This window comes from Sturnus vulgaris, chromosome Z (genome assembly GCF_052056855.1).
Source record: "Sturnus vulgaris isolate bStuVul1 chromosome Z, bStuVul1.hap1, whole genome shotgun sequence".
NCBI lineage: Eukaryota > Metazoa > Chordata > Aves > Passeriformes > Sturnidae > Sturnus > Sturnus vulgaris.
Window position 1 is genome coordinate 41913914 of NC_142283.1, and position 144179 is coordinate 42058092.

Here is a 144179-nt window from a genome sequence, read left to right on the forward strand (position 1 = left end):
GCACGTTTAGAGGCAGCTAAAATATCCCCAGACTGTGCAGTCTAAAACTTTGCCACTGTTGTCAACAATATACTACAAATGCACTACCAGTAGTACTCACAAAAAGTGTTTCTATTTGAATACATATATTTCCTTTCTTCTCCTCAAAAAAAATAGGAAAATATACCAATTTTTCACCACAAAAAGTGTCAGTTGCTTTAGAGTGCTTCTGTGGAAGAAAGTGTTAAATTTCCCACTTTCCTGAACAGCAGCAGAATTTTGCCAACATCAAGTACTCTTGAAAAATCCCACTCTTCCTCTCTAGCGTCTTGAGAATACAAACATAAGGATCAAGTTGTTGCCATATATGTTTCATAAAATTTTCTGCAAGAGATGGCACTATTTCTTGTTTAATGAGCTGTGACATTTGGTGGTGAGATCAAACCTGTTTCTCTAAAGGTTGCTACTACGCAAGCTCTGATGGAGGAAGCAACTGAAAATTTAGATGGATTATTTTTTCCCCTTCACACTCTGATACAAAAGGAATAAAAAATTAAACCTAGAATATATTCTTCCCTTAGTGTTGAACTGTAGGCATGCATCAGAGAAATATGACAGCATTTTGAAACCCCTCAGATGTTTTTGGCTGGGACAGAGGCTAGAGCCTCTGTAAAATAAAGCTTAGAGTACTTTTAGTCCTCCACCATGTTATGGCTATTTCCTTCTGTTACCATGGCCTGAGAGGTGGACAGCAGGTTTGTTGGATGGGTGGGCAGCTGATTATCCTTGCACCTTTTCTCTGTACTTTCCCTGTCTTCACACAGCAAGGAAAAAGAACATTTGTTACTGAGAGGTGGTTTTTCACAGGAGCTATTGGTGTTCCTTGGGCTTGATTTTGAGGGCAGCAGCTGGGTGGTGTTAAGTGTGGCAGAGATCCATCTGTAAGAAAGGTGTAGAACAAGGAGGAGGCAGACATCAAAGGTTTTGAGAAATATCAGTTCAGCATAAAAATATCTCAGAAATCAAGAAGGGGAGAAAAGTAGAAATTACTAGGGACACAAAAAATTGAATAGCTATAGCTTGTCGACCTATAATAAGAGATATGGACAGAGTTGTTATGGAAAATTCTAAGTGGAAAACCTTCAGAATTCATAATTGAAGAAAAAATGCAGCTGAAATATCTGAGTGTTTCCTGGCTAAAAAAATTACCAAATGCAGAAAGCACTGGCTGAACTCCCTAAGCGTCCATGAACGTCCATGCAGAACTCCCTAAAGCAAACAAAAAAGAATCACAATTTCAGATTGGCAATACAGTTTTTAAGGAAGGGAAGGAAGGGAAAAAACCCAAACTTTTCTTTCTCTGAGGTATTAAAAATATGCTGTGCACTGTGATCTCCTGCTCTACCACATGGTTGTTCATTAAGTGACTTACAAATCAACAGCAATTGTAATGTAACTTGTTTAAATATTCAGACACTAAGGGACTGAAGGATGGCAGTTTTTGTCTCTGTGCTGTTCTTGAATAAAAGACAGTTAAAATTTTCCACAGTAGCTATCATGGTGCTACATTTTGGGTTTGTTTGCTGCACATTGTTGACAATACAGGGCAGTTTTCATTAGTGCTGAGCTGCAGTGACACAGGGTCAAGGCTTTTTCTGCTCCCCATCCCACCAAGCTGACTTGAGCCAGAAGCTGGGGCAGGGAAGACATCTGCAGCTTAGACCATCTGACCAAGAGGATGTTCCATACCACATGAGGACCAGCTCAGTAGTTGAAAGCTGTAGGAAGAAGAAGGAATGGAAGACATTTAGAGTTATGGGCATTCAGAATAATGGCATTTGCCTTCCTGGGTGGTTGTTATGCATGGCGCAGGTTTGCTTTCCTTGAGATGACTTGACATCTGCCTGCCCATGAGAAGTGACGGGTGAATTCCTTGGTTTGCTTTGCTGGTGTGCACAGCTTTTGCTGCTCTTCTGGCTCTCTTCCCCATCCCCCTGAGTGAAAGACTGTGTTGAGCTTAGCTGCTGGTTGGAGTGCTAGAGATACTGACTGATAAAATCAAGCTTTTCTACCCAATGTGAAAAGTAAAAGCAAAGAAACTGTTTAAATCAATTTCTGTATCATTTCAAAATTTGCATCTTTATACCAAAATATACTCTTCCCAGATTCAGCTGAGTTTTTAATGTTAAAAAATGGTATTTGTTTAATTTTAGATAATTCCTGGGGACACTGGTGCAATTGGTATTATTCAGGGAATAATAATGAATTGGGGTTTGAGAATTTAGTGGTATGAGGATCAGGCACTCTTAGTCTGCATTTTTCATCTCAACAAGATACAATACCTATGTCAGAGTACATCTAAAGTAGCCAATTTGCAATAACAAAAAAAATGGTTTCTACTGCCTAACCGTCTATTTATATTACAGCACAGAGTTCATTATCTTTAATAGATTAAAAGGAAATAAATTTTGTAGATAGCGAATCTAATTTAGTGACAGTAAAATTTAGATATCTGCAGCGGAAAAATATGGATTTATTTGCGTTTGGTAAATGTGAGAGAGACTTCTATGCATCTTGCACAAATGCCAATAGAAGTATGAAGTTAACAAATGTCTGATCACATGGGGTTTTTTGCTTAGGCTGTGTTTTGGAAAAGTTTTGCTAATTACTGCCAGTGGTACTAATGTTCTTTCAATTCAGCTAAGCAAAGCTTTTTTATACCTATATAATATAGCAGTATTTCAGATCTATGGCTTGAAAAGTGATCAGATATATTATAATATATTAGATCTGCTATAACAAAATATTTTGTAATAAGGGAAAACAAGTGGTTGACTACATCATAAGAAATGTCAGAAACAAACATCAGTAACGTGCAAAAAAGCCATATCCTAGATTTTCATGGAAAGGATTCCTAACACCATTCAGCCATTTAATACAAAATAAAAGACACTCTAGAGCAAGTCTGCTTGCAAACAGGATTGTTATTTTCTGTTGAGTCTAGAAACTAACATTAACTTTCAAAGATTATTCTTTACAATAGATCTCCTGTGTTAGAAAGAAAAGACAAAAAACAAAAACAACAAAACCCAAAAAGACCTTTAAGGAATTCAGAGATTTTATTTTTTTCTTTTTGTGTCTTCAGCAATTACTCCAGCAGAAATATATTTGCAAGAAACTTGCAGAAAGACAGAAAAAAGGACAACAATTTAACTGATGGCATGGTTTTGCAAATTATACTATAAATACAATAAGGCTTTCCTGGAGCAACATACAAATTGGATCCTTTCTAAACTCCCAGAGTGTTTCAGGGAAAAGCTATCTGTATTAAAGAAGTATCCAATTCTTATTGTTCAGTCAACTTACAGCATCCAGCAAAAAAGCTTTTGAAGAATTTACAATAAGCTGGAAGGCATCCAACAATTACTGAAGGAAGAAAACAAGCAGAAAAAAATTGAGTGTGAATACTACTGTTTCCAAGTAATGCACTCTGTCAACATGGACATTAGGCAATGTATACAGGCATATGTTTCATGTGTTGATATACATATGAATGTTTGTATCAACTTATAAATTAGTATGGGGAACAAAGCTGGTAGTAGATAAAGACAATTTACAAAAGCAGGCAATAATGCAGACTGGATTCACAATTAAAATACAGCATTTATGTATGATGTGCCATACCTCACACCACTAGTAATTGCAGACAGAGTATTAATTTGCAAAAGGATTTAGACTTCAGGATAATTAAAGACAGAACAGAGATAATTGGATAAGGTATCACAGAAACAGCAGACAAATCACTATGAAGTAGAAACCACAGTCCCCCCCAAAATATATAACAAAACCCAATCTTCTTAAATATCTTTTGCACAGAGGTGTTTTTAAAGCATATTTTTGCAGGAATTTTTGGCGTACTAAATCAGAAATTAAAAACACTTGCACCCAAGAGCTAAAAATTTCACCAAACCCACACATATCTATAGGCCCTATAGTCTTTAAAATTATGGGATGTGATTTTTTTTCACTTAGTTAAGATACAATATGAAAAATTCTTTTTAAATTGACCCAAACTAGATGTAAGAATGTAACATAAATATTTTTTTAATTTTCTGCAAAATATATTTATTTTTCTACCATCCTAAAAACAAGATTTATCATACTGTGTCTCCAGTTGCAAAAGAGAGTCCTAACACCCCCACTTCAAAAATAAAATAATAAAAAAAAGACATTTTCAAAAAAGAAAGACAGAAGAATTACTCTGTTCTTTATATATTTTTATATATTTTATTTATTTTATGTTTATGTTTTATTAGTCCTCTCAGAAAAAAATCTCTCCATGTGTTCTTTCCTTTTACTAGAAGGAACAGGTTAAATTAAATAACTTGCCTGACCAGAGAAAGACATTTACTGGAACACCACGTTTGCTGAAACCAGTTGTGACATCCACAGTTCCAAGACTCTGGGTTAGAAGACTCTTGTGGTTTTTTTACCCCTTCCCACAAAGGATATAGCTCTTGGTATCTAAAAGGCAGTGGCTATTTTTAAAATCTTACAGATTTAGAGATTTAAATGGCTTCTAAAGCAGACAATATATTGATGACTACCTGTAGCCCAGGAAGGCTTAAAAGTATTTAAAACTGAACAGGAGGAATCACACCTGGGATAGGTGACATGAGACTTATTAGGTAAAAGAAATTCAAAGAACTTGAATGGTTTGTAATCATTCAAGTAGCTGGAACAAACAAGATCTATAAAATACAATATATCAAAACCCAAACTAACATTTTGGCTGAAATGTAATGCATTCAAACTTTGCATAGAGCCACTTACAGTGTCATAAACACATTTGCAACAAATTCAGGGAACAAAAAACCCACAACAAAACAAAACAAAGCAACACAAAACCAACAAAACAAAAACCAAACAAAGAAAGAAAGAAAGGAAAGAAAAAAAAGAAAAAAACACAAACATGTCAACTCCAGTGGTGGAGTCACTAACTCCTGAAGATAATGGTTTCAAAAATATCCCTCTAGGAGGTTAAATGTCAGATCCACAGAGGACCTTCCAGCAATCATTGCTCCCTTGTATTCAGAAACACAGGCCTAAAAATCTTGCCCAAACTCATGAATATTTGATTTTGGGAGATTGATTCCTCAACTCCAGAAGATCTGCTGTGTTACATTATTAGGAGATGATCTCTTTTATTAGGGAAGAGTAAATCCTCAGAGCTGACAAAATACACTCTTCCTAACAGCATTTCTCAATATAGCAGATATACTTCAAGCTGCAAACACATTTGTGTTTGCATTAGTTTAATGCACGTAAGCATGTGTTTGCTTTAACAAAAGTCACAACAGGTGATTTTGTCATCATACTTCAGAAGGAAATGGCTTTTCTCCCTTCTAATTTTAGCATTAGGAACTCAATTTATAATGTTAGTCACAGCAGTTTCTACTTAGCAATAAGCATTTGAACCCAGTGTTTCCAAAAGTACCATCCCAATTCAAAGACTACTTTAAAATCCTGGGAATAAAAAAAAAAGGAGGACCTAGACAATCCATTTAATTTAGTTTTGTGCTAAGGAGTTCAGTTGCCCTGCAGCAGGGGAAGAAAGAGGACTCTGTACCCTCCTGACATTGATTTCAATGCCAGTTAGGGTATTAAAAGAAAGGCACTTTTGACTTAGCTGCACTGAACTATTTCTGTGATGAAACTGTGTAATAAATCCCCCTTAATTTAATGGGTACATTCTGCTTACAGCTAATACTTGCTACTGACAGAAACTCAATTCCAAGTTCTTTAGGCAAGAGACTATCTTTTCCACAACATATTTTTAACATGCAGGACAAAAAGGTTGAGATTCAGAAGAGAAACAACTGCAACAGACAGAACCCACTTGTGAATCAGCTTGACATTTGCTCTAGCAAGCTATTTCAGAACATTACTGTTTAACTTTGGGTTACCCAATTAGATGCAGAGTATGTACAGAGAATCCCTGGTGGCTTTGTATCATGTCCAGAGCAGGTAAATGACAGGTTTTTCTGCATCAAATTTGCCAGTGAAATATTTTTGCAGACTTCAGAATGATGGAGATTAGAATGAAAATGCCCCTTCCCAGCCAATTTCTCCATTCTTGCTCTCAATCACTTTTGAGAATTCAACATTTCATTATCAAATGTGCCAACTACAATTTAATTAGTCAGCAAAGCCTCAGTACACAAAGTTAGTCTGTTAGATAAGTTTGATATTATGAAGAGTTAGCTATTGCTTCACTTTATGGAGCTGTAAATAGGAATGTTACTCTTGCCAGCCTTTTCTAAATTAGATATGACAGCTTTGATTTTTTATATGAAATATAATACGTCAGGTTGAACAGCTGGATAAGCTAGAGTTTTAACCATTTGCAAGGTTCTGTGAAATATTGAATCAGAAATTCATTTAACATATAAACTATATGCTTTGCAGTTGCAGTCAAAAAAATTCAAAGCTTGAATAGATCTCATTTGTAAAAGTAAATATATACTTGTGCATGTAGGATTGTGTGTTTTAATTTTTCATTTTAACTTATCCTGGCAAGTGGAGACTGTATATGTCCACATCTACACATGTGCTTGTGCATACCGTCTCTCACATACATTTGCACAGAAATCACTGAATGCACGTGCTTGGGTTTGGTGGGGCTTTATAAAATTTCAATGGGAATTCAAGATGCCTGTAAACTTCCTGACTCAACATGCTTCCACAAATTCCTGTAAAACCTGCCTAGGTTTTATCCTATGTGAAATCAAACAATAGAATAGAATAGAATAGAATAGAATAGAATAGAATAGAATAGAATAGAATAGAATAGAATAGAATAGAATAGAATAGAATAGAATAGAATAGTTCTGTTAGTAGGAATCTATAGTTACAATCTAGTTCAACTGCCTGCCCACTTCAGGGCAGACCAGAAGTTAAAATCTGTTATGAAGAGCATTGTCCAAATGCCTCTTTTAGAGAGATTGACAGGCACAGGGCACTAACATATTGTTTGCACCTTAACTCAGGCACAGGCAATTCTTATAATTGGATCACAACATGAGGGCAAGCAGCATGGTTGCCTTTTTCTGGCTGCTTACAGCCAGGCAGCCTGATGCATAGGCTGGTTCCTGGCTTTGGCCCCCCCCCAAGGGCAGGACTTCAAACTTCTCCTTCATGAACTTCTAGGGTCTCCTGCCTTGGCAGGTGTCTTCGTTTTGATTTGCCAATTTAAATAAACTCATTCTTCTGTTGTGAGACAGAACCAGGAGCAAAAGAGCAAGGCAGGCCTAAAACTTAAGAGAGTCTAAAAAAAATTTATTAACTACACAAACAAAGAGGGGGGGGAACAAATTCAGAATAAGATTTTTCTCAGACCACTCCTTCCTTCCCTCTCCCAACCTTCCTAACAACAAAACAAACATACAACAAATACTTTGGTCAGTTCCCAATTTAGTCTTTTTCAGTTCACTTCCAGAAAGAGAAGCCTCTTCTTGTGAAGCTGTAGGGATTTTTCCACAAGAAGGAAGAAAACAGTCCTTTCGTGGTTTCATTTTTCACAATTTGCATCTGCCCGGGAACCTGCAACTGTGACACTCCTCCCAACTCCACAGCCTTCCTAAAGCTGTAGATGTGGGCCATGTCTGTCTCATGGGGTATTACTTTTAAGAATGAAATGTTCTACAGCAAAGGTTCTCTTCATCTCTTTTCTCTCTGTTCAGGCTTCATCCTCAGAAAACCGAAATTCCTTTCTTTCCTCGGGGCAAAAGATTCTCGACACAGGTGCTCTTTAGTCAAATCATACATCAAATGGAATATCTCCATCCCCCCATGTCTTTCTCCATGGTTTATAGGAATATTCAGTACATCAGTTCATCCCTACAGTCTTACAAAAGGATTTTCAGCCATCTACAGCATCTCCTCATTCTCCTTCCATCTAGAAAACTTAGCTCGTGCTTTACTGACTTCAGAAATCTTCTTATTCCCTTTCATATTCAAAGGAAGGCCGGAGGTTTTGCAAATCTTATCTGAGCATTAAAGAGTTAAAGTTTAACACAACTACAAGAGTTGGGCCAGGCCCAGGCCTGAGGTGTCACTCAGCCTTTCTGGGGCTGGGCTGCAGCCCCACACTGCCCATGGCCACCCCTGCTCCCAGACAGGGCCCGACCCTGCCCATGGCCACCCCTGCTCCCAGACAGGGCCCGACCCTGCCCATGGCCACCCCTGCTCCCAGACAGGGCCCGACCCTGCCCATGGCCACCCCTGCTCCCAGACAGGGCCCGGCTGCCTCCCCCAGGCCGTGGGGGCTGGGCAGGCCCGGCCCTTCCGACAGCAGCGGGAACCGGGCCCCCCCCAGAGCCGCAGGCCCGTGGAGGAGGAAGCCGTGGAGGTCTCATCAAAGAACCTTTCCTCCTCCCGGCCATCGGGTCCCTTCGTTTGCAAACGGGGCCCAAGCGGCCTCCTGAGCCTCTCCCCTGCATGGGGGGAGAAACTCGGGTTGGTGTTCCCCGCTCAGCCGCCAGACAGACAAAGAGACTCAGTTCTGGATTACCTCCTTCAAAATGTGTGTGCACGGAGCGAACTAACTTTCTCTAATTGGCTGTTGAAGTTCTCCCAATCCCTACAGAGGAAGCTCCCTTTTTTCTGAGTTTCTTCTTCCCAAGTCAACCCATCACATTGCAGGGTATGGCCCTGGGGTGACACAGAGAGCAGCACCAAGCTGGGATTCCAGGCAGAGGGAGGGAGTTCGTCATGGCTGTAGTGAGGCTGCACCTGGCAGCAAGGCTGGTAGGAGAGCAGAGAACCAGGATGTGGGGGCAGAGGCTGGCGTTGAAGAGCTCATGAGTGGCCTGAGGTGATGAGCTGTGGGGCACAAACTGGACCTGGAGACCCCCCAGCTGGAAATATCTGCCCTGAGGCTGGCTACAGGAATGGGCCTGGAGAAGGCCAGCTCTAGCCTTCAGGGGGAACAGAAAAGAGCCTGGAATAACCTGGCACATACACAAGGACAGGTCCCCAGACATCCCCACCTACTACCAAAAAACCAAAAAACCATGAGGACAGCTCATGCCCTGTTCATAACACTTTTCCTGTAGTTTTTCTGCATTTATTTTGTTTGAATAGTTTGATCTGGAGGGCTGGAAACCCTTGAGGGCTGGTGCCTTCCCCAGCTGATGGCTCAGTCCTGGTTTGGTGAGCCCCCAAGACACCCTCTGAGGTGATGGATGCAGTGCCAGCCTCTTATTAGCTGGAAGGTGTGGGGGCTCTTTGTCCTCCTCTGGCCCACAGCAGAGAGTTCACTGCCCCAACTGGAAGCGGAGGGCCTGAGCACAGCCTCCAGCTTCCTTCTGAGCCTCTCGGTACTCTGCAGGGATGGCAATCACAGCAAAGCTGGGGTTTCTGGTTGCCTGCACTTAGCTGAGACCCCCTCCACTGGCCATGGAGGAGGCAGTGGGGAGCTCACTGCACTGGGCTTTGCAGCACTGCTGAAGGAGGCTGGGATGGCAGTGGGACTCCCCTCGGGAGGTAGTGGGGCCAAGGACACATGTGGGCTGCTCCTTTGCCCCTGGTGGCACAGCAGACAACAACCTCTGGTGCACCTCTGTGCAGCCGTGAGTGCACACTGTAGCACAAATATCACTGTGGCAAACATCTTCAGCTCATGATGGACACAGGACTGCAGGATATGGAGGAGTGTTGGGTGGCTCTGGAAGCTGTTCATCCAGTTCAGGGCCTGGAGGTCTGGAGGTTGCCCACAGGATGCCTGGGCACCCTTTCTGAAGCCCATCTTTAGGGTGCTTCTTTTTGCTTTTCTCTTCTCTCCAATATAAAATTTGTCAGATTAGAGAAAAATATTCCAAGTGTGATGTAACTGTGGTCTTGTGGAGCATACTTTGGCTTGTGCCCCAAGGACAAGAACATTTTATCTGTATCTTCAAGCTTGCAAAACTCCTCTGAATCCTTAAGAAAATATATTTCTTTTCATTCTTTCAGGCCTGGAGGGACCTGCTCTCTCAGCTGTGAAGGCACCACATGGTACTTGTGCTATGTGGAGGAGTGGCAGCTGGTCATCTCTCTACTGAGCAGTGTTCAACACAAGGTACCCAACCAAGCCTGCCACAGCCTGCCACAGAAAACAAAGGTCACTAAGACAGCCTACTTTTGTCTTTTTTTTTTTTTTTTTTTTTTAAGGGGTGGAGTGGGGAGGACACATTAAGAAAAAGAAAGAAGCTAAAGCTATAGACTTTCCTCTTCAACAAAGCAGAGTGGCACACATATTGTAGGAGGCAATTATTCTATGATCCTACCTATAATAATCGTTTAAAGCATATCTACAGGGAAATTAAAGTCTGTAGTCTTCTAGTTTCCTGAAACATTTTACTGGTGGTAGAAAATCTTATATACAAATAAAATTGTTCACTGAACATCTGCACTCTCTAGGTGCACATCGAATAACCTTCATACTCATCTCATAAATATTTACATGACCTATAAAAATATTTCTAGATTCACTCTATATTCCAGTAATATCTTAGAATACTTTCTGCAAAACTTCTTTACCCATATATGTGTCCTGTAGCCTAGTGGCTAGCAATGGGAATTATTGACAACTATAAAAATATAGACAAAAGATAATTTTTAGCTTTGCATCTCATCAGAAGAGCATAAGGAGTTTCATCCAGAATTTTTCTCTGAAGACATTTTGATAGTCATGAATCTCGCTCAAGGAATGCCCAAACTCACACATTGTGCTATAATATCATCAGTGGAGAATCTGACCAATTATAATATGGGAATTCTTAGGGGCGGGGGGGGAAGAACAGAATAGAAATGAAATAATACAGTATGGCTAACTCATACAGCTCCTAGAATGCCTGTAGGAAGCCGACCAACTTCCTTGGCTTCAGAGCTGTAGAGTCAGTTTATGGGCCCTGAAAATATAACATATTTTTCAGTGCTGGAATGTCCATAAGTCTAGGTCCTCATAGACAACAGCTTTTCTCTTGGAACTGTTGTCAAGAAACTAGGTAAAACAAATTCTATTAAAGCTGTTTATTACAAATCAAACATTTATATTTTAAGAAAAAGATATCTTTACATTATTACTTTTAAAGTTAAATAACAGAGCATTATAGCAGCAGCTGGTGAAGGAAAGCCATAGGAAGTTAAATTTCAGATTATCCTGTTATCTTCAAAAGAGATCAGAATGTTGAATATATAGCTATCAGACAACTTGCTTCATACAACTAGCATTGATGGACACAATCTGGCTGTTGCTTATTCGCTATATTATTTTTTCTAGTTGCTAGAGTTCAAAACAAACATAGATAAACTAAAAACTAAAAAAGTTTCTTTACCTGTATTTTTTCTTTAATTCATAGGAATCACACCAAAATAAAAGTAAAATCATCTAAGCAAAAACATTGATTTTAATATCCAGAAAGTGATTATTCACACCTCATAAGTAGGGTGGAAAGATTAAGAATAGCCCGTCCTATAATTATTAAACACAGCAATCACACTGTCTTACCTATTTATTAGAAGACATATTCCAGATGGGCTCAAAATTAATGAAACACTAGTTAATAAATGTATATCAACATGCCATTTTAATCTAGCTTTTTGATAATACTTCACATAATAATGCTGAGATTCTGAGGTGCATTTTCACTTTTGTACAACCTGTCAATTCCATCTTAAGGTTTTTTTGTTTCTGCTGTGAAGATCATCCACAGCTTCCGTTCAGTACCATCTGCTATACACCTTAGGAATCCCAAACAACAGCCTTTCGCTTCAAAACAGCAATCATTTGGAGTCGTAAAATCCCCTACTGTGTTGGTATAATTTGGGAGGCATCACACAATCACAAATTTCATTTAATGCTTCTCCATCAACAATTTTACTTACTTTTTTTCCTTCATTTTTATTAGCATTTTTAGCATGCTAGATAGAATTGGTCTCTTTTTTCCTGCTGATTTGAAAGTGACAAAACATGCAGGAGAGACAGCATGTTAAATTTTTTGTGCTGTGATACTCTTGCTCAGATGTTTATGAAGAATTGTCACCTTTCTGGAAACCCTTGTCATCTGTTCTCCAGTTCTTAAAGACATGAAAAGAGATAAGGGCAAATTCCAATTCTGAGGTGGCAACTGGTGTGAAGACAATTGAGTGAACACAAAGATAGCGAATTTTTTTTAAAATGTCCTTTGAAACAATGTTTCAAATGTTTCAAATACTCAGTCTTGATCTATCCAAAAGGAAATTATCTGTTTTAGAAATTTCCTTTGAGTTTGAAAAAAGGCTTTAACAGCCCTGTAGAATCTTCTAAGCTGAAAAAATAAAGCATAGTTGCATTTTCAAAATGCTCCAAGAGTGTGTCATGGCTCTGCACGAAGGCAGTATTAATCTTGTGAAGCCAGGGTCTCAGAACCTGAGATGTGTGTGGTATGGGTACATAAGCTGTACCTAAACAAGACCTTCATATGGTAAGCAGGGTAAACCATCCCGTAAAGTTAAACCAGACTGTGAAAGGACTGATTCCAGAATCCAACTGAGTTTCACTAGCTCTTGTTTGTTCTACAGTCTGCACTGCAACCTATCGCACACAGACTTAGTGCTTGGGAGCTTTGCTTAGTTTTCATTAGTAGCCAAAGCATACCCTAGCTTTGTAAATGTGTGTGTACTGAATTTTTCCTGTTTCACAGTTCAGCATCACAGAACATGAGTACTCACAAGACTAGACTGCACTGCTGTATAATGAGGAGTGTTGGCATCACAGGGCACTTCAAATATCCCTCGTACCCATAACATTTAATTTTCTTTAGTTTGCTTATTGATGCAGGAAATTATTAGAGCAAAAATTAAATTAAAATTGACTCCAGCTATGCTAAAAATGTAGGTAGTTTCTCAACTGTTTAGTCAATTCCTAACTGAAAATACACTGTACTTTCTGTGTATTGCAAAAAGAGAAGGGCATAACAAGATTATGAATTACGGCATTTTTTGAGGAGATATGAATAGCTAAGCTGACCTTGTCTACGTGAAAGTAACCAGAGTTGTGGTTATGGTCTAGGAAACTTACAAAAAGCCAACTGTAATCAAGAGTGTTTGGATACAACATACATAAAATTATGATAGTACAATGTACCCTAGGCTGGGGCTCTTTTTGTGGCTTTTTTTTTTCTTTTTTTTTTTTAGCTATCATGGACGAATGCAGTTTGACTGAAAAAGCCAATTAAATAAAATTCCAGGCATCACTGAACACTTACTGAAACCTACAATAAGGTCCAATAGCTAGTATGAGGCAACAAATAAAATTATCTCTGTTTGAAAAGATTGGTCTAGATTTCCACAATTGTCATGGTGCAGAAAATAGAAAGGATATTCTTATATTCTTATATTCTTATATTCTTCTTTATTTATTCTTCTTTGTATATATTTTTTAAATTATTATTTACTTGGTTGCCTGGTTTGTTGTTTGGTGGTTTCAGGGACACCTTCCACTAGACCAGGTTGGTGAAAGCCCCATCTGACCTGGCCTTGAACACTTTGACAGAAGTGCTGAAAAATTAAATAAGTATTTAGAAGCCATGACTTTTCCCTTCAGCAGTAAGTTTTCTACCAAGCTTCAGGACTCAGCAGTTCACCATTTAATTTGAAGATTTTTGAGAAAGCAAGTTACTGTCACATGCTTTTGAAATTAGTTGCAGCCTGGTCCTCTTGGGCAATTTCACAGTCATCTGTGGCCCTTAAGATCACTGTTCTTTATCTTTCACTTCTTGTTCCAAGGCATTAATATGAATCCTATGTTGCTTCAGTAGCTTTTTCTTTTCATGTCATGAGTTAAATTTTTCTTCTGAGCATAAATACTTCTTGTTTAACCTTCTGATATTCCTATTAAATGAACACGCAGCAGGAGATAGCAGAGAAATAAGAAACTATATGTTAGAATCAACAGAAAAAAATTTCTCCTTGATAACTGCAGTCAAAAGCATTCAGAATACAAGCTGGGAAGGCAATTATAAGTAAGATATTTTGGTCTTCTTTGCGCAAAAAATGAACTTTGTTAAGTTTCTGCGTTACACTGTCTTAACTTGAATTATTTCACAACCCATTAAGATTTGTCTGGTTCAGTGGAAACCTTATGAAAATGCATCTTACTTTCAGCCACAGTGCCAGAAAGAAACATGAGATACTTCAACTCCATGGCTTTGTAACTATATTTATACTATAATTTTTTTGTGCATGTATTAGACTGCCTAAGTAGAGCATAAACAGGGACTATACAATGTGTCCTTTTGCAGCAATAGACAAACTTATTACGTGTACATCTTCGCTGGAAGATATAAGGTTCTCATACTTAGCACCTGAAGGCCACTGTTTAAAGCAAAGAACATACTAAAATCTATTTTTATTTACTTGACTTTGAATATGAATTAATCTTTTAATCTCTAGAAATTGAAGCGCTGTGTTTTAGGTGGTAATTCTCTCTGACATCAGAATTCACAAGCACACTTGCATGAATGCAAAACAAGTACAAAGAGAATCCTGCACACAATAAGGCAAATCATCACACTGATAAAGCCAGTGTCATCACCACATTGACGGAGAAATTAGGAGCTGGTGACACCTGATAAAGAAAATTGCATAGAAGAGTTTGAAGAGCGGGTAGAAAACAAACAAGGAAACAAAACACCAACCAAAATCCAAACAAAACAATCTGGCTTAACTTGTGATTATATTTAATACTCAAAAACGTAAATTTCCTTCTTTAATTTATTTTTTACGAATTTAAAAATATGGAAATCTTTTCTAAAATGAGGGATGCTGCAGAGTAAGTAATCCATGCTATGGATGAATTCTACTGAAAAGGCGATAATTAAAGTAGGAAAATTTCTTTTGTGTCAGCTTCAGAATAAATGTAAGATGTTCTCTTGCATGTCTGGTTAGCCTTTTGAAAGTGGAAAAGGTAGGGATAGAAAAATCATCTTACTAATTGCAAACAAGTCTCTCTCTATGTGCAATTCAAATTTAAACTAAATGGAATAATTGTACATATGGCATGCATAACAGCAGCAATAACATCCTGGTCAATTCACTGCAATGGAAATCTTCTGCTGTTAATGGTATATAATGTCACCAAATTTTAAAAAATTGAATAAATTAAAAGGCAAAACCATGGTCCCTTAAGAAACCTTATACAATGAAGAAATGAGTACCTGACAGGATCTCACGAAATATGTTTATGACTGTAAGATGGCCAAAGGTTTAGCAAAGGATGACATTCATCACACAGACCTGTTTCCTGGTTCATGCAATAAACTTCTCTCAATAGAGGGAGTGCAAGATGTGATTGCAACAACACCATATTTTTAAGCTTCATAAACTCAAGACCCCAACATAGTAGGAAAGATCTACAAATTTTGAGTCACATGAAATTAAACTGAATGTCATCTCTATGATTTAAGGACATATTATTCAAAAGGGCTGTTAGTGAAAGTCTGACATCAAATTTTTTTGTGATTGTTGCTGACTGGTTAGCAAAAGTTCTGTAATTCTTCCACAGATTAATACAATATCTTTGATTATTTGGCACATCGGTACCATTATAAAAATTTTCAGTCTATTCTGCATACATAGGCAGGTCGACTTCTCAACAAAAAGACCTCAGTTTCTTGTCAATTAGAAAGTTATGAAATGATACTAAAAAATTTATGATCATCAACAGACATCTTGCTCCTCAGTATGGTTAGCTGACTACTGTGTGATATGTCATTAGGCCTGAGCATTACAGCATATTTCTTTCTTGATGTCCATTCTCATGAATTTCTTTAAGCTGTGGGTAATACAGGTTCTGGGACCAGCTGATAATCTTTATCTTTTAATCAAGGTTTTTATTGATTTAAAACTTATCCAATTGCACTTTTTAATAGAAAAGACCAAGACACTATCCCATCTAAAAGAAAAAATGACAAAAGTTATTAAAAGTTTAATCGGTGTTAGATGGGCAACAAAAAACTACCAGTTTAACTATATTTTGATGGACTGGGGAAAAGAATAAACCATTCACATTGCCTTTTTAAATCAGATTTTTCCAGGAATTTTCACAATATGAAAGACATTTCTAATCATATCAAAATTGAAGATTTCAACTTCTGTAAAAGATTTTATTACAATTCACAGATAGCTAGCATCCAACCTGCAGTTTGTTGGTTTCACAGAATTCTTTTTCTTATTGATAATTTAATTCTAATTCAATATATACAAAAACTTTTGCCTTAAACTTAACTTGAAAACAGTTTCCTTTTATTCTAATTACTTCTGTTTTCTTGGTTTGGTTTGAGATTATTCTGTTTGAGACTTCTGATATACAAACCAGCTGCATTCTTCAAATGCACAACATGATCCTCTAGATCAGAGGGCTGAAGGAGAGAGAAAGGAAAGGAAGGGCTTATAGAGAAGGACACTTTAATTCATCACCCAGTCAATCTTCATTGATTAGGCGACTGTCAAGTCTTTATTTCTTCTACGTCTTCCAAAATAGTGATTTCTTCTTGAAGATAAGTTGCATTTAATTTTCTGAGGCAAAGAAAGACGCAATAGGCATGGAAGCAAAAAGTTATGTCCTTTAGGGGAATGACAGTCCAATGTCTACAGCGAGTTAACATGAAAATATTTGATAGGCACTTCATGGTTATTCAGAAATAACAGTCTAATAATTATTCAAATCAAACCTTTCTCAGTCAGAGTTCAGGGATTTACATAATTGAAAAATAAACATACAATTATGGGTCAGTGATGGCACAGCATTAAGGTACTTGAGAGGAAATATCTCAGTATTACTGTATTTAAACCAAAAATATGGAGTAATTGCAGGGCAATAGATGTAGCATATTAAGCATGAGTCTACAGAAATATGAAACCTATGAAAAATCTCATTCTATGCACCAGAATAAAGTACAAATCCTCAGCTGCTAAAAGCCTACACAGCTTCAGTGATTGAAATGGAGCTACATCAATTTCAATAACTAGAAATAGAGCAATGGTAGAATAAGTTAGTGTGCTGTGCAATCAAGATAAAGACATGGAACCAAGATAAAAGTCCTTACAGAATTACAGCCTTTACCACTCTCACCTCCCTCCCCACTATTTCCTCAGCAGAATGAATGTTTGGAATCAGGATTGCCCCTAAAAGTTATGAAGACCTGATCAATTCCCTATCAGAACTGAAGGTGCAAGTGGAGCAGCAGTCTCACAAGCTTATGCCACAGACTTAGTGGCAGAGGTTTGTACAAAACCTTTTTGCTCAAAGATGGAATTAAATAATGCTTTCTGGTGTAATCTTCCTCCAGTTACAACAGGTAAGTGCCTAGCCTATTTAGTTTGATTTTAAGTTTCACAAATGCATAAAAAGAATGTTTGATGGTTAAATGCTATTTTTACCGTTTGTTAAATTTCACTAAGAGGAAACAGGGGGAAAAAAGCCTAAGAAAAAAAGGTAATAGAAAAAGTAAACAAGTCATGCTTGTCCCAACATAATTAAAAAGACTAAAGACTTTGTTAGAGGCTTCACAACAGAGCTGATTTTCAGTTAACTACCAAAAGCTTATATAATTTTCTGTGTATCTCTTCAGACCCTGAAAGTTTTGACCTCTATTCCTGTTTGTGATTTTTAGATTTGTCTTTTCTTTGAGCAAGAACTTCACCGCAGTTTTTCAGCTCAACTATCCTACTTTCTAAATAATTTATCTTCCTGCCAAATATTGTTTTTATCTCTCTTATTTTGCTCATGCTGGAATCAATGCCATCAATCCCCTGAGTGTCAATCAAGAAAAGGGAATTAATGAAGTCACATAAACTTTTCAGATGTTACAGACATTTCTGAAACCATGTAGCAAAAAGAAAGGAAAGCGTGCTAGAATCAAGATAGAAACCAGATTACAAAAATACATATATAGTCTGTATTTGTTTGCTGGGGCAGGGAGCTGGAAGAACAGGGAAAGATTTCCCTGAGTGAAAGATTACTATTAACCTTTAGTGGTACTTCATTCATTATATCACAGAAGATGTAGGGATTCCCAGTTTGAGAAAAATAGCTTTATCCTCACCTTCAGCATTTGTTACTTTTCTGTTGAAATTTCTTCCACACACTTAGCCAAAAGAGGTCTATCCTTTAATTCATCTGTTTGGTTGTTTATTTTTTTGTTTTGCAAAAGCCTAAACAAACCCACAGGATGATTTCTGTTTAGGTAACTGAAATATATCTAGAGGCAACAGAAATAACATTGTCACATCAATAGTGAATGTAGTGTCAGGTTCATATTGTTTTTTTTGTTGTCTGTAGTCTATTTCCTAGCTCTTGGGTTACAAGAAATTTTCTTGGAAATCTTTGTTTTCCTCTGTCCAGTTTCACTTTCAATTGTTATTTCACAAGCAGTTAGAAAAACAACATTAAAGCATCACAGAAACAACACTTCTTTAAAAAATTCAACCAAACTGTGTGTATGTTCTCGTTTGTCAATATGAAACATATTGTTCATCATTATAAACTACTGGTATAATAAAAATCTGCTATATCAAAGTACTTCTATAAGGCAGACTCAGAAAATATAACAAATATAAAACAAAGGAATGACTCAAAGTGCCGCATTAAAACCAAGAATGAGTACCATACAACATATGAGTTAGGCTTTAAATCAGCACTGATTTTGAAAGGAAGGTATTTTCTCTTTTTAAATTGGAACAGTTTCGGTTTTTTTAAATAGAAGAAAGATATTTTAATGCCTGTGATGTTCATTGACTTCCCACTGGCCTTGTACTAGTGTTTTCCACCTCATGTTTATAATACTTAATCTTACTAAGTTGAATGTTTCTGCAGTAGATTTAGCAGAAGCTATTATTTATTTTAGCAGAAGCTATAAATTAAATCTATTTCCACTCTCATCTGAAAGCTCATATAAAACACAGGCACTTGTTTTTCTTTCAGTCAGGATGGTTTGAAAACAAAATATAATTCAGAACTGAGTCCAAAAAAATCCCTCTTCTCCTTAGCTGCACAATTTACATGCAGTGACCCTGGAAACCTGCAGTTCATGTATTCATAAAATCACGGAATTGTTAAGGTTAAGGTTGGAAAAGACCTGTAAGGCCATTAAGTTCAACTGTTTAATTAACCCCTTTATGATCGTCACCAAACCATGTCCCCGACTACCAGACCCACATGCCTTTTGAGCACTCCCATGGACAGTGATTCCACCAGTACCCTGGACATTCTGTTCTAATGTTTGAACATCATTGCAGTGAAGAAAGACTTTCTAATATGAAACCTAAACTTCCTCTGGTGCAATTTGAAGCTGCTTCTTCTCATTTTGTCACTTACTACATGGGAGAAGAGGTGGACCCCCATCCTGGTACAACCTTCTTTCAGGTAGCTGTAGAAAGCAGTAAGGTCCTTTTTGACCCTTCTTTTCTCCAGGCTCAACAATCCCAGCTCCTTCAACTGCTCCTCATGTTTCCAGGTGAGGAATTGCTTGCCTCCCAGTGGGCTAATACAATGATAATTTTACAAAATCTTTCAGCTATGTAACTGTACAATCAAAAATTACGATAAACATTAACCAAGGAGAGGAATAAGAAGCTACACTTCACTGATCTAAGGACTTACAAAATAATGAACTAGACCAGATATGTTAGCTTCACTCCTAATGTGGAAAAATAGCACCAATTCATCATGTGGTCACCCAGCTGTGAGGTGGCTGACCACTAGAGATCACCAACAACACTCCCAAGACAGAAAAACCTATGTGCTGATGGAAGGGAATATATGTTAACGGCTTTGGGGAAATTATTGTCACATATATGTTTCTTCTGGGAAAACCCATGAATATATATGTAAAATATAGTATGCAAACAGGAGCTTTTTCCATATTCAGCATGAAAAACAGGTGGAGATATCCCCTGTGTATCTGGTGTCACAATGGAATGCCCTGCTCCCAGATATGAAAATTATAATCTTAGGGAGTTTGCTTTTTCAGCTGTATTTTGGCAACACTCATAGAACTTGTATTCCCTACCTTTCCCCAGCTTTGATAACCTTCTTCAACTTGCTCCAGCACCTCAAAGTCTTTCTTGTAGTGAAGAGTCAAAAGCCAGGATTCAAGGTACACCAGTGTTGAGTACAGGGAAAGGATGCCCTCCTAGTCATGCTTGACACACTATCTCTGATATTCGCACTAACAATGGCAACATAAAAACATGACTTAGCTTCTATGCAAATTAAAAGTTATAGTAGATAAAAAGTAGACATTTTCCTTATCTTGCTTTTCATATTGCTGTAGATTTTGCACACTTCCTTAATAAATACATGGCATCAGCGGCAGTACCAGACTGCTGGACAAAAGGAAAGAGAAAACCTCCACAGCTCCAAAAGCAGGAGCAAACAAGACGTTGACAGTAACATATGGCAAAGACAGTGAAAGTACTGGAAATTAACACTAAAAGGGGATTTTAAATTACACCTTGTAAGTTTTTTAATTAAAAGGGCAAGCTAGTTTTTTACTTCCTGGTGGCTCCTCCTGACTAAATTTTTAAAGACAAGAAAGATGTGTGGTTGAGGTTTACTGTGCTTAAACAAGCTTACATTACTTTAACAGGTGGTATTATAAGGTGAACTAGAATTCCACAGTTTAGCAACAAATTTCCATTTCCTTTTTGGTGACAACTCCCAGCAAAATAATGATACTGATCTTAACAACACACTTGATTCTCTTGGCTCCAAAATTAATGTCTGTAATAAACTGATTAATTTCTGAGAAGCAGAAAACTTCACTGTATGTGATTTTTATTTTTCTGTTCAAAAGTGAAAAAAAGTCTAATATTCAACTGACTAACCAAACTCACTCTGAAATATAAAGAGTTCATAAAATTTATGTTTCTAACTGATATTTGTATTTATCATTGTGCTGGATTTGGCCAGGATGAAATTTGTTTTCTACACAGCACCCCTTTCTGTGCTATGCTCTGCGCACATGGCTAGAACATTGCTGGCAGCACACCTCTGTGCTGTTTGTTGCTGAACAGTGCATGCTTGCACAGCATTAAGGCTTTCTCCCTTCTTCCCCTGTGAGCAGACTGAGAGTGGAGGGCACACAGCCAAAAGAGCTGACCAAATCTGGCCAATGCATTATCTCCGACCATATGATTTCTTGCTCAGCAATGAAAGTTCAGGGAGAGAAAAAAGGAGAGATCTTTGTGGTTCTGGTATTTGTCTTCCCAAAAAAATTTATATTTTTGCCCTTCTTCCCAAGGAGCAACATCTGGGGAGTGGCAGACACCTCCCATTTTCCTTTCCATGCAGTTTTGCTTTTCTTATCAAAATGTCGTTGCCTCTATCTATGAGTCTTCTCACTTTCTTTCTACTTTGTCCACATTCTACAAATATGAGTGAAAAGCTGGTGGATGTTTGCTGGGGAAACCCACTATACTCACTCTACAACTTTACATGATTTTTTGCACTGTCCATTCACTTTAATATTTCTTCTCCATTGCTTAGCTTCTCTGATTAATGTATTCACTGGAAAATCCTGGCTTCTTGTACTTTCCTTCCCCCTTCTCCTTCATATTTCCCCATGGAAAAGTGTATTTGAGCATTTTGAAAATACAAGGATAATTCAGTGAGACAAATGAAGCAACTATGTCTATCTCTGATGACACATAAAATTAAGATTCTTAGTTTATATTTTCTTCAGAATTATAAGACATTTCATCTTCGTAGAACCATAGAACATGCTCGGGACCCATCAGAATCGTTGAATACAAATCCTGGCCCTGCACAGGACACCACAAGAGTCACACCAGTCACACACTGGAAATTAACACTAAAGGGGACCTAAATTCTATGGCTGCTTTCTTTTCATAATTTCTTCAGAATTTTTCCCCACATATATTAATAATATCAGATTATAACTTCTTTTATGAGAAAGAACTACATTTTCAACATCAAATGGCAAGAAAATAGTAGTTTTCTAAAGCAGCTACAATCGCGCTAAAGGTATCTGTTAATTTAGGGCTGAAAAAAAGACAGAAAATATATGTGGTCTGCATGGTTGAAATAAGGAAAATAGTAATGCAATTGTTTTTAATTATCAAGAAAAACAATAAAATAATCTTATGAAATTTGTGTATCCATTACATAAATCATGCTACATCATATATGACATTAAAGCTGTAGTAATAATCACACGGTACTCCTTTTTTTTTTTTCTTATCACATGATAATTCCTGCAGATCTCTCCATGTAATTGGTGCAGAAGGGAGAGAAAGTAGGGGATTTCTTACATTTCTGAAAACAAATCTCAGCTTTCAAGCTGAATTAACAAGTTTCAGAAAGCTCACAGAAGAAAAATTACTAAGAGTGGTGTTTCAAGTATTCTAATGAAAGTTGACTTCAGTGAGACAGAGACACTCTACAGGAACACAGAGGATGCACATTTGTGGGACAGTGGGGTCTATAAGATAATTTGGCTGGAAATCAGCCACTTACTTACAAAGAGTACTTACATTATGAGTTACAGCCACTACAAGTACATAGAATAATTTAAAATAGAATCATTTCTATAGAATAAAATAGAATTTGTGCAGCTCCAGTATTATTCAAAAAGTTGCAGCAATATAATGACGATGAGACTGTGAAGTTACATGTACTTTTTATTTTGTCATTTTATATAAGGATTCCAGAAGTAGAGAAAGGACCTTCAGTGCACTTGGTCTTTCCCACAGTGCTAGAAGTTCCATCTTGATACCTTAAACTTATTCATTGTGCCAAATAATCCCTTCCAATCAATTTCATTGCTACAGTGTATTCACTGCTGTAGTCTTTTCCCTTCAACACTTCTACTCAAACACCTGATTAGAAGGAAAAATTGTGTGAACATAAAATTAATGCTATTTTCTTTAACTAAACTGCTCTGGGCAGACACTAAAATGCAAGCAAGTGTCTAGCCTAAGGCTTGGTTCTGCAAAAGAAATTAATGTATATATTGGGTGTATGTAATTTTCTGAAAATTTATACTGTGACATCAAAAGTCAAAGCAGATCGTGGAAATGCCTTTCCCTTGGCAAAATGCCACTGATTTCCAAAGCATTAATTATATGGAATCAATCATTCCAATGCCTTAGCTTCCCTTCTAATAAACCTTTCTAAATCTAATGTATGGAAAGGCTTTATATTAAAGTGCTAGATATTACAGTAATCTTCAGTAGCACTAAAACTGGAGAGCAAAATCTTTGTATTCTAAAGTATACTTATGAAATGTGATTCCTAATAATTTGATCAAAGTCTCTCTAAAGTGGTTGTGAAATGGGAATAACAGAAATGTGTAACAAATATATCTGTGCCTCTGGGGAATAACACCAATTCCAAGGATAAGGCAAACATTTGAGCTGGACAAGCCACTTTCAGCAGCTGCATGCCAATTCTGGCCATGGATCTTTTCTCCAGCCAGGCAAGGAAAGGACAAGAAATCCCAATGAACCAAGGTGTTCTCCCCAGCTTGCCCTACTATCAGTGCATTTTGCAGACCCACAATAAACAGGCTTTAATAAGAGAATTTAAGATTACTGGATGGGTGGGAGCTATGTTTTCTGAATGTGTGAATTTGTGTAGGAAGAGTTAGCCAGATTATCCCAGGGTTTAGAATAAGATCAAGGTATAGAGTAACAGTGGGGAGAAGGGGCTGGAGGCTGCTACCTGTATTCCGTATTTGACAGCGTCTGTCAGCTCCAGCTACTCAAACCTCTTCTTTGCTCATACCACTTGTGGTGCCAAAAATATGTCACATTAAGCATCTCAAGCAGACCAGAAAGCAAGCCTCCTGTGCACTTAGCTGCCATTTCCTCAGTTCTTGGCTGTCAGCCAGAAGATACATGAGTAGGTAGCTCACTTGTCACCACAAAAATCATCCAGACACACCACTTGTCTTACTATCTGCCCTTACACACAGCCTCTATGGTCCCCCATGTCCTTTACAAACTACAGGAGCACTTTGATTCCGACTGAGTTGGAAATGGCTTGCACTTACCTTCAGAATCCTCACTCTGCATCTACATGCGGGATATGGCTACAATAGTAAATTTCCTACTCACATTACAAAAGACATGCCAATTTCTACCAACAGGTGGAATTGCTATGCTTTCTATGTACACAAGTACAGCCTCTCTAAAATGAAAATTAAATTTATTTTCCCACAAACAGAGGACTACAGACATTCAGAAAAAAATTATCTTCCTGCTTCCCACAGTGTAGTATTTCTTAATATATAGATTTTTTGAAAGAGAGTTGGCTAATTTTTAAGGTGAAGTGACACAAATAAGGAGCAGCTAAATCATCTGGGCTGAAAATCTTTCTGAAACTTCAGAAAGCCAAGCTCACAGAAGTTTGGAGACATACTTTTTTCATAGATCGCTGGTAAATGATGAGTTCATAAAAGTATTTCATATTGAATACAGAGTTACAAAGAGTAGAGCAGACCACATATGGCCTTTTTTACATAAAAGAGACAATCCCTCTGATTGTAAAATAGTAGACTCTGCTCTACTTTGTTTACCATCCCTCTCAAACCAAAAAAAGTCCTACAGCCTCTACTGTCCCTGCATTATAGGAGCTGATAGCTAGCCAGTCCTTGCTTTTTGCCAACAGATGCTGAAATTTTACCTGCAGTAATAGACAGATAAAGCTAAATTCTAATTAGCTGTCTGTACATTGTTTTTTGCCACAGTTGCTGCTGTATCTGGACACAGGCTTCCAGAATGCTCCTTTTGGTGAGTATGAAGACAAAAAGTAGGTTTTTAAATACAGATGCACTTTAAAGCTGTGTAATGCATAAGTAATAAAATTTTAAGGATGAAATGTAGGGTGAGACATTATGAAAAGGTAAAACAAGGAAAAATCATACCTGGAAAAAACACCCGATAAAGGTGTTTGATAAGAAGTAGCCTTGACTGTAATAGTGAACACAGTTTCAAAATATACAGTACTAACCTAGTCTTCATCAAGCTGTTGATTTTGTTCTGTTATTGTTATGGTTTACTTTCCATTAAAACTACCTCTATTTGCAGTTTAGATAAAAATTGTGCTCACATTTTAAAAAACCTACATATGACATGAATCTGGAGAGAATCAGTTTCTAAATTGACAAGATAGCCAGAGCAACTATAGGGAGGAAGAAGTGCATAAACTACACACAAATTCCAGTATCTTTGAAATTAAAAAGCTTCTTGAGATATTCTAGTACAGTCTGAAAACCCTTCAGACTTGGAACAGACCTGTTTATACATTACAACATTAACAGAGAGTGAATAAAATTCATAATATATTTTGAAATTAAAAAGTATTCCTGGCTGAAGATGTACATTTCTGATACTTTCCAAAATTCCTCTCTCATGTACCCTGCAACTATTCTCCCTCCAATATTTACAGCCACCTAAAACAACAACTAACCAAAAAACAAGTGAAAACTTTGAAACTTGAAATCCACATACAGCAATATAAATTAAAACCTTTCTGAAACTCTCAGGTCTCCAATCATGCCTCTCAAACAATAGAAGACTATTCGTGTAATTCAGAAACACCCGGAGAAATCTGGTTTGTAAGCATTTTTGGACTTTGCCTTTCCTAGAGCCGCAAGCCTTTCCCTCCATTCACATCCTGAAAATACCTTATACTGCCTCCTAGAAATTTAGAAAATTAAATAGGAGAAAAATGCCACAAAATTGGAAGGTCTTAAAAAATCTGACCCTTGCAATTTGGATTGCAGTAACACACTGAACCATATTTCAAAATGCATATACATCAGTGTTTCCTTCCAATCAGCCGACCCTGGATGCTGTACAAAAAATTAATGCCTCAAATTTATTTTTAAAAAATGTTGAGAAGACAATAATATTCACCACTTTTCCCTTAAAATAATCTATATGGCTTGGTTAAATTAAAAATTCCAATGGAAAACTTGTCCAGAAATATTTATCTCCCTCCAAAATAAATATTGGAATGATCAGTGAATTCTCAGTCAGTGGTTAGTTTGTTTTGGATTTTCTTTCTTTCTTTCTCATATTTTTATGTCTATATGGTTTTCAAATAAAAAACAGAAATAGATCATAAAGAATTCATGGTGAGCTTTTGAGGAAGGAAATTGAAACCATCAGCCAGATATGAAAGCTGTTGAAATCAGTAACTGCACAGAGCATGAGGAACGGACAACAATTCCCAGAAGATTGCATGTAAAATGCAATACTTAAGTATCACGAACATGGCTGGCATTTTGTTTTCTAGAGTTCTCTCCTATTCCAATATTACAGAAGCGCCACTTACAATTCTTATTCTGATAGTTCACAGAGGCACTTCCCATGTGTATCTGCTACATTGATTTTAAATAGATCAGAAAATGTCAGGAGCCAACAACTGGATAACCTACAACTTCCTTACAAGCTGGTTGCTAATGAGGCAAGGCTGCAGTTTAGTGAGCATTTCTTTCAGAGGAAATGCTTTACTAAACCCCTTTGTGATAGTAGAAACTGTAAAACAGACAGAGAATTCATCAGAATTAAAACACCCAAAAACTTTAATCCGCACGTGTTTCCTGAGGGGGTCAAAAGCAATATGAAAAGCTAATTATGCTGACATAACACTACAAAAATAAATGACTGTCAAACTCTGACCATGATATCTTACTGGTGACTTCAGAGATTTCATCTGAAACTCTTCTCACCTTCACTTGATATTGTATATTTAAAACTATTTTACTTCTTGACCTGAGCTTCTCAGAGCTACTTGTATTCCTGATTTTATTTTAGATACAGAAAAGAAGCTGCTTTTCCTTCACTTTCATTTTTTCAACATCAAAAGCCAAACCTCTAACAAAACTGTAGCATCCAAGGACACAAATTCAATTGTTTACTTAGTGAAAAAGTGCCTGCCTATACTGTAAATCCTTGTAGTACTAAAGACAGTACTAAAGTACTGTAAAACACAGGACACAGCATTTACCGTGTCATTTCTATAATTCTAGGTTAAAAACAAATCAGATGTAGTCCCAAGATCATACTTTCAACAAAAAATCCTACAACAATCCTACAGATCTTCTTTAAGGGTAATTCCTCCTGCACCTGAGGAAAAAGAACCCCAAGTGTCAGCACAGACCCGGGGCACAGACAGACAGAGCAGCTCTGCAAAGAAGGACCTGGGACTCTTGGTGGATCACAAGTTGTCCATGAGCCATTAGTACCCTCGTGCCCAAGAAGATAAATGGTATCCTAGATTACGTCGGGAAAAACATGGCCAGAAGGCTGAGGGTGGTGATGCTGTCACTCTACTTGGCCCTGGTGAGGCCGAATCTGGAGTGTTGTGTACAGTTCTGGGCTCTCCAGTAAAAGAGAGACAAGGAGTACTGGAGAGGATCCAGCAGAGGGTCACAAAGATAATTTGTGGAGCATCTCTCTTAGGAGGAGAGACTGCAGGAGCTCAGCCTGTTTAGTCTGGATCCAAGAAAACTGAGAGGGGATCTTATTAACACATTGGAATATCTCAAAGGTGGGTGTCAAGGAGAATGGTGCCAGACTCTTTACACTGATGCCTAGCAACAGGATGAAGATCCACGGCCATAAACTAAATACACAAGTTCCACATCAACGTCAGGAAGAACTTCTTTACATTGAAGGTGGCAGAGCACTGGAACAGGCTGCACAGGGAGGTCATGGAGTCTCCCTCTCAGAAGACATTCAAAAGCCACCTGGATGTGCTCCTGTGTCACCTGCTCTAGGTGACCATTGGCTTGGCAGTGGGATTGGCCTGGATGAACTCCACAGGTCCCTTTCAACCCTTGTAATTCTGTGTTTCTCACCATGTAACAGGAAGGGATATGCAACAGATAAAAACTTCCCACAAGTGTGCAAAATCGCATCATTGCAAACATCTGCTGAATTTCTTCACAATATTTACATCTATTAATACAAATATCTCATGCACAGTACAGCAATACTAGTTCCATGAGACAGTGAAGCAGTTCTGGAGCTGCACAGACCAAATTTCTCTTTTTACTGAAGTTGCTTGCAGTATCCACAAATACTGATGAATGTCAGGCAGTATTCACCCATGACTTAAGATATTAAAGGTAATAAAAGATATTAAAGATATTTCATTTAAGATATTAAGATATTTCCTATTAAGATATTTCATTTTCTCTCTTCTGAACACTACTGCATTATAGAAGTATTAAGTCAGGTTTTATATTACGAATCTCAGAGTTGACAACACAGCAGATAACACTCTTACAATAAATCTGCCATAATGAACCTGCACATCAGGCCATGCAAATAAACTTTCTGTAGTGCTGAAACCTTACAGCTGAAATTAGCCACAGGAAGCAAAATTGTTTTCAGGATTCCCATCGTGTCCCTGGGTCACAGAACTTTGGAAGATGGAAGGGATCTCTAGGCATCACCTTGCTCAGGAGCAAGGAGCATCTACAGTAGATGGTCCTGGACTACATCCACAAAGCTTTTGTTTGCCTGTGGTTTGAATTCTTTGGTTTGGGCTGGGTTGGGTTTTTTTATTCTTGAAGAATGAAGACTACCACCTCTCTGGAAATCTGTGCCAGTGCTCAGTAACAGTGAAAATGCATTTCCTGATTTTCATTAAATACTTCCTGTGTTTCAATTTATGCGCACTGGGTCTTGTCCTGTCACTGGGAATCAGTGAGGCAGCATGATTCCATATCCTTTGCTCCCTCCTTTCAAGTACTTATATACATAGATAAGGTTCCTATGAGCCTTCTCTTTTCCTGACAGAACAGTCTCACTCTCTCAGCCTTTTCTCATAGGAGAGATGCTCCACTCCATTAATCATTTTCATGGCCTTTCATTGGACTTTTTTCAGCATGTCAATAAATCACCTGTAGTTGGAAGCCCAGACCTGGACACAGATGTGACCTCACCAATGTTGAGATATGAATGATCACTTCCATCAGCCTGTTGTCAAGACTCCTCTTTATGTAGCCCAGGATACCGTGAGCCCTTGCTTTCTTGCAGCAAGGGCACATTGCTGACTCATGTACAACATGATGTCTACTAGGAGCCCCAAAGCAGTTTTTCCAAAGTTATTTTCCAGCTGGGCATGCCTGGTGTTATTCATCCTCAAGTGCAGAGCTTCACACTTCTCCTCACTGAACTTCTTGAGCTTTCTCTCAGCCCATTTCTAGAGGTTTCTCCGGGATGAGACCAATATCCCTGAATGGCAGCACAGCCTTCTAATATATCAACTACTCCTTCCAGTTTTATGTCTCAACTACTCCTGTCAGTTTTATGTCATTGACACACTTGCCGAAGGTACACTCTGCCCCATCATCATGATAATAATTAGTTATAATTAATTACTAATGAAGCTATTAAACAGGCACAGACTCATTATTGTCCTCAGAGATCACCAACTGATACTGGCCTCGAATTAGACTTTGAGCAACTGACCACCACTGACCAGGCATTTCAATGTGGAAGTTTACCAAGCCGGTCAGGCATGAACTCCTCCTGATGAGCCTTATAAACAGCTTCCCATCATGTTCCTGTCCGTGTGCCTAGAAATACTTTCCAGGGACTCAGCCAGTATTCAGGATTTTCATCCACACACCATGCTCAACCATTGCAAGGCATTGAGGGGTGGGAAGAGAAGCTCCGGGAAGGAAAGTTCTGGGAAGTTCAGGGAAGTTCCAGGAAGTTCAGGGAAGGCAAGTTCCAGAAAGTCCTGGGAAGTGAAGTGAAGGGAAATTCAGGGAAGTGTAGTTCAAGGAAGGGAAGGGTAGTTCAGGGAAGGGAAGGTCAGGAAAAGGAAGTTCAGTGAAGAGTAGTTCAGGGAAGGGAAGGGAAGGGAAGGGAAGGGAAGGGAAGGGAAGGGAAGGGAAGGGAAGGGAAGGGAAGGGAAGGGAAGGGAAGGGAAGGGAAGGGAAGGGAAGGGAAGGGAAGGGAAGGGAAGGGAAGGGAAGGGAAGGGAAGGGAAGGGAAGGGAAGGGAAGGGAAGGGAAGGGAAGGGAAGGGAAGGGAAGGGAAGGGAAGGGAAGGGAAGGGAAGGGAAGGGAAGGGAAGGGAAGGGAAGGGAAGGGAAGGGAAGGGGCCAGTCCAAAGGGGAAAAGGAACCATGGGACATTTTCTAAGCCGAAGCTTTCTTATAGCAAGTCTTTCTAACATATATAAGACAACATATCTAAGACCTACTTACAGAAGCAGATATGTATATTTTTATCCATATTAGGGTGTCCTCAAAAATCACTTCAATGCAATTAAAATACTATTGCTTTCTTTATATAAATTTATATATTTACTTTTTTTTTTCTTTTTCTTTTTCTTTTTTTAATAAAGGCTTAATCTCCTTTAGTTGCCTGGTTGCATCAAGTGTGCCAGTAGTGGTTCCTGAAGATGCCAATATGTGACTACTGAACTCACCTTCTCTTAATACCCTCAAAGCAAACAGACAACCTGCCATACTTCTCTGGGGCCAGGGCAGCAGCACAAGCTTGAGAGCAACTTATTTTCAAATACTTATCTTGACAGAAAGTTGTATAAATACCACTGGTGACAGATCATTACAGTTTTGAAATCAGTAAACACAGAATAAGAACGAAACACTGAATAACATTTTATCAACTTAGAGCCTTACAGTATAACAAATTGGTTTTTGCAAATGTGTTATTTATGTCATTGCATCATATACAAGCTCAAAGGCTGACTGTGCTTCAAATTGTCTGAACCTATGTAACAAATGAAAAAGAAAATGCAATGTTGTATATGTAAATTTGAACTCACTTATTGTTCTTGTATAGACTAAAACATATTTTCAGTTCTCTAAGCTGATATTTTTCTTTATAGATCTATTCACCAGGATGACAGCTAATTTAATTACTTTATAAATATCACTGTTGATTTCAGGAAAAGGTTGGAAGCGTTAATGAAGAATAGAAACTTTGAACATAGCCAGGGCAACATGTTTAAAACATAGTTTCATTTTAGATTTAAAAAGCATCTTTACTAAGATTTTGCTGAACCTTGAGTTGTTATGTTGCAGCTGGTAACAAGAAAACAGAAAGTTTCAGGGAGCAGTAAGAGACGCTAATGATCCTTTCATATTAATGAAAGCAGATAATGAAAACACAATGCAAATCGCCTATTTACACCCAGCAATACCATGGCTGTTAATGGACCAGTGAAGTGAAGAAGAGAGCAAGCTGTAGTCGAGAATGTAGTCACAGCTGGAATCAGCCCAAGTAGCAGATTCAGCTATTGAAAAGAGAGAAGACACTTCCTGAACTGCTCAGCGTATAGTAGTTACTCTAGAAGTACAGAACCAGAGTTATGCTGAGTTACAGTTCTATTTGTTACGATCAGTTCAAATGAGGTCTCAAAATCAGAGGAAAACCCCTTATTTTCCAGCCTACTCCCGTTCATTATGAAGCAGGAGCTAATCTGTGCAGAAGGAGTGACACCAAAAAAGCATGAACATTGTTAGTAATTGCTGACTTCTCACCGAGAGTTGCTGAAGTACCCATTTGCCATCTGGACCTCTCTAGAGAGGTTTTCTGTCTACTGGAGGCTCACATTCTCAATGTCACAAAGAGACTGCCACACCTGGTAAAACCAGACGACTATCATGCACTCCTACTCTTCCATACAGAATTAGGCTGCAACAGGGAGTTTGCAAAGTATCAAAAGGGGCTTTGCATCCTTCAGAAAGATGTTTTAGGTTCTCCTCTATACTCCTAACTGGAAACTGGGGACCCAGAAAGAAGATGAATGGATCAAGAGAATGGTTGACTGCACAGCTGGTGCCATGCTCAGGGTTTTGGCTTCTATGAGCTAGGATGCACCCTTGAGAAACAGCTGACAGGCAATGGGCCTCACCTGACTGGGGGAGGTGAGCATGTTCTGGGAAGGAAACTGGCTGGACTTCTTGGCAGAGCTTTTAAATCATACTTAGCAAGGAAAAAGGATATATTTCCAAGTGTCAAGAGAGGAGCAGGGAAACAACAGCACTTTCAGGAAACGGCAAGGAAATACCTGTAAATCATCACCAAGGAATTAAGGAAGGATTCTCCCAAAAGGTGAAGAAATCTCCAGCCCAGAAGGAGATATGTCAGAAAATAAATTCCAAGGAGAGTATACTCTCATCTCTGCTAGATGAGAAGGGTAATCTGGTATAAACAGATATGGATAAGGATGAAACACCCAAAAAGCTCTATGTTTCAATCTTCATCCACCACCAGATATCCCATGTCTCTCAAGTCCCTGAACATCTAGGTGGGATGGAGGAATGAGTTCCCTTCCACTGCAGTGAAAAGCAGGCTTGAGATCACTTGATGAAGCTGAATAACCACAAGTTTATAGGACGTGTATCTGAGGTCCTGAATGATGATGTTGCCAAGCACTTCTCCATCATATTTGAAGAGCCATAGTGATGAGGTGAAGTCTCCAATGCTTGGAAAAAAGGAAACATCACTCCTATTTTTAAAAAGGGAAAAAAAGAACGAGAAGAGCAGACTGGGGTGTCTCACTTCTGTGCCTGGGAAGATCATGCAGCAGATCCTCCTAGAAAATGTTTTAAGGCATGTAATAGACAAGGAAGTGATCAGAGGCAGCCAGCACAAGGACTTCCATTAGCAGAGAGGAGTTGGATGAGCTGGGCTGATCTGGAAAACTCTACACCCCCTCCCTCAAGCCCAGCTAAAGATGATAACCCTTCTGCTTCTGGCAGCAGCTGAATCAAGCTCCCAGAATAATGTGAATAGTATGGAATTAAACAGTCCTAGAAACTGCACCCTTTTTTCCCTATAACCCCAACAAAAAGCATAAATTTTGTCTGACCAAACTGGTGGCCTTGTGTGATGGAGTGACTGCAAATGAAGACAAATTGTCTTCAAATTGGACTGGGATTTGAAGGGTGGACTGTTTGGTAGGTAAGGAATTAGCTGGGCAGACACATCCAGGGAATTGAAGTCAATGTGCAGGTGGAGCTGATGACAAGTGATGTTCCTCAGTGCTCTGTGTTGGGACCAGTGCTTTTCAATATCTATCTCATTTACACAGACAGTGAGGTCAAGTTCTCCCTCAGCCAGTTTGCAGACAAAACAAAATTGAGTGGTACTGTTGACACACCTGAAGAATGACATACTATCCAGGAGGACCTGGACAGTCCTGAGAACTGCGGCCATGAGAATCTCATGAGATTCAACAGGGCCAAGTGCAAGGTGATGTACCTGGATCAGGGCAATTTCAGACATGAACACAGATGGAGAAGTCATTGAGAGTAATCCTAATGAGGCACTTGGGAGTTGCTGTGAATGAAATGCTGGACATGAGTAAATAGTTTGAACTCACAGCCTAGAAAAACCGTGTCCTGAGCAGCATCAAAAGCAGCTTGTCCAGCGTGTTGAAGGAGGTGATTTTCTCCCTCTGTCCTTGTGAGAACCCACATGGAGTTCTGCATCCTGCTCCGGGGTCTAAAGAGCCACAAAGATGGGGACCTGTTGGGAGGGCCATAAACACAAGCAGAGAGTTTCTTCTACAAAGACTGGCTGAGACAGCTGGGGTTGTGCAGCAAGGAGAGCAGAACACTTTGGTGAGATCTTATGGCAGACTTGCACTACGTTAACAGGACTTTAAAAAAGAGGGAGAGCTATTTTTCCTGCAATCTGATAGTTTTAGGTCAAATGGGGAACCATTTTAAAGTTTATATTGGAATTAAATTAAACATTCGAAGAAATTCTTTACTCAGAGTGTGATGAGTCACTGGAACAGAGTTGTGCATGCCCATCCCCAAAAGTGTTTGGTGCCGGGTTGGATAGGGCTTTGAGCAACCAGGTCCAGTGGAAGTTGTCCCTACCTATGTCTGGGGGAGGTGATCTACGAGGTCTTTTCCAACAGAAGCCATTCTACGATTCTATGAAATCTTCCACAAACCAGGACCTAGAGCCTATAAATCTATCATCAAGAAAAAAACATTCATTTTTTTTATTTTGCTTGGTGCTTCCTTTGCAGAAAGTAAACACTGTAAATCAGTTCTGATGTTTCATAAATGCTCAAGAGGAAAAACAAGAATATATTGTACAGTGTTACCTGTAAATTAAGCCAATATCTGATGCAAGAGGATGTTATTCCTAGGCATTCGTTAATTAAATATGAGGTTATTTGCTATCCTTATAAGTTTGTCTTCCTGGCTTATAATATGCTATCCTTAGAAAGAAGGCCACAGTGCAGAATAAGGAAAAGGAACAAAATCAAATATGATTTTCTGATTTACTTTTCCACATTAAGCCCATGAGTATTCTAGAAGACACATTTCAATTCCTCCCAGTCTTGCTACTTTGAAACAGCAGCTACTTGTAAAGTAGAACAAAGTATTTAGTTTTAGCATGTGTAGTATTTGGCAGCTGTAGAAAATGCAGTACAGAAAAACCAATTATTTTCCTTAAGGTATTTAAGTACTTGACATCAGAAGCTCGTAAATAACATAAATTGCCATTTTAAACCAAATTGCTGTCATTCATAAAATTATTAATTTTCAAAAATTGAAAAAGTATTAAACATGCCAATAACAGAATTCTCTTTGCTAGTTTTGTTTTCTAGTGAAAGATAATAGTTTAAATTATAATTGCTAGTAAAATAGGTGAGGTAGAAAAGCAATACAATTAGATCTAATTCAAAATAAGGTGCCTTTTGATATGCATATTTTTTATTACACTGGAGGACTCTAATAAAGTTATATTTAACATATGATCAATATGTAAAGGACATAGAAATATAACTTTCTATAAAGGGCATAAAATTATGGCTCAAATGGAATTACACTGAAATTAGGTATTTCAGTAACAGCTGACAGCTGGCATTACCCACGGCATGACTTAGGTGTAATGGAGATCACTGTACCCAGTCTTCCCCTCAAACAAAGGCACTCAACAAATTCTGTTAACAATGGTGACAAAAGAATTCTTATCTGTGGATGTCATTTGAGGAAGTAATGTTCTACAAGAGCTAGGATTAAAAGCTCTCAGCTCTGTGGAGGACTTGGGGATACTAATGAATGTAAAATAGACCATGAGCTAGTTATGTGTTCTTGCAGCCCAGGAAACCAGCCCTATCCTGCAACAAAAGGAGCAAGGCCAGCAGGTCGAAGGAGGGCAGTCTACTCTGCTCTCCTATGACTCCACCTGAAGTACTGCATCATTCTTAGCACAAGAAAGACACAGCCCTGCTAGAGTAGATCCAGAGGAGGGCCTTTCTCTTCTTTGAGAAAAGAGCTGAAACACTTCTCTTTTGAGGAAAGGCTGAGAGAGGTGAGTTTGTTCAGCCTGGAGAAAAGAAGTCTTATTGCAGCTATTCAATACAAATAGGTTTATGAGAACATTGCAGAAACACACTTTTAACAGGATTTCTAGTGCCAGGACAAAGGGTAAGTTTCAGCAAGAAACTGAAATGCAGTAGATTTAGTTTTAGATTGGATCTAAGGAAGAAAATCTTTATGACAAGATTAGCAAGTCACTGGATGTTGTAGGTACCCCATCGTGGAAAATATTCGTGGTCAGCTTGGACCGGGCTTTGAAAAACCTGATCTAATGAAAGATGTCTGTGTCTATGAGAAAGGTATTGGGATGAATGATTTTGAATGTCCCTTCCAATTGAAATCAACCTGTGTTTCCATGGAAATTGGATTGACAGATGTCTGAAGTCAAGTTAGAGAACACTATTTGGACCCCCTGTATACTACTGACCTTGCATTTTCCATGACCTAATTGTTACAGATTTCTTTTAGGAAAGTGTTAACCTTAATGTAAAGATTGCTAGTGATTGAGAATTTGTGTTTTACAGATAATCCCATGGTTACTTTTACAGAAAAACAGACCTTTTGTTTCTAATTCAGATATGTGAATTCAAGTTCTAGTCTTCTGCCTTATGTTTGCCTGCTGCATTAAAAAATCATGCTTCTAGACATCTAGACAGTGATCTTGAATTTTTAAATATTGACAAGTAAATGAACAATGCTGTTCAATGAACTTAAAAATACATGGGTTTTATTTATGCTAATTTTTTGTATCTGTCCCCAAATTATTTGTAGCACTCCTATCTGTGAACAGCAAAAAATTTTTGAGTAAGATTAGAAGCAATGCTAAGGACTAATATGACTTCTCTATTCATGTACTTTCTGTTTATATATCCAATACTGCTGATCGTATAATTTGCACTGGCGCTTTTGTTTTGTTAGTTGTGTTTGCATCTCTAGTTTTTTGTAGTTACAACTCCATTCTATAAATACAGTTTTTGTGATTTCCAGTCTTATAATTTTCACTGGATCATATTAGACTATGATAGAATTCTAGAAGGAGAATTTCAAGCAATATCAGAACAGATGTCATATAGAAATTTATTACATCATTATCAATACTTAACTAAATTTACAATTTCAATAAAAGAAAGTTTGGTAGGATAGTTTCACATAGCCTAATTTCTCTATTGACACTTTGACACTATTTTTTCCTATTTCAATTTCTTCATGATAATAACAAAATTGTCTTCTATTGTTCTGCTTCAGATCAATGTCAATTTTTCTTATTTTTCTTAACTTCCCCTTAGATCAAAACTTGCTTAAAATGTGGATTAACACCTAGAGTCCAATATGAGAGAGTTTCATTTTGATAGTAATATAACTGCAGAAGTCTATAAGTGGAATAAATAACCCACTTAATATTTAATTATTTTCTTTTAAAAGATTAAATGCTAGAATGTTAAAAAGAAAAGAAAACAAGTTCATTTTCTATACAGAAGCTGGAGGAGCTTATCTTTCATTGCTTTCTTTTTAAATATGGCTACTTATGGCTCTACTGCACAAAACTGAAAATAGCTCATCCATAACAAAAAACAAAGATGCAAATATTGTCTCACCTAACTGCACTCATAAGTTTAGGACTATTTAAATTTTAGAATTTGAGTCTAGGTTGAGTCTCAATTCTCAAAGTCTCAAGTGTTTTAAATTAAAAAGATTGCTTTATTAAACAAAAAGTACATGTAAAACTAGGTTTCTGAAACTCTACTCTATATACACTTAAATAATTGTATATAAACAGATTATAAAACAACAAGCAAAATAATGTTTTACCAGCAAATTCATTCTTACACAACTTGGAAAATTCCAACAAATGTCCACAAAACCCTGTGATCTAAAACCATTAATATTAGACCTGTATCATCATTTTGCTGATAGCATTAGCTGACACCACTTAGTCCCTTAAAATCTTGCTTAGTATGCTATTATAGTATAAGACTGCTTAGCGCAGAAATTTCAATCACTTTGGTACTTGAATTTGCAAACACATAAAAGCTTAAAATATGCTTGAAAAAATGAGAATTGCTACTGTTTCTATATGTAAAGTTGTTGAAATTTATCTAAACTGAAAATTCAAAGAACAATTTTCATGAAGAACAGAATGTAAATGCAAACTATGGGTGTCTTCTCATTTGAATATTGTAAATACCTAAATGTGTGTTTGGTCTTAAGAAAACAACAGATTACATTCACTTTCTAAATCAGTCGATCCCCTTTTATAAAATCAAATCTCTTCCTAAGAGCATGTTTTGTGTTTCACTGTTTCAACTAGAACATGCAATGTCATAATTCTTCAGCTATGCCTGTGTATACTTAATTACAGTAAATAATTACTTTCAGCAGGTACACATGCAAATTAATGGCTGTTCTTGTGAACTTGAAAATAAACATATTGACTAAAACAGTGAAACAGCGTCTTAAGAAGGTTTTATCTGTAGTTACCTGAAAAGACTGAAAAGACTACAGAAACAAATAAATAATTCAATATGATTTTGATGTCATTCTGGCCACCTATATTTCCCTGTGTTTACTATTCAGGTGGATAAAAAGAGAGTTATTCAGATGTTCAGTAGAGATACAGAGATTTTTAATCTTCAGAGCTGGAGACTGAGCATTACTTTTGTAGTGTAGGAAGGAGTAGACTCTGCAAAAAGAGAAAAAAGAAATAAATCTCAGATTTTAGCTATGTAATCCAGCACAAATAAATGGGGCCCTTAACTAGAAACAACTGGGTTTAGTCTTGTTTCAAAGGTACTCTACAAATTATCTCTCTGCTATCTTTCAGAAATTCAGCTGGTTCATCTTTTATAGAAGACATTCCTTCTACAGTTTATTTTTCAATAGCAGGAATTGGCATTATCTATAGCACAAAAGTAGCACAAAAGTTCAGAAGCAGGAAATACAGAAGTGATTCATGATCCAAATTCTTCATAAAAAGCAGGTAGGTAAGTTCTGTCTAGGAAGGAAGAAAACTGTATCCCTGAGCTGCTTTGCCCTAGAAGAGCATAAAGCTGGCCTATTCTCAATAGGGCCAAATGCAGGTTTTCAGGCAGCCTGACTGACCTCCACATTTCCTAAGACTGTAGATACAACTCCATCACTACATATTTTATGGCTGCCTCTAAAGCCAAGTTATAACCTTAGTTTTTCCTCCATTTCTTTCTTCTCTCCATTTTAAACACAGTTGTTACCATTATCAGAATCACTTTTATAGCAGACTTTAATTTAGAAATAGGCAGAATGAATAATCATATGCACAGCTTACAGGTGTTAACGAACAGAAGTCTGGCATGAGAACATGAAAAGCACCATGAAGCCACACCCTGTGGCCTTTATGTATATATCTCTTCTAACAGGTTTTGTAGGACCACTACATAAACCCTTAAATTCAATGCAAGGAAATCTGTAAGATTCATTCCACAAAATGTCCTTTCTACACATAAAGTATTAAAGGAGTTAAAATGACCCTATGGGCTATTCTGTCTCACAGGAGAGTTTCCCCTTTTCCCTAACACTCAAGAGAGCGAGAATTTCTCAATGATGGTAAATATAGAACAGAATAGCAACATGAAGTAAAATGTAAAGTTTCAGGTGCTATGTAATAAAGATAAAACCAGGTATTTTACTATAATTGTACAATGGTTAAATAGTACCTTGAAGCAGATAATATTGTCAAGGAATATTCTGCCAATACAATGAGGCTTTCATATATACACTGTGCTTCTTTTTGAGGAGAAGAAGCACTTCTTCAGGAATTCAAAATCACCAATACTAACCCCAAGAGAAATACCCCAAGTAAATCTAGAGAATGAGAATATTCTTTGTGTACATCATCAATCAATTAAGGTTCAGGCACATACAAACACAATTAATTTTGTATACATTTGTTCAATATCAAGGGTCTTATCAGGGTCCAAACTTTTAACAAAGAAGATTTGGCATTTCACTGTTAGTCTTATTTAATACCATAAAAGACAACTAGAGTTTAAGGGCATGTTGCTTGTCCTCTTAAAAATAAATGTTCACGATATATGTCTGCATTTATATCCAAGATAGCAGGGAGCTCACTGCACATTTACACATACCCCTTTCCCTTAGGTCTTCAATATATGCTTTCATAAACTCTTTCTCCACTTGCTCACGTTCACGTTCATTTTCTATAATTTCTTCAGTGTCTTCACATACAATCCTTTCAACTGGACTGTCCTTGAGACTTACAAATCTAGAGAGAGATTAACACACAAATATATGTACAGGCTCCTGAACGCCACTGGCCATAATGAATGGCATTTTAGAAATTGCTACCAGAGCCAGAAGCAGAAATGTGAAGAACATTAGCTCAATTTTGCATTATGACGTAGTTAGGATACATCTATTATTAGAAATACAGATTTCAAACAGAACTTTCTCTATAATCCACTTTCCATATAAAAATGATCAGGTTTATCTTTTCTCCATCTATCTACGTAAATCATTCCTTGCAATAATAATAAGTACAGTTCTTTATTACAGAACTTCTGGCCAACTACACTGTAATTTCCGCATTTGTTAAACAGCAACATGAACTCCATCCTAACAATATTGCCTAGCAATCTGGAATTTTGCCAGAATCATTAAGCTGACGATATATGCCTCCATTTTTTGGTTATTACATTACTTGTCTTTTACAAAACATGACAGGGCATGAATTACTTTGTAATTGCAAATTTTGTGAAGCTACACTTCGCAGGTGAAAAACCAGGTGGCTACATAAACAACTTATATAATGTGCAAGTAAGTGCATAGCATTCTGAAAATCTCTAATTTTCACTCCAAGGAGGAAAAAAATAAAAATTTGTTACTTTCAGAAGAACAAATATTCCAACAAATCACATGGCTTTATAAAAATCTGATGAATTGCTGTGAGTTTGTGATCAGTTAACTTGTTAGCCCAGGTGCCCACCAAGCACCTCTCTCTGCCTCTCTCCTCAACTAGACAAGTGAGAATAGCAGATGAAAAAATTGTAGATAAGCTTAATGAGAAAAGTAAAGCCTATGCATAGAAGAAAAGCAAAGCAAAAAAATTACTCTCTGCTTCTCAACAGGTACTGTTCAGACATTTCCTGGGAAGTGGAGACTCAGTATATGTAGTTGGTTTCTTTGGGAGACAAAAACTTCAATAACACATGATCCACCATCCCTCTCCTTTCTCTTAGCTTTATATGCTGAACATGACACCATATGATATGAAATGTCCCTTTGGACAATTGGAGTCAACTGTTCTGGCTGTTCCCTCCCAACCTCCAGCTCACCCTCAGCCTATGGTGCCTTTCTTAAGGGAGGGCTGGAGATACAGCCTTCATGCTGTGCCACCACTCTTCTGCAATTGCTAAAGGTGTTATCAACACCTTCCTAGCTACCAGTGCAAGGAATAGCTCTAAGAGAGGAAAAAAATTCCATCCACAGCTAGCTCCACTCCAAGCCAGACACAGTATAGAGTCTGAAATGGTTCCATAATCAAAAACGTGAACATTGCCTGCAGAAATGCAGTATCTCTGCAATTGCAGACTAAAAAGTATTTTAGTCTTATCCTGCATGCAGCAGTAAGATGGTATTTCACAGTAAAGAACTGTTAAACGCATGTGACCTTACTTAACATTTTACTAGCCACGTCTCCCTCTCCCAGCAAGATGCTTTTGTCAGCACTGAGCTTATCAGCAGTTCGCTTCCAGGCTACTGGTCCCACTCTGAAGCATGGTTTTGCAACTCCACAGCTGGAGATACTATGACCCAGTCTACCCAGAAATAGCAGTTTAGACACACAGATGCACAGTGTGGGTAACTGGTAATGATGAAAATCATTATTAAAATCATGAAACTGCAGATCCTCTGTAATTTCTAATCTTTTTAGTGCCTCTTTTATCACTCTGATATAAATTGGGCTAAAGTTTGTAGAAACTGATGCTGGTGAAAGCATTTCTCCTGTATCTTACCTTATCTTCTTAAGAATATTTCCCTTTCCCTCTCACTTTTACTTACTTTAAACCTGTGGTTGACTCACAGATGGCTGTGGGTATCTCAACCAGGTCATCACCACTGACAACTAGCAAACTGAGCTTTGACATATTGACAAGAGGTCGTGGAAGATAAGTCAACTTGTTTTTCTGTAGGAGAAGTGTCTGCAATTCTTCTAACCTGTAAAGATGTCAAAGATAGAGATGACGTAAAATATTTATTTCAAATAGGAGCATCTATCCAAGATAGTAATACTGACTTAATCTAAATGTATAATAGGAGCAACTACATGCAACAACTTTGTCTTCTTAAAAAGTCACTCAAACACTACTTTCACAAAATTTTATCAACTTTAATGGAAATCTCCAGTACTGTTTCAGCATTATAGTACTAATAGCATACCTCTGACAAGTAATCAGAAGCATGCTCAAGAGAAAAGGTTACAAAATTTACTGTGCTTTCATACAGAAAATGTTGACAGAACATGATATAAAGCCTCACCATGTGCATCCTGTAACTAATGAAAAATACAGGCCACCAGCTCACACCTTTGCCCATATGCTGGTTTCTATGAATTAGATTTGTCTGTGGTAGGCAGCACATCCCTATCTATTGTTTTTCACTAGTAATTAATACTGTGGGGAGCAAGAGAAAGACCAGCTCCTCGTCAAAAGGCTCTTGCAAGTTGTCCCAATGAAATCAATTTAATGACTGTGTTTTGTGGAGGAACTTTTATTTCCCCTGGCTTTTCCCAATGCAATAGAATTTTGTGTCTTTGCCTTTATTCCGTGTATTAGGTCGAAGACAAAAAGCATAGCAAATTGATGAAACAAATTTGTCTTATTTGGTTGGAAGGGTCCATTCCTAAAACGCTGTTGGCAGGCTATGCTTATCAGGCCCATGTGGTTTGTTTGAATTCAGGTAAAAATATTAAGTAAAGCTTCAGTTTACTATCAACTCATCTTTATTAATCACAGACTATTATAATAGTATTACAGACAATGTTAATTCACTGAGGTTCCTTGACACCACAGGCATTGAAATAATGAGCCTGAATGAGAGTATAAGTTTACTGATGTGAGGATATCCTGACATTTTTTAGTCCTCCATATGCACATGAACCCAAAGTGAAACAAAGAAAACCTTACTTTTGGAGTCTGATTATGATATTCTAGCATCAAATCTGACAACTCAGTACAAAATGGAGAAGATTAAATGTTGAAAGGGAATATTTTGATGATAAAGGAATATAGGTTGCAGGGAAAAAAGTGTTCTTTAAGTTGAAAGGGTATTCTTCCCTAAAAGAATACCCTATTACGAACTCTTCGAATTAGTTAAACCTCTGGTCAGATCCCCAGAAAAAATGACAAGTTTATGTTGTTTGTTGTGAATTACTAACACAATTTAAGACCAGCGCTGCTGTCAGAATAATCTGTGATTATACAATGTCCCAGAAAAGTGGCTTTGCCCTGCAAAAAAGGCCTTGTGAAAGTTAGGAGTGAATGAGTTTACTCTGAAGTTTCTTCTGCCTCAGGGCAGATTTCTATTCCCAGATAAATAAGTAAATAACCCTGAATATTTTAAAATGAAATTTAGTTAATATGTTTGGGATTTTTCACTGAAGGCTAGGTAAAGTTTCATAACCCAAGTCGCTGCACCACTCTAGAGTGAATAGATAAACTCAGGGATAAGAAAAGTGCTTTCTCAGGCTAGCAAGTCCCATTAAAAGGATCAGCATGATTTTTTTAAAAACTAGTTCATAGTGGTTATCTAAACTGGGAGAGTGAGTATTTGTGCACATATTCATATATACTTCAGAGTAGAAGGGAAAAACTGTCAATAGGGTTTTTGAGTCTTACCAATATTTTTCTTCTTTATTAAGATTTTTCGGGCTCTTTGAGTAACTTAAATATGCTTTAGTTCACCTTTTCCTCCTCCCCATCCACTCTCCAGAGAGTTACTGCTGCCAATTCCATATGGTGAGCCCCCTTTGCTGGAACTGGGGCAGAGTTTATCTGGTGAACTTCCCAAATTTATGTCTAAATATAATGACAAATTAGTATGAAAGCAGCCGAAAATATATTTTGTTAACTGACTGCCATCAATGAGCTAGTAAAATTAGTTTTTGTTCTCGGACCCAGCCCATCAATAATAACAGAAATATCTGCATGCAAAAATACTTGATGCATTTCCAAATGTGACTTTCCATCAACAGTGTCCCTCGGAAGCTTGTTACTTTCTAAATCGATTTAAGAGTTCCTATACCTGTCATTGAATTAAAACATAAACTACCTGTCTATGTCTTCTGGGAGATCTTTCAGGCAGTTGCTGCTAATATCCAACCACTGCAAATTAGACATCCGGAGTACACAAATTGGAATAGAATGGAACTTGTTTGCTGACACATCCAAAAATGTGAGTTGTTTCAGGTTACTTAGCTAGAAAGAAGTAGTGCTTTATTTTAGTTACTTTTTGCAAACACAAGAAGACATTTCATTCATCAACCATTTTTATTCCTCTAAAAGCATTTAGAAAGATAAGAATTCATTATTTTTTTATTCAACCATTTTGCCAGCCTTGTCTTTTAGTCATCGTTTTATAAAAAAAAAGTAATTCAGAAATACCTACCTCCCAAATTGTTCACCACCTTTCTAACAGCATCAGGGGATTGAATGAAATTTTTATTCTTTATGGAACCAGAAAATTACTTGGTTCTGAGGTAACAAAAGACAATTCTTATAACTGATAGATACCAGATTACCATTCTCAAAATCAGAGATTTGATAACCCCTATCAAAATTACAAAGATTCCCTTCACTATAACTCTACTGTGCACTGAGAGTGTAATACTACGGCACAATGAAAAAATGAAACCATCAATTTAAGCCAACAGATAATTTGCTCCAATATTTTTCAAAGATCTTTAAAAATATATCTTCCGTACTGCAAAGTAAATATATAATAAAGTACACTAGATATTTTATTGGAATAATTTTCAAAGGAATTCTATTTTTAAGTATTAAATACTAAATGTAATGAAGAGTAAGTACAAATGTAAAATATACCTGTTAAAGAAATTAAAGTGTTGAATAGAGCTCTCTGTGTAGTGAATCGATTATGCACTCTACCAGTGTTCATAAAACTGTGTAGCTGGCTAAAGTGAATGTCAAAGGAGTATAAATGTTAACAAAAAAAGTATTTTAGAATCAAAATTTTATTTCATCATTATCAAATTCTACAGATCATGATAGAGAAAAAAAGTAGCAAAAAAATTTCTTTGGCCTTTGCCTGAAGGTACTTTAGAATATAGAAAAAGGCCTCAAACCAAACATATTTTCAGCTTCTAAGGTGAGTACAACACTTGCAAAGGACAAAATCTGAAAAAAAATTATAAAGTAATAAAATAAATTCTGAATCCTTGACAATTATTTTTTAATTATTAAGAATTAAGACCTGGAATCTTTTTATATTATCTATTCAAGCTCCTTTTTATTGCAATATTGCCAGACTTTCATCTTAATTTAACCCTTGCTATTTAAAATCCTCACATTCACAGCATGGTTCTGTGACAGAGCTACTTTCTTTAGAGACTTTTTGATGGTGGTTTTTTTGTGTGGTTTTTGTTGTTTGTTTGGGGGTTTCTTGGTTTTTTGTGGGTTTTGTCGTTTTGTTGGGGTTTTCTTGTGGGATGTAGGTTTCTTGTTTGGTTTGGGGTTTTGTGGATTTTATTTGCTTGCTGTTACTTTTTTTTCTAGTTATAACCTCATAAGCTGCAAAATCTCATATCTTGAGAAAAATTTTTGGGGCACTTTACTGAAAATATCCCATTAAAAATTACTACACAATGAAGTTTATTTTTAAGAAACATAATCGAGGTTCAGAGTTCCTGAAGTCAAAGTATAATTTCAAAATCTCCCCCCTGCCACTCTCTTAAAACAGTTGTGGTGAGTCATCACCATGGATATGTCCCACTGCAGATTCAGAGCAGGCAAACACATTTTATTGTGACACTTTTTACTTTCCCACCATTTTGTCACATTTTGTCAGGGGACTGACTAAAAGCAATGAACATTCAGTCATATACTGCAAAGTTTCCAGATACGGTATCTTTTTTCAGAAAACAGAATCTCTCTTCAAACAAAAAAAGCAGAGTTACCCTTCTAGATTGTAGCAACAAGACAGTATAGAAAATAACAGGCCCTATCTTTATACAGCAATAACTTTATGTTTTAAATTATCATCACAATCTCAAATTCCAAGCAAATATTTAAAGTTTCTCTGAACTCAGAATAACTTGCTATAACTGCTGGTACATGTATTTTAACAAACTCTCCTCCCAAAAATTTTGCAGTAATTAAAATTATATCCCACAGGCTTAAATGCCACCCAAAATGTTGTCAAACCGTCCCCAAAGAAGAAAAATCCCAACCTCTAAGTACAGAATAGCAGATATATGTTGAAATATTCTCGCTTTGCTGTTCACTCAAGTTCCTAAACACTTTGGTTTTACATGCAGTCACCTGTCACACAGAAACAGCTTGGTAACACTAAGATTAGATGGTAAATTTATATTTATTCAACTAGTCTTCCCAAAAAGTGCTTTATTGAATTAAATGTTACAAAGCAAATGTTACAGAATCTTAATATAGTAGTATTATCCTTTTTAAGAAATATAGCTGTTTCTTCTGTTTTTCAAATAGTATGGTATATAGATTAGTTTAATACTTTAATACTTGATAAGATTAGAATATAGATTTTCAGGAGTTTGTCTTCCCATAAAATTGTACAAACAAAACATAAGACCATCTACTCTATCAATACAAATTTTGGTTCAGCATGCCACAGAACATTTGGAACCATGGTTATATTGCTATGCTGCAAGTCCTCAGTACTTGTACTTTTAGGGTAAGGTTTAACAAAGCTGTCCATTTTCTAGAATATGTTGAGACCTAATGGAGTTTTTAATTTAATATCTTCATGATATGTTACCAAAAAATGGCTGTGATAGATGATGCATTAGAAATTATGGCAGCTGTGTTTATATCTTCTGAAGAAAACACTCTGTATTTTATTTCTTTTTAAAGGACTGATGGATTTTTGCACCTTTTACATTTCAAACTAGCATGGCTCCCATATAATTTTTAAGTTATCATTCATTTCTGCTTGATGTTGATTTTTACTATTTTTCTTTATGACACAACTTTGAATCAATCATTATATAGCCTTTCTACAAGTTCCATTAAAAAAAAAAATAGCCATATTTAATAGTCTAGCTACCTGGACAGACTTATTGTGGTACTTATGTTTAATCATTCTTGTCATTTTTCTTTGACAAACTGCACCATTTAAATTATCTTCATAATTTTGTGCATAGAATTAAACCAGATAACATTGTAGAAGCCCACTGCTTCTTTTTCTCTCTGGCAGTTAAACCTTCAGTTGAAAGAAAAGGACAACATGTGTTGGACTGAACTATTATTTGATTAATGGGTGTGGTTTTATTTTTCTTCTGCTTTTTTGCTGTAAAAGGGATTTGGGCATAAGGTTGCATGTTTTTTTACCACGAATTGCCTACTGTTTATTGCCTACTGTTTAGCATCAACACATTAAAAGGTGTAATGTTGTATTAATATACCATGTTTTTCAGTGACATGCAAACAACAGAAACTGAAACCTGTCAAAGTCAATACATGATAAGACATGCAAAGGATTAACATAGAAATGTCCATCCATGCATTATAAATGCATTTTTGCCCAGAAATTTCAGAAGTGAAGTCAGAGAAAACTTGTACCACTTCAGTAGTATAGGCTATCACATTTATTGTTGCCCATAAATTTACACTCATTATTAACCTGCCCAACACAGTAGGATATATATGAAAAAGAAACACCCTAGGAGCAAACTGAATAGTTGTTCACTTAGATATCATGACTTCAAATCAAGTGCCTACTTTTTCTTTCATTGAGCTGTAAGTGGAACCTCTTCTACAATCTCATTGACATTCATGGATAAAAGCATCAATTACAGAAATTTATACAAGAATCTTTGGAGGCAGAAGATACCTTTCATGAAGATAGAGTTGTGTATTTATTGCCCAGTTCACCACCAAACTGCTAAACTGGACTCTTAAACTTGATAAGACAAAGGCATTCAACAGTCAATACAATGGCTTAGAAACAGAGTACTAATTTCATGTGTTTTGTGATAAAACCTTCTGAAGCCCAAAAAACACATGAAATGAAACAGCTCTTCATTTGGTTGCACCTTATGCAATGCCTCATACAGCACAGTCGTCTGTCTCAAAAGTTGTTAAGGCGAGCATTAAGGAGAAGGGCTTTGCCATGACATGAGAGACATAAGCACATTATGGAGTGACAGGATGGCACTAACTCCAGGCCTGGTGGAGGTGAGATCTGGGGAGTGCATCCTGGACAACGCATCCAGAAAACAATTCACACTGTGGTAAACAGTGTAAAGAAGCCACTGCTCATATGCTTATCTCCAGTCAAACAAAGCTCAGCCCAAACTATGGTATGGATAGCATCCACAATCACCAAAGCCCCCCAGAAGATGCCTCTATGGATACCAAGAACTTGGAGAGTAAATTAAGCCACCACATCAGGTGCTTGAGATAACATAAAGGTGGTGCCATTGTCTGAGTGTTATCTCACGGGGACATTAACAACGCCTGGAGAGAAGAATCTATCACTGAAAATGAGCACAAAGAATGCAGAATTTATGGGCCTTAAGGAAAGTCAACTCCAACTGTGCTGAAGTCATCTCCACCTGGGTAAGATAATTCCTGCAGGGGAAGATTATGAGGACTGACTCACAGCCCACCAACCCAAGACACCCACCCACTCAAAAGAAGAGGAAAACTAAAGATGTGGACTTATTATCATTAGAAGTGAGGTACTTACATGACCAATAGAATATGAGAACAGTGTAGCCAATGAGCACGAATTCTTTTGTTTGCTAAAATGTACAAATAGTGAAGAGTTTTGAAAGACCTTAGGAACACCACCACCAAGAAATCCAGGGCGATTAAGAACCAACAGGATGTTCCTGGATTCATGGGTGGCAAATATCTTCTATTTGATATTTCTCTCTCTCCTCTGCCTTTTCTATTTCTTTCTTTATACCTCACATTGATTGTTAAATAAAATCTGTGTTGTTGCCTTCAGCACATGGTGTTTGCACCTTAATTAGGGCAGAGGCATTTCTCAGTGGTTGGATTGTGATATCTTGGTAAGCTATACCCAAGAAATGTAAGTGAAAGAAAGCATTCACTGTGATGGCATCATTCTGATTTTTCAATGCTAAAATCCTAAACCTTTTATAGAGTTAATCCATCAACAGACACATTTACTTGGAAGTATAACATTATCCCTTTTCACTGTGCATTATGTCATCGTCCAAATAACTAAAGTTTAGTGTCTAATAGAGTAAATATAGCTATCATAATCTTAGCATTAGAAGTTCATGGAAAGGGACTTTTTTATCATTAATGTACTGGTTTTTGTATGCACAAATCTTTCATTAGCTCTACAATAAAAATGAAGGAATCCGTTTTATTCAATATTCACAAAATATATGCAATACATGCAATACATGCAATGTTCACAAAAGCATCAAGTATTGATCATTCACAGGTGATTGAGAATCACATAGCAATAAGGGCAGGACTGTTTTCATACAGTTAAAATCCCTAAGAATGTGGATTGCGTGTTTAAATCTAAGTATAGGTGTTGTTCCAAGCCAATAGAAGAGTCACATGTATGAAATTAAGTACTCAATTACTGATTTCCTGGGCTAAAGACAAGTCTTCTGTCTCAAAAAATAAATTTATGTTGATTACTTACACTAAATTATCATAGCTTTGATGTTGCAGCTACACATAGTTTGCACATATTATTGAGCTTTGCCATCATTAAGTCATTTCAAACTCTAATTTCCAAAACTTGTAAATTCAGGACACACATTAGGAGGGAAAATTAGGCTCTACCAAAAGTCAATTAAAGATTTTTCATCCACTTAAATTGGTCTAGTAGCTCACTTTGGGAGTGTACTTTTCATATGTTTCAGTTAAAACCATTAAAAGAGGAAGAAGAGCAATGTCAGTAGCACACAGACATTAACGGATCTATCCAGCATGTTTAGAGACAAAGTGTCTTTGAACCAATCAAAAGACTCTTTAAAGACATATTCTGTTCCTTCACCAAGAGATTATCAAAAGTGCTTACTCTCACAACAGAATAGAGACAAAGCCAGAAACATTTTTTCATTTCTGCTTCAAGATGCATAGCAATTGAAGAAATATATTCAGATTGTGCCATCTTAATTATGATATAAGCATGTACAATGATTCTGATTTGCCATGACAACACAATGCACTCTGTGAAGTTACCCTTCTGGTTCAAAAAACTGAGTATACTCATTTGAGCTCATTCTGAAACCCAGAATAAATTACTGTTTTCCAAAATGGGGTGTTGGGAAAACATCCAAAAGATATGGAAATTTAATTCTGTAGCAACTTGAAAAATATATCATAAACAAAGATGACAGCTCAAATAAAGAATTACAATATATTGGCTATTTTGTTTTATGTTGATAAAACAAAAAACAAAATTCACTTCAAAGGAAAATATTATCAAGGATGTTTGAAGAGGTAATATCAGCAGAAGAGAACTAAGTAATGATGCAATACTGACAGATGCAAAATAAATAATTAGGAAAATTGTAGGAGAAAATAATAGAAAGAAAAGAATGTGATTCTGTAGTTCTAATTTGTTGCAATCACCCCATTTTGATGATTGATGATGAAATTATTTCACCTTATATACTGAGGCTGGACAACAACAACAATCTGTATTCTACACCAGGTCAAGAAGAGATAGCCTGATAAGCTTGGAAAAAAAACTTTCATGAAATATCAGCCAGAAATCAGCCATGCACAAGATTCTTGCCATTTGTGGCGCTGAGAACTACAGCAGCTGAGAATAATTGTCTACAAGCAGGAGAATCCTGCAACTTGGATCTGGATTTGTCTTTTCTTGAAGCAAGAGTTTCATGAAGAATATGCCTAGATTTGTGAAATTCACAATGGAGATATAAATACTTTGCACATTGTGACAAATCTGGTCTGGAATTGGACCATATGTAGTCCAGCATATTGTTGTAAAATATCCATTATAAAAATTGTTTTTCTTTAACTCCAGAGACTACACGTGTATGGCACTGACAGTGCACAAACCTACAGCTGAGGACACTGTCAACAATTGAACACAGCACACCACTGTTCTCTGGCTTGACAGGATCACAGCAAATTTTCTCTCCCTCCTCTTCCTTCGTTTCTTATAGTGGTTCTAAACACTCATGGGTTTTATATACTTTTTTTCAGGCCGTGACAAAGCTAACAGGAAAAATTTTGGCTATATCTCCTCCCAGAGAATTCCCTATTTTCTAACAGTATTTCTAGGGATTTTTATGTCTTGCTTTGACACAAACGTGCAAAACCAAATTGAAAATAAAGCTAATATTAGTAAAACAATCAGATATGCAAGAGGTCATTTCCTGACTTGGACAAGAAAGTTAAAGTATGCCACATATGTTGTGTGTACAGTGATCAATACAGATATTTAACTACTTTCTAAGAGATTGTGGGTGCAATAAGAGCATGATGCTGTGAATTTTTACAGGTCTTGGTGCTTCATTGCTATTTTGCACTACTTCAACCTGTCTGTGACCAAGTAACATTAGGGCACCCATTGTGTTATGTTGTTCTTATTTAAGGTGTCTGATACATATTAAGTGAATACTTATTCATATACATACTTTGGAAAGCTTGCAATGAAGCTGGACTTTCAAGATGCATTTTAGAGGTAGAATTCCCCTAATGTGAAATTTACAGAGATGTAGCACAGGCTCTGGAGAGCAGCCCTCTTGTAATTCTACTCAGCCATGTAATATTTGGTCGGGATGATAACATAGCAAGCCTACAAACATCGTCTGCTTTTTACAGGAAAGTCTGGAAATTATCTTTTTCTTGGGTTTTTGATTGGTTATTTGATTGGCTGATTCGTTTTTTTCCATTATGCACTAATGAAGGCATTTGCTGAAATGGTCTTTAAAATAAACCAAACACCTGCCTTCATAGAATATATCAGCCCAGTGTAGCCAAGAGGCTCTTGTATATCTGGGAAGCTGCTAGGTCTAAATTATATCAAGACTTCTTCCATTGCCTCAGTGTACCTCAGGAAGATACTGGCACAAACACAGCTGAAGGCTTGTTCCATAAGCTCCTTGAATTGCTAAATATTGTCCTGTGTCTCTTAAGCAATTGAAAAAATGGCTAACAGAATCAGTCATCTGGTTTATTCCAGCATAGGTGTTCAGAAGATAAATTGTGTAGAATCAGCTTTCATGGTACTGAAACAGTATAAGTTCAGATACATTTTACACTTTTATTTCTATGCCCTATATCAATATAAGTAGCTTACAAACAGATGTTTTACTATTCAATTCCCTTCAGATTGCATCCAAGCGACTTATCTTTGTTTAGCTACATATTGCTGCTAGAGACATATATAGCCCTAGTAATTTTTTAACAATAAAACAAAAATCTTTGACATATTTGTGTATATCATATGCAATATCAGATAATATTTTCGGCGACCATGGCATTTTACAAATACCTATATAATGCTTTGAGCATATAAAAACATGAATATAACAAAAGAAAGTATGACTGCTGAGCAAATACATAGTAGTAACGTTTATTATTAACAGCATGCATCTGAAGCTGTCAAGATTTTCACAACTGCAAATAAAACCTAATACTGAGAAGTACAAGCTAATGCAAAAACATTTCTTAAACTGTCTGAAACCTGGGAAAATATGGAAAAATGGAAAAAAGTAACTTTGAGAAAGTCTTGTGCTCACTATATATTAGTGGTCAAAAAATCAAATAAATAGTTGGATATATATGTAACGTGATATACAGTAATTAATCTCAAATTACTTCCCATTAAGCAAAACAACACTACACACAAAACACAATAATTCCCAATATTTCTCTAGGTAAATTATGGTGGAGATGAAGAACAAATAATAACAGAATGGAAATACTTTGTTATTTTCTTTTAATTTTTGGTTTACCATAGTTCTGAAAGGCCTAGATCAAGATTAGGAAAAACTGTAAAGGTTAAAACAACTGAGCGAGAAATTGGTAATTCATGACCATTTTTCCTCCCAATGTTCCTCACAAGAGCAACATAACCAAAAAACATTGCACCTCTGGATAAAATGAAACCTCTACACAATTAAATTCTAGAATTTGCAATGACAACATGGTTTTTAATAACTTTGCAGAATTCTGAGGAAACTGACATTTACACAAATAATAAAAACCTCTATTTCTATGCCTCAGTCCGAAGAAGCACAGCTCGAACTTTTTCAAGCTCAGAATATACCACAAGAGACTTAGAAAGGCACTCTCAGTTAGAAAGATACGAGAGGCCTCTCTCTTAGTTACGTCCTTTTGATAACAATTCCTGTTCTATGAAGTCAGAACAATCCCTGTCTTGTTCCAAACCCCTGCCCTCTCCCTGTCTGTCAGCCTTGCGGTCATTCCCACCCTGTTTCCCTGTTGGCCCCTATGTCCCAGTCCCACCCTTGTGACACCCCCATGTCCCCTTGGTCTCTGATACTTCTTTCCCTGCCCTGCTCATCCCATGTACCTAACCCAGAGCCCCAGACCATTGCCTTTGCCTTTGCTACTAAACTCTGGGACTGTGCACACACGTGGCTGAAATAAACATCTCTGTGAAACCCCTGCAAAGGCCATTCCTGCTTCTTCACCTGCTTTGCCTCAACAACAACACCAACTACAACACACAAACACCTCACTGGTGGTCGTGTGGAATAATACTGCTTATTGAGATTTCAAATATCAAAACATCTAAACGTTTAAAATTTTGTAAAGCAGATCTGCAATTTAGGGTTTATTACTGTAGTGTTATCATTATAACCAGAGCACAAAAAACTGCAAATAAACCTGTGATGCAATGCTCTAAAAAACACATGGTAAGAGTTCTCTATTGTGTTGTTTCAATACCATGAATAGTCACTAAAAGCAAATGGGGAAAAGTGAATAGAATCACAGTGGCAGGAAGCCACTTACCAAGGTGAAAAAGTACAGCAGAGAAAGTATAACACAGATTTCCTGATCTCTAGTCTTGAGATGCTGAGGATCACTCCAGGTATGTAATATAACAAATATATCAAGACCTTAATTATGGCAATGAAATTAACTGAGATTTAAGATTACCTATATTTTTAAAACTTCCTCATTTTTTCCCCTTTTTTGAAAAATGCAGTTCAACATTCTACAGTTCTGAAGCATCACATTAGGTCCTCTAATCTCAATAACTTTTTGTTGCCTCTAACCACTATTTTGAAGAGCATTTTATAACTAAGAATGAAAAATATTTCAACTATATTAAAGACAGTTTAAAGTAGCCTGGCCTCTCCTTAAACTAACTCTCTTCACTGAAAGGAGTGTATTCAAAGACAAACCATAATGGCAGAAAAGAACAAAGCAAATTATTAAATGGTGATGCCCACATGCAATCCAGAAACTTGTAGCCCCTCTGCTACCACTGTCACACCCTTCAGACATAACTTTTAACTGACCAGCTCTGTTTTCCAAGATTAAATGAAATAACAGCCTCAAGGCTACATGGCAGCCAGCATAGGACATGACTGAAGCTGGGAGCCAGCAGCAGCTAGCCCTCAGCAGCAGTCTGTGGTGCATAAACTCCCCAGTCACGCAGCCATATAATCATGTCTCGTGTAACCAGACACAGCCACGGGAAGTTCTGTCACATAGTCATACACATTCTTCACACAAACTCTACACACAGGCAAGCACTGGTCACACATATGCCAACATCTGCACTGCACATGTAAGCTGGCACATGAGATCTCAAATTTTGTGTCACAGAATCTGGCAAACCAAGATTACCAGTATCACCATGGATTGTCCAGGAAGTAGCAGTCTGATGTGGCTACAGTTATGCAGGTGATGGAGAATCTAATAAAACACATGTCAATTAAAAAGAGATAGGAAGAAAAAAATAAAAATATTGATTTTGTAAAGTAAAAGATAAGAGAAATCTGGAAATTTTATTCTTACAAAGCTGTGTTTTAACTTTTCCATGACCTCTATAACATTTGCTTTTACTGTTCATAAGATTAAACATCTCCTTCTAAACTCCATCAGTAGTAAATGGCTCTATGACAAATCAAAATAGTGAATTGGATGGATAGTCTAAACAACAAGTGAAGAAATGTCTCCAATTTTTTGTATTTGTTCAGAGCTTTCCAGCCATTCATTTCTTAACCTGAGCTCATCCTGCTTTGTACTGCAGTTTAGAATGACAGAAGTCCAGGCTTGGGAGCTGGCACCTCTTCAATAAGTAAAGCAGGAACAACTGGGACATATCCTTCTTTGAATTCCCTCAAAAATTTTAGATCTCTTCCATTTACATTGGGTATAATTCTGTGCTCTTTTCTCCAGGACTAGTAAGGCAGAGATGTTATCTGAGTTCTATATGAGATTAAAAAATTCCAGGATTATGTCTACTTTCAACTGATCAGGCTATCTCTGTCTTTATCTCTTTCCCACTGATCAATGATGATGAATAAAAATGACAGTCAGCCCTACGAAGTATTCTTACAGCTGTGAAGAGTTGATCAATCATGCAACTACATGTAATTATTTAACAGCTGATAGAAATATATTTAGTAAAAAATTAAACACATTAATTTCACTTATACTCTCCAACTTTATTCTTCTTAAGGAATAAATAATACCTCTCATTATCTGCACTTTATGGAAAAATAAATAGCATGTTTTTCTCTCCCTTCAACTATAACTCTGTTTTGATTTTCATCAATTCATATATGTTGGCACCAGAGACATTTTTCTGCAAGACAAAACATGCAAGTCTCATGTGCTATGTATTTGTTCTGCTCTCTGCTTCTATTCAGTAGCTATATAAAATCTGCCTCAGATTATCTCACAGATGAATGGAGGATATATTAGTAGAATTTTGAAAGCCTATTTTGCTTTCAAAAAGAAAGCAGAGCTGGAACAGTACCAAATACTCTTTCCTACCACTGAATTATTTTACAGTTATATTCATGCTTTTTGTAATGATATAGCCATGATGACATTATGCCCCTTTGGTCATTGTTAAGTCTTCCCTTATGCTGTAAAATTACTTGTCTGTCATTCCTTATTACAAAAACATTTTAGACCGTGAAAGGTGATATTACTTTTACTGACCCAATGTGAAAGGTAAAGAAAAGGTCACTGGCACCACAGCGTGGAGGTAAGTATGGGTCAGATCTCCAGTGAAGTGGACTGCTATTATTAGCTGCTGACTTATTCTCATAGTGAAGTGGTTTCAAAATCATGCTATATTAATTAGAAGACTTTGAATGCACAGTGTCAAGAGTGAGATCAACTGACACATTTTCCCATGCCTAACTGCATAATCCTATTTCCTAACATAGATCCATGTCCTTCTTTAGCCCCTCAACTATTAAAACATTTATGAGAACTCCTGCAGCAGTAAGGCCTCTGAGAATCTCTTCTGACACCTAACACCTTTGCACCTGCTTTTTTGGGTTTCACACCCCTCCTGCTAGGGTTTGATACTGCATCTTATACCAGTTCCATAACACAGCTGTTGTTTTGCATGGATTGACACTTTGACCAACTGCATTGGAAAGCAACTTATCATGAGCTTTAAGCAAATTCAAAGAGAATATAAAGCCCTGAACAAATAAGGATAAGATTAAATTCTGTCTAATGGTGATGCAACCAAGCCAAGAAATTGGAAAAACACTTCTGAGACTGAAAAATGTGTGTACAGAAATGCTGGCCCAATTACAGCCAATTGGACACTTCCAAGTGATTTAAAATGAAAAATTTACCAGAGGCTGGCTTCCCAGTACTAAGTTAATCCCTTTATTACAGCACTCCTCTCTGCTTTGTGGTTCTGAAAAAACTCCCACAAATAAAATTCCATTTTTAACAAATATGATACATGGCTCCTTTGCAACCTATGAAAAATCTTACAGAAGTAAAGATTTAACAGATTCTTTATAGTCCCATTTAATAAGACAGGAAGGACCTATGGGTGAGTTCTTCCAGTGCCTTATTGGATAGTGAAACCCCTGGGAAGGTAATGTCCTGCACATTTGATTGCATTTTTTATTTATAATTGTCACACACATTAAAAAAAATAGCAATGAAACGAGACAGGCATAGAAGCAAAGGAGTTTGAAGAATAATGTGCTGGAAAAGCAACCTCATATTTTACATTTCTATAGAGATGGCTGGTGTCCCACCTACCAGGTAATGGCTTTGAGATGTGTCAGTCACCAATCACAAAGACAACAAGTAACATGAAGATGCCCAGTGGGGACTTATTTGAAGCCTCCACACACATGCATAGAGCTTGTGCCTCTGTTCTTACTCCTAAATGTGTGGCTTTGATGAAGAGGACAGGACAGACACAAAAAAGAGGACAAAAGAGGCTGAAAATTTTCCAGTTGTTGAATCTCAGTTATAAAATATCAATTGGAATCATACTAATATATAAAAATATATTTATGTCTGTTCTGTATTCTGTCGTGTTTGAAAAGCACAGGTGGCTAAAGTTAGTGCCTAATAATTCACTGATCACGTCAGGGGGATTTTTAGGGTCACACCTGTTAGCATTATTAAACAATTTAAGAGACAACTATCTATAATTATATTTTTCAGGTAAGCAAAGCAGAGAAATAACACCGGTTGTAACTTCTGTGACCATAGAAAGCCTTTCCAGATGGGATGCATTCCTGGACCTGTAGGTCATCAATGCAAGTAAACTAATTGGTGACACAAAGACTACAGGCAACCTGGGCTGCAGTTATCATACACCGATGGAATTCACAGTCCTGAGGGATATGAGTCAGTCGAAGGGTAAAGTCAGGACCCGGAGCTTTAGGAAAGTAAATTTCCAGCTTTTCAAGAGCTTAGTCAATAGCAATCCCTTGGGAAACTTATGTCAGGGACAAGGGTGAAAAACAGAGCTGGCAGATGAATGCCTTCCAGGTGTGCAAGATCTTTCTACCCCCAGGCATAAACGATCAGGCAAGGATGACAAAGGACTGGAATAGCTAAGCAGGGAACTGCTGGTCAAACTAAAGGGAAAGAAGAAAATGTATAGAAGAAGTAAGGACAGATAACCTGAGAAGACTACAGGAACACAGTCCACTTGTACAGGGATGGGATGAGGAAGGCCAAGGTGAAGCTATAAGTGGAGCTCTGCATCCCTGTGGACCTCCATGGGCTAATGGGACACAGCTGTCTCACCATGGTCTGCACCAGGGACTGCAGCAGAACATCAGCTCTGGTGCCTGGAGCAGCTCCTCCTCCTCCTTCTCCACTGACCTTGGTGCCTGCAGAGTTTTTCCCCTCACACGTTCTCGCCCCGCTCTTCTCTGTTACAACTACATCTACATAACAACTTCTACTTTATTCTTAAATGAAACAGAAGCATTGCCATAATTTCTGCCCAGCCCAGCCTTGGCTCTGACTCTCTCAGACTTGGAGGAAGCTTCTAGAAGCTTCTGATAGAAGCCACCCCTGTAGCATTCACACTACCAAAACCTGGCCACACAAACCAAATACAATATGCTAAGGCTTACAGAAGATTGGGAGGTTATTCAGGACAGCCAGCAGATCTTCACCAAGGAAATGTTATGCCTGCTCAGGCTGGTGGAATTCTACATTCTACAGTGGAATGACTCCCTCAACATATAAGGTAAGAGTTACACAAGTCATCCGTATGAATTTCTATCAAGCTTTTGACATGGTTCCCCAAAACATACTTATTGATGTGGAGACACAGGGATTTAATGGCTGGAGTGGTCAGTGAATGAGGAATTGGCTGGGTGGTGTCATCCCTGGCATACTGGTCACTGTCTCAAAATCTGGATGGAGGTTTGTGGGAAGTGGTGTGCCTCAGGGGTCTCCACTGGAACAGTGCTATTCAATTTCTTCATCGATGGTATAAGCAGTGGGATCAAATGAACTCTCAACAAATTTGCAGATGATACCCAGCTGAGTGGTGCAGTTGATCTGAGAGATATGTGTGATGTGATGTGATGATGTGATGATGTGATGATGTGATGATGTGATGTGATTTCATCCAGAGGCACCTGGACTAACTCGGGAACTGGATCCATGCATCATGAGATTTAACAAGACCAAGTGCAAGGTGCTGCAACTGGGTTATGGAGAGCCCTGGTATCAGCACAGGCTGGGGATGAACAGATGGAGAGCAGCTCTGCCCAGAAGGATTTGGGGGTGCTGGTGGGTGAGAGGCTGGACATGACCCAGCCATGAGCACTCCCAGCCCAGAAAGCCAAACGTGTCCTGGGCTGCATCCAAAGCCGTGTGGGCAGCAGGGGAGGGAGGGGATTCTGCCCCTCTGCTCTGCTCTGGTGAGACCCCAGCTGGAACCCTGCACCCAGCTCTGGGGTCCCTGCACAGGAAGGACGTGGAACTGTTGGAGTGAGTCCAGAAGAGAACAGAAATTATCAGAGTAATGGAAAACTTTCTCTGTGAGGACAGGCTGAGAGAGCTGGGGTTGTTTAACCTGGAAAAGAAAAGGTTTCAGGGGAGACCTTACTGTGACCTTTCAGTTCTTAAAGTGTGTTTCCAATAAGATGGAGACAGTTTTTAGTATTGTGATAGGACAAGGGGTAATGTTTTTGAACTAAAAGAGGTTAGAATTAGAGGATATAAGGAAGGCATTTTTAATAATGAGGGTGTGAAACACTGGTACAGGTTCCCCAGAGAGGTAGTAGATATCCTATTCCTGGAAACATTCTAAGTCAGATTGAATGGGGCCTTGAGAAACATGTTCTAGCTAAAGATGTTCCTGCCCATTGGAGGCGGGGTTGCACTAGATGATCTTTACGGATCCTTTCCAACCCAAACTATCTTACGGTAGTTTTCTATGATTTTGAAAGGTCTTCATGTGCATCAGAAATACAAAACAATATTTAATTTGATCTTTTGAAATCACAGGGTGTTAAAGCAGCCATGAAGCATAACCTTTTAATTTCTCTGAATTTTAAAGATCAGTTTATACAGGATTGACATGAAAATTTAGGCATTCATACTCACCCTGCTTGAAAAATTATTCATATGCTTAAACAGTCTCTCATTCCTTCATTTTGTGCTACCCAGATGATACAGAAAAAATTCTGATCACTTACTGGGACTCCTCAGATGTAATATTGAACACTGTTCAAGAATAACTTTGAAAAAAAAAACTTTTTAATTTGTTTTCTGTATGAGAACATCTACGGCAAGCATATCTGTCTTGTTCCTAGTACTGTGGAATGACTTGCCCGTCCTGTGATTGACAGCATGTGCAGTACCAGATGGCATGGATGGAGGAAATTAGAACTTCTTCATATTCTCTCTCTTCTCATTGAAGTTCCTTTGGGTCACATAGATACTGTTGGCTGCAGCAACATTATTGGCAGAAAAAAAGAGAAATCCACAACAAAGCTGTCTCTTTGAAATATCATGCACAGAAAACTCTAATTGTGTGGTTCAGTAAATAACTGTAGAAAGTAATACTTTCTGAAGAAAACACACCTGAAAATAAGGTCAGAGCTGTTTTTTTACAAACTTTTATTAGAAAATATATTATTTATAATACAGGATTTTTCCTGGAAGAAGAAATTTATGGCATAACCTGTATGATGATGATAGTGAAAGGAGTTCTATCCAATGATTAAAATACAAATACCTGTTCCATAGTAATGCTTGAATTCACACACAAAATATACAAGAAATTTTGAAATAAATCCATCCATCTCCTTCTCTCTGTAACTCTTAATATATAATATCCAGTATAACCACACTGTGGTAAGAGAGGGACTAGATAAGGTACAGGGCATGCCTCTCTGAGCATCTTAGCTAGAAGAACAAAGTCCTCTCCACCTAAGAATCTTACATATGTCATATCAGGCACGATTGTGCCCCAAGCCTCATAGTGCACCTTCCTCTGCTAAATTTGGCTACTGAGTACTAGAAGTATCTGGTACAAGCTGACTACATAAATGTAATATCATGTACGTTGACTTTTCTTATATGTATCTTTATATTTTATTTCAATTAATGTTTTCACTCATGTCCAGAGGAAGACATTATCAATTTGTCAATTAATAATCAAGTGCGTCTGATATAGATTTGAACCCCACTGCAGATCCATAAACTTTCTCCAAAAAATTTTACCAAATTTTGCCAAATTTTACTTTCAATTGATACTAATCAAATATTGATCTTAACTGTAACTTTTAATATCTAAAAATGTTAGACATCCAACAATAGAATAAATTTTCAAAAATTTAAAACTAGACATTGAAGCAGATTGCTCTTCCTTGGACATAATATAGAACAGTATGAAGTCCTAAGCCTTATGAAAGTAAAAGATAAGAGCACACATCGTCAATTTTTTTTCATGTAGCATCAGATTACCCCATTTTAAGATTTAGTGAGATGTCTTACAGAGTGCTGAAAGTGGCCCTTACAAACAGAGAAAGAGCTTTCTGCTAGAGATGAACAGACATGAGCAATGCTCTTTCCTCCTGTTGTTGTGGCACAAGGCACATCCCTCAAGGAACAGTTCCAAAGTACACCCAAATAGAAATACAGAAGTCCAGAAGTCTACTTTAATAATTTCTACTGGCTGCAGTTGGCCTTTATTACTTTTGACTAAGTTTTACACAGAAGAATACTGATGCTGTTCTCACATACTCCTTTAATCTTCCCAGAAGAAACTTTTAAGGATTTGAAAGTCAAATAAAAATTTAACTTCCTAACAGAGGAAACATTTTTATCAACAATCTATGTTATTTTTTCTATTAGTTGCCAAGTTTTCTCTTTCTTCCTAATGTTGTAAAGGGAAGCCATTCTCCTACCAAAACAGAACTTGCACATATTTGCTTGGTTATAATCTCCAATTCTTAGTACTGACTCCACATGAGAGATGTGACCCACCCTTATGATCATTTCACTGGATTAATAGATGTTAGCTACAATTATATTAGACAATAAATAACATAATCTAACTTGTGGTCATAAATACTTGTATTGCTTGTCCATGACAAGGTGCTGGCAGTGTGGGGAGCTCAGGGGAAGACACTCTGCAGGAAGACACCAGAGGCTGCCCCAAATGGATACCAACAATTCCAGATGGCTCCAATGGACCAAGCACAGGACACAGCAAAGTTCCTGAGCAAAGTATGTGGGGCCACTCTAAAAACTGATTTAAGAAAGAGGAAAAAAATCCACTAGAGAAAGGGGAAAACAAAGAGTGAGAAAGAACAGAGGGAATGTCAAGTCAAAGCAGTAGGAGGTGGAGGTGCTGCATGGTGGAGTAGATCTCCACACTACAGCTCATGGAAGACTCATGCTGCAGATAGATATTCCTGAAAAAACTCAGCCCATGGGGACCCTACACAAGGGGAGAACAAAAGTGTGAGGATGAAGAGAAGCAGCTATAAACCACTGTGTACTGGCTGTAACTTGCCTTGCCACTCTGTTGACATCGGGAGAGAGGGGAGGAAAGATTTTGTTTCAGTGTCTTTGTTTCTAACTAGTGAAATATATATTGAAAAATATTAAATTAATTTTCCCAAAGCACAGTATGCTTTGCCTACAAAAATAAATGAGAAACAACCTCCCTATCTTTTATCTTGAACCATGAGATTTCTCAAATTGCTTTCCCCCAGTGTCTTGATGAAGAGGGGGATGAAGTCATCAGGCAGGTAGGTATTTGGCTATTATCCAAAGCTAGTCCAGCACTGTCTTTCTGTTTTCCCTTTTTAGACTGTTTAGATTAATTCAATATTTTAATTCATGAAATAGTTACCTGCTAATCACAATAACTAATTCTCGGAGAGTCAATATTAGTCACTTATTCTGTTAGCAAGGATACTGATGCAATAGTTCTGAATAACAGGAGCCATAGTGAGTATGCCAAAGGCCAAACACTTTGCAGCATTTCACATCATTCAACAAAAGCGTTCCTTTAATTGTATGCTCAGCTTCCAAAGCTGCCCTTGAAATGTTGATTCTGAGAAACTGAATTTATATTCTAAATCACAAGGGCTTGTGTAGCCTACCTCCCAGATCACCACAAATATAAATTGAGTTTCAGCCTCCAGAGAAACACAATAGATAATGCCCATATTTTTCTTCTTCACCTTTTGTACCATACTAACATGATGTTGCTTACAGTTTTTACTGCTATATAAAATTATTTGCACAACTCCAATTTTTTTCCATAGGTTTTAAATGAACCATTAGGCCATAACCATAACTCAGTTTTGTGGCTTTCAATCTCATTGAAAATGAGACTTTTGGAAGGAAACAATATTTTTGAGTTCTCCCAAAGAAACACCAGTCTCTCAGGCTCAGCCCTAGAAAGATGTACATGCACAGGTAGGTTTACATGCAAAGGCAACCCATAATGAATAAACATGGGTAAATCTTTGCACTACAAGACCTCTGTAAGCAACTGGGAAAATACTCAGTTTATTTTGAAATGGCAATGACCAGGGGTAAATTTACCATCCACAGGTTTGAATATACTCACTCTTCTAAGATAATTTTATTTAATTCCTTTCCCTCTTCAGGACATATGATTTTCTGGTTCCATTGTGATTCCTTTTTACTAGTCAAATTCTATCTGTTTCATTCCCTGGTTTTTGCTATACAAAGGAGAGGAGGCAGGAGAAATGAGACCAGCACTGCTTATTCTGTTGCTAGCATTTCTTTTCCTTGTCAATTTACAGTGGGAAGATTCACTCTTTTGTTTCCATTTTGTTCACACAATTTTTTAACAATTCTTTTCAGACAAACTATTTTACCATGAAAAGTCAGGGGAGAAAATTAATTACTATTACTTTCCTCAGAAGTGAACATAAGCAGGGCTAAATCAGATCTCACGTAAGTTTAATCCACTCCAACATTACCTGTGAATCACCAGTAACAGATGTTTAGAGAAAAAGTAGGAATCAGTTAAGAAGAGCCTGACACTTTTCCCTAACGATCCTTCTACTCACCCCCCAGAAATCAGGGTATTAAGAACCTGAGAAATACAGATGACAGCTAAAATTGTGGTTAGGTACCAGCCAATGATTTTATTTCTCCCTGACAATAAGTCTCAGAGCAGCTGTGGCAGAGAGCAGTTATGCAGCCAACAGAAAAAAAATAATGTCGGTGCATGCCTGGGAGTTCTTTTCTCAGTCTATTATACATTCTTGCCATTCCTCACATGTAATATCCTTTTCAGAGAGATATTTGTGCTTGTAGCAAAATGCAGCGCTGTTTATAGAACTTTCCATGCAGTTTTTAAAGGAAAACAGACACTGGAAACAAAGTGTGTATGTGAATTTCACTATCAAGATGCACTTCATTTTTACAGGAAACAGCTATTTGCAGCCTTCTGCTTATTACCACAGCCAAATCCCCTTTAGGACCCTGTCCTCCTTCATATATTAAAATATATACAAGTAAAATGTAGTCACTTGAAAACCAAAACAATGTACCTTGCCCTATTTAAATGCTTCTGAGGCATTTTCAATGATACTACTACTAAAACATTATTGTTAAAAACTGCAAGGAATGTGATTTAATCTGTTAAGAAAATATTTGAACACTGATAAAATACCTTTTAAGCCAAATAAAAAGATAAAAGCATAGATTGTTATCTTACGTCAAATGGGAGCTCTGTTATCTCCATATTTCCAGATAAATCCAGTTTTTCTAGATTCTCACAATCACCCAGTTCTGGAGGAACTGACTTCAAATTATTGAAACTCACATTGAGCACTTTGAGGTTTTTTAAGCAGCCTGTGAGGGTAAGATAATTCAAATCAGTGTACTTAAAAAAAATAATAAAAAAGACAAAAAGCAAAAATAAAAGGTGTACTCGATTAAGCGAAGAAAAAGCTCCTTATTGCAATGATGAGAAAGATTAATAAATATTTTCGGCAGTGATCACTAACATTTTGAGGGGCAATAATGCCCCTTAATCAGCAATGTTTCTGGAGAGAGTTTGAAAGAGATAACAAAGACTTTCAAATATCTTGTTTCTTCCAATGATGAGATATCTCTTGACCTCAGCTGAAACTAGAAAAGTTAGCTTTTGGCTTGGCCTCTGTAGAAAATTTGCCTGCAAACTGAAATACATCTTAGCAACTCTTAACCTCTTTGTCGGGAACAATCACTCCAACTAAACTTATTACATCACGAATTCTGTCTTTATATCCTGCATTGCATACTTTTGATTATATAATGGATGTGTGCATGTGTTTAATTATTTTCTTTATTGTGATTTATCATATCTACTGGCTTAATTTAAAGGCCATTATAATATTCTATGCTACATTTAGTAACAAAGCTTTTTGTATCTTCAAATTATTACATTACAAAATTGTCAGCAAAAGGAGGGTTAGAAACATAATTGAAATGCAATATCTTGAAAAAAATGCAAGTTATACTGTGATATAATCAAACTGGAAGAAATTTGAATATAACAAATAGCTGATGTGGTAGCAAAGGAACCATTAAATACATAACAAAATGAGAACATTTTATGGAAAGCTTGGTAGTTGTAGTGCATCATCATATATTACATGAATGATGGATGATCACATGATTGCAGAATCACAAATAGTTTCATTTGGAAGGAACCTTCAAAAATCATTAGTACAAAGCCCTGTCCAACCTGACTGAATACTTTCCATGATGAGTCATGCACAATTTTTCCAGGCATACTGTTCCAATGTCACATCACCTTCATCATTAAAAAATTCCTACACCTACCCTCTTTCCATTTAAAGCTATTGTCTCTTGTCCTGTCAGAACAGGCACTGCTAAAAAGTTTCCTCGTACTTTTCTCATAAGTCTGCTTTATATATTGAAAGGTGACAGTGAGGTGCCAATGGAACCTTTTCTTCTCCAGTCTAAATTCCCAATTGTCTCAGCTTTCCTTCATAGAAATGCTCCAGACCTCTGATAATCTTCAGAGTCCTTCACTGAAGCCGTTCCAACAGGCTCATGTCTTCCCTATACTGGGAGTCCCAGGACTGGATAAAGTATTCCAGGTGGAGTCACACAGTGACACCTTTCCTTCAGCATATTGGTCACACTTCTTTTGCTGCAATTCAAGATGCTCTGGGCTTTCTGGGCTGCAAATACACATTGCCAGCTCTTATCCAATTCTCATTCATCAATATTCTCACATCCTTCTCTGTTCTCAATCCATTCACCCCCAGTCTGCACTGATATTAGAAACTGCCCCAGCACATGTGCAGGATCTTGTACTTTCCCTTGTTGCTTCCATGGAGTTCACATGAACCCACCACTCAAGCTTGTTAAGTTGGCATCCCTTCCTGTAAGGATATCAACTGTATATACTCAGCTTGCTATCATCTACAATATTCTGCTCCACTCATTTATTTTCCTGTACTATTTCCTTCCACCCAGTGGCAGAATACAGCATTCAGAAAGAAATGCAGAAGTAAGAAACACAAATGCAATTCAGCAGTTGGAAACTGGGAGAGAACAGTATCATCATCAACAGGATCTCAAAAACCAAAACCTTATTTTAATCAGAGTCCCAGGTCTGGCCAGGAGAGGGTTCGTTTTTTCAGTAGCTAATAAAGGGCATGGCCAGGACCCAGAGGATATTCTATACCACCTCACATCATTGTTAGGAGTGGAAGAAAGAGACTTTCTTCCAGGAAGAGGGATTCTGGTTCAGTCAAGTAACCATGGCAGAGGGAGCCATTTGATTTATTAATTTTCTATTATCCGGGTTTATTTCTGCGTGAATTACATCTTTTCTTGTAACTTCTGTCATTAGTATTGTGGTTGTTACTGTAGATTTTATTAACTTATTGCTGTTTCTGGTATATTTTTCTTCTCTCAGTGTGTAATCTTTGCGTTTTGTTCCTCCCATTCTCCTCTCCAGAGTTGTCTTAAGTTGCAATGCAGGATAGAACCAGAAGTATTTATTCTATCACCATCTGTTGAAACCAGTGATCTTGTCTGACAGAGTGCTGCAGGGGGAAGAGAAGGGGAAAGCCAGGGGCCAAGATGGAGTGGTGCATGGTTTGAAAAGTCGCTGGGGGGCACTGAATTGTGGGGTACCATTCCTAAATCACAGCAATGGGTCTTCTATTTATAATATCTTTTTTTTGTCTTTAAAGAATCTGGTGTTTCATTAGATTTGGTTGACATTGCAGAGTACAAAGCGTCCTCAAGTCAGTGTCATAATAGTGATCTTATCCTTCTGACATTAACACTTACTTAAACTTCTTCCAAAGCAAATGTTGGCTTAGAGCTGCTCATCTTTTGCAATCTGTGGAAATCCTCACCAAAGGCTATTTGGTGCTTCCACAGAAACGGTGAGAGAATAAGCATAGAGAGTAGAAATCCCTACATTTTTTCCCTGAGAAATTGCTGTTGTCAGAGCCAGAGATGTGCAGATTGATGGCCAGCACTAGCAGTCACCAGATCACACAGCGTTTTACATAAACCCCATGGTTTCCCTTGGACACAACATTGTCTTCAAATTATGACTAGACCACCCAAATCATCTCACCTGTCTTGTGACAGACAGGGCACATATTGTGAGAACTCTGTTATATTAATCTCTACAGGTTACAACAAAGAAAAACATAGAGTTTTCCACCCAGCTTCCTTCCAGTTTTAGCTCTGCCATAAACTGAGGCATATTTCAAAATTCAGCTGCCATTTTAGGATGGTGACCTTGTTTTCCTTTACTGTAAGCTGCTAGTTTGGTTAAAATAGAAGAAAATATTTCTGTGAGACTACAACAGGCATTGTTTTGTCACTATTTTGTCACACTACTATCTGACAAGGGTTATTGGGGTAATAAAACTAATTTAATTGTGTCAACATGTCAACTGCCTTATTTCCATATTTTTAAGCACCTAAAAATAATAGAAGTTTAGTCTACTTATCAGGAAGCCTCACCAGGTTTAGTATCATAATGTAGATGCAGATATTATATCACATGCTAAGTGTCATAACCATGAATTTACCACTTCATTGCAACAAAATAATCACTGGACCAGAAATGCCTTAAAACTAGAGAATCAGAAAATCACAATTTACCTCCTCAATCAATTAATCCCGTGTTAAAAGAGAGCAAATCCCATTGGAATGGGAAAAGAGCCATTTATTCAATAGCCCTGGAACACTTTGCCTGTTCTTTCAGCACTGGAATATTGTACTGGTTCTATCTGGAATGGAATTAGTGTTTCTCATAGCAACTCATATGGTATTATGTTTTGGATTTATGACCAAACAACGGTAATAACTGAACAGTGCTAACACAGCAAAAAATTTTGTTTCTCACTCTGCTGCCCCAGTGAGTCAGTCAGGAGTGGGCAAGAGGATGAGAGGGGACAGGGCTGAGACATTGGATCCAAACTGACCAGAAGAATATGCTATAGCATATAATCTCATATTCAGCAATGAAAGCTGGAGACAGGGGCAGAATGGGAGTGAGTTTTCCGACATCCCTATGCTTAGGAACTGAATGTGAATCAATTTGTGGTGAGTGCTTTTGCATCACTGGTTTGTTTACATCTTCTTTTTAAACTGTCTTTATCCTGATGCATGAGTTTTCTAACTTTTGCCTTTCTCTTTCTCTCCCCATCCTGCTGTGGGAGACTGGACTGCAAGGGACTGAGCAAGCTATATATAAGTGTTAACCCACTACAGATGTAGTTGCTAATTTTTTGGCCAATGAAATTGGAATGGAACTGAAGCTCGCAGTTCCATTAGTAATTGGAGAACTACTGATGGACTATCAGTCAAGGCATCTGGCGTTTCCAGCCTACTAGTCACTGTCTTGCCTAACTCTGTTCAGATGGTCTTCTCTGATGTATTAGATATATGGAGCAGAACCATTTATGAAAAAGAAATCAAAAAATGTAGCAGCCTTTCTGGGTAGTGGGATGGACTCAAACACAGCTTCTCTGTCTGACTTTCACAGTACCTAACATGTCTGTCAATGCCCCCAGTGTGGTTTGCAGGTATGAAAAAAAGGTAAATAAAAAATACATCACATTTTTTCTTGTGATATATAATCTCTCTTTAACATGACAGAAGGGCATTACAAATTCTACAGACAGTTTACAGTAATTGCTGTGAGTAAGATTATGAAAATTACTGGGAAAAAGCATGAGTCATGCAACTGAATTTTATTTCCATAACAAACTCAGGACAACATAGATGAATGGGATTAAGCTTGCCAAGATCTGCCTGCAGGGAGCAATCTCTTGGAATTCTATAGAGGCTATTTTTCACCTCTGGGCTCTTCAGTGGATTAAGTTATGCCACCTGACAAGTGAACAGTAGTCAAGCATTAACACGCCCTCTAGGGCGATAAGACATATATAAGACTAACCAGGATCTCCTGGATAAAATCTTTGCATGACTACTCCACATAATCACATTTTTTTTATTTCTCACATTCCATTTGGAAAGTAGTTTATATTTTACATTTGCCCCTGTTATAAGAAGTTACTGAGTTTCATAATTTCCTTTATTTGGAATGATCTTCAGATTGCTAGCCTAAATTTATTTGTAGAAATTTTATAACCATTCATTCTTTTGTCTAGTTCATCTTTGAATAGATTTTTTCCTTCCCTGGTGTTTATTTTTGATGTTTTCATAGGTAATAGACATCTCAGAATTTATTTTACTAGACTGGATAAGCCATTTTCTCTAGTCTCTGTTGACAAAATAAAAATTCCCCTCCTTAAATGGTCCTGATAGACTTATTTTGCATCTGTTCTCATCTCAAATTACTGGATAGTCCTCCTGTGACTGTTAGATTTAGAATTTCATTTCTTCAGTTTTTGCATTTAATGATCTCTGACATGCTGCACAAAAACTGAATACATGACCTTGAGTTCTGCAACTGTGAATTTAATCTCTGTATTTTTACAAGCCTATCTGCTCATCAGCCTTACCATATTTCCACCTGTTTTGCAGTGACAACACACAGAAAAATTTTCTTATTTCAACCGGCTTTCCATTTAGAACCACGTGTCTAATGAGTCTTTCCTCTAAATGTTTAAAATTTTTACAACCAACAATGTAGATAAGGATAGAGTTAGGCTATATGAACTGTTGGAATGGTAATTCAGATTACAGAGTGAGATCTGATAGGCTAACTTTGTCAGAGAGAGCACAAATGTGTGACTATAAAAAACATCCATGAAAACTAAAGATTCTCAAATCCTATGTCTTGACTGAAGGAGCACAAAATTGTGGGGGGGGGGGGTGAATCCCAAAACAGCCTTCAAATACCATAAACATTGTCATTTGGAGGAGAGGAATAAGAAGGGTGATAAGGCAGTATGTAGGACTTTCACAGCCCTGAAATCTGCATCTTCTAAGGAGACATTATTTATGTCTTCTTAGAAGTTCTCCACCGTCTTTGGTATGCTGCCCAGTCAACATCAGGCTTAATGAGCATGTAATACAGCCACTGAGGCAGCTTTAGGAGGGGAGTGAGGAGGTGACATCCCTTCCGTGACTGCACAAATGTAGAGCAGATTTGACTCCCACACATTACATATACATTCAAATAATACTCAAACACAACTTCTGAATTAGTAGTAATAGTAAAATCATTGCTGTACAATACCGCTTTTAACAATGCTTAATGTCACTGAGTTTTCATTCTATAAAATATGTAAATTCTGGAATTAAACATCTTTGTGTTTTCCATGGAAAGGCAGTAAAAGCCAAAATTAAATCCATGGCCACCCTGAAAGTTTCCCAATTAAGATTTTTTTTTTCTTAGATGGGAGATCCAGTGTCATAGTTGTTGCATTTATTCACAGTTTAAATTTTTAATTCATTTTAAAAACCTTAATTGGTAATTAAATTCTCTAATTTCTTGTAAGCCATGCAGCATTCTAATAATGGTAGTACAAATTCACCTTTTACACAATCCTACATTAGTGGTCCTAAAAAGATGTCAGAATAAAAATAGAGATGAAGTTACAAAGTGCCTTTACTATCTAAGGATCCCATTCAATGCAAATGTAACAAACTGGAGCAAAATGCTAGACGGCTTTTTACATTAATCTGCAAGAGCAGAATCATTGAATTATGGAATGGCTTGGGTTGGAAGGGGTCTAGTTCCAGACCCACTGCCATGGGCAAGGACACATTTCACTGAAACAGGGCTCTCAAAGCCCCATCCCATCTGGTCTTGAACACTTCCAGGGAAAGGTCACCACAGCTTATCTAGGCAACCTGTTTAATTGCCTGATCACCCTCAGAGGAAAGAATATCTACTATCTAAACATCTTTAAGTATCTTTAAGCTTATGGCCATTACCCTTTGTCCTGTTACTACATGACCTTGTAAACAGTTCCTACCCAGCTTTTTTATAGGCCTCCTTCAGGTACTGAAAGGCCACAGTAAGGTCTCCTCAGACCTTCTTTCCTACAGGCTGAAGAAGCCCATTTCTCTCAGCCTGTCATCATAGGAAAGGTGGTCCATCCCTCTAACCATCTTGGTTAGTCCCTCCTCTGAACTCACTCCCAACAGTTCCATGTCCCTCCTGTTCTGGGCAGCCCAGAGCTGGATGCAGCACTGCAGCTGGGGTCTCACCAGAGCAGAGCAGAGGGGCAGAATTCCCTCCCTCCCCTGCTGCCCACACGGCTTTGGATGCAGCCCAGGACACGTTTGGCTTTCTGGGCTGGGAGTGCCCGTGGCTGGGTCATGTCCAGCTTTTCATTCCCCAGCACCCCCAAGTCCTTCGTGTCAGGGTTACTCTCCATCTGTTCATCCCTCAGCATGTGCTGATACCAGAGTGTGCCTCAACCCAAGCACAACACCTTGAAATTTGGTCTTGTTAAACCTCATGAGATTCACATGAGCCCACCTCCTGGGCTTGTCCAGGTGCCTCTGCATGACAGACAAGTTAAACTATCTTTCAAACAGGTAAACCACACCACTCAGCTAGGTATTGTCTGCAAATTTGCTGAGTGTGCGCTCAAACCCACTGCCTAAATCATTGATGAAGACACTGAATAGCACTGTTTCCCATACAGTCTCCTGAAGCCCACCACTTCTCACAAATGGCCATCCAGACACTGAGTTCTTGACCAGTGCACCCTGGATGAGACCATCTAGCCAATTCCTCATCCACCAAACAGTGCACATCACATGCATGCCTCTGCACTTTAGAGAGAAGGATGTGGTGGCAGACCATGTCAAAGGCCTTAACAAAATCCAGACAGATAAGAGGCCTTCTCTTGTCCATGGATAAAGTCACTCCACTGTAGAAGGCCAACAAGTTGGAGAGACTTTTCCTTAGTGAAGCCACGTTGCTTTTTCAAACCACGCCACTGATCTCTGTGGGCCTTAGCATAGCTTTCAGAACGATCTCTTCCATTGTTTTCCCAGGAACAGAGATGATGCTGACAGGTCAGCTGATCCCAAGGTCCTCCTTTCTACCTTCTTCTAAAATGGGCAAAATGTCTCCGATCTTTCAGTCACCTGGGACTTTACCTGACTGCCAAGACTTTTCAAATTTCACAGAGTGGCTTAGTGGCTACATCAGGCAGTACCCTCAAGCCTCTGGGATGCATCTCATCAGTTCCCATAGACACACCTATACTCAGGCTCCTCAGGTGGTCATGAACCTGATCTTTGTTTACAGTGCAAGTGACTTAACTCCCCCAGTCCCTGCCCTCAGTGCCATCCACTCAGGAAGTATGAAAAGAGGGGGTGCCCTTGGAAACTGAGTCAAAAATGTCCTCATAAAAACAGTCAACTTTCAACACAAGTGTTTAATACTGCCTCTTCAAAGGGGGAGATATAAAAAAATTTCCTCTGTTTCATACAAGACTGAGTTGTTAATAACACTGAATAACACTGACAAATAACATTGAATAACTGACAAAGGTAATAGATGAGATGGTAGTTCCTCAGAATAGGCATGTAAGATGAGAATACGTATTTTCTTTTTAGAAACTCACAAAACACATTGGGAATCTTATTAATAGAAAAAGTTATTTTAGGTATCAAGAAGTCACTTAAAATTCTATTACTAATAGTTTTCCCCTCCAAGTTCTTGAAAATTGGATTAATGATATACACAAAGGAAATTTTATACTGTGAAGTAGAAAAGAGACAAAAATTCTCTGTGATTTCTCAATAAAGGATTTCTCAAAAGCAGTTATTTTTAATCCTAAATATTTAGAAATTCAAAAATAGGAGAGGACACAGTACAAACATTTTATTAGCAGCTCTTTGAGAAGTATAATGGATCATTTGTGGGACAAAAAAATCCCAGTATAACCTTACAGTTCCATGCCAGCATAAAGGCTTTGGGAACATATGAAGCTTCAGCTCACTATTTCCTATGTGAACATGAGAATATATTGTTAGATAGTTTCAGTTATAGCAATTACTAATGCAGTAGCACTACTTTATGTACAGCAACTGCACTGCAGCCTCATAGTCAAAGCCAGAACTGTAATCTCACTCAGAAGACAAAGAAAATCCCCTGGCTGCAACCCATTCGTGACTCTTTCTCTGTTATTCCTAGACAAACCATTTAAGACAGACTATTCCATTCGGCAGGTTTTTTTTTACTATTACCATGAAAATATTAATATTTTAATATGCACAAAGAATATATTATATTTAATATATTATTATATTACAATTTATTAATAATTATTATATTACATTAATAATTAATATAGACATAAACTATCAAACAAAAATTATTCTTAGCTGTCTTCTGCTACAAATATTTTCTTGTTCATCTACCTATGTGGCTATAAAAGTGTGATTTGAAATATCTAATAATTGATTCAACTCTTTCTTCTCTCTGATTCGGAGTGGAGAATTATCTTCTAAATATGGTAAAACAGGAGCATGAACTTCAATATTCCAGAAGTCTAGAACCTTCTACTGCAGCAATAATTTTTTTCATTGGAAATATTCTTATCACCTCATGTTCTCTTATACCTTTACCTCTTGTGAGAATCAAAAGTTGTCATAATATGGCTCACCAGGTTATCCTCTGCCAGATGATTTGTTGATCTAAACTTGACTTCAATTCTATCTGAAGATTAAAGACTCAACAAGATGCATGTCACTGCCAGCATCAACTATCTGTCATTGCTCTCAAGTATATTTTAGCTGTGATATTTACCTAGTTATTGCTGCTTTGTAAGCAGAAGACAAAATGATGAATATCTTAGCACTTAACCTTTCCAGACACCTTGCTTTCTGATTTAACATGCAGTCCTCGCTCTTTACTTAGATAGAGCTCCCAAATCAAATCCACATTGATAATTTTCCTTATGAAAATTTAGTAGATAAGTTGACTTATCTACAAGTATACTTAAAATATGAAAGGTTTCACTTAGAAGCAGTATCCAAAAACTTCAAAATATCCAAGACCTTATTGTCTTATGAAAATCATTAACATTTCCAATATACATTAATATCAGTCTCTGTTTGCACATACTGTAAGTGAAATAAAAGCACAGCTATTTGCAAGCATGTTCCCTTACATGTAAATAAGAGAGCATCACACAAATTAAGACAAAGCTCCACTAATTTATGCCATAACAAAAAGGGCAGTTCCACTGCTTTACTGATAGATGGCCTATCAACACACAATATTCAGTTAGACTGAAAAACATCAGGAAATTTTGGCAAAAAAATGTTGAACAGTTCAGGTACACAGTCTTGGAGTGGCCTTTTGTATTATTTCTTTTTAGACTACATCAGTGATTTTGCATCATTTTCTGGATAGGCTAGAGTTACTACTACGATGTAGAATTATATATAAATTACATATATATTATATATATATAATGTATAAGTAGTATCTATGGCTTAGCTTATTTGTTAATTTTGTTATTCAGTGTCTAATGTTCAAATCTATGTTTCCACAGAGGAGTGACTAGATTTAATGAATCTTGAAAAATAAAATTTCTGAACAAAAATTTTCGGTAAGAGGAGGATGGTGAATGTTATAACACCACATCTGAGGGAAGCCCTACAAGAAAGTACTTTCTAACATTCTCTGGCCCTTGCAGGCAAACATTTACATTAAAAAAGCCAGCAACAAAGACATTGAAAGAAAGAAATCATGGGTATAAGCTAGTGGGATATACATATTGGAGGGAAAGTGAATAAAAAAGCCACTGATGAGAAGAAATCCCATCATTTTAATGCAGTTGAAAGAACAGTGATTGCTACTGAAACAATGAGACTTTCTTCCTTTTTTCCCAAAAAAGGTTTGATACAGGCTCTACATTACCCTCCACTAGAACAATCTGCTTGTCCCCTGGTCACCAGTGGTGCTCCCCCAGGCTCAGTGTTGGGGCCAGTCCTCTTTAGACTCTTTATTGTTGATCTGGATGTGGAGATCAAGTGTCCACTAGGTCACTTTGCAAAAAACACTGAATTGGGTGGGATTGATTACTAGAGGGTAGGAAAGATGTTCAGAGTCATCTGGACCAGCTGGATCAATGGGCCAAGGGCGATTGTGTGAGGTTCAATAACACAAAGAGCCAGGTCCTGTCCTTGGGTCACAATAGCCCCATACAGCACTACAGGCTTGGGGAAAAGGAGCAGGAAGCTGCCAGGCAGAAAAGGACCTGGGGGTGCTGGGTGAAAGCCAGTCAAACATGGCCCAGCATTGTGCCCAGGTGGCCAAGAAGGCCAAAGACATCCCTGGCCTGTATCAAAAATGATGTGGCCAGCAGGACCAGGGAAGTTATTGTCCTGCTGTACTCAGCATTGGTGAGACCAGACCTCAAATCCTGTGTTCAGTTCTGGTTTTGTCCAGGACAGGGTTAAATTTTGCAGCAGCCAGAAGGGGGCATTGCTAATACCCAGTTATTCTATATTCTATGGTTATTCTATACTGCCTCACAGCGTTTTTCAGAGGTGGGAGAAGGGGTCCCTTCTGCTCAAGTAAGTGTGGCTGGGTATTACTGCTTTGCTCTGTAACTGGTGTTTTAGCTATTTCCAGTAAATTGTTCTTCTCTCAACCCATAATCTTTACCTTCTATGTCTCAAATTTTCCTCTCCACACTGGTGAAAGAGGAGAGGAGAGAGAGATGGAAATGATTGAGTGACACATGGTATGGAGTGCTTCAGTGGGAACATTAAATTGGGCAATACCCCTTCTAATCCACGATAGCCCAAGACACTGAAGTGCTGCAGAGTGTCCAGAGAAGGGTAACAGAGCAGAGAAAGTGTCTGGAGCACAAATTTTATGAGGATTAGCTGAGGGAGTTGATGTTGTTGATCCTGCAGAAAAAGAAGGTGACCTTATCACTCTCTACAACTGCCTGAAAAGAAGGGTGTAGGAAGGTGAAAGTCAGTGTCTTCTCCCATGTGAAAAGTGGGAGACGTGAAAGAATGAGAGGAATTTGCCTCAGGTTGACAAAGGGGACGTCTAGACTGGATAATGGAGAAAAAATTCTTTACTAAAAGGTTGTCCAGGCATTGGTACAGGCAGCGCAAATAACAGGTAAAATTATCATCTTCAAAAATGCTAAAAAAATTGTGTGCATGCGTCACTCAGGGACATGGTTTAGAGATGAACACAGTGGGGATAGGTTTCGGGTTGGCCTCAGTGATCTTAGAGGCCATTTCCGTTATCTTAACAATTCTGTGATTCTGAGATCTGTGTTTGTGCCTTTATTGTAGAAACAGATTTTAATTAGCGATATTTTTTTTCTTAGGGATAATTTTCATTAACAGTGCATAATATTATGAGGATAAAGAAAAATGTTTTCTGCTTTTACCTGCCTCACTTGTTAAGCAACAACCCCCTAAACCCCTCTGTTTAATGGTTTAGGGTAGTCTCTCTCAGGAAGCAAGCCTTCTCCCTTTCTTCCAAACTATTTCCCCTTTCTTCCAAACTACATCTTATAAGGTGTTTGTCCATTAAACTCACTGACCTGAGTTCTGCAGTTAAAGTCCTGATAAAACCCTTAGTGTTAATTTTATGTCCAATGTCTCCTTCTTGTGCCCTGTTTATGATCTGTTAGTGTGTTTAGATGCCAAGCTGAAACTATAAAATAGATCTTGATGTCTATGTAAAATTTTCTTTCTAAAATATAGTGCTAGTAAATAAATCAAAAGTATGAGTGTTACTTGACTAATAAAATACCAAAACAGTAGAAAGTTCTAGCTTAGATTTCTGTGTTTCAGGATGTTCTCCTTCCCTCTGTTTTTCTTAGTTAAACTTATGCTATCAAGGGAGGTAGAGGTTTTATTCTTTCAGCTGTTATCTCTTAGTGTAGAAAAGGAATGGCTCTCATGGGGAAAGCTTAGGACTACTGTATTTAAAATCAAAGGCTAAGGTATTAGTACACCTGAGTGTATGAGCTCAGCACTGGAAACACAATGGGCCCATTTTCTTCAGCTTTCAAAGATTCCACCTCTTACAGCTATATTTTTCCTTGTAAGAGCAGTAAATCCTTCTCAATACCAATACAACCTGTCAAACAAGCTTTTCTTCTGTAAGATCAAAAAGCATAGGACAGGAAAGCATTAAAGTCATTGTTATGTAGCTTAAAATGGCAAGGGCCAAAGTATTTAAGCATTAAGTATTTGTTACTCTAGAACTTATAACGCAAGGTTGAGTAGATTTAGATTAGATATTATGAGGAAATTATTCACCATAAGGGTGTTGAGGCACTGGCACAGGTTGCCCAGAAAAGAGGTGGAAGCACCATCCCTGGAAACATTCAAGGCTGGGTTACAAGGGGCTCTGACCAACCTGGTCTAATGAAAGGTGTCCCTGCCCACAGCAGTGGGGTTGGAACTAGATGACTTTTAAGGTCCCTTGCAATCCAAATTTTTCTATTAATCAATTATTCTGTGATATATCTCTTTAATAAATTAAGATAATTACTCAAGTCTTTAAAAAAATAAATGTATATATTTTGCAGGTTTCTACTTTTGGTTCCTTTTCCCCACAATCTTATGTTTCAATTCATCTTGTTCAAGGCTTAAAATTCCATAATACTTCTATTTTTCTTAATCTGTAAGGAATATAAAACACCACCTGTTCCCAGAAACAACTCTCCATCTATTTGAATACAAGCAATAACTGCCTTAAAATTAGATTTTAAAAATGTGCTTTTTCCCATACTATATTAATGATTCTCCATATAATTTAGCAAGTATAATTAAAGCCAGAGAGATATAAAAATGTCGTGGGGACTGTTCAGTGTAAACAAGACAATTATCAATAAATTAACAATAATATCCATAGATATTCATTTCCCTGCAATAGAGTTAAATGGTATGAGTATAAATATCTGAATATCTTGGATCAACTCACCGATCTCTGCTGGAAGATGGTTGATTTGATTTTTTGACAATTCCAATACTCTCAGATCTTTAAATAGTGCAATGTAGGCTGGAATGGTTTGTATCAATGTATTGTACACATGCCATTCTTTCAGATAAATCTGTTCTTTCAGGGAATCAGGGAGTTCCTGTAAAATGGGTAAATAGAAAGCATGAGGTTAGAATTTTGTTACCTTGTTTCCTAATAGGGAGAAAAATGCACTTTGCCTTAATTATCTTGATGTAGAATAGTCGTTTGCCAAAGCCTTACAGAAGCTGTCTGCTTTTGAAGAGCATTGCAGCTGTCTTCATCACATATTCATTTTTTTAACTCTTAATGCAATTATTTGCTCTAAAACAGAAACCTATCTGAAGAGCTCAATCTGTTTGGTGTCTAACACATTATTTCCTTTTTCCAGATGGAGGATTTCTTTAAAACACATTTCAGTGCTTTAATTCACACATCAAGATGCAGCAAAATGCAGCACAGAAGAGTGCATAGAGAATAACTAAACAGGGTTTGCTAAAAAAGAAAGAAAGAAGGTGTGATTTTGTTCCAAATACCTGCCAGTGTTTTAAAACCTGTTTTCCAAGAGGGAACAGAAACCATTTCAGATACTACACACACAAATCACCTGGTTTAACTTCCTAAGATCTTGCAATAATGTTAAAAAAATTTAGAGGATTTCTAAGGAAATCCTTAAACAGAAAAAAATTACTCTAAAATTTTTAAATTTATTTTTAAATCAGTCCATATTTGCAAGTAATTTTTGATTGATTTAGTAATGCAGAATGCCGTGTTTTCAAAATTCCAGAAATTTTGAAATTTCCTGTAATTTCTGAGTAATTTTCAGATTATTCTATTTATGAAAAGTCTTCAATACATGAATGAAACTTAAATTTATAAAGTCTTTGATTCTTACAAAATTGCTTTAATTAATTGGTACTCAGATGTACATGTCTTTGAATTATGTCACCAAATTCTTTGAACTTGAAACAGACAAAAATCAATTCCAAAAGTTGAAGGTCAGATCATTTAAACTCCACTTTCTTAAGCATAGCATAATTTACCAGTCTGTCCTAGGTTTTATGACACTGTGCACTGATAACACATGGAATAAATAATCTGGAAGAGGTTCTACCACTAACTTTGCTCTGTAAGAAGAGGTGTAATAGTTCCAGCCTTTGATTCTTTTACAAATTTCAGATTTTTTTCCTTTGTGTGAAGAATATGACAGGGTAGGAATTACTGGTTTGTACAAAAAGAACATTGCCCTCTTCTTTTTTTCTTCTAGATTTCATAGATTTCCCAAGGTAAAAATGATGCATTTGAATTTTTTTAATTAATGCTGAGCTTCTGTATTAGCAATAGTGCTACTTAAATCTGAGTTAAATTAAAACATCTAACAGTAATTATAGATATACTGGACTGTCAATCAGCAGCCATTTTTTGATTGATACTGCCTCTCATTTCAGTTATTTTCAAATTTATGCATGCAGACATAAAACCTATGTTTTGTTGTTCTGCCTTGCTACCTTCCCTTCCATATTTGATAGAGATAATTTCATTTCTTACTTCACTTTCTGATTAGGTGTGTGTGTGTGTGTGTATTGCATTGTGATTCATCTTCTATATTTGTCCATTTATGAAAATTAAAAATTAAAATGCCTCAAATGCCTCAGGGCTTGTAGTGAGAAATCTCTCCAACTTTGTGGAATTAGTTACTATTTCTCATCTTCAGTGCTGCACATTTTTCTGCAACAAAATAAAATAATAGAGGAGAACAGCAAATGAAATTAGTATTGTCTTTCCTACCTGTAAAGAATGGAAAATTCAGCACACAGGGGGATAGTATTTAGCTAGAGTGTCATAGATATCTCTGTAGGGAGGAACCATGATTCAGAGAGAGAGAGATGAATAATCATATTGGAGGGGAAAAGACATCTTTATTAACAGACACTCTTTTCCACTCTATTTCTCCAAGTGCAGGTCAGTTTTTACCTTTCTATTGACCTATTGGTTTTTTGCACTTTATTGTCACAACACACAGTCTCCAGCTCCTTGGGGGCAAATGCAGCCCTTTCTCCTCTGAAGCCAGCAGCCATGCTGTTCTCCCACACTGAACGGGGTTCTCCACAAAATTCTCCATCATACATTGAAAACAGTGCAGCACACAAGGCTCTCTACCAGATCAGGATCAAACTCATTCATCATTTTAGAAAAATTAAGCCAAAATACGAAAAATATGTGTTTATTATGAATGCATAAAGATTCTTTTAAAATCCTTATTTAGAGCACCAAGATATTCCTGTGCAACAACAGAAATACATTTAGACATGACTTCAAAAGAATGGAAGTAGATTCCATACTTCTACCAACTACCATCTTGCTTTTCTTTCCTTTGAATATTTCTTTATATCATATGATCATATTTGTAATTTGAAAATGCAAGCATGAAAATTCTTTGCTATGTTCTTTTTCAATATTTTCCATTTTAAAATTAATTTATATTTGTGTTGCTGAAATATAAATTGATGTGATATTTTGCTTCATTACAAATTAGATAGGGACGGGAACTGCATTTTCCACAAGCTTTACGTTTGCTTTACTTTCTGATTCCCTTGTGTTCTTTTGTAATCGCCTGCTGCCATGCTAAAGCTGGCAGCCTGCTGATAAATTGCTGCATGAAGACTGACACTTGGAGGATAGCCAGTCTTTCTCCTTTAACAGCAAAACAATACCTCCAACTTGTTTGATTTTTGGAAGGAAAAAAAGTTTTAAAAGGAAATAAATAACAAACATACAACCACTGCTGATTATAATATTTCAAATGGAGAGAATTCACCTGCTAGACCTGAGCCTGAACTAAAACTGTGATCAAAGCTCTAAGAAGTTTAAATTCGGTTTCCTTTCCAGATCTATACTTTTATCTGTCATGGGCCAAAATAAAATTTTGGATCCAAATCGCCCACTCTTTTAAAAATATTTGAAGCTAGTTCCAGGCAGTCTCTGCTGCAGGTCCCCAGCACAATACTGGCACTGTCCCCGTGTTCCCCCATTATCCCAAAACAACTGTGTGTTTTCTTTCACCCCGTGTGTAAAAGGCTGACCCACACACAAGTGTTCTCTGATTAATTTACAGGGTGGCAAGCCCTAAACCTTAACAAGACAATTCTATCCACAAGAAGTTGATTCTGACACCCAGACATCACTGCCCAGCCGCTGGCTGCCCCGGCTGGTGGCACCCCAAGCAGCTGAAGGCAGGCAGGGCTGAGCTCAGCAGGGCCACAAGCACTGGGCTGTGTGGGAAGGGATGGTTTAGGTCAGATGGAGCCTCTGTGTGGAGAAAGCAGGGTCTGCCTTATGCCAGGCATGGCTGCTTCCAGCTGGATCCATGCCATTCCAGCCAGCTCTGCACATTCCACCCTGCTTTTATAAGGGTGCTGGGCTACGGCCCCATTGCAGCAGCACATTCCTCTGTGATGCAGGGGTCTCACGGTGCCCAGACACCACTGTCACACAGGATCACACCCTGAGCCTGTGGTTACCTGAGGAGCACTAAGACCTGAAGTGCCCAATCCCAGCAGAGCCCTTCCCTCTGGAGACAGCATCTCCCCTGGATGCTTCTGCCAGTGGCAGAGGTAGCCAAAGAGGCACAGAGTGAAGGATTAGGGGGTTGGGACCACCAACTCTTCTTCCTCCTCCTTTTCATCTTTCTCCTCCTGCCCATCGGTGTGCCACAAGAGCTGTAGGCAGCACTGCAGGCAGAGCAGAGCTGTGTGCCTCTCACCACTGAAGCTCAAGAGATGGCCAAGGCAGCAACTTCTGACTTCATCGATCAGGTGACAGCAGCAGAGGCAGAGAGCCAGGGAGCTGCTGCACACAGCCCCTGCTGCCCACCCCTCAGCTCCTTACCAAGCCCTCTGGAAGCCCACACCCTCAGTGGGCAATGGGCAAGGGCAGCAGCAGGGGCAGTCCTGCAGTACAGGAGACCCAAGAAGGTCTTTATAGAGGAGACAGAATGCTTGAGACTCTGAAACCCCCAAGAGCTGTCTCAAGTGGAACACAATAGAAACCAAAGCTGGAGTGCTAGAAAAGAGAAGCCTCCCTTGCCCCTCACACAACCCACAGGTATGGTCAGAGTACTGCAGCTTTAACAATGGAGAATCCCACCTCAGTGGCCCATCTCTAAGCAGTAGAGAAATGGGCTCAACTTTGACCCTGTTTTATGAGGCCCCCCCCCCCCCCCCGGGGTGGCTGAAATGATGGATATGAAGATGTGCTTCCAGAGAGAAGCACAACGCAGTACCACCTAAGTGCAGGCACAAGGCCAAGATGTGGCCTTGGACTGTAGGGGAATATCAAGGCCACCCGAAACCCCCAAAGGCTTCCAACCCATTTCCAGAAAAGTCTGAAAGAATGGACTGTGCATGATGACAAATTTGCACAGCACATGAGAAACCTGCCTTCAGGGCAGGAAAACCTCTCTTCAAAAAGTACCTCCAGTCAAGTCCAGGAGGAATTTCCCATTAGACTTGCAGAAAAAGGAGATAATTAGCTCCACTCACTCTCCTTGTAAACTATTCTGTTTGGCCAGCAAAAAAGACAAACAGAAAATCATTGACCATTGAATTATGGAAAATTAAATGTTAATACTGCAGCTGTAACAGTAGCAGTTAACATTGCTAACATTGCTGAATTAATTGCCATAACTGAGGAAGCTCATCCAAGTTTAGGTACCAGCAGCATGAAAGATACGTATTTTATGGTTCCATTTCAGGAGACCCATTGGAATTGTTTTGCTTTCACATAGAAGAAGATGCACTACACTTTCATCAAATGCTGCAGGAATACTAGGACTCCTCCATGATAGCACATTTTACCCTATCCCCAAAATTATCTACAATTCCAGTAGATGAAGGGATAAGGACCTACCCATATATTAATGGTGCATTCATTGGGGGTCCAGACACAGGTAAAGTGGGAAATACTCAAAACTGTATTATTGAGCACCTTCAAGGTGTAGGGTTAAAGACCCCAGAGGATAAAATTCAGTGCCCTGCTTCAGGGAAAAAATCTTGGGATGGGAGATGCAGTTTGTATCCCTGCTGAGACATGAACCTCACTGTAGCAAGTAAGTGTGCCACGACTTTAAAAGGAGCAAGACCCCCTGAGAAGCTCTACCTATAGCTGGTCGTCTCAGCACTTCTATCCCAATATGGTACCTTTTGACAAAGCACTGAGGGACATTACCACCCCCAAGCACATATCCCGCAGGCCTAACCTGGGAATTTTTCACCCTGTGGCTTAACATTTGGCCCAGTTCCTGGAAACCAAGATACACTGGACAGCCAGTATTTGTGGAATCCCTCACACTTACTACCTGTTAAAGACTTATTTGCTCCCTGTGTCTCCCTAAAGATATTTGATGGACTATAATGAAACCTGGATTTGCAAGATGAAGAGAGCTGTCTTGTACCATTTGGATTACCTTTGAGATTTAAGATGCACCTTACATGGTTATCAGACCACATCAACGGGCAATAGAAAACATCACACGGCAAATGCATACATCAAACAATTGGGCAAAATATGCCTCTGGAGAATTAAAATTGCAAGTCCAACAAGTATCAAAAAAGGCTTTACAAAATTGATTACTTAAAAGAACAAGATGCATGTGGAATGTTAAATTTAACCGACTCGGAATGTTGTATTACCATTCATTATGCCTCTATTTCCTTTAAGGAAGCATGAGCTAAGATGAAAGAAATAACTGCAGAATTGTTTCAATCAATTAAGCCAAATGAGTAGTTTAATGGTTGGAGCCCCAGCTCATGGTTGATGTTTACACTCTGATCATTAGAACTCAGGGTGGGGCTCTTGGTTACTGCAATTTGGAATGAGGTTATTAACTGAATTTATTTTCGAAATTATTGACAGGGCAATTGTTTCATACATTATTTATTGCATTATCTCCTCTGCTTCATCCTTACTTTCTCTCTGTTTGATATATCCACATCACTACCATGGATGAAGTCTATGATCAAAGACTATGACGACTCATCAAAATTTAAGTAACAAGGTGGTGTTAGGAAAGGCTTAATGACATTTGCATCATATACTTTAAACAAGCTCTCTCTAGTAGCTATTTCCTGCTTGTACTATCTCCTCTATCTTTTTATCTCTCTCTGGCCTCCCCATCTCACTGGTTTTTTAACCATACTCTTAATAAAGTTGGTACACAAAGTAAAATTGGTGCTCTTGTACCAGCATTTGGTCCCACCTGCACCTTCATTTGGGCAGAGGAATTTAATATCAAATTGTAACAGTAATTTGCTGATGAAACTTTGTGAGTTTTCTTGGATCCTCTGATTTTTGTGATTCCTTTCAACCATGAGCATTTACAAATCTATGGTGGGACATGGCAGTCCCAAGGAAGCAGCGGGGGGGTGGGTTTTGTTGTGGACATGTCAATAAAACAGGATGATTTACCAGCCATGCTCACTTGTGCCTGTTGCTTCTTGAGAGAAAGAGGACTGCAGGCATGGCCCATGCCAAAAGCCAGGGCAGGAGACTCCCCGTGCTCCTCCCCTATGGGCTAAGCAGGGACCCTGCCCTTGGCCTCTCCCAAGCCTCTTGCACTCCAGCTCCCAACCAGCTGGAGCCCAGAAGCAAGGAGGGTTTGCATCCCAGCAGTGCTAGCAGGCTAAACATTCTCCAGGCATTTAGGGTCACAGTTCAGTGGTGGACCTGGCAGTGCTAGGATGGATTAACATTAACATAGATGTTAATGTTAGTTAAGGGCTGGACTCAATATAAATGTCTTTTCAAAGCTTGCTGATTCTGTGATTCTCTGAAATGTAGTCGTGGGACCACCTTTAATAATAAAAATGGTCTTGACTGAGTCAGGAACTTGTTGTTGTTCTTGTTTTTTTGGTGGGGGGACATCTCTGGGGAAATCTCTGAAATTTACCGAAGCACAAGAGAGATTTTCCCTGTCCATTCAATGCAGAAATGTTTCTTGACTCCTTGTAGGAAATAAATACATCACTGCGAGAAACTGTTGGGAATAACAAATGGAAATTTTCTCTTCTCAGTGAAAATATATATTATGTTAGACAATAAAACTGTGAGAATAAATACAGATATAGTAACTTGATGCCTTGTTCTGTGAGGAAATTAAATGCAAGAAAATAATGCTTTATGAGCAAAGAATTTTACCACCACTCACTTACTACCACATTTAATATTAAAGTTTTTGAAAGTAGGTAGGCATCCAAATTCTCTACTCAGGTAAAGCAGCATAACCAAGAACAGTTCTGCGCTGTATTTGAGGAGCATCATCAGCTTTCCTCTGCCAATATTGATATCACAGCATTAAAAAAATTGTTTATCCTGAATATTTTGTGGAAAACATTTAAAAATTCACTGATTCACTAGAGAATAAACATTCATTAATTAACAGTAGAAAGTAAACACTCAGAGGGGAAAAACAGAGTTAAAGTGATTTAATTTTAAAATTCATATGAATATTCATGGCATTATTTTGCCTCAATTTCTAGTTCTAATGGTGCTGTTTCTCTGAAGAACTAATTTAATTGAGTAGATAGATATATGTTTATGTGTACAGAGGTTCTCAAGTGTTGCATCAATTCTGCTTTTTTTTTCCCTAGGCATCCAATTCAAATACACAATTGAAAGGTCCATAACCCATATATATATAAATATATATATTTATATATATTTCACAATGTGTTTTCCTGTAAAACTCTCAAATAAATAATTTTCTTTTTCTGAAACATACCTTGGGAACCTGAAATTACTTGTGGCACAACACATCATTCTCATGCTGTCAAAGTCTCAAGTGTTTTGCAAACATAGGAAGATTTAGGAGACTCACTTCTGGGGTAATACAACTGGATTCTGCCCCTTTTTTATTAAAATAGAAAAAGAAGAGAAAATCTGTCTGATTTAATTCACAATATCAAATTGCAATTCTATGATTATGAGACCAGCCCATTTTTATTGTATGCTCTTTTCTTTCCTAACCACAAATACTAATTCATTACTGTCCCCAGCTGGCAGAAATGCACACCCATGGGAGGTAGACACTTGAGTCACAGAACCATAGAATCACAGAATTAACTAGCTTGGAAAAGACCTCTGAGATCATGTAGTCCAACCTAGGACCTAATACCACCTTGTCAAGCCATGGCACCAAGTGCCACATTCACTCTTTTCTTAAACACCTCCAGGGACTGAGATTCCACCAGCTCTCTGGGCAACACATTCCAATGTCCAATCACTCTTTCTGGGAAGAACTTTTCCCTAATGTGCAGCTTAAAATATTCATCTGCTATGCAAAAGGGAGACAAGGACCTCTGAACCTTAAGGTGTTGTCAAGCAGCCCCAGCCAGATGCAGCTTTGACAGACAAAGGTAAGACTAACTCATAAATGTAGTTATCAACCACTGCCCACAGGCTGAAGCAAACTACAAGGATAGGCATGGCTAAACTAGAACCCAAGTTACAAAATGTCTTTCAGATTCAGAGGGACTTGCTGAGTACTTGTTCTTCAAGCACAAAGACCAATACTACTTCCAGTGCTGGTGATTTACAAGCAAACGTGAATATGCATAAACAGAATACATATTTTTCAGAATTCATATACTATAAAATTAAGTTCTAGTCTCCTTAGCTACTACTTTGTGCCTACTTGTCTAAGCTAATATTTTTTGTGTAAGCCTTTTACTTTCATGTGAGTTACACAGAGCACTGTAGTGTGCCATTGTTGCAATCTAACATTTTCTCCTTTTGTTTTCCTGGCATCAAAATAGTTTTCATTTCTGTACTTATCCCTTGCAAAGCATGCCCAGTGCTAGCTGCATCATGCTTAAGACTGTTTTTCTTGCTTCTAAGAAAGAAGCAAGATTTGTACTTGATTCTTCTTATTTCCAGTCTCTTGTCACTGATCCCACTGTCACTCTAGCTTTGTTAAAAGCACAAACTGCACTGCTCCCTTGTCTACTTTAACACTGTGTCACAATTCCTTGGCTTTAAATCCATAAATCACTCACTCTATTCATCTTCTTCACAGAAATACATGCCTTTAAGGCGGCCCATAGACATGAACACTAAAAGGAGAAATATACCAAAGAGTGTAAAGGGCTAATTATTACAAAATTATTACCCTTTTTTCCCTCACTATTTTGTTGCTGCCAAAGAGCTTTATCTTTTCTCAGATGTGTTAAAATAATTACTTTACAAGTACAAGGAACAGTGGGTCTCCACCTAATGAAAATGCATTATCATATCAATGATATTTGAGAGGTGGGAAAAAAGTGGCACGAGGTCTCAAAGGAAGGAATTCCTATTAGGAATTCAAAATATGTGATCTGCTCTGATTTTCACCTCTACTAAGGTTCTCAGAAGAATGTCTGATGTTATTTTCCAAAAAAAAGCGTGATCCAGATTATTTTCAAAATATTTTCCCAAGCTATATCGTTACCTATCCACAAGTACTCTGGCTGTGCAGGGTATCCTCAGAGATAAGGGGAGACCGTGTTCTCTAAGTGCTAGATGGCCTCATGGCTCTTCTGCTGAAGCATCACCAAAGGCATTGGCTACATCCTTCACTGCTAGGTGAATGGTTTGTCTCAATGAACTTAAGGATCTTTTCAAGCCTAAACAATACCGTGACTCCATCATAGAGTGTTTAAAAAAAACCCTTTTTAACCTCCTACTCAACAATCAGAATCAGTAAGGCAGATGCTATATGAATATGGAGCACAAAGCAGAAGCTTCTTTCTAAAAAGGCTACATTTTTACCATCTAGACAGCCTGGGCACTCTGACATTGAGACCTATAAAAAGGACATGTTAAAGCCACATCTCTATACTGGGGATTACTCCTATGTGAGACTTAGCTTCCCAGCATCCATAAAAAGAAATGGTATAGCTCAGAAGCAAGCCTTGTTCTCAAAATTAAACCTCTAAGTCACACCAACAACCTACTCAGATTTAGCTATCAACTGTCTGGAGGATATATTACTGCTTCATTGATGAGAGAAAAGGGGAAACATAATAGAAATACTTATCAGCTAAAAGGAAGATAGAAGATTCAGCAGCACATCCCCAAATGGATACCTTACAGGACTGTGCTCTTTGCTGCTGCCAATGGTAAGTGGCCAATCAACAGCAAATCCAGCTGGATATGTGCCTATAAATCTGCACAGGTAATCCCAATTCTGACTCCTCCAAGTCCCTGGGTGCTTAATCACCGAAACTTTCAACTCATAGATGTATTTGTGTGCAAAACATATCCAAAAAACGTAAACCACAATTGACCCACAGCTCTCAGCTACATAACATATGGACTTCTCTGAGAAAACTGTCATATGTCCACAGATTTTATTCAAGTACAGATTGCCAGACTGTGCAGCGCTGACTTTATAGTCTGAAAATTCATTTTGCTTAAATGTGAATATTCTCTTTTGTGAGAAAATAATAGGGGAAAAGACTATAGTATCTGATTCTGTCTTGGGTTCAGAAGCATTCAGAAGTTCAGATTTTAGAAAGCAAAATAAGTGGCATGATTTGTATGACAGATGAAAACTTTATAATTTTTGCAGTAAGTGGATATACACTTCTTTCAGAACTGTGTCAAATAAGTTTTCACAATTTTAAAATAATTGTCAGCTGTTAGACACATTTCAATTTTGATCTCTAAATAAATCAGCTGTGACTGTATCTTTGTCTGCAGACATCTGAAATATGTCACAGTTTGTTGTTGAAAAAGGAAACCCACTTCAGCTAGGCTAGAGCTGGACAATAAGACTTGATGGATGTTTGATATGGACACACTGAACCCATGCCCTAACACCTCAGTAAGCCATGGCATCACGTGCCTCATCCAATCTTTTTTTTAAACACATCCAGGGATGGTGACTCTACCATCTTACCAGTACAATTTCAATACATAATTAATCTTTCTGTAAAAAACTTTTTCCTAATATTCAACCTATATTTCCCTTGGTGCAGCTTAGAACTCTGTCCCCTGGTTCTGTCAGTTGTTGCCTGGTGAAAGAGACCAACCCCCACCTGGCTACAGCCACCTTTTAGGAAGTTGCAGAGAGTGATGAGTTCACCCCTGAGTCTCCTTTTCTCCAGGCCAAACAACCCCAGCTCCCTCAGCCATTCCTCACAGGGTTTGTGTTCCAAGCCCCTCTCCAGCCTTGTTGTCTCCTCTGGACATGCTCAAGCGTCTCAAGGTCCTTCCTAAACTGAGGGGCCAGAACTGGACACAGCACTCGAGGTGTGGCATCACCAGTGACCTCCCTGCTCCTGCTGGCCACACTATTCCTGACACAGGCCAGGATGCCATTGGCCTTCTTGGCCACCAGGACACACTGCTGGCTCATGTCCAGCCAGCTGCCAACCAGAACCCCCAGGTCCCTTTCTGCCTGGGCACTGTCCAGCCACACTGTCCCCAGCCTATAGCACTGCAGGGGTTATTGTGGCCAAAATGCAGGACTCAGCACTTGGACTTGATCCCATTGGACTCTGCCCATCCATCCAAGCATTCCAAGTCTCTCTGCAGAGCCCCCCTACCCTCCAACAGATCAACACACGCTCCCAGCTTAGTGTCATCCACAAATTTACTGATGAAAGACTCAATCCCCTCATCCATGTCACCAATAAAAATATTGAACAGGACTGGCCCATCACAGACCCCTGAGGGACACCTCTGGGGACTGATGCCCAGCTGGATGCAGCACTGCCCACCAGCACTCTCTGGGCTCAGCCATCCAGCCAGTTCCTAACCCAGCACAGAGTGCTCCTGTCCAAGCCATGGGCTGCAGCTTTTCCAGCAGTGTGCTGTGGGAGACAGTGTCACAAGGCTGCCTGAAGTCAGAATAGACAACATCCACAGCCTCTCCTGCATCCACCAGGTGGGTCACCTGGTCATAAAAGGAGGCCAGGATATCAAAACTCATGGTGGCCAGGAATGTACTGCCCAAAGTGGCATAATGTACACCATTAACAGTACACCAATTTCTCTTAAGTGGGATTTTTCAGAATATAAATGAAAATTAAATATTCTGGAAAACAGAACAAAACGTGTGTTTGACTTTGCCCCCTAATGTAAAGCCTAGCTTGCGGTGACATAGCAAAATTTTAATAGTTTGGCAAAAGATAATAAGCAAGAGAAAAGTTTAATTATGCAAACCTGCACCCTGATGCATTAAGGATATTTGCAGTTGCCACTATAACAGTGTCTAAGGAGCTGTAATCTCTCTTATTTTTTTCAAAAGTACCTCTAAATTAAGGTTTTTGACAACACATCTTAAACATCATTTTCAAAATCCTAAGTTCTTGAATGAAGAGATGTGATAGCTCCCCAACAACCAGTCTAACCAGATCAATGAGAGGTATCAGTTCAAGAAAGTCTCCTTAGTAGAGCTGAATGGGAACCAGGGTTTTATATAGTCCAGAAATTTCAAATATTGTATGTTTATTCAGAGGGAACTTAAAGCAAGAAAAAAGAAGAAAACTGAAAAAGAAAATATCATCAGATTCAAGATCAAATCTAAGGTAATGTCACACTTCAGCTAGAAATAATTCTAGCTTTTTTATTAGTGTTTTGACTTATATTTTTTGGAATGAAAATACTATATGAAATTAAAAATTTTAATTTCACATTATCATTAATTAAGTAGTGTTTCTCCAAACATACTTCAATTAAAGCTTTTCCAACTTCAGAAAGTTTCAGACCAACTCTAACCCACCACTTGCTCAATTTCAAGCCAGCACTTACATCTTATCTGCAAACTGCTATTTCACATCAAATATATCTGCAAGTCCAATGTGCTTTTTTTCAGTAAGACCCTTGTGGATTGATGCTAGTATCAGTTTTAAGCTGAGCAGAGCTTGCAAAAGTGTGATCACACCATTAGAGCAAGAATACAGATCTCTGATTAGTAGAAGACAGCAATAAGCCAACAAATATTATTTTCATCTCTCTTCACCCATTGGGGAATTTTATAGAAACAGATCTTATTGCAATATTATTGCCCATACCAAAATTATTAAAAGGGATAAATTACATATAGCAGCAGAGAATTTAAAATACACACACCTGAAAACTAAACCACTAGTTCAGGCTGAGGTAAAAAATACTTTGATCACTTCTAACATTGTGAAAAAGCATCTCAATTTCATATGCATTTGCCATAAAAAAGGGGGTTTAAAACATACGGCCTAAGCCACCCAAACTCTTCACCAACAGAAACATATTTTCCGTTATATTTACCGTCCACTGCTCTCCAGAAAGCTGAAAAATAAACTTATTTTGTTCCTTATTTACTCCATCTGACAAGGCGTGACTCTTCTTGAGCTGAGGAGTCTTTCCAGGAGTGTCCAGGTTCTTCTCAGTGATGTCTACAAAGCCATTCTTGAGGTATTTTGATTGAGGGATACCTTTCTTACGGCACTCTAGTATCAAATTCCATTCCTGTTTTATCCTGAAACAGTTCCAAAAAATGTTTATGTGAATCAGCTAAAAAAATATGGCAGGTAAGTTCTAAAGCTTCATCTGTATTTGCAGAAGAACTTAACGAAATATTATTATTCATCTAAGGTATTGGCTATTTACATATATATGTGTATATATATATTTTAAGAAAGCATGCATTTCCTAGAGATACACTAAGATTTTCTGCACATACGTATAGATTTTAAGTGATCAGGATTTCATCCACTGACTACAAAACTATATAGTAACACCCAGAGAACAACAGAAAATTGGAGACTGAGCAAACTGAAAAGAGCAAAAACTTTACCCTTTAATTTGATAGGATAGGAAATATATTCTCACAGAACAAGTTATATGCATAAACAAAATCAAGTACCTGGTGATATATGAAAACATTTGCTTTGGGAAATAAAGGTAAGAAGTGCTTTTTTTCCCTACCCTTTCTTGTTCAAGTATAATGATTTATTTTAATTTTTACACCAATATCTTCTTAGAAGGCAAAGGTCAAAGCTATCACATGCCAACTGATTTCAGATTCAGTTTCAGTGTAACTTTTACATCACCTCCAAGGCAGGCTTTTTCTCATATAACTTCAGGTGCAAATTCAATTTAACATAATTAAGCATTCTCAAAAGCTCATGCTTTTAGTTAGTTCATCTTAGTCAATTAAAGAACTGGTTGATTAACAGAAGCAAGCCTTCCTTACACCAAAATAAAGCTCTACTGAGCCCCTTGTATCATAAATCTGACCTCACACTTTGAATTCTATATCCTGTGGTACATAAGACTCATTCATGCCATCTCCATCCTCAGATAGAAACCTGAATATAAAGGATTGAAGAAAATGGAAGGAAGAAATGAAGAAGGACACAAAGTTCAGGATAAAGTACCCCTAGAGAAAGTAAATATGTCATGTCCTAGAAAGACAAACACATGCTAGTTTATAAAGCTCAAATAAGAAGTAACAAAACCTTTACATGTATTACCACTTAATCATGGAATCCTTCTCTACAATGCTAAGATGTTAAAAAAATGTTGCATGAAACAGAACCACAGAATCATAGATTATTTGTGTTGGAAGAGAGCTGAAGATCATCTAGTTCCAATCCCACTGCCACAGGTAGGGACACCTTCCACTAGACCAGGTTGCTCAAGTTCTCTCCTCAGCCACAAATTAGCTCAAACACTTCCAGGGATGGGGCTTCCACGGCTTCTCTGAGCAGCTTGTTTCAGTGCCTCATCACCCTCACAGCAAAGAATTTCTTCCTAATAGCTAATAATCTAAACCTACTCTCTTTCAGTCTGAAGCCCTCCTCCCTTGTCACTACAGTTCCTGACAAAGAGACTCTTTCTGCCTTCCTTGTAGCCCCTCTCCAGATACTGGAAGAATGCCATGAAATGTCCAAGCAACATTCTCTTCTAAAGGCTGAACCACCCAAGTTTTCTCAGCCTGTCTTCCTAAGGGGGATGCTCCAGTCCTCTTATCAACTTCATGGCCTCCTCTGGACTTGCTCAAACAGTTCCATGTTGTTTTTATTTTGGGGGCACCACAGCTGGATGTGGAGTCTCACAAGAGCAGAGCAGAGGCATGGAATCACCTCCCTTGACCTGCTTTTGATGCAGCCCAGCACGCAGTTGCTTTCTGGGCTGTGAACACATATGGCTGGCTCATGTTTCTTTTTTTGTCAAATATCACCCACAAGTTCTTCTCCTCAGGGCTGCTCTCGATCAATTCTATCCCCAGCCTGTAAATATGTCTGGGATCTCCTCAACCCAGGTGTAAGTCCTTTCATTCCACTTCGTTGAATTTCATGAGTTTTGCACAAAACCTCTTCTCAAGTCTGTCAAGGTCTCTCTGGATGGCATCCCTTCCCTCCACCATGACTGCATCACACAGCTTGGTGTTTTCAGTGAATTGCTGAAGGTGCCCTCAATCCCAGTGTCCATGTCACCATAGCAAATGTGCTGAGCAGCATCAGCCCCAACACCCCTGAGGGACACCACCCATCATTGGTTTCCTCTTGGTCATTGATCTATTTGCCATAATATTCTGCATGTGGCCATCCAGCCAGGTCTTTATCCACCAGGCACTCCACCCATCAAATCCATGACCCCCTATTTAGATCAACCATGTCATGTGAGACAGCATTGAACACTTTGCATTAAGCCCAGGTAGATGATATTAACCGCTTTGCCCATATCCACCAGTGCCATGGCTCCACCAAAAAAGCCCCCCAGATTTGTCAGGATTAAAACCAGAATGTCTGGGTTTAAGCCACATACAAGAAACTAGTTAAAAACTTAGGTACAAGAAGCATGTCCCAAAATCTTGTTGAAATTAATAAATTTTGGGCACCCGTAACAAGGTATGGAACTGCATTGCAGAGTACTCTTATGGAAATACAGTAGCACGGATTAAAAGTCATAGTTCACTTAATGCTATCAAAATAAGTCTTTAGAGACTAGATAGAAGAGTATTGAGACAGACAATGTATATATTGTGGCACTTAGAGAAATCTCAGGGGATTTTAGAGAGACTTGGAAGCAGAGAGGACAGCAATGGCAAAGACTCAGAGCACATGGGCACACTGCAGGCATTTTCTACACTTTTGGAAAATACATATAACCATTTATCAGAGGAGCAAGCCTGAGGGACCACCAGAGGTGAGTTTCAAGGAGCAGCACACTATACATGGAACATAAGAGAACTGCAGAAAACCCCTTCTGTAATAATGACTGCAATGTATTCCTAAGCGACATTCTTATAAATGAAAAAAAATGAAAAGTACAGAAAAGCACCTTCTACAAATATTTCAGGAGGTGAATTAACAGGGAGGTTGGTTAAAAGGTAGCTCACTGGATAAAGTTTTGACAGACTATATGAAGACAGCACAAACTCAGACTAAGTATATTCCAGTAAAAAGATAGTAAGGATCTTTTTATTCCTAGTTTCAAAAATTACATATATATTTTTTAAAAGATAAAATTGCATTTTTCTTCAAATGAAAAAAAAATAGAAAGAAACATGAGCTCTGATAAACACCAAAAAAGCAAAAAAAGTTATTGCAGGTATACAAATGAGTAGAAAAAGGATTTGTAGCATATCAGATGAAGGAAGCTTCATAGAGATGGTGGGAACAAAAACTTCTCAAAATATGAAAGGAGCAATAAAGGAATAGTTATAGAAGTTATTGATAGCTCCAGAAATGTTACTCATTCTTGGCTTCAGTTTTCATTAGAGAGATCAGAATGCACCTCACAAATCAACATCTGGAATAATTCCTGGTATTAAAAGTATCAATAGGAGAGGTGTGAGAATACTAAAATATATTTGAAATAAATCTCCCAGTTTCTCTCAGAATGTACTGCATTGTGGAATATTTAATATCACAGCAAGCTCTGATATGTAAGTGAATTAAGAAAAAATATACTGGGCAGACAGAAAAGCATTCAGCCCAGGGAGTCCCTAGTGTGGACTAAATGTGTTAGCACAGTCAAGGAAGAGTCCACCAACTATGCACAATATCTCCACAAATCTTGTCTGAGTTTATTTGATATGACAAAGACAAGAAAATAAGTTAAAGCAGATACAGCTCCTTAGCCCACACTGTGATATGTCAACAAGCTGTAGCTAATATTTCTAAATTTTCTATTGCAAAGGGAAAGATATGCAAACACTTGATTTCACTAAGCAGCTCTACTAAGGGTATCCCCACCAGCTGCAGTCTAGGAGTGCATAGATGACAGTTTTCCATATCAGCAGGCATGATAGTTCAAAAACCTTTCAGACGCTTTGACACATGAGCCAATTCCATTTTTAGTGTTGATCTTAACTATTCAGTCTGTCATTTGTGCCCCAAAAACTGCCAACACAGCAGAGTGTGGATATTGCAATAGCAAGAGATTGCTGGGAAAAGCTACAAAACAATATCTTCATATACTATAAGGAAAAATAAACAGTCCCAAACCACCTACTCATATCTTGTTCCAAAACCTGTGTACCAGTGAGTATAGCTATATAGCTATAAAAGCTCTGTAAGGCTAGGAAGTGAAGTGGTAAGGGGAAGGTGTGAAGGTGTTAACTGAATTTCAAGGAAGAGAACAAAATTATCTGAAAAATTAAAAGGCAGGAGCCATAAGGACCATAGGATCAAACACCTAGAATTCTTTTTTTCTAAAATATTCCAAATTTTACTTACCACTGCTGTGCTGCTATTTCTCACATTCTCCAGTCCTCCACATAGAGCTTTTCTGCCCTTCTGTGAAGCTTTATTCTGCATTACTGCCCTGTCATTTCCTTGGAATTCCTTCATTTTCTATCAAAGCAATAGATATTTCACTCAGTGCATAATTTACTGCACTAAAAAAACTTGCCTACAAAAGGGGCAGGTTTTGTATTCACTGCTCTTCTTTCAAGCCCAAAAATAGCTGACTCATTCCTCACAGTATAAATTCTAAGAATGTCAGAAACTTAAACAAAAGAAAGAAGAGGTCAAAAAGTCTAAGTCAATAAAAAGTAAGCTGCATTACTGCTCATCAGCACGGGCTCTGTCAGGTAGATCCCAGGAACACTAGAGTAGAGGGCTCAGATCTAAAATTTTACTCTCTCAAAACAAGGAGTATAAAAAATGGTTTTGCATGTGCAAAACACAAAACTTAGGAGGTCGTTGCTAGCCAAGTAAAATAAAACACATATAACAAAAAAAGGCTGTTAAGCAAATCAGTCAGTGAAATATTTACCTTAGAAGAAAGACAGAGGTTAAGAAGTAAACCTACCAGGGAATTCAACATGTATATTGCATACAGATATGGAAATCCTGTGTAAAATTTCTTCTTTATTCATACATTAAGTTATGGTAATGTGCTCTGTTAGGCTTTTAAAGAATGCAAGTATTGTGTACAAACATACTTAGAATAGATGGAAGGTGAATTAATAATGGAGCAACAAAAGTGCATAATTTTGTACAGTACATCTCAGAATGAAAACATTGTATTTCCAAGGGGCAAAGGGTCTAATAATTTACAACACCTGGCTGGACCCTCCAGTTACACACTACCCAAATTAATCACTATGAGCCTTACTGGCCTGGAGTTACAACTTATATCAAGCCAGTGTGTATCATCAACAAAAGACGGCAAGGCTGTAAATTTGCAGGTTCAGTTCAGATCAAACCAAAGGGATCTATTTGGCTACTTCGTTGTCATTCTGCTCTGTTGTTGTCAAAAACTTGAGATGATGGTACTTTTTAAGGGATGATTATGAAAATAAAGACCTTTTTAAGCCTTCATTTGGTGATAATCATCAAATTAGACAGAATTTCCACCATGTTTGTCATATCTGGAGGCTAGTACATGAATCTTCAGGAAAGATGTCTAAAAGAAAAGTATCTAAATCAGTGAAGCAAAAAGAAAAATAATATCCACACAAACAAAATAATCTTTCAAATACTAATATACTTTTAGAAAAATTAAATTTCTGGTCTTGACACTTTAAAGACTCCTGATATTCCAGAAACATACTTCCACATATGACAAATAAGTTACAAAACCACAGCTCTCCTGAAGTTCATGTCTTTTTAATACTATTTAACAATAAAATATTTTCATCTTCATCTAGGCCTTGATCAAACTGTTGAAGTCAGATTAAAGAAACAACAATTATTTTCAGTAGTAAGAAAATTTGAGATAGTAAAGTCAAGCTTCATTTAGGTGGGAGTATGAACACAAAAAAAATTCTTCTTGGACAAAGGGCCCAAATGAGGTCTAAGATTCCAACTCAGCTATCTATTACAATATTTCCTCTTCAATCATTCAAATAGTTCTACTAATTTTTAAAAAGTCTGGTTGCATGCTGCTTATGCTTATGCTTATGCTGCTTATGTTTGTAAAAAAAAAAAGCCATGTTTCATACCTATATACCTGTAACACAAAAGCACACCTGTCACTAAGGCAGATGTGGTATAGAGGAATTTTACTCTGGCAAGTTATTTTCCAATATATTGCCTTTTTTCAGTAAGCTTCCAGGACCATATAGTTACGAAACAAGATCAGCAGGGAAATAGAAGATTCAAGTATTTTCATTTTGGTTAGTGCTGTATTCCTCCTCAGGTAATCATTTCCCAAATATTACTTCACTACTGGAGTATACCTTCAGAAAAAAGATTCACAGCATACATTTTTTATTATTATTATTATACATATTTCTTTTCAAGGATGTGGGAGTTCCCTGCTTGAAATTCTATTTTCTCAAAAAAAATTATGGATGTAATCAACCTGATGCAAAGAGTTATCCTACAATAAACTCAGTGGTTAGACTTTTCAAAGGAGCAACCAGTTGGAAAAGAAGTGTGCATTGGTAGGGATTTCAGAGCTATCAAAGCAAATGAGGAGTAACTGGGTTTCTTGCAATTGTTCTTCCTTCAGCAGATACCCTCTGTTCAATGTCTGACTGGAAGATCTTGGGGAAAAGCTGTGATTCCTAGGTAAGGAAATGAAGTTTTGTTAGATGGCACTATTTCCTCTAAAGCAGGACACAAGAACTGACTGGGACGTTGCATGATGACACCAGTTTAGAACTCTTGAGCAATGGTTAAATCAGAATCAGTAGCCATGCAGGATCATTAAATAATCCTATAGAATTTTTAGAAGCATATCACAGTAAAACTGGAGCTCAGCCCAGAATAATATTCCTGATGGATGAGAACATTTGCTTCAAATTCAATTGGATTGATTCAATTTCAGTATCACTGCCAGGCTCTTCCATGCATTTTAAAGGCTTGTGGCTGAACATTGGCTTTTATCTTACAATGCTCTTCTGTGCATTACTTTAGACACATGGTCTGTACGCACAACTGCCTACAAACAAAGGCAAATAACTTAATATATTTATTAGTGCTGCAGATCTAAACCAAAATTGTCGACTATAATTTGTGTTTGGAGCCAAAGGACTCTCAGCTTCAGTTTTTGACTAGCTTGGGAAAAGTTCTGCATTGGGTATTGAGTAGGAGAATAAAGATAAACATAACAAATAAAATCTCAGTTCAGGTACAAATAGAGTTATAACACTGAAGTTTGACAGAGAGATAGAGACAAATCTTTTTTATTAAACAAACATGTAACCTCTAAGGGAAAAAAGTCAGCCTGCAAAATGTAGTTTTCTTGTTGCTTTTTACTTTTAATATTCAGGGAGTATATAATTCAAAAAGTAATACATGCATGTTTAATTAACCAGACTTTGAGAAGACATTTTTGGAGAAATTTTTGTTAGCTGAACAAACTTTTATTTTTGCTGCATGTTTGTTGGTAGACAGAGGAGACTTTGCCATTTCATAGCAAAGATTTAGATAACTAATCTGGGCAAATAGCTCTGGCGTTTCCTCACTTGAATGCTTAATTTGTTAGCCTTCAGATTCTTACCTGCTTTTCACACAAATGACAAAGATGTTGCAATCCCTCAAAAAAAAATCTAACTGTAAACTTTCACTCTTTCCCTCAAAAAAAAAAAAAAAAAAAAAAGAAAAAGAAAAAAAATGAAAACAAGTAATAAAGAAACCTCAATGTGAAAAATCATACCACATCAAGGTCATCTGACAGCATTCAGGGTTTTGGGTAACAATAAAAGATTGTTCACCACTGCTGGAATCTAGAGGATTAAATCTAAAACAGTGCTATAAACACAAACTTATTTCCACAATATGCACTTTCATAAACATATAGGAAATATCAGGACAGTGCACACTTTTTGTAACAGTTTGTGGTTCATATCCTATGGGAGATTTCAAATGGGCTTGTCTGACAGGATCAATAACATGACATAAAATGAAAATAAACCTATCCAACACTGTCCCACTACTTTTTCTTTTATATTGAGTTGCTGTTTTACGTGTATTCTTTAAACTGTCATACTTTCACAGTCCCACAAAAACAAAGAGGAAAAAGAGGACTGAATCAAATCCACCAAAAAAAATTGTCTTATACCAGTACATCAGAAGGCCACTATTCTCAGTAGCTGGTTGTCCAGAATCAGCTTTCACTGGCCAGCTGCTTAAACATCTGCCTTGTAAACAAATCTTTACAAGACCTCACCATTAATGCACCGCTGAAGCTTTACAATCATTTGTGAGATTTTCCTCTTAAGAAAATCTTCAGTCAAAAATTGTCTTACAACTTGCAGTTCAATGAGGCTGCACGAACCAAATTACTTTGCCCCAAGGCAAGCTAAGTTCCCTAGAGGTTAACTGGAAGTTTGTCCTCAAATAACACATACTACATTTCACTGCATATTATCAGGTCATTTTACAGAGTAACATAGCATATAAAGGAATTGCACAATCCCAAAGGCATTAGCAAATTACAACCTCTTTGAGAAAAAGTGGGTTTTGTTAAAAAAAAAAAAAGAAAGAAAAAAAAGAAAAATAAAGCAGCTCCAAAGGCCAGTTTCCAAACCCTGTTGCATGACTGTATTTGCAGAGAAACTTTATTATTTTCAACCCTGCTTAGGAATTCACTCTGACTTCTGGCCAAAGTAAATATCTAGAATCCTAAATGCTAGGATGCAGTCCTCATTTCAGGAAAGTGCTATCTCTAAATGTCTTCTGGGAATTATCATTTTGGATCAAAATACTTCCAAAATACTTTCTTACTGTGGCAGAGTGTGAACTTGCATTGATTTCAGTGGACCTATCAGACAATAATAAAATTTTAATCCCTGGGTATGATACCTGAATTTAGTCAATGCAGAACTCCATAAAATAATGAAATGTATTTATACACGGAAATATTATTTCTATTATTTAATTAGACATACAATTTTATTTATATTTTCAAGTTAAAAGCCAGCAAAGTTTTCTCAATTTTTTTTGGTCCAACATTTGAGAGCACTGAAAAGCACTTAAGAAATAACTTGTGAGCTGACATTTAGGACCTAAATGCCAGTGGTCACTGCACACCTCATAAAACAAAGAGGATTTTCTTTTAACTGAATTTGGCACTTTATTACTAATATTCTTATTACTTTGACCATTATTCTATCAGCTTTGACCATTCTATAAAGTTTGCACCATGAGAATGAACATGAACTTTGCCATTTTTTTCAGTGAGTGTAATACTGATTACTCATGTTCAGGAGACAAAGTCTAATGTATTTCCTCCTTTTTTTCCAGGAGCTCTAAAAGTAGAACTAACTGGAAGGCAATCTGAGTGCATGAAGACACACAGCTATACAAAGTACAATTTGCAAACTGCAATTTAAAGGAAGATAACAAAAATCCTTTGCACATGCAACAAGTGCACCAGGGAACTTTTGTTTCTGTTCATTATATTTCAAATTTCCTATGGTATGGGAAGTGGTATGGGAAGAAAATTAATTTAGACATATTTATGGAAAAAAGCCAGAAAAAGCAGTGAAGCTCCACTCTTTCAGATGGAAGTGTGCCTACAACAACTAAGCACAGGCAGAAAAAACAGGGAGAATGCCTTGCTTTCATGGAAAATACAAGTCACTGTAAGAACTTGTTCTTAACATCTGCTACTGACAAAAGCCATGGGAGCTCAAATTAACTACCTTAAAGGACATAAGGCTATCCTCTTTCCTCTTGCTGGGAGAACTTATCATGCATCATTTGCTTTTGTACTCATGAACTCAAAAGTTATCTTCTGCACCACAGAAAACCAAAACCAAAAAAAACAAAGTGGCAGGGGGATGTTGACTTATTGTCCACTTTAGGATAGAAATAAGGTTTGATCAAGTTTGATCCCAAATCCTTTCAACTGTGTTTTCTACCATAAGGGAACAGCAAACATCCATCTCTCAGCTGTCATGGTTGAAGCCCAGATGGCAACCAAGTACCACACAGACATTTGCTCCCCAAACCCCTGGCAGGATTGGTGGGAGATTCTGAAAAAAATAGTAACACTTCTGCATTGAGTTAAGGATAGCTTAATAATAGAAACAAAGTAAAATAATATAATATAATAATAATAATAATAATAATAATAATAATAATAATAATAATAAGCTGGAAAGAAAACCCAAGAGAAACAAATTATGCCGAATACAACTGCTCACAACCTGCTGATCCACTCCTAGTTGATTCCTGAGAAACAATCACTCACCTCTGGCCAATTCCACCAATTTTTATAGTGAGAATAAAGTTCTATGGTATAGAATATCACGTTCAGGTCATCTATCCTGGCTGTGCTCCCTGCCAGCTTTTTTTTCAGCCCCTCACTAGGAGAGGGGCTGAAAACTCCTTTACTTAGCATAAGCACTGCTTAGCAACAATCCAAACAACAGTGCATTATCAACATTATTCTCATACTAAATCCAAAACACAGCACTGTACCAGTTACTAAGAAGAAAACTAATTATCCTAGCTGAAACCAGGACACAGCTTACACCAAAAAGAAATCTTGCTGGAGAATTCAATCTGAAGGGTGAACTTCTTGTTTCTTTTTTCCTTCTTTTTTGGTCAAGATTACAGTTTTTAATGTAAGATTTGGTGGAGATGGGAAAAGCAAGGCTGCTGCTATGGCTGTTTCGAAGAGAAAGGTCCCACAGAAAGGACAGTGAGACTTTGTATTGTCCTGGTCTCCTCTTAGACCAGCTGCTATGTTTTCAGTGTAGCTGCACTGGCAGTGAGAATCTACTAGTGGGGGTATCCTGAGAGTGGTGAGACACCACACAAAGGTTCAATGCAATTATCTTCTTAGACTCTTTAACCCTGTGCATTTAATTTTCAATATAAAAAGTGATTCCTACTTTTTTGTCTTCTCAGAGGGAGGAAATTGATTAAGTCATAAGTTTCCAAACTTGCCAACACAGTTTAATATTTAACAGTATTATATGGGAAGCAAAATATTGTTTAAAGAAAAAATAAATTCAATAAAATAAAAACAATAAAATTATCATTGAGTGTAAGCATTATCATCAACGCCTTCTTTAATACCCTGACAAGAAAAAATAGCCTAACAATTCTTATTCTCTTTGCTATTAAGTAAGCAGAAGCAATTGAATGTGTCCACTAGTTTAACTCCTTTCTTTCTCCTGTCAACACGACAAAAAGACTTAAAGTATTTCTTAGTACTGAAACTTAAGAGCATGTGTTTACAAATTCTATAATTAATAATCCATACTTTTTGGCAGCATATGAGAAATAGAAAGGTAAAAATAGATGTCATTTTTCACTTATATTTATGTCTATGATGAACAATAAAATATATCATTAATATATCACCATCTACATAAGAAAGAGCAGAAACTAATGAAACACAAGTATTGTTTGTGCTACATTTATCTTACTATCATAAGATTTCATTGAAATCAAACTCAAACAAATATTAATAACCAACAATTATTATTTAGTATATTCATAATATTTATTATATATATTTCTATTTATTATATTTAGTATATGGTAATGTTAGTGGATAATAAGAACAGATTTGGTCAAAATGAGCAACACAAAAGTTGTCTTACTTCTCCAATGCACTTTGTTCTAATCTTTCTTTCTCCTTCCTCTGACGTTCTTTGTTCTTCTTAACTCGAGTTTCCCACAGTCCTCTTATGACAGAAAAGTCAAATATTATCACCTGATGCCCCATATTGTTGACATTAAGCTTCTCCTGCAAGAATAAGCCAACTCTTCAGAAAAGGAATAATGAGAAAAATAAAGATCCAAACTACCAAGTTTCATTACAAGTATCTACAGGAAAGAGCTGAAGTCATAAGAAATATTAACATTGTATGTTTTCCATCTTACCCAATTTATCTAGGGTTTTGTGCTGACAGTAATCAATGTGGCACACAATTGACTTCTACATAAAATCCATGGCAACAGCTACACGTTGAATTTTTTGTATTCCTTACATCTTTTCCTTTTCAAGATAAAGACAGAGTTGCAAAAAAATACAGGTTTGATTAAGTAACACTGATGAAAATAGCTTTCAAGGCTTTGCATTTTTAATAATTTCTGTGACTAATATTAAAATGAATGCTCATAAAGAATGTATTCATTTTAAATCATGCAAAAGCACTTCATCTGGAGTTGTTGTATATTGATCTTTATGATCTTAAGCTATCCTATTTCAATGGAATTTGTGAAATTCTAGTATTCCCATAAGTATGTTCTTATCTGTGTAAGGCATTGAAAGACCAGCCCCATAACACACAAAAAAATTTACCCAAGGCAGAGACATAGGGAAGGTTTCATGGTCCCCACTGTCTTTATTTTGGCCAGTCAACCTCCTGCAGCAGCCAGGAGGGCCATGGCCAGGACCCCGTGGTTATTGACCTCAGCATGTGGTGAGGCAGTCACACCTGCCTTTTTCAGTTTACTGGAAGGCACAGTTAGATAGTGCCAGGTAATAATGAGCAATCACATGTGAATCTTTCACCTGTCCCCTATGCTGTTATTAAAATTCTTGTTGCTGGGGTTTTTTTTTAATTTCATTGCTGTTTCCACTAAATCATTGTTATCCCAACCCATGATCTTTACCTTTCTGTGTTTTCCATTCTTCTCTTGATCTTGCTACAGGGGAAGGCAGTCAGTGAGAGAGCAGCACATTGTCTGGTGTGTTTTGAGTAGGAACACTAAACTGGGGAATACCATTCCTAATCCACAACTCATATGGAAACACTTTCCAACAGTCAAAGGCTTGGTATCAGTGTATCAGGTTCCATGCAGTTAAAAACTGGTGTCAGCCAGAAAAGGAAGGTCAAACGATATGTACCTCCTCTGATATAAAATGCTGGAAAACTGATAGCACTGGACAAGGACAAAGCTTAGTTACTCATTCTTTAATGGCAACCTCTTTTCCCACCCTTCCTGGCTGAGAGGACTGCAGGATCTGGACTGGAATAGAAAACTCCTTCCTACAAGATCAGGTTCATGACCATCTGAGGAACTTGAACATATGTAAGTTTTTGGGGCCTGATGAGATGCATATCAGAGTTCTGAGGGAACTGACTGAGGCAGTTGACAAGCCAATCTCCCTGATATCTGGAGAGACATAGAAGTTCAAGGGAAGTTCCTGGTGAGTGGAAAGAGGTAAACGCTGCACCCATCTTTAAAAAGGTTAGAAAGGAAAACCTTGGGCATTACCAAACTCTTAGCCTCATCTCTGTGCCTGGGAAGGTCCTGGAACAGATCCTCCTACAAGCTATGCTAAGACACAAGAGAACAGGAAGATGATTTGGGATAGTCATCAGGGCTTCACCAAGGGCAAGCCCTGCCTGACCAACCCAGTGGCCTTCTGGGAAGGAGTGACTACACCAGTGGACAAGTGAAGGGTGACAGATATAATTTATCTGTAAAGCCTTTGACACAGTCCTCCACAATGTTTTTCTCTCTAGTTTGATGACACATGAGTTTGAAAAGTGGACTGTTGGATAGATAAGGAATTGGCTGGACAGTCACATCCAGAGAGTAGTGGTCAATGGCTCAGAGTCCTGATGGGCATCAGTGACAAGTGGTGTCCTGTAGGAGTCTGTATTGGCACCAGTACTGGTCAGTACCTTCATTTATGAAGAATCAAGTTCACCCTCAGCAAAACTGTAGAGGACACCAGACTGAGTGGTGCTGTTCACACACCTGAAAGATGGATGTCATCCAGAGGGACCTGGACAACCTTGAGGAGTGGGCCTATGGGAATTTCCCACTTACTTTCCCACTCCCCAATTGGCACAAGTACAACTTTCTACACTAAGTGCAAGAAGACCAAGTGCAAGGTGCTGTACCTGGGTCAGGACAGCCCCTTAAAACACAGGCTGGGGATGAACAGATCAGAGCAGCCCTGGGGAGAAGGATTTGGGGGTGCTGGTGGGTGAGAGGCTGGACATGACCCAGCCATGGGCACTCCAGCCCAGAAAGCCAAACGTGTCCTGGGCTGCATCCAAAGCAGCGTGGGCAGCAGGGGAGGGAGGGGATTCTGCCCTTCTACTCCACTCTCATGAGGATCCAACTTGAAGTGCTGCATCCTCCTCTATGTTCCTGAGCACAGGAAAGACATGGACCTGTTGGAGCTAGTCTAGAGAAGGACCACAAGGACGATTACAAGGATGGAAAATCTCACAGAGACTGTGAGAATTGGGATTGTTCAGCCTGAAGGAGAGAAGGCTTTGGGGTAATTGCAACTGTCCAGTACCTGAAGGAGCCTACAAGAAAGGTGGAGAGAACATGCAATGATAAGACAAGGGGAATTGAAACTGGAAGATATAGCTTCAGCTGAACTCAAAAGGAAAGACATAGTTTAGATTAAATATTCTGAAGATATTCTTTACAGTGAGGGTGGTGAGGCACTGGAACATGTTGCCCAGAGAAGCTGAGAATTACCTATCTGTGCTCCAGACCAGGCTGGATGGGGGTCTGAGCAACCCAGCCCAATGAAAGGTATCCCTGTTCTGGAACTGGATGATCTTTAAGGTCCTATTCAACCCAAGCCATTCTATGATTCTCTGTGTGAAATACAGCATGACTTACAAAATGGTGTTCCTTACCAATCTTACCTATGCTCAGCACCAACATAGGAAATTAGTCATGTACTTAATCTCTAATATAAGTACATAAACAAATATTGATAAAGATGTGGAGCTATACTTTCTTGCTCAGAGTCACTGGTGGGGGTACAATCATCACAATATACTGGCTCTCATGAAATGTAACTAGATTACCAACAGAGGAAAGTCAGTTATTTGAACTTTGTGTGAGGTTTCATTAGAGAACACATTTATTATACCATTTATAAGTTTAGGGGGAAGAAAAAAAAAACAAAACAGTAGAAGAAAACCCTGCTTGACCATCTACTTATCAGTTAAAGAGTAATCCTCCCTTTTTTGTGTGTTTTCAAGCTCATATCTATAATTTTTTCCTCAGATGTGATCATTGTGCTACTGTGCTCAAATAGCTATAGATGCTACTGTGATCATTCTTTCCAAGCATTGTGTCCTTCAGCTGGGGCTATTTATTATCTGTCCTCCTGCCCTCCTGTCCTGGAGGACAAAGGGGAAATTATTCTCCCCTCTGTATTTTTTCCCTTGTAACTTTGCAACTGTCCCTTTTCTCTTTCACCCCCTTTCACCTACACATCCCTCTGTAGTACATAACACATAAAGGAGTAATTTATTCTAGCCAAGAAAATACCCTCATGTCCTCTGGAAAGTGCACAGTATGGTCTAAAAAGAATTATGCATAGGTACATCCAGAGCAAAGGTACCTACCTGCTCACCTTATTAGTCACCTCAGTAAGAAAGGCCCTTTCAAATACCAACAAGTACTGGCTCAGAAACTGGTCAGAGACCAGTACCATTCTATTTACATAGCCTTCTGTATCTTAGGATGTTTATATAAAATGTTATCTTTGTTGTTCATAAAGCTGCATGTATTGCTTGTTTATCTTTGCTAGCACTGAAAATGAGGCAAAAATAGTTCATAACCTATTTGGAACTAACAGCTGACAACAGCCTAGTCAAAACCCCATTAAAACAGTGTAATTAAAATAGTGACCTTATTTCCTGTGGAAAGGTTTGTCCTTCTAAAACATATTCACTACTAATTTACAGGAACCATTTACCTCATAAAATAAAATGTTCACCTCTGCTTACAGGAGAAAGAAACCCAGTGACAAGGACTTCAACCCTCACAGTAACTGCAGACCAGCAGTCACTCTGCAGGGTGTAATTCATTTTAATAGACCAATACATAGAAGTGTGTTTTGGTCGAAAGGCTATTGCAGAAGCTGAATTGTTGCAAGACAGTGAAGTTGCAGCTGGACACTTGACCTCTGCTGGAACTAGATGGCCTTAATCAACACAGACTCTGAATATACTGTGAAAGTGCTCCTTTTCCTTGACTTTTTTCTCACCTTTCCATCTCACAGGTTAAGTCATCCGTTCTTTATCGAGACACTGATTTATTAAACACTAAGTTGGAAAAGTTCATTTTATCCACATATTGCTGTAATCCATATATAGCTTTTATCCACATATTGCACTAAGTTACAAGGCATTTTGGGGCTTTCTTCTATAGTAAAAGCAAGCAGAGGAGGAGCTTGGACGGGAGGTGAGAGCTGTCCATCACAACGCCTCCGAATTCATCTCTTTAGAAGGAGCAAAGCCACAAATCCTGATCAGATTACAAGATGACTAAGGCTCTAGAAATATGCATCAGGACAAATGGACAAATGTGAAATGCTTTTTGACATCTACAACTCTGAAAAGGTCACCTAGCAATCTTCACAGGGCTGTTGCTTTATCCTATATCCTTGTCAAAAAAATGAGCATGAAGTATCAAGCATGAAGGCAGAATGCGTATATGCCAAAATTCAGACACCACCATTTTCCTGATGAGATGTTTCCCCAGAAAGGAAAACTGACTAAAGCTAGGCGTAACTGATACTAAGTATAGATTCTTCATGATACCTACTCATGCATAGCAAGAATTTATGACAGAAGAAGTAATGATTTCGATTTCTAGAAATACATGTTCAAATTCACGCACAGTAGTTTCTTTCTTCCAAACATCAGATTAGGCCTGTAGAGGAAAACTCAAAGCTATCATCTATTATTCACAGGTGGTAAGCTGCTACATTGGGATAGAGAAAAGTCTCAATAATACACTTCTTTCTAACTTCTTCCCTTCAACTAGGAACACAGCTATGTTTCCTCCTAGACTCAGGTTATTCACAGGTAATCACTGTTATTATTTTGTCCATTGTCAGAAACCACAGCAAAGTTAGAAAGGGTCTCTAGAGGTCACCTTGTCTGACTGCTCTGCTCAAAGCAGTCATACAGTTATTGACCCAAGTCTGTACATCCTGCAGCATCCTCTCCACTTCCAACTTCCCCATCATTTTGTATATAGCATTGCTTCTTTCTCATCCCATACGTACACAGGATCGCTAAGGAAAGGCTTTTGTCACACTTGTGAGGATTATCTGACCCACCCATACGGCAGCAAGTGAAAAACAAAAAACTATTTCTTACCCAAGAAACAGGCAACGGTGCTTTCATTAAGGACAAGTCGTGACCATAAAAGCAGTCATGACCTGCATTCACAAGACCCTACTGCATAACTGCACTGTTTGCCACTTAAAGTCATCTTGACCTGAGTAGCATCCATGTCTAAATTATGCTGTAGATCATCAGCACACCTTTCTCAGATTATAACATTTATCAGTCTTTTGAGTTATTTGTGAGATAGATGATAAAACAAGGCTATCCAGTAACATATGATAATTAATGTACAGACCTTCCCAGGGGAAAAGAGAATCAGGAACACAAAACGAAGGCAATGTCATTCACAAAGGAAACATATATGGAGAAACTAGGTCTCTGTGTGTATCTAAGGAAGCAAATAATCTTATCCCTAGCTATTTACACCTCCCAAGAAGTTATCTGCAAGAGCTTAATCAATATCCTTAAAAGGCAACATACTGGGAAGTCAAGCTGATCTTGTCTTCTTTGTAATGATTAGCTCAGAAAGAAAGCTGGCCATTCAGGATACTTTTTTTTTTCCCTAGCTATTCTAAGACTATCCCTTCAGAAGCAGCTACACTCTACATTTAAGAAAATATTTTTTAGGTAATATAATAAATAAATAAATAAATAAATAAATAAATAAATAAATAAATAAAATAGTCTCAACATTCAAAAATAGCTTTTTTTTTAATAAGCATTGCATTACTTGGCAAGGCGATATGAGAGTTTGTAATGAGAGAAACTTGTATTAGTGGTAAAGGAAAGAAATTTTCTTTGGCTTCACTCCTTCCTGCTCTTTATGCTTTTTTTAGGAAGAGAGGGAATAAAAAGTCTCTTTGAACACCCCGGCCTTTGCAACATCTCTTCCTCAACCAGCAGGCTAGGTCAACCTTGTACATGTTTTCATCAGTAAGGAAATCATAGGAATCTATATAGCTAGAATTTTCCTTCTACATTACAAACCACAGATACCTTCTCTCCCCAGGGATGCACTTTCAGTTCAAGATACAATAGCCCACAAAATATTCTCAATTTCATCATTCCAGGGTCCTGTGCTTTCACTGGAACATGTTACCAAGCCCCTCTCCTACTAAGCAACTCTCTCTGACTCTTCCTATTGCAGGCCCCATCTCAACACTGAGACCTATCTTCTTACCAAGGGAATTTAATAATCTGCCACTTCTCTTGACCAGCTCAGGTGAGAAGAAGCGTTTGTTCTGTAAGAGCATTCTTTTGCTGCCAACATTTCGGTTTGGGTGCCCTATTCCTGTGAACTATCCCTACTCACATGGATTAATTGGCAAAACCCCATAATCTTAGGGACGATCCTCATCATCTATTTTTATTTAAATATAAATAAATATAAATAAATATTAATGCCAAATACATTGCTAGTAAAAGCATCTGCCTAACTATCTGCATGGATTATTTATATTTTAGCAATTATATTATAGTTTATTTTATTTTATTGTGTAAATTCACCTAAAAGTAGGCAAACAGGTCTCTAGCATCTATTTCAGACATTCTTTTTCAAATAGTACGAGTACTCAAGTTCTAAAACAGAAACTCTTCAGCAAGGCATTGAAAACATATAGGACGGAAAAGAAGATAACTACCTTGTAAAGTCTATGATGTTTATTATTTTTTATTTATTGTTATTATGTTGTTTTTATAAATATATGCATACATCAGATGCCAACTGTTCAGTAAAACTGGAGAGGTTTAGTATGCTGTGTCTTTAATGCCATTGCTCCCTTCAGCTACTGATATCTCCATCCCTTGTTTACAGGTCTGCCACAGATGCTTCCACAGACACCTTTGATAGCAGCCAGTGATCTCATGACCACTTGTATTTGTTTCCAGTTGACTTCTGAACCCTGGTCAGGCATTTCATGACTGGCGTTTTTTTTCCTTTTTCTTTCCCCCCTTGTCTTATTATAAAGGGGGAAAATGATGAATTGTGATACCCCTGGAAGTGTCTCCAACCTGAGTATGGAGGACCACTGAAGCAATTCGGTTTCAAAATTAGAATGCCTTTTGGCAGCTCCTGGTGTTTAATCTTGAAAGAGTTTCATTTCAGTCACCTGCACTTGCACCACAAGATGCCATGGACTACCCATTCTTCAAAAAACAGTTTAAGGATACATGAGCTAAAAGCAACACTGAATTTTGGATGTAAGGCCTTCCACAGAGAAAAAGTACTTTTCAAATCAGCAACTCTGTTGAAAGCTTCCAGCCTTTCTGCACTTATCTCAGCATCTGAGATATATTAATCAATGTGTAGATATCTTGAGAAGCAGACTACCAAAAAAAAAAAAAAAGAAAAGGCAAGTTCTTCTTTGAAAAGAAAAGTAGTGGAGCACAAGAGAAGTATTCTTAGATATGATGACTCTGTGGTCTGCCAAGATTAACTGTACCAAAGTCTTCTACAGCTCCTCCCTGTTTACCAGCATTATCTGTCTTCTTTGCAGTGGGTAGAATACAGCCAGTGATAAGTCAAAATTACATTGGCTTTATTATAGTAGAGTTTAAAGTCCTCTGAACACAGTTGGCATCAGTGCTAATGCTGGCCAATTCGTGTGGGCACAGTATTCTGTAGAACAAAACCTGTGTCTTCTCTTGAGTCTGAAAGCGTCCAACACAGTTTTGATGCTGCAGGTACAGCCAGTATTAGTCTCTGTTAACAGCTCTCCTGATTTCACATGGCACCTGGTTGCCCTGAAAAACAGCACTGCGTATACTTTCCTCTGCTGTTTTACGTGAGTTATTAAATTATTAATGTTTCGGTTTCTTCAATTTGCTTAACAATCTGCTTAACTTGGGCTCTTTTTCTTTCAGATAATCACTGTGGGAGACCTGCTGCACTCTAATGAATATTACTGGCAGGATTACATGGGGGAAAATGTGAGTGAAATATTTCCTACCAATCCTGCAAATAATTTCTTAGGAAATAAGCTCACTCACACTGTGCTTCAGAATTATCAAGTCATTTATCTCTCAAGTCTTTAAATAATTCAGAGGAAACCTGACATTTGGATAGCAACTGAACACATTTTTTATGTTATCAGCAAAAGATTAAATTAGAGAAGCATGCTGTGATTGAAAGAGCAATAGAGATTGTGGTAATGTTCACCGTATAAAACTATATTTTGCTAACTGAGCACAGCTTGTAAGTGGAGTAGTCCTTCTCAGTGACATTTGAGGAGTGGGAGAGGACTGCAAAGAGGGAAGTTGCTCTTCCCTACCTTGTTTTGCTTCTAGTAACAATCTCTTATTGTTCTACACCAGCAGGGAATTATCTTTCCTGCTAATTTGGTTGGTTTATCTGTCAGTAGTCTCACCAAAAGTGCAGATTTGACAGTGAGAGTTTGAGGTCCAACATAGATTGTGTTTCAAAACATAGGCATGCATGCATGTGATTGCTGGGTCCTGGGCAGTGAAATGCAATGGGTCACAGTGGGGGTGCCCCTGAAGGCCTGGGTCCCCAGAGATCTAGTAAATGTAGCTACAGCACAGAATAAATACAAGAGGAATACAATACAGAACAAATACAAGCTGCTCCAGGGCTGGAGAAGGCAGTCCTGACACCTGGACACGAGCCCAGATGTTTTGGGAGTTTGAAATGATCCTTCCTGCTCTCTCAAGAGTACAGTCTCAGCCAGCTGGCTCCTACATAAACAAACACAGACAGACAGTGACACTTTCAAGCTATTAATTAGACTAACTTTCAGTGAAGTTAATTTCAGAAATTAGTGTATTTCTGCATCATAGAGCTTTATCATGAACGCTTTGATGAATTAAGGTCTTTTTTTAGTTTTCTTCTTCAGCTATTTCATGAAAGAGACATTTATGAATAGAATCTGACATTAGCCTCTTTCATACACAAATAAATAACTTTTGCATTCTTTACACACCACAACTAAAAGAAATATATCTTTTTATTGACCTAGTCATTATATTTCAGGTAAAAATAGCAATGAACACTATAAAATTAAAAACAGATATGCAAGGGCTGAATTTGGTTTCCACATTTTTATGTGCATATTTCTCTCTGTCCAGTGCAGCAGCTTAATACTTTACTGACAGTTTTCATTAATCAGTTCCTATTCTAGATGTAAATTAACCAGTCTCACAAACAAGAGTCCTCTTTATCACTGCAGTCTTCACATCTTGATTTTTAGACAATTTTTCACAGGGTTATTCATTAATTAGGTCTTTAATTATGGATTAATTAGCAGCTGAATTACAATATTCCTTATACTTTCTCAACTCTTGTAACACTAATATGTTTGCCATCAAGCATGATAGATGTTACATATGCAAGGGGATTTATTACAGATGTATTCCCCTAGCACTTCAGTGAGCTGACTAATTATTCTTCCACTGACAGTGAAGCTAATGAAACACTGGACTGATGTCTCTGACAAAAATCCATTCTTTTTTTTTCACTGGGTATTGCTGGAGAGGTCTAATTCTCTTAAGACTGAGAGGAGGATGATGTATTTGAAATGGGCATGAATTTTGAGGTTGTTTCTTATCAAAGGAAAAACAGCTCAAAAGTGTATTATGTATTGGTAAAGGTGTTGAATCTATAAATGCAGCTGTAGTCAGCAGGTGTAAACAATTGTCTTAGGTAGCATACATCAGAGTCCAGGGAAACCAAAAGCATGTTCTAAGAACTGATTAGAGAGATCGCCCTTAAATTCTCATACAAAGACCCATGACAAATAAATTTACATTCATTGTCACTGAGCAAAACACTGAGGCTTTCATATACAATTAGATGATCTTAATTAAGCATAATACTACACTCTCAGGTTTCTCAAACTTGTTTCATGTCTATTGCGTTTTTTAGCACAATGTCTCCATTGACTTCTTATTTGTCTTAAGGTTCCTGAACGATTCCCAAAAATTGAAGCTACAATTAGTTACCTTTCATGTACCCTTATAGGGTACAGCCTCTGAAGTCATCTCTGTGAATGATCACAACATAAATGTTATTTTAGACTCTCTGTCCTAACCAACGCTAACTAAAGACCCTCAAAATTTATCATTTCCTTTTGCTCCCCAGGGGAGCAAAATACATTTTATATGTATTGATCTAAGAATTCAATCCTGTCACCTGCCTCTACTGCAGAAGGAGAACAAAAACGTATGCCTGACCTATAGCAGTCTTATTTCCAGTGTTAGACACAAGATCATTAGTCATATAATGAGTAAAACGGTCATAGGCAATTGCAAAGATGTTAAACTGTGTTAATTGATGTTAAATTAGATTTAAGGTGGTAGCTAATTTAGATAAGCAAGAGATGATGCTGCTTTCAACTACTCCAGCAGTCAAGTTATTTTAGCTCTAATGGCCCAAACCCTGCCATACAGTCATGAGATGGCATCTGTGTTTTATCAGTTCTCTCACCACAGCTGTGTCTTTAGTCTTTCCCACAAAACTTTCCTGTGTCTCTGGATAGGAGACACAGGTGAGATTGACACCTGGACACCTTCCTTTGGAATAATTCTCTACTTTGACCTTTTCTCTGAGGAGAGCAAAGTGAATGAAACACTTCGGTATGATCTACCTCTAATAGGCATTATCATCCATCCCTGATCCTTGAAGCTGTGCTCAGTTAACTGCTGTTGAGAGGAAGACAGCTGATCAGTACCTTTTAACCTACAAAAAGTAACATGTTAATGATAGCACATAAATACTTGTGGTAGCAACAACAACAATAATGACAATATTTGACTTTAAATGATAGGCTGTGTTCACAAAAGATGTAGCAGGATGTATTTCCTATGCCAGTTAGATTAACTGTAAGCAGCCTTCAGTAACTGTAGTTTTATAACTCTTTTTAAATTCCACTGTAAATTTTGACAGACAACAAAGATAAATGACTGACCTCTCAAACCATTTTTTTAATTGAAAATCATTCTCACACCAGCATATGTCCTTGAGATGTAATAGCAATGGTTATTCTAACTGAGTCACAGAGTGGAACTTGAAAGGTTTCCAAAATTATAAGGTTTGGATTTGTCATAAGTGTAAATCTATTAAGAGGAACTATGCAAAGGATAAATCTCACTCCCTTTAAAGATATCCACAAACATACTGCCTTGGACTAAATGGTCTCTGTTTCAGTTATTTTTCCCACACACATTAGTTTTTAAAGATCCACAGCACAATAGCAGCAACGTGATAGCTACTTCTCACTTTTCCTGCCATTTTTCACCTTGACCCCACACATCTGAAGAAACACAATAATCAGCAAAACTGTCACTTACCTACTACTAAAGAACACAAGTGTCCAGAGCTCCTGAGTGTGCTCTGCAGTTATTCAATGTGGGACACTGAGGTTGTTTATAGCATAGCATAGCTCATGGCCAGCCAGATCTGTTTGAACCCGGCAGCGTGACTAGCCTTCCAGATATACTAATATGCTATATTTGTAAAGTGATAACATGATCTGTGGTCTTAGAGCAGAGACACGGGCAGGATAAAGTGTCTGTACTGCATGACTCAACACAGGATGGAAACAACAGTGCTAGGACAGCATCTCATTTGCTTCAAGGAAAGTGTGACAGAGCTAATGATACTCATTCTTATATATATTTGTTGGAAAAAGACAAGGAGAACAAAACAAAAATGCATATACAGTCTGAACTCCTCTAGCACAGGCTCTTTTCCTTCCGATATTCATTCAATTCTGAAATAAATATAAACATATGTACACAGACTATCACCATGCAGTTTGGATGACTGATTTGCAGCAAATTCTGCTTTTTCATGCTGATGGTGGCTTGCCTTTTTTACAAAAATGCTTGCCACTGACAGTAATATTCCTGCTTATAGTTAGTGGACCAGAAGGGCAGAGCTATGGGCAACCAGAGACAAACCTGCTGCAGAATCAGCACTGCCAGGGCAGGAGCTGTTTAGCTCAAGGGGCTGATGTGGGGTCCTGAGCTGTGGGCAAAAGGGAAGGGTCCCGGGGGTGATGGACAAAGAAGTCCATCAGGACCTTCCCTGACAATAGGCAGGGAGGCAGGGAGGCAGGAAGGCAGGCAGGAAGGCAGGCAGCAAAAAATAAAATTTTTCTTTTCAAAAACTGCTTTTAATTTTTATTTTCTGATACAACTACCCAAAAATTTGCAAATTTTTTGCCATATAGGTATATGGATTTCCTGCAGTAGTGAGCATTATCAGACTTCAGCCAGCAGCGCTGATGAAGAAATCAGTGAGGGAGACAATACTATGGAGCAGGGAAAGTGCATCCCTTCTATATTCAAAACCATGGCCCATAATTGTGCTTTTGTGCACACTGCCTAAGAAAACATGTTGCTATATTTTTGTTCAGAATGTGATAACAGGAAATAATAATTAATTAGCAATTATATTAAGAAAAGAGTGACCTTGATCTCACTTTTTCAGGATCCATCCCTTGCTTTATATGTGTTGAATTTGGCAAAGGAAGGTAAGAGGTCTTGTGTTCTTTAAGTGTTAAAATACTGAAATGTGTTTCAGTAACAGAAAGCTGAGCTTGCAGTTAATTCCCTGGCCTTAGCCAAGGATTCATAGATCAGCTAACCTTCCAACTGCAATCATAGCTTACGCATGACAAGGAGAGGCCTGGGATGTTTGCTGGAAAAGGAATGAGAAAAAAGATCAGCTGATGAAGCAGGCATCACCTACATTTAAAAAAAAAAAAAAAAAGGCTATCCTATTAAAGAAAATGCACTAAGGATAGAAAAACAACTGAGGAAAGGTATGAAAGATTTAGAGGAGTATTAAAAAGTGACTGACCGGGAGGAGAGAAAGAGAGAGAGGAGAGAGGGACAGAATATATAATATTGTTTAGTTGTGGATCTCAATGTACTCGACAAAAAATACTAAGGAAAAGGAAAACTGAAAGTCAGTACATAAATGCTGGCATAGTGTGAAAATACCACAAGCAAGGGAGTAGTAGACAGCATACTGCTCAGGCTAGTGAACAGACAGAAGGCTCGCTTGCTAACAACAAAACCCATTGGCAGGCTTGAACCTCTTTAAGGCATGCTAGAGTGACAGAAGCTAGTTTGTTCAAAGGTGTTTGCCTACTGCATCCTGCATCCCAGTTCATCATCAGGAGTGTTCAACTGTCAGTGCCAAACTGACCTTGGCTCAAACACAGCCTTGCATGCCTGCCACAGCATTCCCACAGGAGTTGCTCCTCATCCAGGTGATCCAGTAGAGTGACCAGCGTCTATGTACTCATATGACACTGCAGTCTACTGAATCATCCTCCTGGACGAGGGCCATTGCCTGGGAAGTGGTACAAAAGCAGTCACTTCATAAAGAGGCCCAGTCCGTTTTGGCTGCTGGAGTTCATCAGTCTCATAAACTGGAGCTATTGTGAAATAGAGAAGGAGCCAGCACTGGACTCCCTGATGTCCAAGTCTTGCAAACAGCTTGCAAATCTGCCCAAGCTGTTGTAGTTTGAAGCCAGCTGCTCCAGAGGCAGCAGCTGTATTGCTTCCAGTGATGAATTAACTCTGAAACCAAGAGACCCCTAGCTATGAATCAGTGCGCTGTCCTAGGATAGCAGATCCTCTACCCATGAAACTGACAAATCCACTGCTCAGATAATCCAACTGAGGTAAATGAGAATTGACTTAAACAAACAAACCAAGGGACATTATCCTTTTCCTCTTGTACATTAGCTGTAGCAAAACTTCCCTACTTAACTCAATACCATCTTTATAGAAAACTCACAAAATAAAGGCAACAAAGATACTAGAACATAATCTGCTGTACAAATGGTTGCCATACAAGCATATCTGTGTTTGTTTTTCTGGTCTATTTTCATTGTTCGTTCTAAGGATAACAATATGCAATTAAATTAAAGTCAGTAGAAAACTCTAAATGTTAAGGTCAGTGTCTGGGTAGCACAGGCTGAAGCTAAGACTTAGCATGGGATAAAAGTGGGAGCAGCATTTCCTGTAGGCAAGGCACCTTCACACCAGCACTTCAGACCTAAAAGTCTGACAAGAGAGTTATTCTAGCATAGCTGTAATCAAAATATCTACTAGAAGGAAACGCTTGATAAGTGACAGCTTTTTTAGGGACATGTTTCCCATAAATGTGCAAGAGTAAAATCCATGCAAAGACTTACACAAAGTCAGGCTGAAGAAAGAATAGAACTTGCTACAGTAATTTATCATGTACTGAACAAAACTGTTCAGCAAAAATAAAACATTTTGCTTGTTGCTTTGTTTTCATATTATCCATATGTCTTTCAGTCTTGAGCTGTCAGAGCTGCTGAGTAAATGTAATAACACTGCAGAATCCATAAGTCACATTAGAAATCACTTCAGCAGGTCAGATTCTCGTATCTGTGACCTTTCAGTATTAAGGGGTCAGTCCTTTCTGATGCAATCTCAGTATGCACCAAAGAAAGATCCAATTTATAACTCCTGACAAAGCTACAGCCCAGAGATGACTGCTCTGAAATGTGCCTGGAGCATTAGTATGATGAGTTGAGTCTCAGACAATGTTCATAATTCTGGGCTCTGAGTCACACTATTTTGCTGTCCTACCTGTGCTGTGAAATCTTTTGTGCAGATTTACCTCTGCCATCACACAGGTACTTCCACAGTCTTGGCTTGTGGCTCATCTTGGGTTTTTGGGGAGCTTTTTTGGGGGGGGGGGTGGTTGTTGTTTTTTGGTTGGTTGGTTGGTTTTTGTTTTGTTTTTTTTGGTTGAGACTGCACAGCTCTTCTGAAAACAAACCTTTCCTCTGCTGCTCTTTAGTTTTCATTGGAGACTCTGTTGAGTCAGAAGTCCTCAGAATTGAAGGTCCCAGGTGATCTAGAAATAAGAAACTCTCAAAGAAGCACAAGACATCTGTATCTCTGTCCCCAAAATTTCACAAATGCCTTAAAAATAATTCCAACTCATTAAGACTGTTTGTCCAGAGGTAAGTCAACCTCCAGTAAATGGAGGACATTCAAATCATGAATGTCTAAGAGTTCAGGAAGAATTGCACAGGCACTGTGAAGAAGAAATGTAGCACTTAAAATCCAGACTTGTACAAGACACCATAAACTTTGAGTAGACAACAAGACTGGGACTGATTGAGGTCCTCCCAGGAGGTTGTTAATAAGGTTATAAAGATTCCCAAGTTGAAAACCTGTCAGAACTTACATTAGAATTAACATATGATAATCTGCCCTCTATGTGAATGATGCACAAGTTTGTAAGTGGAAGCACAGTTTTATTCAACCACAGATTCCTTTTAGAGCTACTTACACTTGTACCTGATTTGAACTGAATCACCTCATTTAAGAAACATTTTCTGAACTAAATAATGGACATGTCATCTATTGATTTCTCTCATTACATTTAATTGTGCAACAAATTAAAGACACAAGAGCCCACCAGGAGCCCACTGGTGTGAATGAACAGAAATTAGATGTGTGTTACATTTGATTGACCAGTAATTGTTGAGAACAGGAGGCTTTTTGGTAGGAGCCAGGCTTAGGAGACAGCCTCATTAGATGTGTCATTAAAGGGAGCCAACCATAGCTATCCCTCCACCCTGACCAAGTCAGTGAAATAGTGCAAGCTTTTTTGGGGAGTGCATATCTTCATCAAGATGCAACAGGGCATTATCAAGGGACAAAACTCATAGCTTTTCAGGGACAATTAAACCTGGAAAAAGGAAGGGAAATAGGAAAACTCAGTTCCATTTATTGTCACCTTTGCCTGACAGGAGCTCAGGAGAAAACCAACCATTGGGCTACCAAATACAACACCCTAGGCAGCTAGGCAGCTCTAGTGGGTTAATCCTGGCTGGATTCCAGGCACACACCAAAGCTTCTCTATTAACACCCCTTGCAAATGAACAGGGGAGAGAAAATATAATAATGATTCCTGGGTTGAGATAAGGACAGGGAGAGATCACTCACCAATACTATCATGGGCAAAACAGGCATCAACTGGGTAAATTAATTGAATTTATTAGTAACAAATTCAGAGCAGGATAATGAGACGTAAAATAAGTCTTAAAAACACCTTTCCCTTACCCCTCCTCCTTTCCAGCTCTACCTCCTCCACCCTTGCAGCACAAGAAAACGGGAAACAAGGATTACAGTCAGTTCATCACAGTTGTTTCTCCCATTGCTCAGGGAGAGTAGTCCTTCCTCTGTTCCAGGGTGTGGAACCTACCATAGGAAAGAGTTCTCCACAAACTTCTCCAACAACTCCAATGAGTCCATCCCATGGGCCACAGTCCTCCACAAACTGCTCCCACATGGGTCACTCTTCCATCTCCTTCAAGGAGAGGCTTCTCTTGTGTTTACAAGAGGCTTCTCATGGGTTTACAAGTCCTACCAGGAAACCTGTTCCAGTCTGGGTTCCTCTTCCCATACATCTGCAGGTCCCTTCCAGGAGCCTGCTCCAGCACAGACCTCCCATGGCATCATTTCCATGGGCCTCATCTCAGGCATCCATCTGTCCAGCTGTGGGGCTCCTCCATGGACTGCAGGTGGATCTCTGCATCCCCATGGATCTCCATGGGCTGCAGGAGCACAGCTGCCTCACCATGGTCTGCACCAGGGGCTGCAGGGGAATCTCAGTTCCCGTTCCTGGAGCAGCTCCTGCTCCTCCTGCACTGGCCTTGATACCTACAGAGCTGTTTCGCTCTGCTCTTCTCTTGCCACAATTACATCAGTGCAATGACCTTTCTTTCTCTTAAATCTGTTATCACCAGAGCATTACCACTATTTCTCACCGGCCCAGCCTTGGCCAGTGGCACATCCATCTTTGGGGTTGCCAGGGACTGGCTCTGCCAGACATAAGGAAGCTTTTAGCAGCTTCTCACAGAAACCACCCTTGTACCCCCCCCCACTACCAAAACCTGGCCACACAAACTCACTACAGCAGCCTATTCCTGTAATGTGTCTGAGAGGACAGAGTGACTCTCCACCCTGTGAAAACCACAGCACACCATGGATCGGCACAGATTTATGGCTCCTGCCCCGTTGCTTTCCGCTGTGGTACAATAAAGAAAACAAAGAAAGGTTCCTATTCTGGGCTGGCTAGGAAGCAGCACACACACTGCTGTCACCCTCCTCCTGCAGACTTGCTGCTTTACAAAACCGCAGCAGAAGATGGTGTTTTTAAGAAAGGAACAAAGGGTGCCATCTATTGTCCAAATTACAGGGACACCATTTCCTTGCACTTGTAGTATTGAGCCCTGAGATTCTTCTGCCTTCAGCTATACTGGTACTATGGAAAGATGAATACAAATACCTGCTTTTTCCTTTATTCCTGTGTGCTACATGGAGCCTCAGAGATAGATCTGTTTCGGCAGCCTATTTTACAGAGTGCAGGTGCATGTAAGAATATGTTGCTAGAAGACAGAGGAACCCTCTGGCATGACTGCCTCATCCTAGCAGTCCCACCGTAGAGCCATTCATATGCAGTATGCAGTTCAAAGGGCTCCCATGTCTATTACTAGGCTACAGACAGTAATTTTCCTGGATGTAGGCATATTAGCTGTAGATAGAAAAGACAGAGAGGAGAAGCTGTCTCTGTCTACCAATCCAGCTAATCCAGAAGTTTTTGTTTTTAGTTCATGACCTGCTGCTAATAAACTGTTTCACCAATAAACAGCACAATATTTACTTTTTCTTTTTTTTTTTTTTTTCTTTTTTTGGTAGCTCACCTGCCTTGTAGGCATTCCTTAACCATCTCATGCTTGAAAATAATTGTCAATAATTGTCAAGCCAAGACAAAAACCCAAAAAGAAAATAGGACTGGCCTTTTCAGAGCCCTGATATAAGCAGAATGAACTTGAATTGGATTAAATATAGGAAAAGAGGCACCAAAAATAAAAAAAAGCAAGAAACAAAGGATCAATGAGAACTCATGAGGGTGTCATGAGTCAGGCCAGCGAGTGAGGAAAAACTGTGGCACCAGAAAACAAATTTGGCCTGCAGTGCCAGGTGTCTACTTCTGTCTTTACAGGGAAGAAGGTGTAATCTGACCTTATATCACCATTCTGACACATGGTTAATCAGAGGAGGCTGGGATAAAGGCTTACAGAGACTTTGGGATTCTGACTCATGACCAAGGATTGCCTGCCACGATAACAAATGCCCTTACATTGCCCACTGCCTGCTTCCCACTAGCTGTTTTGAGGTACAAGCAGACTATAAAGGGTCTCTGAAGCAGGTTTGCCAATAGTTTTTTGGGCTGGCAGCAGAAATGTGAGGTAATTTTAATGTTTTACTGACTCAGGAGACATTTCTTGAAAGGCACATGAGCCAGAAGAAAGAGTTAATTACAATAAAGGTGTAATCTAGCGGACTTAAAGAAAAAAAATTGCCTTGAGAGTTTTTAAAACTTATTTCTGACTTATGTGCTGCCAGCCACCTCTTCTGCCCCTTTCTGCACAATATTTATGAGCTTTTTCAAAATTCTTATCATAACTTTACAATGAGAAGACAGAGCCATGAGGAAAAGGAGTTTTGGTCCATACCTACAAATTTCCAGCAGTGGAAGTATAAATATGAACTCCTTCAAGAGAAGGAACTTTCAGAAAAACACAGAAAAAAAAATAGCTCAGTGACTTCTCAGTTCAGTGCCATGCTACTGATTATACACTAAATTTAGATTGCACTGGACTGACCTAATAAGTATTAAAAGAGTTCAAGTGAATTTCTTATGCTCGGGACCCATATGAGTAAGATAATTTCTAGTTTCAAAGTGACATACAAGAAGCTAGCTCAAACTAGGGCAATAAAGCTCAATCTAGAGTAGTAACAAGAAGTTTGTGGTCACTGCAGATCTTGTGCCATCAGAGTTAAGTTAATTTTGTAGTGCTTCTCTCTGCAATTTATTTCATTCTCTATACCATGAAAAGAGCTGAAAGAAATTGCACTGAATGAAAGTTCAGCCTCAAAACACACCATTATAACACTGCAGTTGTAAAGACTGCAGGAAGAGCCCTGAAAGGAAGAGAAATAACTTAATTGTGCCAGTCTGATGGATTGTTAATGATTTTCATTTATATAGAATACAAGGTTTTTACATAAAAGGAGAGAAATACAAAGAACAAGATTAAGAATGGAGTATTGGAGGTGGTTAAGGAGAAGTTTTAATTTTATGAACATTCTTAGCACACATTAATATTGATAAGGTAATTCACCCAGAAACAGTCAGGCATCTCCTCTACACATGACTCATGGAGCTAGTTATCAGAATCAAATATTTAGTTGGAACAGAGTACAGGCTCTTTGCAAAAGAACCTCTATTCTGCAGGGACAAGACATCAAGTTTGCTGACCCCACAGCTCATAAATCTTCATAGAGCCAAAAGCCACAAGATAGATATCCTCATGCCGTGGAGAGCCTGAGGGTCTGGGGAACTCTGTGAGTAGTACATAGGGTGGAGGTGGCACCCTGCTCCAGAACCCTCACCAGTCGCCTCCAGAAGAACCAGGTCTGGTTTGGCAGGTGCTTTGGTTCAGGGGTGATTACTGACACTGGTTCTAGCAACCCAGACAAGTATGTTAATCCTGCCTGTGATCACACAGACCCACCATCAGGTCTTGGGTGCCATAGTCTTCAAATGGAAGACACACTTGGAGACATTGCCAGCCTTTGCAGATGAAAGGCATCACACCAATTCACTACTAGCAGCACAATAACGACAGCATTATCCATTACCAGTATAGCTTTACACAGTTGAGCTTTGTATTGTTGACAACAGCAAATATTAAAGGTACTACAATCATTAAACATATATTAGCTTTCAGTCTGTCAAGTAAATATTACAGGAGGGGGCAGTGGCAATTAGAGAAGGTAATTATAAGTGGAGACAAAGCAGTTTATCACAGCAGAAGATGAATTGTAAGAAGGGATGAAGGACCCTCATTCTGTCTGGGCAATTCATACAGATTAAACAATAACTTTAAAATAATTAACCTAGTAGAATGTAATGATTTTTTTAAAAATAGTTTAAATGGTGTTTAATTTGTTTAAATGAACTATCCCATTAAGACCTAAATTCATCATTTTGATTTGGAAAGGAAGTTTTAATAAACCCAACCTTTAGCACAGCTCTAATAATTGTATTACAGGTTTATAGATGAATGTCTGAGGTGGAACAGATCTTAGTACAAGGAACTCATCAGTAGGACTGGTAATGATTTCTCAGAATGCTTAAAATCAGAGACACAGAGGATAATTTTGATGGAGATATTTTGTTATGTTTACAACTATTCCCAACAACATCTATATATATATTTGTACTAAGACACACGTTTCTAACACAGATTCAAAAAGTCATATGAAATACTTAGATACTACAATGGGTATAACAAAATATCCTAAAAAGAAGAGGTATTACTCAGACAGCATTTTCTAGACTGTCCTTATGGTGAAAATATCTTTTAGGAAGGCCCTTTTAACTTCAGGATCTTTTGAACTAAGTTTCCTACTACTGCAGGCACCAGTCAGATGGTGTTTTTCACCAGCTGATCAAAATCCTCCAGTGCTGCTGAAAAAGAGGCTCCTGCATCTCATTTGTTTGGAGGTGAGTAGCCTTCTCCCTATGTTCTAGCCATAATTATTCACAGCCACTTTGTGTTGGTTGTGCAAAGGCTAGCACAGCCTTGACCTGCAAAAGCACAGGAACTGAATAAAGGGTACCACAGTCAGATTTCTTGCCTCCGCAATAATTGCAAAACATGCTGGATGCCAGGACCAAACGAACTAAGTAAAATATACACTGTGAAAAACAGAATAATTAAAACCTCTGTTTCTCTGCACTGCAGAAATAAAAAAGGATTTAAGCAGTACTTTGGTGTGTATCCACAAGCAATATGTGCCAAAAGAAAATGGGAGATGATAAGCTGTTTTCTGACTGTCTATTGATTCCCACGTAATTTGTGCTTTAAATAGTTTTTCATTCAATCTAATAAGGTTGGAGTAACTGGAAGACTGTATTTCAGAGATTTGAGATTTGCATTATAAGCAAGTAATGCAGGAGCACCAAAATGAGATCTTTTTAAAAGATGAAAAGATACTTTGTGACTGATTCAAGTTGTTTTTAATCTCTTGGAGGACTACATTATGCCCCTGGTAGGAGGCAGAAGAAGCTGGGAAGAAATCTGCCAAAAAAAAAAAAAATACTTCTAGACCTCCTTCAGTCATTTTAGTTTTCTCTTTGCCCTGGACAAGTCCATCTGCCCTTCTCTTTTTTTGGCGCTGGTACATGCATTGTTCCAGACACAGCAGGTTTGGGGCACTAAAGCATATGAGAAAAATCATCCCATCTCTTGGCAGTGTTGATTTCTGCCAGCTGAAATCCAGCCCTGGCAGACCTCAGCAGGTGGGCAGACCTGCAGCAGAAGGGAGGAGTCCCACACAGCCACAGCTCTAGATAAGCAGGACCGTGGCAAAGCCAAGTTAGCTTAGCACTTGGGAAACTGAAGTCTCACTCTCAGACAACCTAGCACAAGTTTTTTTGACTGATGATCAGAGAGCTAGTGGCTGTACTGCTACTGAGCAGATTCTAGGAGTCTTCAGAAAAGCTCCAGGGATCTCAAAGATCTTTTTGTTTCCTATGAAGAGATTGTACATAGGTATTTAAAATCTTATCTTTTAAATAGTGAATGTTGGCTATAAATATTGATAGGGTTGGCTAAAGTGTGGATGATAGTATCTTGAACAAGTTTCAATACAGTGAGAACCACCTACTGTGCTGTGCTTGTCCTCTGCAACGCTCATCTGCTAAAAGTCAGTCAATGAACACATCAGACTTTTGCATTGCTCTACACTATTTCTGACCAGTGTATGCAAGACAGCTCTTAGGAGCTACTATTTCCCTGTTTATGTCTGTTCCATACGGACAGCAGTTTGCTGGCATAAGATTTTGGGTGTAAAATCCAAAATTTCCCAATGTCTTCAATAACCTGTTCTGGAAGTGAACAATAGCAGTTTCTGCCTTCAGACAAAGGTCTGAGTAGCATATACAGGCCTTAGTTCTCTATGATGGCATGTAGTCTAAGCCTGAATATAGTGTTTAAGGCAGGATTCCATGAGATAGGGTGAACTGAGCTCAATTTTGTCAAAAGGGAGAAGGTATTTTTGTTACTTTTTGCCTTAAGTGTTCAGATCCAAAGCAAGAGATGAGCAGAAGCAAACTTCAACCTGGAGAATCCTTGGTAGAAAAGAACAACAAGCGATATGAAAATTCCTTGAAAGTCCTAGTTACTTTTCCGCTCCTGGGTGAATACTTCCATCCTTTACCTTGTACCAACTCTGCTTACTCAAGTAAGCAGTTTGTGGCTTATAATTAACTAAGAAGAAAGAGTTCCAGCAAAATATATTAGCAGCTTTCTGAGAAAGCACTTAGTTTACAACAGGATTTCTGGATCTAACATATAGCAGCACAAGTGGGCTGCTCAGATGAGAGTTGAAAGAGAAATAAAGCAGAGAGGCAGAGGGAGATTTCATAGAACAGAGTAGAATCACAGACTACCCTGAGTTGGATGGAACCCACAAAGGTCATCAAAGTCAAACTCCTGGACCTCTAGAGGACAACCCCAGGAATCACAGCATGTGGTTTACCTCATCAGTGAAAACAACTTTTTATGTTCAGCTCACCAGGATATGAAACCAGTTTAAAATAAGGAGGCGGGGGGGGTGGAGTTGGGGGGATTCGGAGGAGTGTGGGCCATCAGGGGTGGGAGGTAGGAAAGAATGTCATAGTAACATTTGTTTTTTAAGTCATAATTACTTGAGACATTCTTGGAAGACAGAACATTCAGTTTTTCCTCTGCAGTCCTGTCGCTTCAGTATCTAACTCAGGATCATTTAACACTCCATGTCTATATCATCCCCTAGGTTTAAATGTATTTTCAGCTACACAAGGGGAAAACTCACAGTACATTTACTGACATAGGCTTTTTTGCTTTGATTTATACCTCAGCAATTGCAAATACAAACATGGGTAAAAGAAGAAATAGACTTGTAGGATCTGTAAGTTACTGCTCATGTTTGATACATTCATGCCATCCTTCTTCCTGAAGAATACAGAAAACATGCAGAGAAAAACACAGTTTAATAAATTTTGGAAATTTATAAATTTGCAACTGGGAACTTAACATATGCAGTTCCAGCAACCTCAGTACATACCCCTCCTATGTCATCTAACCAGTCTGATGCAAAATGGCAATACATCTTGACAGATACAATCCACAATAAAAACATGCTGTTGGCCTGCTGGCCAGTCCTTGTACCAGCACATCCATGTGGAGGTCATAACAACAGTGTACTCTCATCACATTGCAGATGAGAGAGATTGTGGTGCTTCTGACCCAGTTTTTTGATTCAACATTTTGTCTTTACATATTTAGCTAATTCTATTCCCAAGGCTGATTTCAGTGGGATTGGTGAACGGGATGAACTGACAGCAACTGAAGTCATGGTTCCTACTCCTTTTCCAAATCCTTTCCCCTGCTTTTGACAGACAATCTGATACCAAATGAGACAATTCAAGTCACAGACCAAAGAAAGAAAAAACATTTTGTTTTGTTATTCAATGTGTTTTCTCTCTGAAGGGATGAGAAGGTGACCTGCCAATATGACAAGAAACAGCTCACTGGATAGGAGCAGCTCATGTATTCCATATTAAATGCCATGACCTTCCCTGTCTAATGCAGAAAGCCCAGCATCACATCAATAGCGATGAGTACCAAGGGAATTTAAAAAACTCTGCCTCACTCAGACACCAGGAACCTCCTGTATTTTCTGCATGGTAGGAATAATGTCATAACCAACTCTCTGGCTTCACTGTTGAAGCATGACCTCTCCCAGTTCTGGCTCAACAGTGAAATGATGCAAACCATTTGTAAAATTGTATGAGCATGTCCGATCAAAAATTTTCATTGCTGCTTGAAATCACAGCTCATCCTGGAAAAGGGGTACATTCAAATCTGCCTGAAGGGTTGTAACTTGCAACCCCACATAAACTGGTTCATATATATGTATATATATATATATGTGTGTGTGTTCTTGTATAAAAGAAAATTAATGCCTTTTTAATCAAACTTGGAAAGGCTCATGCAGCTGGAAAACTCAGGACATTTGTGTGGAGAAGCTGATAACTGCTATCACTGGTTCCTCATTGACTCTTCATTGGCAGCTTCACACTCCTTGCTGTTCTGCAAGTATCAATTTAAAATGGCCTGTAACAGTGCCAGCTCAATTTAACATCAAGAAGCTGAAGCCAGTAAAAAAGAAAGAATTGAAAAAACTATACAAGCATTGCAAGGGAGCACATGACTTTAAGACAGTTCTTAGTACAACTTGGAAGACACGTTTCTCCTCCATTTCCATAGATTTTTTTGTTTTATATGCATACATGTATATATGTATTTTCATATATGTATCTGTGTGTGTGTGTGTGTGCTAATACGCATAAGCGTCCAAGGAATATTGGTATCCCAGAGTTAAATTTTAGCTATCACCTACTTATATGTGGCCTTTAAAGTTCCATTTCCCCAAGCTGCCTAGCAAATAATTGCACATTTTTCTCACAGCTTTGCACAAGAGAAAAAGAAGATGCTTTTTTTCCAAGGACTGCAGTACAGCCATTCTGCTGTGAACTCAATAAACTGCACAAGTCCAGTGAGATCCTTCCCAAGTAGCTGCAGATGATGGTGTACTCAAAGCACCAGTGGTGGTTACCCAAGGGTCCACTACTAATTTCAACAGTAGTGGAGTTGACTCCTTATTAGACCACATTTGAAATTTTCTTTAATGTAATGGAGGTATGGCTTCTAGTCCTTTATTCTCTGTTGCCTTGACCTTGTGTTTTGGCCTTGTATTGCAAAATGAGTGCATAAATCCATATTGTCAAACTATTTCTCCCAGAGGGCTGGGCCCTTTGACATGGCAATTTATGTGTAATTTACAATGCCCACAAAGCTTCGATTACTTGTGTTAGGCTTAAAGAGCCTTGGCCACCTGCCTGACATTCACCTGATGATTTGTTCAAATTTAAATTTTACAGGTGCAAATTTCCTTGAGGCAGGCATCATCTGCATACAAGACAAAGTTAGCACACAAGGCATTCTGTTTTGTATTGACTTGACAGATCCTTAAGCCTACCTAGAGATCCTGTGATTTCATGAAGCACAGGACTAAAGAATTTGTTACAACTCATGCTCAAGCAATTGCCAGGACTCCTGTTTGGGAAGGAAGAAATTGGATTAAAGTTGTCTGCTACTGCATGACTCAATGCTGTTAGACATCCTAGATGTAACATAATTAGGATTCTTTCAAATATGAGAAATCATTCAACTCATTGCTGCAGTTTTCAGTTTTTAATTAGCTATTTCCTTGAAGGTGTTACAGATATGGGGTTTTTTTATTATTCACAAAAATCTTTCTGTGCTACCTGCTGGCTTTCCAAAATGTTCTTGGGGCAATTATGCTTGTGTAGGTATAAATAAATCTTTATCCCACGAATATCAGTGTAAATACATCTGCCTCTGACACCTGCTGCAAAATGTGTGCAGTACTGGAGCATTATGTGCCAGAAACACTGGCAGCCTGTATCTGCTGTGACATATGTTCACTCAGGTGAGCCGTGGTGGAAATATCCATACTGGGAGTGGGATGTAGACAGGTGATAATTGCCTTTCAATTGCTTATTGACTAACTTGCCAGGCAGGAAAGCAGAGGTAGCAACATTTAAACCTTACAGGACACAACTTGGAAAGCTGCTTCAAGTTCTCACTGCAAGTTGTTCCTGAAAACAGACGTTGGTAAGCCTCGGCTAGAGGGACTTGACAACAGAATATGCTGTTATTTCTTCCTTGCTTTTGAAAGTATACAGAAGGATGATGAATAAAGAGCCTCCCTACCAGGCTAGAAAGGTCAAGATCCTCTTTACAGCTCTGTTAGTGCTCTTGACTTATATTTTTAGCAGCTGGAGGGGAAAGATTTCTCTGCTTTTCTAGTGGATTAAATTTTGTTTACATGAACTTTTGCTAAATTTTTTATCATACCATTTTTGAGGAATTCCTCCACCTTTCTCACCTATGCTGCAACTTAGACTTGCTCCTTCTTGCCTCTGCTGAACCCCTTTTTGTGTCATGGATTGATTTGTGTTCTACTCTCTGAAGCAATGAAGCTGGACTGGTGTTTGGTAAGGGCTTATCCACACAGTGTGCAAGGAAAGATTTGAAAATATTTTCCCCTTTCTTTTTTCTCCTATAGTATATTTTTCAGTTTGTAAAATTAAGAGCACAGCAGAATGCATCCACAGAAATGGATAGTCTCATCAGGACACAAATTTTGGATTCTCCCTAGAGTATTAATGGAAAAAATCTATTTTCAAAGGTATAACCTAGCTACATCTCCTTGGCCTCACAGACAGAAAGTTCCTGTGCCACCCTATAATTAAAAATTATGCAGTGGAGCATCTTTCTGCCATAGGAATGGTGGCAACTTGGCTGAATAATTCACACTAATTGCCTTAGTGAACTTTTGCCTCTCCTTTGTCTTTTGCTAACAGTGAACAAATTTCTTTACTCTTCGACTAGTTAATAAAAAACTGAGCTCTCCCTATCTGTCTAATTTCTAAACTTTTATTTGATCTCCATAATTCTCTTCATGTTTCTAGTAATTAATTTTGATTATTTGTCTTATTTTAAGATAATTACAACAAAATATCTCAGCTTTTCTGGGATCATTATTATAGGAAAGTATTTTTGCAGATAGGAAGCTTTCTCACTTTAGAAAACTTAAAACAAAGGAGAACTACCAGTTATGACAAATGCATAACCTTGTTGTGTATTCACTAACCTCTGCTTGAAGCTATTAAAAGTTTTGCATTCTGGAAGCCAACTAGAGCTTGTTGTTTTCAAAGAACCTATTTTCCAACCACTTGAAGAAAATATTTTTTAAAAGGGAAAAGTAATTTGGGAAATGAAATACACATGCTGTGCCTGAAAAAAAATAATTTTTGTACTAGAAGAGCCTTGCTAGACAAAAGCCACTAACAAGTGAGGGAAATAGCCTTTCACAATCATATTTTAAAACTTTGGTGATACCCAAAATTTCTTCACTTAAAATAATTTTTTTAAGGTGCACTCTTTCTTGAAAAAGACTCTCAAGTTTTCCCTGCATCCTTGCCCCAGTGTTGCTGGCAATAAATTAATACAGCTCCCTGACCACAGCAGAGAGGTGAATTTTTACTAAACATGGTGTTAAAGAACCATTTCCTCCTGTCACCCAGTTCAATCTGCGTTAAGCAATAACATGAGGAAAATACAATACTGAAGGACAACCCTGTTTCTCAGTTTCTGCTGCAAGAATATCAAGCAATTACAGAGCTACAGAAAAGGGAAGGCAAGACATCAAGAGGTTATCTTATCATCCTGCCCTGTGGCCCAGGACAGGATAAAAAATATCCAAAAGAAATCTAATCCTTGTAAAAGAGACATTTCCAATATTTCTGTATTATAAAATATGTTTCCTTTTATTTTTCAATACAGTAGAAGGAAATTCAGTATTTATAACCTTCAGATGATCAAACACAAAAGCATGTATGAGTGAAGGTGGGATTTAGGAGAGGAGCACTGTTTTTAACAGAACTTTACAAGCAAGTTGTTGAAGTTTGTTAAACTTTGAAAAAATGAAAAACTTGTACCTTGGGGTACAAGATGGTTTGGTTTGTGTTCTTGGGGGGAGTTTATGTCTTAACACTTCTGTGGCTGGTACTGTGACTGACAGACACAGTGTCAGTGAAAACATATAAACATTATGAAAAACATAGTGGAAATTTTCAAAATAAGTCTTTGTTCTACTGGTTTATCTATGGTCTCTCACTTTGTTTTCCTTGTGCTTAGCAGAGACAGTGATGCTGTTATCCATGGTAAAAAGGAATTGTTTCCTTTCCATACAAGTGTGTTTGTAGGACTCTGCATAGCATAGCACATATTTCAAGATGACTGTGGTAAGTAAATTAGCTTTAGGGGCTGAGACAGCAGATATATAGTGTGCATTTTCTCACTAAGCAGGATCCTAAGCTGCTAGGTTGCAGAAGGCTGATGACATCAACAGTATTACTAGGACATCAAACATGCCAAAAAACATCTTGGAGAAACCTCATACCACAGGACAACTAATTAATTGAGGGGGGAAATGCTAAGTCAAAGGTCTGTGTTGCTAAAACAACGAAATAGGGAAAATCTAGGTTTATAAACAGATTATTTTAGAAAGCCACGTAGAAACCCAAAAATCTGACTTTTGCCTACTAGGTAAGGAACAAACTGCTGCTCTAGCTTTTCTAGCTTCCACTATCTTCTCCCTTCTGAATGCAACTGTTAACAGCTATTCACAGCTCCTTTCAAATTTCCTGTGCTCCTGATTGCCCGCCAGAAATGCATTCCAATGGCTCAGAAAGGTTTTTGAATAGAAGGAGAAAATGTGCATGTTCACTGCAGAAAGAATTCCTCCTTTTGATTTCGGCTTCTCAGGTAAAGTAAGGATGAAGAGGAGATTCTCAAAATACTTTCCCAGTGCCTTACCAACAGAAAATATCTGTGGTTATTTTCACACTAGTTGTTCTCTGCTTTCCAGAATGGAAGCAGAACAGAAAGTTCCCACTTTTCTTTGGGCTTGAAAATGTGATTTCAGGGTTGGTTTTTCTTCTTTCAATAGAAAATTTTAGTAGTACCTGATTAGCGATACTGGCTTCTTCCGGATGTTTTAACAGTCTTGAGAAATTAAATGAGATTTTTCTTCTAAAGCCTTGTTTGTCTGTACCTGCAGAGATCTGCCTCTGCCACCGTGGAAGGTGTAACAAAAAAATCAAGCTAATTGTCAGTATACCTCAAGTCACTATCCGGGGATCTTCACACTCTTTTGTGAGAGGGGAAAAAAGGGAAGGGGGATGGGGAGATTGACAAATAGAGATTTTTACACAGGATGTCATTTTCTACAGTGTGTAGAGAACATAGTAGTTCCCTTAAATATCTACAGTTTTTTCATGAACTCTGACAGGCCTGCTATTATCTCTCTAATTCCCCAAATTATCTTCCTTGAAAGCAATGGAATTCCCTAAGCAGCCTTTTTTCCTCACAAGAACTGAAAGATATTTTCTTTAGGAAATAATCTCGGGTTATAATATATTGGTTTCAAAAGCTGATAAAGTTAAAATGGCAAATTAAATAATGCAGTATCCACTTACATAGTTCAAATAACTATTTGATAAACCCTTCTTTTTCCTAGGCAACTAGATTACTTTTCTTATGACTCTTCATCAGATAACTGACTGTTTCTCACACCTTGAAAATTTTGTTTCTCCTGCCACATCAAGAAATTTAATTTGAATGCTTTTTTACTTTTATGTGTATACGTATCTCCTTCTATAGTCAGAAACAGTTCCTGCCACGCATGTGCCAATTCGGTGAAGATTTACAAATCTAATTGTGTAACCTGCTCTTTTAGCTATTTCAAAGTCTGTACTTCAATCATGGCAAAATAAACAAAGCGCATAATACTGTCCTAGGGCCTCCCTTAAATCATTTACCTCTTAATAGAAGCTTATACTTTCAACCAAAAGAAAAAAAAATAGGTTTTCTGAGTGTTAAGTTTCCCCTGTTACTCCTTGAATTGTTTCCAGTTTTCAAACATCCTATTTGTCCACAGTTGAAACCTACTTTGTGTTTTTAGGATATCTTTGAGAATATCTCCTCTGTAAAAGTATTTTTAGAGCATAACACTTGCTGGACTTTTTGCTGAGTGGTAGATTTTTAAACAAGGTTGATTTCGATCTCAGTATGGCCATTCCCTGATCTGTATAGCCCAAGTGAATCAGAAGAATTTTCCATCTGTGTACACATGCAATCTTCTTTAAGAATGGCTATAATGGGCAATAGCTTGGGCTCACAACTGCTAATAGGCTGTGGTTTTCCATGAAAAACAAATTGCCTCCTGCTGCAGGGCTGTAGAATGTTTAGCCTTTGTTTTAAGCAAAGCAGTGACAAAATATAGCTACAATGACCTATTGTGGAAAGCCTCTGATCCCCAGCTTCCAGTACGGTCTCAAAATGCTGACCTGAAGGGATTCCCTGAAAATTAGCAACTACAAGTTTTGCAAACCTGATTTACAATAACATCTCATTTGCTTGCAAACAACATCAAAATCTCACAAAGATGGGTCCAATACAAAGAGAGGGAGAAACAAATCCTACTGTTGTGTAGAAGACAACAGATAAATTAGGAATTAATTAAAATTCACTACTTCTTTAAAGGTGTAAAACCTGGATCCAAAGACAGCATAGCTCTGAAACAAAACGTACTCTTGGAGAAAGTAGCACTTGATTGTCTGAAGTCCAGAACGGTGACTCTGCCCTAGGGCAGTGGCTATCAACTTGGGAGTTTGTTGAAAATTTAATTACTGAAGCAAGTTTGCACTTAATGACCTTAGTGAAAGTTTAGAAAGTACAGATTTGTAATCCAGAAAAACTAGTTTTATTGCACATGGAGTGCTCCCAAGAGCTGCAGTTAGTCTGTGAGGAGATGCCACTGGGAAGAAATGCATAACATCTTCTAATAATTCTGTGTTATCTTGGTATTAGCCTCTTTCAGAGTTATAGCTAGTACATTACTGTCTTTGAAGGATTACCTCATATCAACTGGACACACTCACTTGCAGGACAATTTGACCCTTACTTCTGGTGCTTTCACGAAAAGTACCAAAATTTTAACCCGCTTTTGAGCTTCTTGACTTCTCTCCCTCCCAGTTTCCTTTCTCCTTTCTAATCTCATTACTACCTTAGATACCATCTAAATAGGTTAATAGACTGCTGCTGTGGAGCACTGGAAATCCATCTAGGCAATCAGTCTTCTGTTTAAAGCAGTCAAGTGAAGCTTTAAAGTAAAGATGGGGCCTGAATCAAAATGTTAGCTCTAAGCACCTTTACCCAGTGGGACAAACTGAATACAGGGTCATGGTTTGTGGCTCTTTTCCAAGCTGTTCAATTATCTTGCCTTACATGCAACCAGCAATGGGAGTTTCTAATTTTCTTTTCAAGTGTTTCAAACAGAAAAAAAACCCTAAATATTCAAGTAGAGGTATATTAAACAGAAATAATCACTGCTGATTAATTAATGTCAGACCTAATCTTTTCAGTAGGTGAACTGAAAGGTCCAACGATCTATGCATCGCATTAATAACTCGGTCCCGATTCTCCCTGGTAATTTGGTATTGGTCTCCTTTCAGTTCAGAAGAAAAAATAAAACACGTTCATGCCTTTGGATGATCCCACAATTATGTTAAAGACTACCATAGGCCAAAAATTTGAAAACAAAAGGGGCTTTCCTGCCCCTGTTGTCCTGAGACAGACCGTATTTGTGGTGGACATCCCTGTAAAAGGAGTGGACAGACTGACACGAAGGCATTCAATTATTAGTGTAAGTTTAGATTTGGCTTCCAGATGTCCAATAGTAGCAGGTGGAAAAGGAAAACAGCAACACTGTTATCCAAGCACTTACATTGCTAAATATTGAGGTATGTGAGAGCCTTGTCTGAAATGACCCTATGATTAACAGCACGGTGACATAAACAAAAACAAAGAAGCTGCCTCTGACAAGGTAAGCCTTTCTTTGGTGATTTCTTTCAGAACTGGGTGCTTTAGCAGGAGATTCTGACTACAACCTCATAAGTGTCTTCACTACATTGTGATAAACTAGAGGAAAACCTGGAGGAGCACAAACAATTCCCACCGAATCTATCCCTTTGTGAGGGTACAAAGCAGTACAAGAACAGTACAAAACAGTGCAAAAGAGGTTTAAAGCCAAAGTTCTGGCCAAACCCGAACCATTCTTTTCGTGCTTCTCCAAAAAGTATCACAGAGACACATAATATAAACAAACATCTAGAACCAGCAAGAAATACAGCACCACCACCACTGTGAGCATAAACAAGTGACTGCAAAGACAATACAAATACAAAGCTGATCTTACGGGGATTTTGACAGCACAGGTCTCACTGCAGAAACTCTTTCATACATTTCTCATTCTGACCTGGGAGTTTTGCTGCCTGAAAAAATTACCTTTAGCAGTATCTATCAACTTTTTCACTGCAACTCTAGCCATGACATGGATTCTCTATTGCTTTATCTCCCTCTGAGGTAGCTGAAAATACAAGTATGGATTTTGCTGATTCTCAAGGGGGGGGAAAAATATTATAGATTACACCTATGGTAGATTTTTTCAACATTTCTACAGAAATGTATCAGCAGAACTTTTACACAAGGAAGGAAGGAAGGACGGATTTTACTTTGAATGTTTGATTGTCTTAAATTACTTGGGTGAATTTTTTTGGTAGCAAAACTCAGGAGTGGCATCATTAATACTGAATCTATGTCTATCTTGTTTCTTATAAATTTTTTTTTCAATCCCACTTCAGGATGGATCTATATCCTCTTGACAAAGCCAGAGGTAATATGTATTCGTCAAGGGGAGATCAGGAGAAATTCTGATCCTCCTTAGTGTCTTGTGAGTATATGCTCTAGTTTGCAGGGGAAATTCCTGCTGTGCACAGCAGGAGCTGGTGCCAGGCTGCAAGCTCGCAGGATATTTTGTGACAAAGTCGTTTTTTTCCCATATGTTTAAGATTAACCCACTCTCTGCAAAATCTTGGCAACTGGTTTCATAACTTCGAATTTTTCGTTGTAACTGAATAGTATGTTGATTTAATAATAGATTATCTTTCTTTCCACTGGGCAGTTACTTTTATTATTTGGTTGGATTTTTTGTCTGATTTTTAGGGCTTTTTTGATTTTGGGGGGTTTGTTGATGAGTGGCACTTTCCAAAAATCAATCTATAGATAATATATCCATCTCATGTGTTTATTGTCTCTTTGAAAAGACAGAGTGATCATCTTGAGCTGCTTATGCTGGTGTAAAGACTTAACAGGAATTGTTTGCTTGACCTTTTTAGAACTGAAAATGTTGGGTTTTTTTCTTTTTAGCTCATGGCAATGTATTTATTTTGTAAGTGGAAAGAAAGCTTCCCCTCCCATACACCTTTTGCTTCAGAATGAGAAAAAATTATATGTGCCGAGATTTTAAAAGTTATATCACTCTAAATTCCTCTTTATGGATTGGTTCAGCCTTTCCAAAAAATGAATCCATCTTATGAAAGTCATTAGAATTTATCCTCCTGTTTTGAGAGATGTGCCATATTACCTACATAGTTAATATTTATGTGTTACCTGATCAGGTAGAGTAAATCTGTACCAATAACTTAAAGAAGATTAAGTTACAGCAATAAAAAAGTGTTCATAATTATTCATGAACAATTCCATAGTTTGGATATCTTAACTGCACTATAAGTGCAAAAGCACATAAGGATTTATATAAAGTGATCACACCTTTCAACAAAATTATTGTAACAAGAAAATACTTTAAGAGTTTTGGTCAGTTAAATTATCTTGCTGAGATATCTCATATATTTCTTCTCTGTAGCAAGGTTTTCTCAAGGACTGCAGACCTCTGCTGGGTAGTTACCTATATAAAGGAATTAGGATTCACCAGGTATTATCCCCGTGCAGTGGCAACCCCAGTGTGAAGATTCTACATCCCTCTCATGGAGGCTGGTACAAGCAGCATTGGTTTTTTTCCCTAAGGTCATTCACACAACTTCGGCCTGGAGGAAGGGGAAGGTGGATGCACCTATTGTCTGCCTCAACAGCAAAACTTGTACAAACTTAAAGAGCAATACATTTTATGTTGTTTTTAGGCCCAGAGTGTGTGGCAGAATTAAATTCAGAAAGAACATTCCAGATTTACAGTAATACCCAATCTGTTATTAGACTTTCTAAAAAGTGTTCTATAGAGCCATATTAAAGTCTTATTGCAGAATTTTATTTCATTCTGGCCTCTAATGAAGTTTGAAAGCTTGAATAGGGACAGACTGAGGGCCAAAGTCCCCTCTTTAAAAAAAAAATTCCACTCTTAAATACCTGCTTCTACTGGTACTGTTGTGTCAGTATGTCTCAGCTAGTATCTTCAGGGAGTGAAAAAAATAATTCATTCTATATTTCCATCCACTTTGATTCTTAGGATAAAAACATTTGTGTACCAACTAGGTTTCATCAGGTGCATGGGCACCAAAGAGTCTAGTCAAGTGAGCTGAGACCTTGAGAGATTTTAGTTAAAAACTGCTAACATCTCCATTTGAAAACAGACTCCTCTCCACAAAGATTTATCTACAAGGAAATTATAGATAAATCTATCCTGGGTATTAGATAGTGATTGTGAAAAATTGAACAAGGGGAAAGAGCTATAATTCAAAATGTAGGCTACCTGCTCTTGACTTCTTTGCCATTATTCATAAGCAAACATTGCTTAGATTAGTGTCAAAATTAGGTTGTCCCTCTCTTTCTAGTACACTGGTGTGCATAGCTAACAAAAATGCACAACATTCTTTAGGGAATCAAGTCATCATACCTCTTCAGCTGATTGCATTTAAATAATTTTATGATTCTGATATCCATCTTTATACAAACAGCTGCTCATCTAGAAATGGCAAATCTGTTTCTTGGCAGAGCAACTCACATTCTCCTCTCTCACTCCCAAGCTGAAGGCTGTGAGCACCATGTCAGAGGTTATCAGTAGGGACATCCTCTACTGCAGCTACTGAAGCTGTGCCAGCACAAAAGCTCATTTGACGAGAGAGAAACTAGGGAGTTATACTTTTGATTTACTTTGGTGCTAAGTGCACTCATTTTCAAATGAGAGAGAGAGGTCTGGGCTGCCTGTATCCATTTACAGATTTCTTTCTGATTTACATAGAGACAGTTGTGATAAAAATACATACATTTGTCACCACACAAGGACTACTGACTAATTCTTCCAGTTCTTTATAGCTCATAGGACTTTTTGATGCATCCTGGATATGCACATCCTCAAATCCATTTTCTTTTATCTGTATGTGATGTAGGGAATTTATATTCCCTATACTTTCCGTTTCTTACACAGACTGATCAGCATATCCCATACACTTTATGTTCTCTGTGGTTACATTTTGGGCAGTAATTTCCCACACCAAGATGTCAGTGTCCTGAAAGCTCTGAAATAATATTCACATGGTGGCTCTTTCACAGTAATTGAACAGATACTTGTTCTGGTTATGTAGTGAATATGAAGTCCACTGCCCTCCTTGAAAAAAAAAGAGAGACATTTTCAATTCCATAATGTAATATTTTCATGTGACCCTGTCTGTGCCTCACAAAATACGCTAGGATATCCAAGACAATGAGCATTTTATATCTATTTAATTTGAACTCATTTAGGAAAAGAAGAGACTGTTAATCAACTCTGAAGTTTTTGGTGGTCCCTGTTTCAGGGAAACCATTGCTTAGAGAAAAATGCTTTATAAGTCATTGCCTGTATTGAAGTGCATGGGTAGAGAACCAGACAACCTTTCAACTGAGTGTGAAGATTAGTACTATAAAAGACAAGTTCTATGGAAAAAGTTTGGCAGGACACACCAGGCTCAAAATATTCCTGGCCACATCCAAGTAATCTATACACTGCAAAAGTAAAGTTGCATGACTCTATTCAAACCTAACCTTTTCAAATTTCAAAAGAAGATATTAAAATTTTCTACTTACCCCTCTCCTCATGATATTTGTCATGTTTTGGTTTGTCCAGACAACAATTTCAAAAAGAAAAAACTATAAAACCAAAAATGCTAACCTCAAGAAAGCCTCTTTGCTTCTCCCACTCTTTTCCAAATATCTAAATGCGAAAGTGTTCTGAATCTGGATTTCATAACTTTCTTTTTACTGTCCATAGTGACAAAACTAAGACAACATATGTGCAAGAACACCAAACCACACAACTCACAAATCTTTCATGATGGGAGCAAAGAATGGCAGTTGCAGAATGAACAAAATAATTAACAAGAGTTAATTTAAAATTTCATCCTTGGAAAGTAATGTGATGTTAACAGAGATTACACTCTAGTCCAGAGGTCCCATAGAGAGGCAAACAGATTAGGTTTCATTTCGTTGCCTGTAGACTTTACTTTTAGCCTTTTTCCCATAAACTTTCAACAAAACATAATCCCTAGTTTCATCTGAAGGCTTCTGTTGGTTTTCATTATTATTTTATCTTATTTTGTCACGTGGTCTCAGAAAAAACACATTTCTGAACCACAAAAGTTCAGAGCCTTTTTTTTATTATTTTTACAATTTATCATGTCCTGCCTGGTACAGTGAGTTAAGAGTTGACATGTACTGACTACAGACACGCATTGGAGCTGTGGCCTGTGACTGTCCCAGTACCCACAGCTGAGGCATCATTCTTGGCTTTCCCCAAAAACTGCTGCCTAATACAAGTCCAAGGCCAGATGCAGAGAGCACAGTCCTGGCCATCTTCACAGACATGATAGAATTGCACACCCTTTAACTGCTATGTTGCACTACAGTTTGCCTCCCTCCACCTTCCCACGTCTGCACGTGGGAATCAGAAGAAAGTACTGGCAGTATCAACAAAAGCTCAGAGCAAAGAACACGCCTTCTGAAAATTTGTCTTGGGATATGACCTGGCTTTCATTTGTAATTGCAACACACTGCTTGCATCAAAGCATGCATGAAAACAAACACGTTGACTTGTTAGTTATTAAAGAGCTAATGTCTTTTGCCTGTATGAGGTAATTCTTCTAGAATAAAATGAGTGAAAATTAATCCTGCTCAAAACCAATAGTTTAGTTGCAGTTGGCTTTTGTGGGAAGAGCTGGCTTTGAGTATCCTAGCAAAAAAGCTGTGCATTTCTGACAAACAAATGTCTGTATGACTGCATACACAGGCATAGAAAATTTTTTCTAGTGTTGACCATGCAGGAGAAGCAATCTGCCAAGTTGCTTGACAAAGACAATCTACCCTTAACCCATTTAATTATGCACAAAGCATACTGAGACAGGATCCAAGGACTGTGGCGTGTGTGCCCTGGATGCCAGACATGCCCTAATATCTGAAATGAAGAAGCTCAGAAATGGCCCAGATGCAGCCAAGAACTTGTATCATGTGTAAACCCACAGTCAAAGTGAGGGCATCCTATCTCATTTCCACCCCTGATTTCTGCAGCCATTCAGCAAAACAGTTAATTCTGTTGTAATATTTGAAAAACAAACCCACACTCACTATGGAAATCATTGCAGTCAGTGCAGTGTCCTTTACTGGCTTTTTCCCCTATATTATCATTTCAAAATGGACATAAAACTTTTTTTGCTTTATGATATCCCCAATTCTTACTCTTTAGGCCTTGGCAGACTTTTTTAGACACCAGTGTGAATCTGAGAGTAGAGTTAGAACATAGTTGCAACTTAAAGGGTACAATTACAATTGGGATTGAAGATTACACTGTAGATAACAGGAAAGATTTAGACTTTCACCGAGAAAACATTATTTACCTCTGCATTCGGAAAAATTTTAAAAATTAATTTATGCCATCTGGTAACTGTTATTTTTTACTGGTTTCTTTGCTAGTATTTACACAGTAACAAGCAGACACAGGTCAATAACAGGATCAATAAAAAGAATTAAAGTTAAGGATATTCAAATTGCTATAATTATATTCCAGACAGAGCTGGGCAGAAAATTGATTCCCTGTCCTGCAAATGTTGAGATGTAAAACATATTCCTGTCTTGCATCAGGATAAAGCTAAGGATTTACTTTCCCTTTTTTTACTATTATTAAAAAAATGGAAAAAATAATCTGAAAAAAAAAAAAAAAAGACAGAGGAAGAAGGAAACAGATGAGCAGAGACAGGTTTTGAAATAGCTGATAGTTTTTTAGATAGGTCACTAAAATTAGATTTTAGGAAAGTCTGATTTCATTCCTTAGGCTAAATCAGAAAAAGCAAGAATTCAAACCTAGGTCTCACAAATCCCAGCAGAGAACTTCAACTGTCAAGTTAATTTCTTTTTTTTTTAAGGTGACTCCTTCTTCCCAAACAATATTCTGTCAAAACAATACATTTCCACAGCATCTCATTTAGAAAGCAGGCCCTCTCCAATTTGTCACATTTCCAAACAAACATAGTTACAGACTGAATGCTTATTGTCAGACTCGTGGAATGGTTGCCTGAAGGTACCTCTGTGTGAGCCCAGAAATTCTACCTGTCATAAACACAGAGCTTTTTATTTTTTATCTTTCCCTCCTAAGATGAGTCTTCTTTTTGAAAATGGACACTTGGGAATGGACATAACTTCTGACAGAATAAAAACTTTACACAGAATAAGCTCTATTGACAATAAGACCCTGTTTTTAAAAGACCAAAACCAACCCTTTATTTGAATTTTTGGCAGTGGACTGTTTTCAATTTGGTTGTGATTTTTCGGTCTTTTACTTCCTACTAGAGATTCATTTTCCCTTTCAGGAGCAAGAACAACTATCAATATTCCCATTTTCTCTCCTCCTTCCTCCAGTCTCCAGAGCATGCTTCGCTTTCCTCTCAGGCTACTCAAGTGTTTGGGAAGCTGTGTTGTAAACCAGATGGGAGAAAGCAATCAGACTGGAAAATCAACTGTTGCAAAATCTTTTGTCACTCTACCTCCCTCTTTTCGATAAAAAATTCAGACAGACAAATCGCTGTCTACAAGACACAAAGTTGAGTAGAAACCAAGAAGTTCTTGTTCACAGTTTCACAGATCTCTGGCCTGAAGTCTTTTCTTGCTCAAGCTGATCACACACAGGCAACTTAAAACTCACATTCAATCCTTCCTGTTCCATGATAACATCGCCCCAGCAAACCTAGCTTCTCAGAACTGCATTGAAGCATAGTGGAATCCCATGGCAAAAGCAAGCCTGTAGCATTAATGCCACACCCACTGGCACTGCCTTTCGCGGTCTAAGCATCAAGCATCACCCGCCTAAAACAGAAAAAATAACTACATCTAGTGTACGTAGTAGCATAGTATACAGACTACAGGTTTTGTCACCTTGGAATATATATTATATTTGCCCTTTTCTTTCTATGCATCACTAAATTAATCCAGTAGTCCCTGTGATTTCTCTTCTTTTTTTTTTTTTAAGAATGATTTCTCCATTAGACAACGTTTTCTGTCTAATATTGCCACCCCGTATTAGGAGTTGCTAGACTGAGACCTCCTGAGATGGCAGCTTATGCACAGGGAGTTTTTTCACAGCTGTAGGAGAAGGTAGTATTCAAAGTCTGTAAAGGGGAATCCTGTAAACCAAATCTCCCAAATTACTTTTTGAGGTTGCTTGGCATTCTGTCTTGTTAGTGTAAATATATAAAAAAGTGTCCTGTTAGCATGAATGTGACAGAGTTGGTAGAAGGGAACAGAAGTGGCATGGCTCATTGAAAGAGCTGTTTTGTACAAAATGAGATACTGTTCTGGTCCTTTGATCTGCAGAAGGTTATAGATGCTTCCCCAAAGCTCCTAATGCTGCAAAACTCTCAGTCACTAATGAAGAGCTGGACTGACTCTGTACAGGGTAACTGTACACTTCTGAGACCTTCTGCTGATCCCTTCTTGGACAGCAAGGAGAGACGCTCACCAACATCTGCATTCCCATGCACAAGCCTGTGAGGGATACACACCACTACACTAAAATGTTAACTCTGGGACAAGTTTGGGGTGGAGAGAATTCAGTCCAAGAGAAAGAAAAATAACCAGACTGAAGATCAAGAAGTGGGATCAGCAGGTGGACCATTGTTTTGAAAAGTAGCTATTTCCCCTATTCTCCCTTGTTAACTTAAAAAACCACGAGGCTAAGTGTTGCTCTGAGAACCTAGTGATCTATAAGCTTTATAGAACTGAGACTTTCTTACTTGTCAGCAGTTGGCTGCATCTATTCCAACAGAGTCCTAGATAACAACAAGGCCCTGGCTTACAGCAGCCAAACTGAGGAGTGGTAATGCCCAACAGAAACATAAAATGCAAACTATAGTGGCTGGTGAGAGATTTGCCTCGGGACATCCCAACGAACCTTCAGCCACTGCTATAAATACTGACCAATCTGCCAACTACAGTCAGTGTAGGAAGGGGTTAAGAAAAGCAAACAACTCACTTTGATCCTTAGTGTGTGCAGGAAGACACACACTAGCCTCCAATCCAAGGAAAAAAAGAGGAATGGCCTATCTTTGTGATTCAAACACAGCCCTGAAAAATTCCAGCCAGTGCCTAAATAGTTAACATGGCCATGTGGCTTCACCTCAGCAGACATCTATGTACTCAGCTGTGGTATTTTTAGGGAAAACAAAAGGCAAACTGGAGAGAGCTCTCTCAGAATAAAATTACAGTGAATACAAGATGCATAAAAATTATCATGATGCAATCACTCGAGGTCAGGCATGCATATATGGGCATTGGATCAGATCATTATGTGGATGCTAAAATGACCCAGAAAGCAGTGCTAGACTATACATTCACTAATGTAGCTCTGCATTTAATTTGCTAGTTCTCTTGCCAGATGTTTTGCAGTAGTTTATAGGAGGCAGCCATAATTTTTGACAGCAGCACATAAGACACATGCATGCAAGTCCGTATTTATCACTGTGGGATTGGTGAGCAGGGGTGCATCAGTGAGATCAGCTCCAGCTAATACAACACTTTCTTATATTAGAGGGTGTATCATGATGATATGATTCCTTCACCTGTATCAGGGATTGTGTTTCTCTCCCAC

At 38.1% G+C, this 144179-nt stretch overlaps 1 protein-coding gene across 1 annotated transcript; it reads right to left on the reverse strand.

Moving 5' to 3' along the window:
- Positions 1-36150: 36150 nt before the first annotated feature.
- On the reverse strand, positions 36151-119739 carry LRRC2 (leucine rich repeat containing 2). Its single transcript, XM_088157009.1, has 9 exons — positions 119653-119739; positions 102960-103105; positions 91262-91472; positions 77942-78098; positions 64262-64398; positions 43694-43839; positions 41426-41581; positions 39493-39629; positions 36151-38051 (listed from the first exon to the last, which is right to left on the reverse strand). Exons 1-9 carry the CDS (start codon positions 119737-119739, stop codon positions 38002-38004), a joined length of 1227 nt encoding a protein of 408 aa, XP_088013135.1. The 3' UTR covers positions 36151-38001.
- Positions 119740-144179: the final 24440 nt, after the last annotated feature.

Bases quoted from the DNA above. Each gene is read 5' to 3' on its own strand.
- LRRC2 (XM_088157009.1), bottom strand. From the start codon at position 119,739: ATGTGGGAGCAGTTTGTGGAGGACTGTGGCCCATGGGATGGACTCATT. The intron at 103,106-119,652 runs GTAGGTTCCACA...TTATTCTTGCAG, and splicing joins GTGGAGAACTCTTTCCTATG to GAGAAGCTTAATGTCAACAA. The intron at 78,099-91,261 runs GTAAATATAACG...CCCATTTTACAG, and splicing joins TTTCTGGAGAGCAGTGGACG to GAACTCCCTGATTCCCTGAA.